This window comes from Somniosus microcephalus, chromosome 14 (genome assembly GCF_052327205.1).
Source record: "Somniosus microcephalus isolate GS21.2 chromosome 14, FLI_Smic_1.0, whole genome shotgun sequence".
In the NCBI taxonomy this organism is placed as follows: Eukaryota; Metazoa; Chordata; class Chondrichthyes; order Squaliformes; family Somniosidae; genus Somniosus; species Somniosus microcephalus.
Window position 1 is genome coordinate 83,435,577 of NC_141000.1, and position 105,380 is coordinate 83,540,956.

A 105,380-nucleotide genomic window follows, 5' to 3' on the forward strand; every position below is an offset into this window, starting at 1 on the left:
ATCAAAACCTTTCATATTTTTAAAGACCTCTATTAGGTCAAGAGAAAAAAGAGACCCAGCCTGTTCATCCTTTCCTGATAGGTATACCCACACATTTTTGGTATCATCCTTGTAAATCTTTTTTGCCCCCTCTCCAGTGCCTCTATATTCTTTTTATAATATGGCGACCAGAATTGTATGCAGTACTCCAAATGTGGTCTAATCAAGGTTCTATACAAGTTTAGCATAACTTCACTACTTTTCAATTCTATCCCTTCAGAAAAAAACCCTAGTGCCTGGTTTGCTTTTTTTATGGCCTTGTTAACCTGTGTCGCTACGATTTGTGTATTTGTACTCCGAGATCTCTTTGCTCTTCTACCCCACTTAGATTCGCATTTTCCAAGTAATATGTGACCTCCCTATTTTTCTTACCAAAACCTAATACCTCACATTTATCTGTGTTGAATTTCATTTGCCAATTATATACTCATTCTTCAAGTTTATTAATGTCTTCTTGTAATTTGTTGCAGTCCTCATCAGCATTGACTAACCCCCCCCCCCCGAATTTGGTGTCATCTGCAAATACAGAAATTGTGTTTTTGATTCCAAAGTCAAAATAGTTAATATTAATTGTGAACAACAGTGGTCCCATCACTGATCCTTGTGGAACACCACTTCCCACCTTCTGCCACTCTGAATAGCTACCCCTTACCCCTACTCTCTGCTTTCTGTCTTGAAGCCAGATAGTTATCCATTCTGCTACTTGTCCCCTGACTGCGCATGCTCTGACCTTATTCACTAGTCTATTATGTGGTACCTTATCAAAGGCCTTTTGAAAATCTAGATACAGGAAACTCTTTATCCGGCACCGATGGGACCGGCGTGGTGCTGGTTTATCAAAAAGTCCGGATTACAGAGAGTTATAGTTAAAAGGTACGAGAGCTCCGTACACAGCAACAAATCCAGGCTTCCCTGTTGCTTAGCAACAGCTGCAAGAACCCCGGCAACAGACCAAGCGTCCCTGTTGCTTAGCAACAAGTGCAGAAACCCCCGATTACACAGCCAAGAATCAAGAAACGGCCACTAATATGAAGAAAAACTTAACTGAACCTATTCCTGAATTTTGCCGGTTAACCGAGATTTCCGGTTGTTTGGGTGCCGGTAAATCGAGAGTTTCATCTACTGCATTACCTTTGTCGACTCTCTCTGTTACCACTTCAAAAAATTCAATGAGTTTGGTTAAGCAAGACTTTCCCTTTTGAAATCCATGCTGACTATTCATTATTATATTTCTGGCTCCTAGACATTCTTCTATTTTTCTCCTTTGGTAGGGATTCCATTATTTTTCCTACCACCGATGTTAAGCTGACTGGTCTATATTTCCCTGGACATGTTCTATCTCCCTTCTTAAATGTAGGTATTTCATTAGCTATCCACCAGTCCTCTGGCATTATACCTTGTTCCAACGAATTATTAAGTATGTGTAGTAATGCCTCTGCTAACTCTTCCCTGGAGTATTTTAAAATGCGTGAATGTAATCCATCCGGACCAGGGGTTTTATCCTCTTTGAATTAGATTAGTTTATTTAATATTTCTCCTTTTTATTTTAAATGCAGTTATCTCATTTCTAATCTCATCATCCGATGTCATGTGCACCTGTTCTGTCTCCCTGGTAAATACGGAAGCAAAGTAATTATTTAATATTTCTGCCATCTCTATCGCTGCCTGTGATATTATCCTTCATGGGCCTATTCCCATCCTGACTTTTTTTTATTTATGTGCCTGTAAAGTATGTTACTATTTTAATTTTATGTTCCTTGACAATTTAATTTCATAGTTCCTTTTTGCCTTTCCAATTGTTTTTTTGACTTCTCTCCTAATCCCTTTGTATTCTCTCGTCATGCTCTCCCCTGCAGTCCATATACTTAATGTATGCCTCTTTCCTTACCCTGAATTTTTCCCTTATGTCTTTATTCATCCATGGTATCTCATTAGTGTTTAGCTTGTTCTTATAAAATTCTGACAGGACTGGACAGACTAGATGCAGGAAGAATGTTCCTGATGGTCAGGGAGTCCAGAACCAGGGGTCACAGTCTAAGGATAAGGGGTAGGCATTTAGGACAGAAATGAGGAGGAACTTCTTCACCCAGAGAGTGGTGAACTTGTGGAATTCTCTACCACAGAAGCCAGTAAAGGCCAATTCATTAAATATATTCAAGAAGGAGTTGGATATATTTCTCAAGGCTAAAGGGATCAAGGGGTATGGGGAGAAAGCAGGGACCGGGTACTGAATTTGGATGATCAGCCATGATCGGATTGAATGGCAGAGCAGGCTCGAGGGGCCGAATGGCCTACTCCTGCTCCTATCTTCTATGTTTCTTGTTTTTTAGCGGAATATATTTTTCCCAGATTATAATGAGCAGGCAACATGAAGTTGGCGTGCTGCCTTTATTCCACTGGATGTGTGCGCGTTAATCGTGCATCACGATCTGCGCCCGTTTTCAGGGGCTAACCAATTTAACCCCCTATGTCTCCTTGTTCTGGATTACCCCACCAGAGGAAATTATTTCTCCATACCTACCCTATTATATCCTTTTACCATTTGAAACACCTCAATCAATCACCCCTCAATCCCTTCTTCTAAAGGGGCCTACAGCAGCCTTTGTATCCCAAGCCAGCTGGCTAGTCTTTACTATTCTTTAGCCTCAAACTTTCCTTCAGGCTGCAGGGTCATCTTTTGTTTAGGCTGATGGGCAACATTGTGCAAGACCAATGTCATCGCAACATCTACAACGACCCCTTTTCCACACCTCCTAAATTTAGGAGGGTACCACTAGTAAACAAAATTGACAGCCCATCCAACATAGAAACAGAAGATAGGAGCAGGAGTAGGCCATTCGGCCCCTCGAGCCTGCTCTGCCATTCAATGAGATTATGGCTGATCATCCAATTTCAGTACCCGGTTCCTGCTTTCTCCCCATACCCCTTGATCCCTTTAGCCTTCAGAAATATATCCAACTCCTTCTTGAATATATTTAATGAATTGGCCTCTACTGCCTTCTGTGGCAGAGAATTCCACAGGTTCACCACTCTCTGGGTGAAGAAATTCCTCCTCATTTCTGTCCTAAATGTCCTACCCCTTATCCTTAGACTGTGACCCCCTAGTTCTGGACTCCCCGACCATCGGGAACATCCTTCCTGCATCTAGTCTGTCCAGTCCTGTCAGAATTTTAGAAGTTTCAATAAGATCCCCTCTCATTCTTCTAAACTCCAGCGAGTACAATCCCAATCGTCCCAATCTCTCCTCATACGTCATTCCTGCCATCCCAGGTATCAGCCTGGTGAATCTTCGCTGAACTCCTTCCATGGCAAGAACATCCTTCCTCAGATAAGGCGACCAAAACTACACTCAATACTCAAGGTGCGGTCTCACCAAGGCCCTGTACAACTGCAGCAAGACATCCTTGTTCCTGTACTCAAACCCTCAACATACCATTTGCCGCCTTAACCGCCTGCTGCACCTGCATGCTTACCTTCAGCGACTGGTGCACAAGGACACCCAGGTCTCATTGCACTTCCCCTTCTCTAAAGCAAGATCTATTTGAATTCAAAGTTTTTAGACCACAATTTTCAAATTTAGCCCAATAAAGCAATCAATATCCTGTGGTGCCCACCAGTCACCAAGAGCTTCAAGTAAATCAGATTGCAACGTCGAATGGTACTGACTAGTGTTTGCCCCGCCCGTGATGGTACCTAGTGTGACAAAGCCAGCACCACCTAGACCCTTTTCACTGCTTCCTGCCTGTGGGGAATTTTATTCTTGTGTCACAATGAAAGCCATTGCTGACGTGGGCGGGACGTATTTACACTGACGAATAAGGAGCTGAGCTGGCCTGTCAGTTTGTCTCCGGCAACCAATCAGCATCGCGTGGGCACGGCCTGGGCACGCGTCGCCCCGAATGCTCAAACAAGCTCGAGGCGGAAGGATTCAAACCGAGAGACCGGAAACCCACCCCCCACACACGGTGATCGACAATTGGAAGAGCCAATTGGGTGAAAGGCAGCTGCCAATCAGCCAGTGCCCCGCCCACTCCAGTCGCAAGGCCTTGGCGGCGCTTCCGCCGTATTGCAAGCCGCTGCGATGAAGACAAACTTGGCTGCCGGAAGCGCGCTTTGATGGTCGGCTATCTGACCAATCGGCGTGTGGGCCGGCCTGTCGGTCACCGCGTTCCCCGCAATCAGCGTGGAAAAAGTGGGCGGGATTTCCGCTAGCAGGCTGGGTTGCAGTGTAGTTTAGGGATCGCCACGTCGTCCAGCTGATCGGTCTGTGGTTGAATTTGAACAATTTTGGAGGAGGGGGGGAGATTGAAACTAATGTAGTTTTTTCCCCCTCAACAGCCTCATGTTTTCGTTTTAACTGAATACTCTTCCGGTCCTGAGTCGATGGTTGTGAAACGGTCTCATTCCCGGAACATTGATGTGTAAGTGTCTGCAGAGCAGTTCAGTGCTGCATGGTCTCGGTGTGTTTAAAACATCAAAGAACGTGCTTGGAAACTTTCAGTGTTTGCACAACTTTTTTTCCCGATATACTTTTTGTATAAAACCAGAGAGCTTGCATTCGAGGTCCAATCATTTTCTTTTGATCTTTCTGGGATTTTTTGCATTTTATTTTTTAATTTTACCTTCTTGAGACTCGTTTGTAAAAATGCATATTAACTACTTTTTAAATGGTGGAATAGTCTAATTCATCATAATAAGGAAATGCCACTCATTCATTAGTTTCTGGTGTTTAAACTGGAGTTGGCTGTGAGGATTACCATTCCATAGCTACAATTTCAACCCCAAGAATTAAAAACGAAGTAGGTATGTTTCCATCTGGAGTTTCTTGCACAAACGGTGAGATGAAGATAGCATTGATTTGGAAATTGCGTTAGTCAATGTCTAACAAAAGGGTGTTAATGTCGTGTATTAGTTGATGCAATTCCCTCTTTTTTTCTCCCATCCCCCTCCCTTCCCCAGCCACCAGGTGTAAATGGGTGTTAAAGAAGTTAAAAAAAACATTCTTCCCGATTCTGTTATAAGGATATTCATAATGGGATGTGCAGCTTGGTTTTGATCTTCATGCTTTATTCCTGGATTGACTAGCCCAGAAATTAGACCAAAAAGTTTAGTAGTGTTGACCCGCAAACCATGCACTCATACAATTGATCTAAATTGCAAAAAAAAAAGCATAAATATGGAACTATAAAAGAAAATGATATGTAAGAAACCCTCTTTACCTCCTACTTGCACGGTGGGGTAGGGGGACGAGAGGAATGTGGAAGAAAAGCAAAAGGATGCAATGAAGATTTACTAGAATGATGCGAGGAGTGAGGTGTTATGAAGGTTTGAAAAGCTGAGTCTGTCAGAGAAGAGTAAGTGGATGTAAGAGATTACTTTTCACAATTTTGGCTATGTGCAAGGTTTTTCCACCCGTTGTTGAATTGGGTATCTAGGGGAATAGACTGAGAATTATCACTAGAATAAATAAGGGTTAGTAATGTTTATTCACCTGGGTTATTATTAGAATATGCTTTATCACACGTGACTATTGAAGCAGAGACTAATGCGATAAAGTGATCTTGATTACGTGTTTGAAAAGCAAGTATATAAAAGGATATGGAAAAATACCAGGTGCAGAGGAATAGAGTAGATGAAGAGTTAGTACTGGTACAGACATGTTGTATCTAATGGTCTCCATGTATACTGTATTTTCTATAATTCTGTGAAATAACTGAGCAATGCAGCTTATGTTTCCTGTCACTTTATCACAATATAAATTTGTTTTGCCCTACGTGCTGGTATTCATTTATTGTCTGTAGTAATGGTAAGTTATAGTATTTGAATGCAAAAAGTGAAAGCCCTAAAGAAATGTACTTGTGATATCTTTTTGGTTTTTTAGCCAAGTACCACAAGACAATATTCATAACATTGGGTCCTGAAAATTGTCCTAATTTTCCAACATTATGCTTGGTTCATTATTCCTATATTTGATAATGACTGGGATATTGGGCAATTCAAACTTTTTTGGGGTTCAGGTATGGACTGATCTAAGTGTTCACAACGTGCCAGTAACAAGTTTTATTTCAGGCCCACTGACCATAATTTAGTGTTACCAAGAGTTATCTAGATCTTGAGCTGACCACAATATTAGCTGAAATTTCTAATCATTGAATAATCAGTTTGAGGGTACCTTCCACTCCCCAACTTGAAAAATGGGGCATTTAATTAGTGGGATGTGAGCCAACAGGCGCCGAACATTTTTCTGACTGGATACCTGTTTGTGCTCAACACTGTTAAGTTTCTCTCATTTGATAAACCTACCTTGTTTGTATGTGAGGCACTTTCAGCCCCAGGTAGAGCAAAGTATGTCACCTACCTCTGGTTTTACAGTGCTGCTCAAAAAGGAGATAAAATAGCTGAATTAAAGGACATGTAAATCTACTTGGATTTTTTTTAAAAGCTTATTTATTATTCTCTATATATTGTCAGACTGCTTGTCTGACATACAGTTCTGGAAGAGCAGAAATTTTCTCCAGTTAAATATTGGGAAGACCGAAGCCATTGTTTCCAGTCCCCGCCACAAACTCCGTTCCCCAGCCACTGACTCCATCCCTCTCCCTAACATCTGTCTGAGGTTGAACCACACTGTTTGCAATCTTTGTTTCATATTTGACCCTGAAATGAACTTCCGACCACACATTCGCAGCATAACAAAGACTGCCTATTTCCACCTCCGTAACATCGCCCATCTCTGCCCTTGCCTCAGCTCATCCACTGCTGAAACCCTCATCCATGCTTTTATTACCTCTAGATTTGACTATTCCAACACACTCCTGGCTGGCCTCCCACATTCCACCCTCCGTAAACTTGAGATCATCCAAAACTCTGCTGCCGTGTCCTAACTCACACCAAGTCCTGTTCACCCATCATCCCTGTGCTCGGTGACCTACATTGGCTCCCGGTTAAGCAGCGCCTCGATTTCAAAATTCTCATCCTTGTTTTCAAATCCCTCCATGGCCTCGCCTCTCCCCCCATCTTTGTAATCTCCTTCAGTCCCACAACCCCCCCCCCCCCCCCCCCCTCCGGAGATACCTGCGCTCCTCTAATTCTGCCCTCTTGAGCATTCCTGATTATAATCGCTCATCCATTGGTGGCCGTGCCTTCTGTTGCCGAGGCCCTAAGCTCTGGAATTCCCTGCCTAAGCCTTTCCGCCTTGCTTACCTCTCTTTCCTCCTTTTAAGACGCTCCTTAAAACCTCCCTCTTTGACCAAGCTTTTGGTCACCTGCCCTAATTTCTCCTTATGTGGCTCGGTGTCAATTTTTTTGTGTTAATACTCCTTTGAAGCGCCTTGGGACGTTTTACTACGTTAAAGGTGCTATATAAATACAAGTTTTTAAAATTTGTTTATGGGATGTGGGCAAGGCCAGCATTTATTGCCCATCCCTAATTGCTCTTGAGAAGGTGATGGTGAGCCGCTGCAGTCCGTGTGGTGAAGGTACTCCCACAGTGCTGTTGGATAGGGTGTTCCGGGATTTTGACCCAGTGACGATGAAAGTGGTTGTTGTTGTTGTATTCGGTGTTTTTTTTAAAATGATGAACCATATCCAAAGTCGACCTGTGTAAGCCACTCAAAGGATGACAATGTATATCAGATGGTACTTGAAAGGAAATGCTTTGGAATAAGCCGTCTTTAGCTGTACGTTGGGGGTGAGGAGTAATAAGGAGGAAAAGAAAAGGGTGTCATGAATGGAATGGTCAGGAAGCAGGTGTGATGCAAGTCTGTGTATTGAACCTGTAGCATCTATGATGGTAAGGGCTCTGTTTGTGAAATTTTCAACAAACAAAATTTATCGTTACATTGACTGACCCAAATTGCGATGGTTATAGCAGCAAACAGGAGCTGAATCACTTAATTTTGTATGCCACATTTACTTAAGAACTACTTACTAAAGTGTGTGAAAGTTGTATGCTGTTCCTGTTGTTGCATTATTAGAGTTCACAGTGGAAAATTGAAGACCTTGAATGCAGAAGGAACAATGTTTTAGAACGTAGGAACATCAGCTTGCTCCACCATTCAAATATATTGTGGCTGAACTGCACCTCATCTCCACTTTCCTGCCATTGTTACATATCCTTTGATGCCCTTACCTAACAAAAATCTATCTCGGTCCCCTGAATTAACTGGAAAGCTAACCCGGGGCAGCACGGTGGCATAGTGGTTAGCACTGTTGCCTCACAGCGCCAGAGACCCGGGTTCGAATCCAGCCTCGGGCGACTGTCTGTGTGGAGTTTGCACAGAAAATCCACGTGTTTGCGTGGGTTTTCTCCGGGTGCTCCGGTTTCCTCCCACAATCCAAAGATGTGCGGGTTAGGTTGATTGGCTATGATAAATTGACCCTTAGTGTTAGGGGGATTAAATACGTGGGGTTACAGGGATAGGGTGGGATATATGTTGGTGTAGGGGTTACGGGGATCGGGTGGGATATGTGTCGGTGCAGGCTCGATGGGCCGAAATGGCCTCTATCTGCACTGTGGGGTTTCTGTGACAGCTCCAATTGTCCCAGCATCTGCAGCCTTTTGAGGGGAAGGAGTGTTCCAGATTTCTATTACCCTTTGTGTGCAGAAGTGCTTCCTGATTTTTGCCCCTGAACGGCCCAGCTGTAATTTCAAGATCATGTCCCCTTGTTCTTGATGCCCCCACCAGAGGAAATCATTTCTCTGTGTCTACCTTTTCAAATCCTTTTAACATTTTAATCACCTCGATCAGATTACCCCTCAATCTTCTATATTGAAGGGAATATGAGTCAAGTTTTATTTTATTCTTAGGTCTACGCATTCTGAAAGGGGATGGAATTGGTGACCTGTTCTGTTACAAGCCCCTAAGAGATACAAGTGGTCAGGCATAATCTGTTCTCCAAACAAAAGCTAAAGTGTGGAACTTTGTGTGTAGTGTGTAGAATTGAATATGAATTTGTATGTAGTGGCGAGCAGGATTTACCAATCTCAACAGCTCTGGACTGTCTATTTTGGGTGCTTCCATGTAGTTGGGGGAGGGGAAAGAGCACTAATCATCTAATACAATGCTTCCCATTAGTTTTTATTATTTGGTATTAAATTGTGAAGATAGACAAGGAGTATAATCCAGTGGAGCACTGGCTTTAAATTTCAAATGTATAGCAAATTTCTTCCAGGCATTTTAATCGGGGGTGGGTTCCTAACTGCTATTCCCTAATAACTACTGAGAAATACACAGCAGGTCAATTGTCTGGAGCCCTAAACACATTTTGATGATTTATATGAACTTTCTACAATCTAATGCACTACATTTGTTGCTCGTAGTATAGTATCCTCTCTGCAGACCAAATGCCGATTGGCCGCTCTACCAAACATCTCCATTCTGTCTGCATGCATGATGCTGATCTCCATTTTGGTTTGCCATTTCAATTCCATGCCAAATTCTGACTTTTTTTATTTTTGGCCTCCTACATCACCACTATTCAAAATGGTGAGGCATAGTCCACATCCCCTCTCTTATTTTGGATATCCATTTTTTTCCTTGTCTTCTGACTTGAGTAAAGACAGAATGGTGAAGAAATGAGTGTTTACCATAAACCATGCCTATGCAGAGCTGATTTGTTATGTGAAATAAATGTTGGCTTAATGGTTATAAAGTCTTTAAAAAAAAAAAATCATCAATTCACTGAAGTTAATAGAACGGTTTCTCTGGCCAGCTTGTAACTGTTTCTGCACAGTTACAATCTAGAATAGAGGTGGTGACTATATCCATGTGTCATCACATGTCTATAGGGAATGTCAGATTCCCGGAGGTGGTTTATGTTGTACTGTGAGTAACCTCGGTTGAAAATGCATAAGTAAAGTAAGTAGTTGACCGTCGGAGCTACAAAACAATATAAACATATTTGACACAATAACAAAATACTGCGGAGTGTTTCCAGCATTTTCTGTTATTTTATAAACATAGTTGAAACCACCAAAGGAAATTGCAATGTAATGTGGACTTGACATGATTTCAGAAGAAACTTTTCTGTACTTGCATGGACATTTAAAGGAAAGATGAAATGTACAAAAGAGCAAGAGGGAGATTTTTTATTTGCTGAAATGCAGATTTCTAATTTGCCTGCCTTTTGCCCCCATTTCCACTGTCACAGCAGTGTGGCTGAGATCTGAAATTCCATGCTACAACAGTGCATTGGTGCTCAAGCATGTTGTATCTCTGAGCCTGATTTGGGGATATGTGAAAGAAAGAGGAGGCATTTATACACACAAGCAGCAGGAGCATTTTGTAACTTTGGGCCCTGGTATTTGACTGTCTTAACGGCAGAATCTATAGAAAAACCAGTTGTGGTACAGAAGAGAATTGGACTTGGTATATGTGGGGCTGTGTGGTAACAGTGGATGTCTACTAACCAGCAGGAAGAGAGCGGTCATACAGACTGTTGCTGCGATGTTGGCGTGTGCGCACGTGTGTTTACATGTATGCTGCAAGTACAGTATAAGCAAGAGAATAATTTAGCTTGGCTAGGCCTTTGTAGTACCCTGTATATATGATAATATGGGGGGCGGGGGAGTCGGTTATCTCTGAGGTATTAAAACTGCAAGTGACAGTAATTGCTCTCCAACGTGTGAATATTAAGTTTGTGAGCTGCTTCATGTTTTGAGGTAAGAATAGGTTTCAAAGAATTTGCTTGGTGGAACTTATGTGGCAATAATGGGTGTCATTTAAAATAACAATTGGGTACAAATTACTATTCACTTCATGCAATGTGTAGTGAAGGATCCTGCTGCCCACACCAGCGATATTGGAATTTATGCATTCTGTACCGCATTTGCCTTTTTTAATTTAGGCAATTCATTTGTATTCTCCTGTATCTATTTTTACTGTTAGTATTTTTAATCTCAATGTGATTAATATATTTGTATGGTAATTCCATTTTTGACAAAATTACAAACTTACTCCCAAGACCTACTTTTATTCCCTTTGGGGCCGAGGTGACTCCAAGATAAGATGTCCTTTCTGATAGAAATTCAGAACCAAGCAAACCCTCCAGTACCTGAGCTACGCAGGCCCACAGTACTACAGGGCACTGTTAATGATCAGCCAGCCAGCCTGCCTGTCTCACTAATGGAAGGGTACTGGGACTCTGGGGGCTGGGATTCTTCCTACTCAGCTCCAGGTGACCTTGCAGGACAAAGCCTTACCAGTGAACTGTTCTGTTAAGCTCCATGTTTTTAGCTGGTAAAACTCCAGGAATACTGTATTTTGCACTTGGACCTTCCTAAGACATGGGGTCTCTCTGCCAACTTTGGCTCTGTGGACTTGATGGAGAGAGAATATGTACTCTATACTGAGCAAGTAGGAACCTTACAGGTGGATGTAGATTTTTCAGTAGCTTGAATTGTTTATGCAAGGTACATATCTGTGCATGTTAGACACCTGGCTGACCCCCCCAAAATTCTATTGTAACTAGAAACCCTGGGAATGGGACATTTGAACTCTATGGTTGGATCTGCTGTGCTTTATCCCGACTCCATGGCCCATGTTGTGGTACTGTGGAAAGTTGTGCCCTTACGTTTCCAGGAAGTGATAAGTTATCCATTGCTTGGTCAAAAGAAAACCAGTTATCATCTTTAATCCTGTTTTCTTCAGTCATTATCAGCTCAGTTTTATAGGGCTTACAGTAATGGATATGGGATTCATTCCCACTATTTAAAATGGCTGCATTGTATTTTAGATTAGTAAGCCAGATGTACATTGTGTACCTGGAAATTGCTTAGATTGAAAAGAGCAGCTTATATTACCAGAGTGACGATGTCAATCAAACATAGCAGAGATTTTGGAAGTTTTCACATTCTTCATTTAGAAGCTCGGGTGAAGCCAGCCAGCACCTAAAAATCTACTATTACTGAAATATTAACGCTACTTTCCATTGAAATAAATTGTACTGAATGTGGGGTTTATTTATACCTGAAGTTCATGATTGCACCCTTTTTAATGCCTTGAAAAATTGCTATTTGTTATCCGGTTCGCTTAATGGATGTGTTTTTGTAGAAAGCAAACATTCCCTTTTCACGCAGTCCAATTTAAAAGTATGTGGATTCTAATCCTAATCGGTAGTAGCATGTCATGTGTAAATAAGGCCTTGGATTGGCTATTGGCATTGCATAAAACGAGGTACAATTTTGATCCAAAAACTGATCTGATACCAGTAGCAGGTGGTTAGGTCCAACTAGCTGTGCTACTTTTTGGGAAAAGTTAATGCTCCCAGAGGGTGATATTACTTGGTTATTGGCTTGCAAGCAAAGTTCTGATTTTCTTGTTCTTAACTGTTTATTTCCTAAAGCTAAAATGCTCCCTAAGAATTGTTCCTCAAAAATTGCAATTACAGATTAAACAGAATTCAGTGCTCGATCAGATGTGTACTTGGTGCAGGCATTGGATGTGCTGATACTGGACCCGTACTGGCAGGGTTGCAGGTAACAACATTCTCTTGTGCTGCAAGAGCAGTGATCTAGCATCCCTTCCCCAAAGCTACAAATAACCCTGATTGGACCAGTACAGTTTGATATTGGTCTGCTCCTACTGTCGATTTGTCTTTTAATTTAATTTATATCTTCTTAGGCAGTCCCTCGGAACCGAGGATGACTTGCTTCCACATTAAAAATGAGTTCTCAGGTGACTGATGAGTCCAATGTGAGACCTGCAGTCTCCATCACAGGTGGGGCAGACGGTGGTTGAAGGGGCGGGTGGGGTGCTTGGGTTGACGTGCGCTCCTTGCACTTCGCTTCCGCTTGCTCCCGGCAAAGAGACTCGGTGTTTGGCGCCTTCCCGGATGCTTCTCCTCCACTTTGTGCAGTCTTGGGCCAGGGATTCCCAGGTGTCGGTGGGGATGTTGCACTTTTTCAAGGAGGCTTTGAGGGTGTCCTTGAAGCGTTTCCTCTGCCCACCTGGGGCTCTCTTGCCGTGTCGGAGTTCCGAGTAGAGTGCTTGTTTTGGGAGTCTCGTATCGGGCATAGATGATATGACCCGTCCATCGGAGCTGATTGAGTGTGGTCGAAACTTCGATGCTGGGGATGTTGGCCTGGGCGAGAATACTGACGTCGGTGCGCCTATCCTGCCAATGGATTTGCAGGATCTTGCGGAGGCAGCGTTGGTGATACCTCTCCAGTGCTTTAAGGTGCCTGCTGTACATGGTCCATGTCTCTGAGGCATACAGGAGGGCGGGTATCACTACTGCTCTCTAGACAGAGGATGGGACGACCTTGGATCTGGACTGGAGGCGACGGAGATTGAACAGTTTCCCCATTTGTTCTGTAAATTAGCTCCACTCCAGCGGGGAGCTTACTGAGGGTGAGATGGAGCATTGCAGCAAGGAAGATCGAGAAGAGCGTTGGTGCGATGACACAGCCTTGCTTCACCCCAGTCCATATGTGAATTGGGTCTGTGGTGGAACTGTTGATCAGGATCACGGCTTGCATGTCGTCGTGAAGCAGGCGGAGGATGGTGACAAACTTTTGAGGACTGCCGAATTTGAGGAGGACACTCCATAATCCCTCACGGTTGACAGTGTCGAAGGCCTTTGTGAGGTCAAAGAAGGCCATGTATAGCGGTTGGTGCTGTTCCCTGCATTTCTCTTATAATTGACGTGCGGTGAAGATCATGTCCATTGTACCCCTTAGTGGGCGGAATCCGCATTGCGACTCTGGGAGGAGCTTTTCAGCCACTGGGAGAAGGCGATTGAGGAGGATTCTTGCAATGACTTTCCCTGTGGCAGACAGCAGGAAAACTCCTCTAAGTACCGCAATCGGACTTGTCACCTTTCTTGAAGATGGTCACAATTAAGGCATCTCTGAGATCCCCTGGCACGCTCTCCTTCCAGATGAGAGAAATGAGTTCATGAATTCACACCAGTAGTGCTTCTCCGCCATGCTTTAGTGCCTCAGCAGGGATTCCATCTGCTCCTGAGGCCTCCTTGTTCTTCAGTTGTCGGATGGCCTTTTTAACCTCATGCCCAGCTGGGGTTGTGCTGAGATGGTGGCGGGTAGCATGCTGCGGGATGGTGTTGAGGACACTCGCATCGAAGACTCTGCTAAGGAGATCTTCGAAGTGCTCCTTCCAGCGGGCACTGACTTGCCTCCCTGTCCTTGATGAGTACCTCTCCGTTCTTGGCCCACAGTGGGGTAGGGCCTTGGGTGCTTGGGCCGTAGGTGGTCTTGACTGCGCTAAAGAATCCACGCACGTCGTGGTTGTCGGCTAGCTGCTGGATCTCCTCTGCTTTTTCCACCCACCGTCTGTTCTTTAGGTCGCAAGTTTTTTGTTGGACCTCGGCCTTCAGGCATCTGTAGAGCTGCTTTCTTGCTCTCTAGTTCTGTTGCTGTTTCCAGATCAGGAATGTCTTGCACTTGCGGCTTATTAGCTCCTGGACATTCTCGTCGAACCAGTCTTGGTGTTTCCTGGTTGAGTGACCGAGCGTCTCTTCACAAGTGCTGATTGTGGAGGTCTTGAGTGCATTTAATTTATATGTAACACAGCTGAATGCCTCTGTTACGGTATCTGCTGTGCTGTTGCATGCAATACACAATAGTTAATAGGCAGCTGACCTTTTCCATAGAAACATAGAAGATGGGAGCAGGAGTAGGCCTTCGGCCCCTCGAGCCTGCTCCGCCATTCAATGCGATCATGGCTGATCATCCAAATTCAGTACCCGGTCCGCGCTTTCTATCCATACCCCTTGATCCCTTTAGCCTTGAGAAATATATCCAACTCCTTCTTGAATATATTTAATGTATTGGCCTCTACTGCCTTCTGTGATAGAGAATTCCACAGGTTCACCACTCTCTGGGTGAAGAAATTCCTCCTCATTTCTGTCCTAAATGGCCTACCCCTTATCGTTGGACTGTGACCCCGGTTCTGGACTCCCCGACCATCGGGAACATCCTTCCTGCATCTAGTCTGTCCAGTCCTGTCAGAATTTTAGAAGTTTCAATGAGATCCCCTCTCATTCTTCTAAACTCCAGCGAGTACAAGCCCAATCGACCCAATCTTTCCTCATACGTCATTCCTGCCATCCCAGGTATCAGCCTGGTGAATCTTCGCTGAACTCCTTCCATGGCAAGAACATCCTTCCTCAGATAAGGCGACCAAAACTGCACACAATACTCAAGGTGTGGTCTCACCAAGGCCCTGTACAACTGCAGCAAGACATCCTTGTTCCTGTACTCCAAACCCTCTCGCTACAAAGGCCAACATGCCATTTGCCGCCTTAACCGCCTGCTACACCTGCATGCTTACCTTCAGCGGCTGGTGCATAAGGACACCCAGGTCTCGTTGCACTGCCCCTTCTCCCAATCTATTGCCATTCAGATAATCTGCCTTCCTGTTTTTGCCACCAAAGTGGATAACCTCGTATTTATCCACGTTATATTGCATCTGCCATGCTTTTGCCCAATCACCCAACCTGTCCAAATCATCCTGGAGTTTCTCGGCATCCGCCTCACAGCACACACGCCCACCCAGCTTTGTGTCGTCTGCAAATTTGGAGATATTACATCTAGTTCCCTTGTCTAGATCATTAATATATATTGTGACTAGCTGGGGCCCAAGGACCGATCCCTGCGGTACCCCACTAGTCACTGCTTGCCACTCGGAAAAAGACCCGTTTATTCCAACTCTTTGCTTTCTGTCTGCCAACCAGTTCTCTATCCAAGTCAATACCTTGCCCCCAATCCCATGTGCCTTAACTTTACACGCTAATCTCTTATGCGGGACCTTATGGAAAGCCTTCTGAAAGCCCAAATACACCACATCCACTGGCTCTCCCTTATCTATTTTACCAGTTACATCCTCAAAAAATTCCAGTAGATTAGTCAAGTGTGATTTACCTTTTGTAAATCCATGTTGACTTTGTCCGATCCTGTCACTGTTTTCCAAGTGCTCTGCTATTACATCTTTTATAATGGACCCTAGCATTTTTCTCTCTACCACCTTTTTTGAATAGTGGGGTAACATTAGCTACCCTCCAATCCATGGGTACTGTTCCAGATTCCATCGAATGCTGGAAGATGATCAGCAAAGCATCAACTATTTCTAGGGCCACTTCCTTAAGTACCCTAGGATGTAGATTATCAGGCCCTGGGGATTTATCGGCCTTCAATCCCATCAATTTCCCTAACACCATTTCCCTACCAATACTGTTTTCTTTCAGTTCCTCCCTCTCATTAGACCCTATGTTCCCTGACATGTCTGGGAGGTTATTTGTGTCCTCCTTTGTGAAGACAGAACCAAAATATGTATTTAATTGGTCTGCCATTTCTTTGTTCCCCATTATAAATTCCCCTGATTCTGACTGCAAGGGACCTACGTTTGACTTCACCAATCTTTTTTTCATATCTATAAAAGCTTTTCGTCAGTTTTTATGTTCCCAGCAAGCTTACTCTCATATTCTATTTTCCCTTTCTTAATTAATCCCTTTGTCCTCCTTTGTTGAATCCTAAACTGCTCCCAATCCTCAGGTTTACTGCTTTTTCTGGCCAATTTATATGTCCTCTCCTTAGATATTATGCTATCCCTAATTTCCCTTGTTAGCTACGGTTGAGTCACCTTTTGTTTTATTTTTATGCCAAACTGGGATGAACAAATTCTGTAATTCACCCATGCGGTCTTTGAATGTTTGCCTTTGCCTATCCATCGTCAACCCTTTGAGTGACATTCCCCAATCAATCCTACCCAACGCTCGCCTCAGACCATCGTAGTTTCCTTTATTTAAATTTAGGACCCTAGATTCTGAGTCGACTACTTCATTCTCCATCTTAATGAAGAATTCGATCATATGATCGCTCCGACCCAAGGGGCCTCGTACAACAAGATTGCTAATTAATCCTTTCTCATTACATTATACCCAGTCTAAGATGGCCTGATCTCCGGTTGGTTCCTCAACATATTGGTCCAGGAAACCATCCCTTAAACACTCCAGGAATTCCTCCTCCACAGTATTGTTACTAATTTGGTTAGCCCAATCTATATGTAGATTAAAGTCACCCATGATGACTGCTGTGCCCTTATTGCACGCTTCTCTAATTTCCATTTTAATGCCATCCCCAACCTCCGCATTACTGTTTGGAGGTCTATATACCACTCCCACTAACGTTTTCTGCCCCTTGGTATTTCTCAGTTCTACCCATACAGATTCCACATCATCAGAGCTAATATCCTTCCTTACAATTGTGTTAATCCCTTCTTTAACCAGCAATGCTACCCCACCTCCCTTTCCTTTTTGCCTATCTTTCCTGAATATTTAATACCCCTGGATGTTGAGTTCCCAACCTTGGCCACCTTGGAGCCATGTTTCCGTAATCCCAATCAAATCATATTCGTTTACCTCTATTTGCACAGCTAATTCATCCACCTTATTAGGAATGCTCCTCGCATTAAGACACAAAGCCTTCAGGCTTGTTTTTTTAATGCTCTTAACACCTATTAGAATTATTATTTACTGTGGCCATGTTTGATTTAAACCATTGATTTCTCTGACTGCCACTTTTGTTTTTCTCCTTCCTATCTTTTGTTTTTATCCTTGTTTCCCTTTCCTCTGTCCCCTTGCTCAGGTTCCCAACCCCCTGCCATTTTAGTTTAAACCCTCCCCCAGAGCACTAGCAAACACTCCCCCATGGACATCGGTCCCGGCCCTGCCCAGGTGCAAACCGTCCGGTTTGAACTGGTCCCACCTCCCCCAGAACCGGTTCCAATGTCCCAGGAATTTGAATCCCTCCCCCTTGCACCATTCCTCTAGCCACGTATTCATCTGAAATATCCTTCTATTTCTACTCTGACTAGCACGTGGCACTGGTAGGAATCCTGGGATTACTACCTTTTTGAGGTCCTATTTTTTAATTTACCTCCTAACTCCCTATATTCTGTTTTTAGGACTTCATCCCGCTTTTTACCTATATCATTGGTACCTATATGTACCACGACAACTGGCTGTTCACCCTCCCCTTCCAAGATGTTCTGCAGCCGCTCTGAGACATCCTTGACCCTTGCACCAGGGAGGCAACACCCCATCCTGGAGTCTCGTTTGTGGTCGCAGAAACGCCTATCTATTCCCCTTCCAATAGAATCCCCTATTACTATAGCTCTCCCCCTATTTTTCCTCCCGTCCTGTGCAGCAGAGCCACCCTTGGTGCCAGGAAGTTGGCTGCTGCTGCCTTCCTCTGGTAAGCCATCCCCCCCAACAAGTACTCAAAGTGGTGTATCTGTTGGAGAAGGGGATGTCCACCGGGGACCCCTGCACTACCTGCCTGTGCCTAGTACTCTGTCTGTTGGTCACCCATTCCCTTTCTGCCTGTCCAACCTTTGCCTGCGGTGTGACCAACTGATCAAACGTGCTATTCACGATCTCTCAGCCTCGCGAATGGTCCAGTATGAATCCAATCGCAGCTCCAGCGCCGCAATGTGGTCTGCCAGTAGCTGCAGCTGGACACACTTCCTGCACACATGGTTGTCAGGGACACAGGAAGTGTCCCTGCGTTCCCACATAACGCAGGAGGAGCATACAACGGGGCCGGGCTAACATGCCATGACTTACCCTTTAATTGCAATTAAATTTAATCAAATCAATCCCACCAATTACACTACCGTTAAATAGTATATTTAAGGGCCCTGGTTTATAAACAGTCCCCGCTACACCACAGAGACTTTATAGAAACTATAAACCAGAGAGTTAAAGTTTATAAAGAGAGAAATACTCACCAACCAATCACTTACCTGCTTTCTGGTGACATCACACTTCGATTACTTTTTACTTCTTTCCCTCTGAGATTGGTACGCTCTGAGGCCGACCTGGTCTCTTGGAGCCTTTTGTACTGCTGCCGCTCCGCGATTCCCGCCGAGATTTCGCCCGCTTTCCACCAACACACTCCCAAACTATAAAGCCACGGCTTAATTGGTAAAGTGAAGTAAAGGAAATTGTTTGTTCACCAAATGGTGTTGTCACTAAGAGGCTTATGAATATACACGTTTTGTAGGTCCTGCCCGATGATGTACAATATTGCTATGTGACTTCAGTACTCTTAATATAGGGTGAGAATTTCTTCTCTCTAATCTTGCTTGAGGCAGTATAATTTTAGACTCTACTTCTAGCTCTGAAATGGTCATGTCCCTCCCTTTACTTTTTGAACACGTTGATATTTGGTGTTGCAGACTTCAGCTATGGTTTCTTAAGGTGCTGTTTTAAAGTATTACATAAGAAATGTGTGTGAACGTTTTCTGTACCACTCCTCATGGGCATTTGCCTACAGTGTAAAGCTACCTATAATTTGACACAAATTGAAATTTCATTCAGAGCTGGATACTCTTCTGAAGTTGGGGTTTAATTTGCATCTTGGAGTGTTTGGTGATGCTGGTATCCAAAATGGAAATGGATAATTGCCAAATACTGTACTAGCAGCCCTTCTCTTGAGTACTTCGCTGGAGGTGATTTTTATTGTAAAGTGTAATTCAGAAGTGTGCAAATTGTCAATCTAGGCTTTTTGTGTATTTATAAAAAATAAAAAAAATAAAAAATTCTTTATGCCTGTGGTGGTGGTGTTTCTAGCAAAATGTTTGTGTACTTAAAATGTGGACAGTGATGGTTGGAATGCACAACTTGAGGGAGGGGGTAGTTCATCGTGGGCGGTTGCACAAACAGGACGGTATCACCTCAGCTACCTGTTACGTACCCCACTTGATATTCAGTTCTATTGAAGTCAATGGAACTGAAGAACAGGCGGCAGATATTGCACCGTCCGCTTTGTGCTACCATCCAAGACTAATTTCTACCTTGAGATGCAAGAACTGCTCAGGTTGGCTCCCCAACACCCCTCGAGTGCTGTTTACAGACTGACATCAATATAGGCCAGGGAGCTGCTTAATGAGAAGGTAGTTTTTAAAAATGTGGTTCCACATACTTGATTCAGTTCTGCATTTGTTAACTTACTGTAAAGTTGTAAATGTTAAATGGCCAAAGGTATTGTGAAAGGTTCAAAGGAAGTGCAATACTTATAAAGGATAATAAAGCATGTATTCTGCTTAGCCATGTACATTTTTCAGCTAATAACTATGTTTTTTAAAAGCAGGCTTAAACTATTTTGCTCCTTTTTGAAAGCTCTTCATATAGAATAGGGCTCAAATGGCCCAACCGGAGGATTTAACAGATACCTTGTAAGTGAAGTAGGTTACAAAAGCAGCTATTTATTGCTGTAGTTTGATTTCCAAAATAGCCCCAAATATCACACCCTTGTTTGAACCTGTTGCAAATGCATGTGTGCACAGAATTGTACTTCGCCTTTTTATAGTGGACTGTCAAATCTATTGTTGACCTGTGTTCCAGTTTGAATAATAATTATGTAGGAATGATTACACGCCTTTATAGAGGGGGTTCAAATGACCTTGCCCCCGCATGCATGCACACAAGAGAGCCAAACTAAACAGTTTATTACTGAATTGGCTAAAAGACAGTAATGCATCATGGATCAAGAAGTTATCATCTTAGAACAGCAAATCTGTTTATTCTGAACATTGAAATATGATTCATCTTTACAATGGACTCCAACCTGCTGTGGTCTTTGTAGAATTAGCTCAACAAATGCATTCATAAGCAATTTAATTGCACTTAAATACTACACGGTAGACTCCTGCAGTCAACTCATGACCTGGGTTGTATTTACCCATTTAATTATGAAATTAAACCTAACTGAACTTCCATTCAGATCACGTGGTGCAATAGTGCTGTCTGCCATGACTCCTGTTGCAGTTTTTTTTTAAACATACACATCTGGTCAAAAATGGAATACAACCACACACCAGGAAGATGCCAGCTTCAATCCTGTTTACACTTAGTTCAGCCAGAAAAGCAGTGGGGACACTATCCTTGGTGCATGGAGCTCCTAGGCTAATAAGTGGTAAATATCAGCCACGATTCCCACTCGTGTTCACTATTCAAAGACTCTCGTGTGGGCATTTTGTGATGATGGCATCTCGACTGAATTTTGCTGCAATCTGTTGACCATGTGTCAAGGCTGGTGTGAAGGATGGGCACTTGGGTGCAAGGTTCAAGATGGCAGCTGATGTGTATACAGCAGTGTCTCCGTGTGAGTTGCTACATTTAGGAGAGGAAGCAGAAAACTGGAGGGGAAAACTTCCACGCAAACTGCTTTTAAGAATTCATATTAAGGTTCAGATGAAAAACGATGTGAGATCCTATATTTTAGCTGCATTGTAGGGAAATGATGTACTGTGGCGTTGCCACATTGGGGAAACACTGTGTGTATGTAGATAAACCTGTATAATCCCCTTTTAACTGCTGTATTCCCCTCCCCCCCCCCCCCCCCCCCCCCCCCCGCAAGACAGTTGCAAGCTGAGAGGAATAAGGCACGTTCAGACTTGCCTGCTGCTGAGAGAAGGAAAACCAATCAGGTTCCAGCAGGTGACCAATCCGTGAGTCATCACAGGTTCGCGGGCTTCACGAATTCAGTACTGTTTTGTGAGAGTTGGAGTAAAGACCTATTTCTTGTAGCTCGCTGTGTTGCCTATTTCTTTACGCGGGAGACCGTAGTCCCCCACGGTACCCTCTATATAACTTGAGAGCATATTGCTAGGTTCTGGGATGTGCTTTGGTATTCCTGGGATGTACCTTGATGTTCCTAGCCTGCCTAGATCTGTGAGATGACATGAAATACTAGATATGATTGGGGGATAAGCTGTATGCAAGTACGCTAGATTTTAAAATTGAGCTTATTCTATGCTTAAAATCAGTGACAAATAGGGCTTTGCATTTATAAGGAATATATACTCTGGGATGAGCCTGGCCCTGTTGTACAGCTTTGATCCTTGGATTGGTCCAAGATGAGTGAATTGTTATAAGAATTAAGCTCTTGTCTCTGTCTAATCTGGGGTTTGCTCTTTCACCATGGGTATCTTCGCTGCGTCTCTTGACTTTTTTTGTGTGCACGGTGATGCTATTTATCTGTGTGATTGTTCTTCAGTTTGCTTCCAGACCTCTGTGGCCTGGCGTGACCAGATTCTATGCAGAAAATTGATGTGCCCATAGACGTGTAACATTCGCTCTGGCTTGCATTGCAAGTGGTTTTAAAGATTAGTTTTCAGTTTATTTGAAATACCTGAATGCTGCAAAGATTGTTGGGAAGTGACTGTCCACCAGCCTGAGAGTAGGTTATTTGATGTTTTGCATAATTTTGGTCAAGCATGCTTGTGCAGATTCATATGTCACCAATAGATAACCAGAGCCAACGCTCAAAAGCTGGAAATTTAACTTTGAATTTCCGTCATCTTTCTTGTACTTGTATTAATACAACTTTCAGTGCCTATTATTGCGAGGAGAGATTCCAAGCTTAGGTGGGACACATTAACAAAGCTAGAAGCTGACAATACCAATTTTTGCTGCGGGATTACTCTAGTCCGAGGTTGTGGTGAGAGCAATTGGTAACTTTCTTGCAGTCAATACTTTCAGATCCACACTTCAGTTGTGTCTTATTTGAAATGCCAGGAAATCAAAGGCAAGCTGTTCCTGTTCCAGTACTTGAGTTTGGGATTGGCTGGTAGTCCAGTGCTTGTGAATAACTAAGTCTTTTCTCCGAGTTCTGTTATGAGCTGGATATTAAACATTTTGATTTGTTAGCAGGAGTGGGTAGAGTAAGGGGAAGCGAAGTTGAGGCATGTAAAGTTTTCAGTGACCAGCACGTTGTTTTTAAGTATGGTATAATACAGTTTTAGCAGTGGAGCACCGCAAGTACAAGTATGACTGGTAGATGGAATAGTGACTGTTTCAAAGGCAACAAATCACTCACTATGTTGCACTCTCACAGACAGGAACTTTCTCATGTAGGTTTTATATAAGCTGCATTCAGCAAATGTTTGTGTGCGCTGCAGTGAGTATATTTATGTTTTTGTTTGTGTTGCTGGACTAAAGGTTATTTTAAATTTCAGACTGATGACTTGTATCAGATACTAGCCCTGCTGCAAGTGCGGGGTGGGGGTCGCATTCATTTCTGGGTCAAGGACAAGGGGGAAATGAAATTTCAGGTGGGGCCTTTATATAAAAAAAAAAAAAAAATGTGAAGGGTTTCCACAATATCTCAGTAGAACTGAGATCAATATTTTTTGGTCCAGGTTTACAAATAAATTGAAGGAATTCATCTACGGGCCCAGCATCTTTCCTTCCATAGCATTCTAGAAACAAATCTGGAAACACTGGATCAAGCAGACTCCATGTGAGTGAGAGAGATGCTTTTGGTGAAATAAACACAACCACAGGAGTTTTTAGAAAGGGAAAAATGTCACATGACAACCTGCTTCCATGGTTGGTCCAACATCAAACCTGTTTACGTTAAAGTGCAATAGTAACAATGCTAAATGTGTACAGAATCTGCTAACTAAAACGTGGGCTGGATTGTTGGAATTTCAGCAGCTAAAAGGAGAAAAAAAAGCAATTACTCTGCACTTAATATCTCATAACACACATATTCACCATGTAATCATAATGAGTGATCCAAACAAGACATCTTGCGTAGTTGGTGTTAAAAGCTGCGAATTGGATTTTAATTGGAATATATGCCCTGTTTCATTAATTCTTCCTTCCCCCTCTCCACACACCACGTTATTATGTATTGTATATAGGTATATTGAACACAGCCTGATTTACAATATATACGCAGTGTAAATCAGGAGGGGAGGAAGAAGAAACGTGGTTCAATTCAGTTCTAATTCAAGGCAATGGTGACTGGGTGGGTGGGGGGAGGAGTCACATCAGTGGAGGTCTTCTAGAAGTTTACAGGAGCTTTCATCAATGCCTTGTACAGCTACTGGGGAAATAATATGGGTGACAGATCAAATTCTCAGTTTTTGAGTTGTTAAATTTCTCAAAAGTGGGGGGGGGAATTTGCTGCCTAGTTGCTAACTCTCTTGTTTTTTGTTGCAGAGCACAGAACGTGTTGGTTTGGGGCAGACTGCACCGGTGCTTGATACAGAGTTGGCCCATGCCATGCCTGGTGGACGGCGGGGCCCGAGTCGGCAGCAGCTGAGCCGTTCAGCATTACCTTCTCTCCAGACCATTGTGGGCGGGAGCTGTGGGAATGGGACCGGGATGAGGAACAGGTATGCAATATCACCGCATAAAGTTGACGGCTGCAGCTCTTCCCATTTTAAAATGGGTGATATCATTGTACTGTTTAAAATCGAGTATACTTATTCCTCTGGAAAGTCCCTTGATACACTGGTGATTTCTAACATGTTGACCTGTCTGAATTAAACCACAAGCAGCTTCAGCAAGAATGCTGCAAATTGTTAGACATTTCTGATTGTTTGTAATATATAGTTACAGTCTGCAGTTGTGGCATGTTTAAGCATGCACACTGCCAGACTTGTGATTTTGACTTTATCTGCAAAAACAGTAAAAGAAAGTATGGGGAGTTTTGATCAAACTATATAATGCTCTGGCCAGATCATGCCTTGAATAATGGCCCGGAATTTGCAGTCAGCAATGAAGCGAAGGCATTCACTGCTGGCCCCGAAGTACGCTTCACACAAGGGCCTCACGGTCCCTGTGTCAAACTTCGGGTTTTCCGACATTCAATTCAAAACAACGAAGTGTAGTGGGAGATCCCCTTGTGCGAAATGCTTTGACATCAACAAGCTGTCTAAGCAGCCAATCAAAATGCAGAATTCTCAAGCAGCAAATAAGGAAGTGAGTAAGCTCTTAAAATTCTAATTTTAAAAAATGTTAAGGAACAAAAGATTGGGGCTTTCACATGGGGAAAAGGCAAATCTGAAATAAAGATGGCCAAACTTAAAATTGAAAACATTTTTCAATTTTTAATTTTTTTAAAAAATGGACAAATTTCACACTGCATTAGTTTTCCAGGCCCTTAACAACATTTGTTTAGCAGTAATAACGCTGTTAAAACCCCCAGTGTTACACCTAATCCCTTTGGGTCTAACTTTTTTAGTGGGGAATTTAACAGGGTACTTGCAGCGGAAGAGCCAAAGCTTTCATCAGTTTCCCATGTTTAGCTGATTACACAGATTGCCGGCTCTGTGGGGAGTTGGGGCACAGCGCAGCCTGTTTCAGAGCTGTCGATGACTAACCGCAACTTCAGGATTTCCGCATGTGCCAAATCCTGAAGTTGTGGTCAGTTTCAAAGGCGGAATGACTGCGAATGCTGCCAGTTCACTGCCATCCCGACTGCAAATTCTGGGCCAACGTATCCAGTTTCGAGACACGAGGAAGGCAGTGAAAAAGTAAATCCAGATTATTACTTTAAATAAAATTGCAAGAGTAGGACTAGATGGACACTGGTTCAAACTAATAAAAGGCAAATGTAGGACTTGTATCAGGATGTTCTTCATACTGAAAAGTGATTGATGCATGGGATGATTCCTGGATAGAGCAGTGGAGGCAAGAACCCTGGAATCATTTGAAAAAACAATTGGATGCAGCAGTGAGGGACTGTAGTGTTTCTGGGTGAATCAATTAAGATGGACCAAATGACCTTCATCCTTAATTATCTTATCGTTACTGTGATTTTCAGTAGACTTCAAATGAACGTTGTCATGAATAAATCCATTAAATAAAAATGCCATTTTCTGTTGCTCTTGCTGTGGTATGAATTCACTGGCAGTGATTGCCATTCAACAACTTGTCTAAGTGCCTATTCATGTGTGAGCTTCTACAGTGAGTCAGGCTATTCTATCATTGGGATATCACATTAGAACCAGTGTTCCTTCTAAGCTGTGGGAATGGAAGGGCTGAGGCCATGGAGGGATTTGAAAACATTTGGGATTTAGGGATTTGGGTGAACGGGACTTGGTGCGAGTTAGGACACGGGCAGCCGAGTTTTGGATGACCTCAAGTTTATGTAGGGTGGAATGTGGGAAGCCAGCCAGAAGCACGTTGGAATAGTCAAGTCTAGAGGTAACAAAGGCATGGATGAGGGTTTCGGCAGCAGATGAGCTGAGGCAAGGGCGGAGACGGGCGATATTACGGAGTTGGAAGTAGGCGGTCTTTGTTATGCTGCGGATATGTGGTCAGAAGCTTATTTCAGGGTTTAATATGACACCAAGGTTGCGAACAGTGTGATTCAGCCTCAGACAGATGTTAGGGAGAGGGATGGAGTCAGTGGCTAGGGAACGGAGTTTGTGGTGGGGACCGAAAACAATGGCTTCGGTTTTCCCAATATTTAATTGGAGAAAATTTTTGCCCATCCAGAACTGTATGTCGGACAAGCAGTCTGACAATTTACAGACCGTGGAGGGGTCGAGAGAAGTGGTGAGGTAGAGCTGAGTGTCGTCAGCGTACATGTGGAAACTGACGCTGTGTTTTCGGATGATGTTGCCAAGGGGCAACATGTAGATGAGAAATAGGAGGGGGCCAAGGATAGATCCTTGGGGGACACCAGAGGTAACGATGCGGGAAGAGAAGCTGTTGCAGGTGATTCTCTTGCTATAATTAGATAGAAAAGAATGGAACCAGGCAAGTGCTGTCCCACCCAGCTGGACGACGATGGAGAGGCGTTGAAGGATGGAGTGGTCAACCGTGTCAAAGGCTGCAGACAAGTCAAGAAGGATGAGGAGGGATAGTTTACCTTTGTCACAGTCACAAAGGATGTCATTTTTGACTTTGACGAGAGCCATTTCGGTACTGTGGCAAGGGTGGAAACCTGATTGGAGGGATTCAAACATGGAATTGTGGGAAAGATGGCCACAGATTTGGGAGGCAACAACACGTTCAAGGACTTTGGAGAGGAAAGGGAGGTTGGAGATGGGGCGCTAGTTTGCAAGGATGGAGGGATCAAGGTTTGTTTTTTTGAGGGGAGGGGTAATGACGGCAGATTTGAGGGAGGGGGGACCGTACCTGAGGAGAGAGAACCGTTAACAATATCAGCTAACATGGGAGCCAGAAAAGGAAGTTGGGTGGTCAGCAGTTTTGTGGGATTAGGGTCGAGGGAGCAGGTGGTGGGTCTCGTAGACCAGATGAGCGCAGAGAGATCATGGAGGGAGATTGGAGAGAAACGAGTTCAGGGCTAGGGCAGGGGTGAAACTTAGTGGAAGTTTGGCCCGGTGGGCTAGGGGAAGGAAGGGAAGTGGCAGAGGCAGCTGAACGGATGGCCTCGTCATCCATGTATAGGATGTATTGTCGCTCCTCTTGGAAGGACAATTGAAACAGCATTTTTATGTGATGCTCCTAAAAAGTGGTCACAAATGCAACAGTTTGATATTGGGAGCACCTTCTCGATAGTAGTGTGATGTGGGAAACCTCTTAAAATGAGTGACCCAATAACCATGAACACCAGTCATTAGTGGGTTATGGTGATTCACGATTAGAAATATTGTATCACTACCGGCCATGAAATGGCCAATACCTGTAGCATTTTTCCCCCCAGAGATATACCTACAGATTTGGCCATTACTAGCTGCTCCAAGTCAACAATTTTTTTCTGTAACTATCTGTTTCCTGCTCTCTCTTCCTTTGTCCTTCTCACTTTCTGCGCTTCCCACCATCATTCCATACAGTGCTCAAACTTTTTTCTCATCATCCATGTATATGACTGTTTTTCTCACTCGCTTTTTCTTTATGCAAGTCATTTCTCCCTTTTGTCTCCTATCATGTCTACGATTCTACATCTTTTGCGGAATCTGACTCTCTGCCTGTAAATAACAATAACTGCTTCGAAAATAATTGGTTAGGAAGTTCTTTTGAGATCTTCTGAGAACATGGTTTGGTGTTAAGTTGCTCTCGCTCTCTCTTCTCCCCTGCCCCCCCCCCCCCCCCCCTCACCTATTTTAGTCTTTCCACTCACCCCACTATTAAAATGGGTCAAGAAGCTGGGGAACAATACTTAGCGGGCAGGAACCTAGGTGTGTGTGTGCTCAGCGGAGAGATTTAAGTTGGGCTTGTAGGAATCGGGACACCAGAAGAAAAAATTTAAAAAGGATGAATGGTACAAATACTTTAAATAAAAGTAAAAAATGTCTGGTTTGTGCTTGTGGAGATCTGATTGATCTATGGTTAGCATGGACCTATACTGCAATATGATGTAGTGTATTTGGACTTTCAGTGTGGTGTATTTGGACTTTCAGAAGGCTTTCGATAAGGTCCCGCGTGTAAAGTTAAAGCACATGGGATTGGGGGCAAGGTACTGACTTGGATAGAGAACTGGCTGGCAGACAGGAAGCAAAGAGTTGGAATAAACTGGTCTTTTTCCGAGTGGCAGGCAGTGACTAGTGGGGTACCGCAGGCATCGGTGCTAGGACCCCAGCTATTCACAATGTATATTAATGATCTAGATGAGGGAACTAGATGTAATATCTCCAAGTTTGCAGACAACACAAAGCTGTGTGGGCGTGTGTGCTGTGAGGAGGATGCCGAGAAACTCCAGTATGATTTGGACAGGTTGGGTGATTGGGCAGATGTATGGCAGATGCAGTATAATGTGGATAAATGCGAGGTTATCCATTTTGGTGGCAAAAACAGGAAGGCAGATTATTATCTGAACGGCAATAGATTGGGAGAAGGGGAAGTGCAACGAGACCTGGGTATCGCCAGTCGCTGAAGGTAAGCATGCAGGTGCAGCAGGCGGTTAAGAAGGCAAATGGTATGTTGGCCTTCGTAGCGAGAGGATTTGAGTACAGGAGCAAGGATGTCTTGCTGCAGTTGTACAGGGCCTTGGTGAGACCACACCTTGAGTATTGTGTGCAGTTTTGGTCGCCTTATCTGAGGAAGGATGTTCTTGCCATGGAGGGAGTGCAGCGAAGATTCACCAGACTGATACCTGGGATGGCAGGAATGACGTATGAGGAGAGATTGGGTCAATTGGGCTTATACTCGCTGGAGTTTAGAAGAATGAGAGGGGATCTCATTGAAACTTATAAAATTCTAACAGGACTAGACAGACTAGATGCAGGAAGGATGTTCCCGATGGCGGGGGAGTCCAGAACCAGGGGTCACAGTCTAAAGATGAGGGGTAAGCCATTTAGGACAGAGACGAGGAATTTCTTCACCCAGAGAGTTGTGAACCTGTGGAATTCTCTACCACAGAAGGCAGTAGAGGCCAATTCATTAAATATATTCAAGAAGGAGTTAGATATATTTCTTAAGGCTAAAGGGATCAAGGGATATGGGGAGAAGGCAGGGACAGGGTCGTGAGTTTGGATGATCAGCCATGATCTCATTAAATGGCAGAGCAGGCGCGAGGGGCCGAATGGCCTACTCCTGCTCCTATCTTCTATGTTTCTATGATTGCCCTGTGCTAACCACAGACTAATTGGGAATGATAGAGGCTTATTACAGCGTTGGATGTACAGGGTTACACATGCGTACAATTAAATGTCCACAAATTTTAATGTACATTTTTATTGAAGAAAATCTGTTAACTGCTTTTATGATTATCAGTTTAAAAAAATTAAAATGACATTTGCAGTGCTCGTTCCCCATGCAATGCTTATAAAATCTCATCACAGCAGCCATTGTGCATTTATATGAAAGATTGATGGCAGTCATACTCCCAAGAGATATTGTTAAAATCATCTTAAATGCTTGTGCATCACCTTGTACACTGAGTTATAATTTAATCTGCAGTGATCTTTGTTTGAGCGTTTATTTGGGGTCTACCATATATATACGTCATGTCTCACCTGCAGCAGAACAAGAACTGGTATGTGAAGTAAGTATTCTGAAGCTAATGCACTGTAACTGAAGAGGCACATATTAAATATGAAATTGCAGTACGTTGTTTTGCTTAGAATTAGGTGTGCTACGCTTTGCTTTAAGGTAAATGAGTTGGTACCATTTGTCATTAAACCTTCATACTGAAAATACGTTGCAGGTAGTTTAAAACCTCAGTGACCTTCAAAGGAATGTAACCTCACAATGTGTTGTCTGATCTGAATGATTAAAAAATTTAAAATTTGCTTATTAGGTGACTAGTGGCGAATAAAGGATAGGAAGTTGTGTTTTACAGAAAGCTAATGCTAATTACATCTGGAAATAAGTAGTTCCAGGACAGATAACTGGGTTACTAATTTTCTGACGTGCCAGGGATGATTGAATTGTTCTCTGGTTCATGCTACATTGTAGTTTGAGAACAAAAGGTATGGTGGACTTGATAATATAAGCTGTTCTAGAGAGGTGAATGAGAGAAAGGGGGAAAATTCGGTTGATTAGCGCCTCCCGTTAGCCGCTCGCAAAATTGACCAGACATTTTGCGGCGGCGCTAAACACTACCACCATTTTTCCATAAAATTGGATAGTTGTGAAGCTGTTTCAGTAGTTCCTGCGTTTCCTCTGGGGTGTTGGTTTATGCTTGATCTAGGCTTCAAAATTTGTATGACTTCTACTTCTGGTGATGCAAAAAAGGGGAATCGTGGAAATTTTGCTAGTAGTGAGGTGATAAATGTATTTCTTTTAAATGTACCTAGCTGAAATAGTACAAGTCAAATGCAATGAGTCAGCTTACAAAAAACAGTACAAGTTGGAGCAGAACGCCACCGGCTTCATTGCACAGCCATTTGTCATTGTGTGACATGGAAATATTGGCGAGCCTGCCCTGTACCGACTTTGGCCGTGAGACCACGTCCTTGTGGCTGGTATTTGTTGGCAGTATCTTCAAGTGGGCACAGTCCATGGAGCATCAGAGAATAATGGCACCAACTAAATACACAATAGCACCAAGTTAATGCTCATTTTTTTTGGTTCAGGCATTTGTTGATTTTGGCCTGTAGGTTGCTGTCTTCAGCTGAACGTTGGCAAGACTGAGGCCATCCATACAGTTCCTGGTTGAACCTCTTGTCTCTTTTTCTCTCTTGCATCACTTCTGGATGTACTGGGACCTCAGCTTTTCAGTATATATTAATGACTTTTTAATGCAGGAATAGAGGGGGAGAAATTGGGTGAGTAGCGCCACCTGTCAGCGCCGAAAGAGGCAGTCAGTGGCTGTAGCGCCACTGGCTGCGTCTCCCGCGATATTCAGCAGGGGCGCTAATGGTGGCGTTAGGTATTTGCGCTGCACCGCCACCGATGACGTCATCGGTGTGCGCAGCGCCCCGTTCGCGATATTTGGTTGCGAACACTGCAGTTGCGCCGTTCGCTACCCGTGCCCGGTTCACAGGGCCTTACTGTGCCGGCAGCGGCGCAAGTTAAGGTGGAGGTGCGGGGCGGCCGCCTTTTTCGGCGCCCGCCTGCCAGCACCTCCATCCCCGGCCTCCTAACCACCCCCCCGCGGCATTGCCGGCTGTTTCCCGAGAGCCCGGCACTTCTCCTTGGTGCCGGGCTCAATTGCTGGCACTCGCGAGCGGGGATCGCGCTGTGGGAGGAAGGCCTGCAGTACCGCAGCGTGCCGCAGGCGCTGCGGCACGTTGCGCTGCGATATTCAGTTTCAGCGCCCTAAGAGGGACGCGGAGCACCTCGAGCCTCGCCCCGTGTCCCTCGAGGAGCAATGAAACTGAATATCTGACGATCGCTAAAGCCTCGAACGCTGCGCTAAATCCTGCGCTCAGGTGACTTTTGTACCACTTTGGGGCCCCAACCCAATTTCTAGGCCAGAGTGTTTTATATTCAAGTTTGCGGAGGACATGAGTTAGGAGGTACAACAAGTTGTGTAGATAGGAGTGGGAAGGACATAAACTAAGTGAGTGGGTAAAACTGTCAGATGGAGTTCAATGTGGGGAAGTAATAAGGTTAAGTATAACTTTGGATCTGAGGAAGACAAAGTGGAATATTTTCTTAATAGTGAAACTAGGAACTGTGGAGGAGCAACAGGATTTAGGTGTCCATGTACACATTAAAAGCTAGATCTTTTCATTGCTAACTGCTGGCGTGACATTGGCCGTCTCAATTTCTCTGCTCCCCTCACTCACTCCAACCTACCTCCCTCTGAACTTGCGATCCAACCCTAACATCATTAAACCTGCTGACAAGGGCGGTGCTGTTGTTGTTGACCTTTACCATGCGGAGGCTGAACGCCAACTCTGACACCTCCTCCTACCGCCCCCTGAACCATGACCCCACTACCAAACACCAAGCCATTGTTTCCAAGACTCATTGGCCTCATCTCCTCTGGAGATCTTCCTTCCATCACTGTCAACCTCATAGTCCCCCATCCCCACATAGCCCACTTCTACCTCCTTCCCAAGATCCACAAACAGGGCTGCCCTGGTAGATCCATCGTTTCAGCCTGTTCTTGCCCCACGGAACTGATTTCTTCCTATCTCGACTCTTTTATCCCCTTGTCCAGTCTCGTCCTGCCTACGTTCGCGACTCTTTCCGGTGTCCTCCACCACTTTGGGTGTCCAGTTTCCTGGCCCCAACCATCTCCTTTTCTCTCTGGACATCCAATCCCTCTACACCTCCATCCCCCACCAGGGCAGCCTGAGGGCACTCCGCTTCTTCCTTGAACAGAGCCCCACCCAGTCCCCATCCACCACCACCCTCCTCCGCCTGGCTGAACTTGTTCTCACATGGAACAATTTCTCCTTTGACTCCAGTCACTCGCTCCAAATTAACGTGTTACTATGGGAACCTGCATGGGCCCTAGCTATGCCTGCCTTTTCATGGGCTATGTGGAACATTCTTTGTTCCAGTCCTATTCTGGTCCCCTCCCTCACCACTTTTTCCGGTACATTGATGACTGTATTGGTGCCATTTCCTGCTCTTGCCCTGAACAAGAAAATTTCATTCACTTTGCTTCCAATTTCCACCCTTCCCTCACCTTCACATGGTCCATCTCCTACTCTTCCCTTCCCTTCCTCAACTTCTGTCTCCATTTCTGGGGATAGGCTATCGACAAACATCCACTATAGGCCCACTTCCTCCCACAGCAACCTGGACTACACTTCCTCCCACCCTGCTTCCTGTAAGGACTCTCTTCCATTCTCCCAGTTCATAGAATCATAGAAATTTACAGAAGGAGGCCATTTGGCCCAACTTGTCCGTGCCAGCCGACAAAGAGCTATCCACCCTAGTCCCACTTTCCAGCACTTGGTCCGGAGCCTTGTAGGTTACGGCACTTCAAGTGCATATCCAAGTAGTTTTAAAATGTGACGAGGGTTTCTGCCTCTGCCACCCTTTCAGGCAGAGAGTTCCAGACGCCCACCACCCTCTGGGTGAAAATATTTCTCCTCAAATCCCCTCTAAACCTTCAACTAATTACTTTAAATCTATTCCCCCTGGTTATTGACCCTTCTGCTAGGGGAAATAGGTCCTTCCTATCCACTCTTATCTAGGCCCCTTGTATTTTTATACAACTCAATTATGTCTCTCCTCAGTCTCCTCTGTTCCAAAGAAAACAACCCCAGCCTATCCAATCTATCCTCATAGCTAAAATTTCCCAGCCCAGGCAACATCCTCGTAAATCTCCTCTGCACCCTCTTGAGTGCAATCACATCCTTCCTGCAATGTGGTGACCAGAACTGTACACAGTATTCTAGCTGCAGCCTAACTAGTGATTTATACAGTTCAAGCATAATCTCCCTGCTCTTATATTCTATGCCTTGGCTAATAAAGGCAAGTATCCCGTATGCCTTCTTAACCACCTTATCTACCTGTCCTGCTACCTTCAGGGATCTGTGGACATGCACTCCAAGGTCCCTCTGATCCTCTGCACATCTCAGTGTCCTACCATTTATTGTGTATTCCCTTGCCTTGTTAGCCCTCCCCAAATGCATTACCTCACGCTTCTCCGGATTGAATTCCATTTGCCACTGTTCTGCCCACCAGACCAGTCCATTGATATCATCCTGCGGTCTACAGTTTTCTCCTTCTTCATCAACCATAGGGCCAATTTTTGTATCATCTGCAAATTTCTTAACCCTACTTCTTGCATTCAACTCCAAATCATTGATATGTACCACAAAAAGCGAAGGACCCAGTACTGAGCCCTGTGGAACCCCACTGGAAACGGCCTTCCAGTCACAAAAACACCCTTGGACCATTACCCTTTGTTTCCTGCCTCTGAGCCAATTTTGGATCCAACTTGCCACTTTGCCTTGGATCCCATGGGCTTTTACTTTCATGACCAGTCTGCCATGCGGGACCTTATCAAACGCCTTGCTAATATCCATATAAACTACATCAAACGCTCAACCCTCACAAAATTCAATCAAGTTAGTCAGACACGACCTTCCTTTATCAGATCCATGCTGACTGTCCCTGATTTAATTCGTGTCTTTATAAATTAAGATTTATCCTGTCCCTCAGAATTTTTTCCAATAATTTTCCCACCACTGAGGTTAGGCTGACTGGCCTGTAATTACTCAGTCTATCCCTTTCTCCCTTTTTAAACAACGGTACCACATTAACAGTCCTCCAGCACCACACCTATAGCCAGAGAGGATTGGAAAATGGTGGTCAGAGCCTATGCTATTTCCTCTCTTACTTCTCTTAACAGCCTGGGATATACTTCATCCAGGCCTGGGGATTTATCCACTTTCAAAGATGCTAAACCCCTTAATTCACTGTTTCACTGTTTATTTCATCTAATATTTCACACTCCTCCTCCCTAATTGCAATGTCTGCATTGTCCCTCTCTTTTGTGAAAACAGACGCATTAAGAACCATACCATGTCTTCCACCTCCACACACAAGTTACCTTTATGGTCCCTAATAAGCCCAACTCTCTTACTTTAGTTATCCTCTTGCTCTTAATGTATTTATAAAACATCTTTGGGTTTTCCTTGATTTTACTCGCCAATATTTTTTCATGCCCTCTCTTTGCTTTCCTAATTTCCTTTTTAATTTCACCCCTGCACTTTCTATACTCCTTTTAGGGTTTCTGCGGTATTGAGCCCTCGGTATCTGTGTCATAAGCTTCCCTTTTTTCTTTATCCTAACCTGTATGCCCCGTGACATCCAGGGAGCTCTAGATTTGTTAGTCCTGTGCTTTTTCTTGAAGGGAACATACTTGCTCTGAACCCTCACTATCTCCCCCTTGAATGCCTCCCACTGCTCTGACACTGATTTACCTTCAAGTTTCTGTCTCCAGTCCACTTTGGCTAAATCACATCTCCGCTTAGTAAAATTAGCTTTTCCCCCAATTGTGAACTTTTATTCCTGGTCTGTCCTTGTCCTTTTCCATAACTACCCTAAATCTAACTGAATTATGATCACTACCACCAATATGCTCTCCCACTGATGCCCTTTCCACCTGCCCAGCTTCATTCCCTAAAACTAGGTCCAGAACCGCCCCCTCTCTTGTTGGGCTTGCTACGTACTGGCTAAAAAAATTCTCCTGAATGCATTTTAAGAATTCTGCTCCCTCTATACCTTTCACACTTATTTTATCCCAGTTAATATTAGGGAAGTTGAAATCCCCCACTATTACTGCCCTATTTTTGCACGTCTCAGAAATTTGCCGACATATTTGCTCTTCTCTCCCCCTCTGACTATTTGGGGGTCTATAGTACACTCCCAGCAGAGTGATTGCCCCTTTTTTGTTCTTCAGTTCAACCCATATGGCCTCATTGGATGATCCTTCTAAGATATCATCCCTCCTCACAGCTGTAATTGTTTCTTGAATCAATATTGCGACCCCCCTCTCTCTATCTAGTCTGAAAACCCTGTAACCAGGAATGTTGAGCTGCCATTCCTATAGCTATAGTATCATACTCCCACGTGTCTATCTGTGTCCTCATCTCAACTGCTTTATTCCCTGGACTCCTTGCATTGAAGTATACACTATTTAGCACTGCCAAACTCCCTTGTTGTCTATTTTCAAGCCTTTATTTTGTCTGGCTTCCAAACTCGCTTAATAATTTTCTGACTTCCATTTCCAGCTGTGCTTCTCTCCCTTCTGAATCTACTCTCTGGTTCCCATCCCCCTGCCAAGCTAGTTTAAACCCTCCCCAACAGCACTAGCAAACCCCGCCCCCCCCCCCCCCCCCCCCCCGCGAGGATATTGGTCCCGGTCCTGTTGAGGTCCAGCTTGTACAAGTCCCACCTCCCCCAGAAACGGTCAAAATGCCTCAGGAGTCTAAAGCCCGCCCTCCCTACACCATCTTTCCAGCCACGCATTCATCTGCTCTATCCTCCTATTTCTGTACTCACTAGCACGTGGCACCGGGAGTAATCCGGAGATTACTACCTTTTGAGGTCCTGCTTTTTAATCTCTTTCCGAGCTCCCTAAAATCTGCCTGCAGGACCTCATCCCTCTTTCTACCTATGTCGTTGGACCGCGACCTCTGGCTGTTCACCCCCCCCCCCCCTCAGAATGTAAGCCATTTAGGACAGAGATGAGGAATTTCTTCACCCAGAGAGTGGTGAACCTGTGGAATTCTCTACCACAGAAGGCAGTTGAGTCCAATTCATTAAATATATTCAAGAAGGAGTTAGATATATTTCTTAAGGCTCAAGGGATATGGGGAGAAGGCAGGGACAGGGTACTGAGTTTGGATGATCAGCCATGATCTCATTGAATGGCAGAGCAGGCTTGAGGGGCCGAATGGCCTACTCCTGTTCCTATCTTCTATGTCCTGCAGCTGCTCCGTGACATCCTGGACTCTGGCACCAGGGAGGCAACATACCATCCTAGAGTCACGTCTGCGGCCGCAGAAACGCCTGTCTGCTCCCCTATCGAATCCCCTATGACTATTGCTCTTCATCTCCGCTCCCCCCTCCCCCGGTGCAACTGAGCCACCCGTGGTGCTGTGGACATGGTTCTGGCTGCACTCCCCAGAGGAACCATCACCTTCCACCAGTATTCAGAACTGAAAACCAGTTAGTGAACGAGAAGCACTTGGGATTCCTGCCCTACCTGCCTGGTGCTCCTCTTCTATCTGGCGGTCACCCATTCCCTCTCTGCCGGCACACTCAAGCTGTGGGGTGACCTCCTCCTGAAACGTACTATCCACAAAGTTCTCAGCCTCGTGGATGCACTGCATTGACTCCAGCCGCCACTCATGCTCCGAAACCCGGAGCTCGAGCTGCTGTAGCTGATGACACTTACCCTGCACACGTGGTCGTCCAGGCCACAGGAAGCGTCCAGGGCTTCCCACATGGCACAGGATGTGCATTCCATGGGGCTGAGGTGCCCTGCCATGCCTTTACTTTGTGGACTATTAACTAGAAACACTTACCAGCTATTTTATCTCATTGAAACATACAATATTCTTACAGGGCTTGATAGGGTAGATGCAGGGAGGATGTTTCCCCTGGCTGGGGAGTCTAGAACCAGGGGTCACAGTCTCAGAATAAGGGGTCGGCCATTTAGGACTGAGATGAGGAGAAAGTCCAAAGATGTGCGGGTTAGGTTGATTGGCTATGATAAATTGACCCTTAGTGTTAGGGGGATTAAATACGTGGGGTTACGGGGATAGGGTGGGATATGTGTCGGTGCAGGCTCGATGGGCCGAAATGGCCTCTATCTGCACTCTGGGTTTTCTGTGAAATGTCTTCACTCAGAGGATGGTGAATCTTCGGAATTCTCTACCCCAGAGGGCTGTGGAGGCTCAGTCATTGAGTATGTTCAAGACAGAGAGCAATAGATTTTTGAATATTAAGGGAATGAAGGGATATGGAGAGAGCACAGGAAAGTGGAGGAGTTAGAAGATCAGCCATGATCTTATTGAATGGCGGAGCAGACTCTAAGGGTCAAATGGCCTACTCCTCCTATTTCTTATGGCCTACTCACCAATCAGCTCCTTCCCTGGTTGTGATGTCGCTATACCTGGTTTGCAGTTGTTGCTTTTAAGTACCGCCGCCACTGATACCGCCACCAATTAGGTCCTCCATCTCCGCCGCATCTGTTCTGACGATGCCACCTTCCATACCAGTGCTTCCGATATGTCTTCCCTTTTCCTCAACCGAGGATTCCCCTCTACCGTGGTTGACATGGCCGTCGACCGTGTCCGTTCCAATTCCCGCACTTCTGCTCTCACCCCTTCCCCTCCCTCCCAGAACATTATAGGGTTTCCCCTTGTCCTCACCTTTCACCCCACCAGCCTCCATGTTCAACGGATCATCCACCGCCATTTCCGCCACCTCCAGCGTGATCCCACCACCAATCACATCTTTCCCCCCACCCCCCCCCCCTTCAGCATTCCAAAGGGACTGCTCCCTCCGCGACACCCTGGTCCCCCCTCTATCATCCCCAGCACCCCTTCCCCTTCCCACGCCGCCTTCCCGTGCAAGCGCAGATGAAACACCTGCCCTTTTACCTCCTTTCCCACTGTCCAGGGCCCCAAACACCCCTTCCAGGTGAAAGTGATTTACTTGTACTCCTTGCAATCTAGTATACTGTATTCGCTGCCCACGATGCGGTCTCCTCTACATTGGGGAGACCAAATGCAGATTGGGTGACCGCTTTGCGGAACACGTCCGTAAGCGTGACCCCAAGCTTCCGGTCGCCTGTCACTTTAATTCTCTGCGTCACTCCCTCTCTGATCTCTCCATCCTCGGCCTCGTACACTGTTCCAGCGAAGCTCGAGGAACAGCACCTCCCCTTTCAATTAGGCACTTTACAGCCTTCTGGACTCAACATAGAGTTCAACAATTTCAGATGGTAACCTCTGCCCCTATATTTTTTCTCTTTTTCTCATGTGGCAGCTGTTGATGATTCTGCCATTGCCATTTACACCTCATCTAGGGTCATCTTTTGTTTCTTAACTTGTCCCATTACCATTTCATTTTGCCTTGCACCATCATCCCTTTTGTCTTTTCATCTCTCCTGCCTTCCAGCCTATCACAGACCTTCCCTTTGTTCTTTCCTCTCCTCCCTTTCCCTGTCCCACGCTTGCTTAAAAATCTGTTACATCTCTAACTTTTTCCAGTTCTGACGAAGGGTCATCGACCTGAAATGTCAACTCTGTTTCTCTCTCCACGATGCTGCCTGACCTGAGTGTTTCCAGCATTTTCTGTTGATTAAAAGGTAGTGCACAGGTACACACAATAAATCAAAAAGGCTAATGGAATGATGGTTGGCCTTTATCTCGAGGTTGGAATTTAAAAGTGAGGATGTGATATTTCAGTTGTACAGATTGTTGGCCTGATCCCATCTGGTGTACTGTTTACAATTTTGGACACCGAACCCCCGGAAAGATATACTGGCCTTGGAAGGGCAGATTCACCAGGGCTTAAAAGGTTAAATTGTGAGGACAGGTTGCATACACATGGCTTGTATTTCCTTGAGTCTAGAAGGTTGAGGGGGTAATCTGATCGAGATATTTATAAAATGATAAAGGGATACCATTGGTGGCTGCTCATTCTAGAATCCTATCCAGTTCAGTTCCCTCCATCTCCTCCCAGCTTTCAAAAATATCCTTGAAACCTGGTTTTTTGTCGTGCCTTTGGTTCCCCTTCCTAGTCTCCTTTCTGTCTCCATTGTCTACTGTATCCATGCTGGTTGTCAACTGTGTCCCTCCTTATTCTAGAGCACACTGAGATTTCTTCTTGCATGTGAGGAATGCTATATACTTTTAACAGCATTCACACCAGTATAAAGAGGGTGGAAGATATCTGGAACACACACTAGTTCTTTCACAATGTGCTATCTGAGCAGCTGCAGATGCGAGTGGAGAACCAGATTCACGGGTACGTATGGGAAGGGAATTGAGTTGCAAATTTAAGATGCCTCCTCCAGGTAAAAGCTGCTTTCTGTGTGGAAGTTCTTCATACTGAATAATCTCCAGCCTCTCCTCTTCTTTTTAAGTGAGGTGGAGGAGAGGCCTTATTGGTAAAACAACAGCTTCTATTTATATAGCGCCTTTAACATAATAAAACGTCCCAAGGCACTTCACAAGAGTGTTATAAGACAAAAAATTGGCACCAAGCCACATAAGAAATTAGGGCAGATGACCAAAAGCTTGGTCAAAGGTAAGGGATGATATGAAAGCAAAAGGAGAGATGATAAATGGAGTACAAGTAGAAATAAATAATTAGCAATTGCTGTCTATCAGTTCAGGATAGTGGTAAAATAGTACAGTAACCTGCAGGGAATTTCAATATACAGGATTGTTCAACAATTCAAAAGGAACAAATGAAAGTACAAATAATTTCATGGAGGTGATGAGAGACTGGTAAACGTGTGAAGTAGGTTGTCGTCCTCCTGAAATGGTCATTCCCCCATAAGTCAGTGGACACTTGCATTTAGTTGATTATTGTACAGTTAGTTTTGATATAAAATAGGTTACATCCAAAAAGAAATTACAGATGTGCAGAACTTTAGAAGATTTAACTTGACCATACGCGCGCGCTACATTGCTCCGAAAAGTTAAATGCCCCAGGGCTAAGGAACGGCAGATTTTTTGTGAATTTTTAAGCATTTATGGTCATAGTGTCATGAAGCCAAAAATGCAAGGTAGTGAGATCCTCCCTATTGGTGTGGCAGACTACGACCGTTTTTTTTTCCCCACAGTGCGAGAAAAAGAAAACTGATGTTGAAGTTCTTGCCAGGGTTATTTGAATGATGAGGTTATTTGCTCCCCTGTCCCATACTGTTCTACATGGGTGATCAGGAGTGAGAACTTCAGCCAAATTCTTTCTTTCCCCCCCCCCCCCCCCCCCCCCCCCCTCCCAAGAAGGCCGAGGAACACTTGGGTTCAGTGTCCTGCTGCTCTAGCTGAGATTAGATAACTACACATCAGGACCTTGATGTGATACCACACAAGACAGACCATAAATGCTCACTTTTCTAAAGGCTGGATTTTTTTAGGTGGTATTTACTGGGAATGTTTTGGGCTTTTTGAGAAAAGAAACTAAAATCAAAAACTTTAGCCTTCCCACTGAATAGTTAAATTGCAGCAATGAGAATCCAAAAACAGAACTCCAGTCCGAGACTACACCGAATTCCATTTCTACTTGGGTAGGTTCTTTTCAGCAGAACCAGACTGACACTAGCTACTGGGAGCCACTTCTACTTTGACTGCTTGTTTACTTCAAGTGTTTGTGTTCAATCCTGATTGAAGCTCCTTCTGGCGTCTTGTTTTTAAAGTGAATCTGGCACGGTTGTGCAGCATTTTATTTTTGCTGAACCAAATTTCTCCCCTTCCACCACACCACCCCCCCCCCCCCCCCCCTCTTTATTGCTAACTTGCTGAGGTAGGATTCTGTGGGCCCCTTTTTGGCTCCTGGTGCTTTGCACAAGTGGTCATTTTTCAGGTATGTGCCTTGGCATCGAGTGTAGGCAGTCTGTTCAACTCTGGGGCCCTTGGAGCCAAATTCAAACTGTACTTGCACAACATCCACTCGTCCATTTCCAGCAATGACCCTGGCAGTGAGGTGGAGTGCAACCATGACTGATTTTCTTTTTTTCTGCTCCAAGGCCTTTATTAGTTTTCCTTTGCTCGCACTGTGGAAGGAAGCTCCCCAACCAGAGCTCAAAGATCAGCTAACCTAACGCAGACCAGGGATTGAACCAGTGACTTTTCTGGTTTGTATGGCTCAAGTATTTACTGGATAAACTTATGAGCCATGAAGAGAGTCTTCACCATACAGAATTTGAGCTTTATTGTAATCATCTGACGGAGGTATGAACTTTTCCTAAGGCAGCAACCAATTCCAATTGGTGGTGGGCTGATTCTGAACAACCATCCATATATTAAAAGTTTGTATATCCTGCCACATTCCATTGAAAATGTCCTATGTACCCTATACCCTGTTTCCTGTGACACCTGTAGGAGGCTGGCTTAATGAACTTTCCAATACATAAACATAGAAGATAGGAGAAGGAGTAGGCCATTCGGCCCCTCGAGCCTGTTCTGTCATTTAATGAGATCATGGCTGATCATCCAAATTCAATACCCTGTCCCTGCTTTCTCCCCATATCCCTTTAGCCCTTAGAAATATATCTAACTCCTCCTTGAATATGTTTAATGAATTGGCCTCAACTGCCTTGTGTGGTAGAGAATTCCACAGGTTCACCACTGCCGGTGAAGAAATTCCTCCTCATCTCAGTCCTAAATGGCTTACTCCTTATCCTTAGACTGTGACCCCTGGTTCTGGACTCCCCCGCCATTGGGAACATCCTTCCTGCATCTAGTCTGTCTAGTCCTGTTAGAATTTTAAAAGTTTCAATGAGATCCCCTCTCATTCTTCTAAACTCTAGCGAATATAAGCCTAATCGACCCAATCTCTCTCCATATGTCATTCCTGCCATCCCAGGTATCAGTCTGGTGAATCTTCGCTGCACTCCCTCCATGGCAAGAACATCCTCAGATAAGGCGACCAAAACTGCACACAATACTCGAGGTGTGGCCTCACCAAGGCCCTGTACAACTGCAGCAAGACATCCTCTCGCTATGAAGGTTAACATACCATTTGCCTTCTTAACCACCTGCTGCACCTGCATGCTTACCTTCAGCGACTGGTGCACAAGGACACCCAGGTCTCATTGCACTTCCCCTTTTCCCAATCTATTGCCGTTCAGGTAATAATCTGCCTTCCTGTTTTTGCCACCAAAGTGGATAACCTCGCATTTATCCACATTGGGCAGATGCATGGCAGATGCAGTATAATCACCCGACCTGTCCAAATCATACTGGAGTTTCTCTGCATCCTCCTCACAGCACACATGCCCACCCAGCTTTGTGTCATCTGCAAACTTGGAGATATTACAAGTAGTTCCCTCGTCTAGATCATTAATATATATTGTGAATAACTGGGGTCCTAGCACCGATCCCTGTGGTACCCCACTAGTCACTGCCTGCCACTCGGAAGAAGACCTGTTTATTCCAACTCTTTGCTTCCTGTCTGCCAACCAGTTCTCTATCCAAGTCAGTACCTTACCCCCAATCCCATGTGCTTTAACTCTGCACGCTAATTGACATAAATCGTGCCATTCATGTAGAAATGACTTATGAAATATACTGGGCGGCCTGCTGTTGGTGCTGTGCAGGGAGAGTATAAATAATCGGGCATGGGCCCAGATTGCTCAGGGACATTTTGTAAACAGGAACTAATGAAGGATAACTAGACTTCCATGTTGTGAAACAGTCGATTAAAGCCTTGTTTAATACTCTGACCAAGTGCCTAGTAGTTTTCTTGCGTCAATTTAATCGACTGTTTGTTGCTCCACGCTCTGAGTGGTTTTGGGAACAGACCGCTGCGACTCAAACGGTAGAAGGGAACCAGAGGTAGTAATCAATCCATCATGGAGAAACTACTCCGACCTGCCCGTTTTGACCTGGACCCGAATTCACCTACAACGGCTAAGGTATGGAAACACTGGTATCGTACCTTCAGCAACTTCCTCAGGGTGTGTGGTGAGAATGTTCCTGATAAGTTAGAGATACTTGCCAATTATGTATCCCCATGTGTTTGACTATATCGAAGAATGTGTAGACTATGACTCTGCTATCCAAATACTACAGCAACTATATGTTAAGGCCCCAAACAAAACTTTTGCTTGGCATCTAATGGCCACAACTCGACAACAACCCGGAGTATCACTTGACGAATTCCTTAAAGCTTCGCAGGCTCAGCAAGGATTGTAATCTCAAAGTTGTCTCAGCTGAGCAGTACCAGGAGGAGTGAATTCGTGATTCCTTTATTAACGGAATTGCGTCTCCTTTCATACGCCAGCGTCTGTTGGAGAATAAAACGCTCAAGTTACAAGCTGCCTATGACCAGGCATGTTCTCTAGAGCAAAAAAAAAATGCAGATGCCTATCTTACCGCGTGCACGGACTGCTGCTATCACTTTTGGTGACTCCTCCAATGGGCCTCGGGCGGAAGCCCTCACTGATGACTACTCTATCCTAGCTGATAACGACCCTGCCCTAGTGGCATCTTGGCAATCTGGAAGGAAGTGTTTCTTCTGTGGAGGTGCATTCCACTATAGGAAATTTTGTCCTGCTCGTAACGCAACTTGCAGTAAGAAAGGTCACTTTTCTAAGGTATACCAGTCAAGAGCCTCTGCTAGTCTTGCAGCTGCTATCTATAAAACTGCTCCTCCCCCAAGAGCCACTACTAAGGTTACAGCTGCTATCTATAAAACTGCTCCTCCCCCAAGAGCCACTACTAAGGTTACAGCTGCTATCTATAAAACTGCTCCTCCCCCAAGAGCCACTACTAAGGTTACAACTGTCATGGGTAAAACTACTCCTCCTCCCATCACAGCTGTTTTTTCCCAAAGCCTGTCCCATACAGCCACGAAGGTTTCAGTAAATGGACACATTTTGACTGCACTAATCGACTCATGCAGCTCTGACAGCTTCTGAGCAGGCTGTCAGTAAGTTAAAACTGCGTATTTACCCCTCAGACAGGGAAATTGCAATGGCTCTGACGACACTGACCACCAACTCTTCCGGCTTTTGTCTTGTTGACCTTATTCTCAATGGCCGCACTTATTCCTCCGCCCGGCTTGGGGTGCTAAAAACCTATGCAGTGATGTGCTCCTGGGACAGGATTTCCAGAAACAACACAAGACTCACTTGAGTTTGGAGGGTCGAAACTGGAGCTTACTATTTCCAAAGTACCATTTTGTGAGCTTTCGGTGGCTTCGCGCGACGAGCCCTCCTTGTTTGCCAATCTTTCCCCCTGATGTAAGCCCATAGTCACTAAATCAAGACGTTTCAGCCAAGATGATCTATCCTTTATTGAGGCAGAGATCTCTCGCCTTCTAGCTGATGGTATCATTGAGCCATGTCCATCTTCCTGGCGGGCTCGAGTCATCGTTAAGAATCCTCTGAAGCAACACAAGAAACGTCTTTGCATCAATTACTCGCAAACTATTAACCAGTATACCAACCTGGATGCCTAACCACTACCACGCATCGATGACACGGTCAATAACCTTGCCAACTACAAGGTATTTTCAACTTTTGACTTAGAGCGCATACCATCAAGTACCGTTAAAGGACGCTGACAACAAAGTATACGGCCTTTGAGGCCAATGGTCGGCTTTACCAGTTTTGTCGCTTTCCATTTGGGGTCACCAATGGGGTGGCCATCTTCCAACGGGCAATGGATAACCTAGTCAAACAGAACTTAACGGACACTTTTCCATATCTGGATAATATCACCATTGCTCGTCATGACCAGAAGGAGCATGATGCCAACCTCCAGAAATTTCTTGACGTTCTCCGTCATTGCAACTTAACCTTAAATGAGTCCAAATCTGTGAAATCCGTACCATCAGTCAACATCCTTGGCTACTGGGTGGGCAATGGTGTCATCAAACCGGATCCGGAGCGACTTCGTCCGCTTCAGGAGCTCCCTCCTCCTACAAACCTCTTCGTCGGGCCCTCGGCATGTTCGCCTATTATGCGACGTGGATACCCCACTTTTCTGACAAGATCCAGCCCCTGCTTCACACAGTCATTTCCATTAGAGGCAACGGCTATTTCAGCTTTCGACCTCAAGCAACAACTGGAAAAAGCCACGCTTTGTTCCATCGATGAAAATCTCCCTTTCGTGGTCGAGTGCGATGCATCTGATGTGGCGATCTCAGCTACCTTGAATCAAGGTGGTCGACCCATTGCATTTCTGTCCAGAACTTTGCAGGGTAGCGAGCTCCATTATCCTTCTGTCGAGAAGGAGGCTACGGCTATCATCGAAGCAGTACGTAAATGAATTCATTTTCTCGCTCGTCGCCATTTCACACTTATAACCAATCAGCGCTCCGTGGCCTTTATGCTGGATAACCGGAAATGCGCGAAGATCAAGAATAACAAAATACAGCTCTGGAGGATGGAATTGGCTGCCTTTGGTTACATTATCGACCCGGCAAAGAGAATGTGGCCCCGCATACCCTCACGTGTGCATTCTGCTCTTCCATGTCAACTTCGACTCTTGCGGATCTTCATCCTGACTTATGCCATCCTGCCGTTACCCGTATATTACACTTTGTGCGATCTAAAAATCTCCCATTTTCTACGGAAGACGTGAGAAAAACATGCTCCACTTGTAGAATTTGCGCGGAATTAAAACCGCAATTCTTCTATCCGTCGGATGGCTCGCTCATACACGCTATGCAGCGACTCAGCATTGACTTTAAAGGACCACTGCCTTCCTCAACGCGAAACACCTACTTGCTTACTATGGTGGATGAATATCCACAGTGATCAAATGCCTCGATCAGGTCTTTTCCCTTTGCGGTATAGCCAATTTCATCCACTCTGATCGGGGTCCCTCCTTCATGTCAAGCGAACTCCAAAGTTATCTTTCCCAACGGGGAATCGCCACAAGTAGAACATCACCATATCATTCTATTGGAAACGGACAGGTTGAGATACGCTATCATTTGGAATGCTGTTCATCTTGCACTGAGGTCACGCAACCTATCAGACCAGCAGTGGGAAACTATGCTCCCTGACGCATTGCATTCTGTCAGTCTCCTCTTTCTACATCCACCAACGCTACTCCTCACGAACGATTCTTCGGGTTCCAGCGTCGCTCCACTCATGGGATGTCCCTACCATCATGGTTGGCAGCTCCTGGCACCGTGCTGCTCCAAAGATTCATCCGATCCTCTGAGTGATCCCCTCGTCGACGAAGTGGAACTGACGGATGTCAATCCCACGTACACATACGTGTGGTACCCTGATGGCCGGGAATCCGCAGTGTCACTCCCGGATCTGGCTCCCTGCCCAACCAGTCCCACGGACCCAATCGATGGTGGGACCTGTATCAATGACACCGATACCCTGTGCTCCTCTGAGGATGACACCCTACCCGGGACATCAAGGGATCTGCCAGCTATTCCGCCAGATCAACCCGGGGAACAGAGCGCTCCCCGCGGGATGGCCACCCGAAGCCAGGACGCCGGTCAGTCAGAGACTACTGGGCAGGGTGAAGCCAGCTCTGCGCCTGTGGGGGCCCGCACCCAGAGCCACGATCTCCCCAGTCCCCCTCAGGTCGATCAAGGCGACACGGACTCTGCCAGCCCGCTGGTACGAACTAAGCGACCCAGGAACCAAAACACAGTCCGAGGAGACGTGCCTTCCGGCCACCGACTGAGAGCCAGACGACTGCGTCTATTCTTAGTCCGACTAATACGGTAGAAAGAAGCCACTGGACTTCCAATCTTTCAGACGGGAAGAAGACATAAATCGTGCCATTAATGTAGAAATGGCTTATTGAATATACTGGGCGGCCTGCTGGTGGCGCTGTCCAGGGAGAGTATAAATACTCTGGCACGGGCCCAGCTTGCTCAGGGACATTTTGTAAACAGGAACTAATGAAGGATAACTAGACTTCCGTGTTGTGAAACAGTCGATTAAAGCCTTGTTTAATATTCTGACCAAGTGCCAAGTAGTTTTCTTACATCACTAATCTCTTATGCGGAACCTTATCGAAAGCCTTCTGAAAGTCCAAATACACCACATCCACTGGTTCTCTCAACTATTATACCAGTTACATCCTCAACAAAAATTCCAGTAGATTAGTCAAGCATGATTTACATTTTGTAAATCCATGTTGACTTTGTCCGATCCTGTCACTGTTTTCCAAGTGCTCTGCTATTACATCTTTTATAATGGATTCTAGCATTTTCCCCACTACCGATGTCCGGCTTACTGGTCTATAATTCCCTGTTTTCTCTCTACCACCTTTTTTTAAAATAGTGGGGTTACATTAGCTACCGTCCAATCCATGGGAACTGTTCCAGAGTCTATAGAATTTTGGAAGATGACCAGCAATGCATCTACTATTTCTAGGGCCACTTCCTTAAGTACCCTAGGATGTAGATTATCAGGCCCTGGGGATTTATCGGCCTTCAATCCCGTCAATTCCCCTAACACCATTTCTCTACAAATACTGATTTCATTCAGTTCCTCCCTCTCATTCGACCCTATGTTTCCCGACATCTCTGGGAGGTTATTTGTGTCCTCCTTTGTGAAGACAGAACCAAAGTATGTATTTAATTGATCTGCCATTTCTTTGTTCCCCATTATAAATTCCCCTGATTCTGACTGCAAGGGACCTACAGGTTTCCTGGAGCGCAAACATCCCCATTTCATCCCTTTTTGACATCCAGCTCTCCTATTTCTCTTCTCTAGGCTTCTGCATTTTCGTCCCTTCTCTATTTCTCAACCGTTGTTCAAGCACCGTCTCATTCCTGGCTCCCACTGCTCGCCGGGTCAGCCATGGACCAATCCTGTGCCTAAACTACTTCTGCCTGCCTCCTGAAGCCCAGGCAGCTCTAACCAATTTGCACTTTTGTTAAAAAAAAAAAAAAATTCGATTTGAATTTTTTGGGCCTGGAGGTTTGGAAAGTGCCGTTCCCTCATTGGCAGATAGATCATAAATTAGAACATTAACATAAACCTGTTCATGTCAGCAACTTTAGATATATGCAAATTTGTGGGAACATAGATTTAAACTTTTATACGTGGACCCTGAGGCGCCATGGTATGCACCTATGTAGCCCATAAAGACACAAAGTTTGGACACCCCTATTTCTACAGCATTTATAAAGTACACTAGTTCCATCTAGTTGCAAAAATTGAAACTACAGGAAACTTTCTGGTATCCGGCACGGACGGGACCGAGCTGGTGCTGGTCTATCAACAATGCCGGAGAATCGAGCGCTATAGTTAAAAGGTACGGAGCTCAGCGCTCCGTCTAAAGCAACAAACCCTGTTTAGCAACAGCTTCAAAACAATCCGCACAGCTTGCAAGCGTCTCTGTAGCTTAGCAACAGCTTCAGTTAGACGCTTGCACAGCCAGAAATTAGTTTAAAAAAAGTAACTAAAAGTAAAAAAAAGTTATCTGAACCGACTCCTGAATTTTGCCGGTTAACCGACATTTCCGGTTATTTAGTGGCCGGTTAATCGAAAGTTTCCTGTACATGGTTTTCCTTTGATCTTGCTCTATCATGAAGGTCACTGAGTCACCTGTCGAGTAACCACCAGATGGACAATCCCAGAAGTCTATCTCAAAATAAAAGGGCTTCTTCCATCTTTCTTTTGTGTCTAGATGTTATGAAATTCACATTTATGTCCTGTTTAAAAGCAGCCTCACGTGAGCATTCTATTCTGTCAAACAATTTGATGCACTGTGGTTTAGATGTCTAGTATTTGTATCTTGCTCAGCAATCATGCAGTTGCCCTAAAGAGAAAGGGGGTGGAGCTTCCCAGTTCATGGTTTGACTTTTCCACTAAGATATTAAATAACTACTTTCAGTTTAAGTAGATTTTGGGGTTGTCCATCCACTCTAAATTGAAAAATGACAACAGTGGATTCTCGTTTTTGTGGCTGTGTCCTTTTATTATAACTCACCCTTTAGAAAATTACAGAGAATCTTGAAGTCTAATGAGATTTCTCTGATCACTTTTTTGAAAGTGAAGTTTTGTAGGCATTGAATAAATTTTGATGTTTGTGCATGCTTTTAAGAAATCAGTGGAGATGCTTTGAACTACTTTGTTTAAAATTGTGTTTTCCCTATTCCTTTTTTTGGTTTTACAATGTTTTTTCTTTCTCCCGTTTTAGGAATGGCAATGCCATTGGTCTGTCTGCCCCTCCCATCACTGCCTTGATTACCCCGGAACCTGTCCGCCACTGCCGTATTCCTGACCTGCCAACGGATGGATGCCTTGTCTTTGAGCTCTTTTTTTTCATTTACCTGCTGATGGCCCTTCTTGTTCAGTACATTAACATTTACAAAACAGTGTGGTGGTTTCCATATAATCACCCTGCTGCTTCTACCTCACTGGTGAGCATGTCTTTTGTAGTCAGAGTTACGAGAACTTTATAATTGACTGTTATTTGAGAGTGCAGTTAGATTTCTGTACATCATGCACAATACATACAGGCTGTGGTGATAGAGATTAATTAAGCAGTGAAATAAATTCCAATGTGACTGTTTAAATTGTATAGTGCAATACCCCTTCTCTTGAAATCATGAAATCATGAGATTATGAAATTCACAAGCACTGACAAGTAAATGCCAGTAGGCAAAAAAACAGAATGCATTTCCAGCTGGCCAGGAGAAATATGTTAAAGAAAATTTGGAATTTATAAGCAGCTTAAGTATATAAAGTACTGCACTGTACAGGAATAAACTAAAGGTGTGATGTAGGGCCATTAACCTTTGAATTCGGACATCATAACCTTTTGTTTACTTTATAAACCATGGGGAAATGACTCACCATTGGAGCCTTCAATTCGAAGTTATATTTTTAATAGACAATGTACCTTTTGAAGCTGGGGTTCTACAACATTTTATTGAATTCACAGCAGAATGTTAGACTTTACTAATTTCTCCTGTACTTTGCAGTGAAAGTGACTGTAAACATTTCTGCTGTGTTAGTGCATAGATTACAAATATTATCATAGATGAGTGAAAAATCTTGTGTTCCAGCAATTGATTCCACCATTATCATGGGGCACGTATATTCGTATCTAATTTGCCAGACACACTTTTGGTGACTTGTTTAAACCAAGGCAGAAGTTCTGACACACAACAGGTGAAGACACATGTTGCAAGCAGCCTTACTCATCGAGTAAGGAATTCACAGCTGGGCTGGGTGTGGACTTTTTTTAAAATAGTTGGCTACTTTTATTTTCAGTGCATGCTGTGCTCTGCAAATTATTTTTTGACCAGTTTTACATTTGAGTACGATAGCAAAATACTGCAGATGCTGCAAATCTGAAATAACAACAGAAAATGCTGAAAAAACTCAGCAGGCCAGGCAACATCTGTGGAGAGAAATTTCATTCCCTGTGCCTCTTTAGTCTTGACAAAGGGTTTGACCTGAAACGTTGACTCTAATTTCTCTCCACGGATGTTGCCTGGCCTGCTGAGTTCCAGCATTTTCTGTTATTTTACATTTGAGTAGTTAGTTTGAGTTTGTTGCTACAGCAGTGTGTACGTATAATGGCTATTCTAAAATTTTACAATCTTGAAAACTGAAGACAAAGCAAATTTTATTCCAAATTTCTGAGGAAATTCCAGTGCAGTATTTACTTTAGTCATAAATTTGACCAAAATATGTGCACCCACACCTTGCTGTTTTCTTTAATCAATTGGGGTTAGAGAAAATTACAAGATAATGTCAACCTACATGAATCTTGAAAAGTGGCTACAGCAAAGCAGATTGACTATCATAGAATGGTTACAGCATTGGAGAAGGCCATTCGGCCCGTCAAATCCTGGCCAGCTCTCTGCAAGAACACCTCAGCTAGTCCCACTCCCCGCCCTTTCCCAGTAGCCCTACAGTTCCTTCAGGTACTTATCCAACTCCCTTTTGAAAGACGTGATTGAATCTGCCTCCACCACCCTTTCAGGCAGTGCATTCCAGATCCTAAACACTTGCTATGTAAAGTTTTTTCGTGCGTCGCCATTGGTTCTTCTGCCAATCACCTTAAATCTGTCTCTTCTGGTTCTTGACCCTTCTGCCAATGGGAACAGTTTCTCTTTATCTACTCTGTCCAGTCCCCTCATGATTTTGAACACCTCTATCAAATCTCCTCTCAACCTTCTCTGCTCCAAGGAGAACAACCCCAGCTTCTCCAGTCCATATACGTAACTGAAGTCTCTCATTCCTGGAATCATTCTAGTAAATCTTTTTGCACCCTCTCTAAGGCCTTCATATCCTTCCTATAGTGTGGTGCCCAGAATTGAACACAGTACTCCAGTTGGGGCCGAACTAGTGTTTTATACGCTACATCATTTCCACGCTTTTGTACTCTATACCTCTATTTATGAAGCCCAGGATCCCGTAAGCCTTTTTAACTGCTTTCTCAACCTGCCCTGCCACCTTCAACGATCTGTACACACATACCCCCAGGTCTCTCTGTTTGTGCACCCTCTTCAGGATTGTACCATTTAGTTTATATGTCCTCTCCTCGTTCTTTCTATCACAATGTGCCACTTCAGACTTTTCTGCATTAAATTTCATCTGCCACGTGTCCGCCCATTTCACCAGTCTGTCTACGTCTTCCTGAAGTCTATCACTCTCCTCCTCACGGGTCACTATACTTCCAAGTTTTGTGTCATCTGTACATTTTGAAATTGTGCCCTGTACACCCACATCCAAGTCATTAATATATATCAAGAAAAGCAGTGGTCCTAGACCCGACCCCTGGGGAACACCACTCCAGTCTGAAAAACAGCCATTCACCACTACTCTCTGTGTTTCCTGTCACTTAGCCAATTTCATATCCATGCTGCCACTGTCCTGTTTATTCCATGGGCTCCAACTTTGCTGGCAAGCCTATTATGTGGCACTTTGTTGAACGCCTTTTGGAAATCCATGTACACTACGTCAACTGCATTACCCTCATCAACCCTCTCTGTTACCTCATCAAAGAACGCAATAAAGTTAGTTAAATATGATTTGCCTTTAACAAATCTGTGCTGGCTTTCCTGAATTAATCCACACTTGTCCAAGTGCCTTGTTAATTTTGTCCCTGATTACTGTTTCTAAAAGCTTCCCCACGACCGAGGTCAAACTGACTGGCCTGTAGTTGCTGGGTTTATCTTTACACCCTTTTTTGAACAATGGTGTAACATTTGCAATTCACCAGTCCTCTCGCATCACCCCCATATCTAAGGAGGATTGGAATATTATGGCCACGACCTCTGCAATTTCCACCCTCAATTTCCTCAGCATCCTAGGATGCATCCCATCTGCTCCTGGTGATTTATCTACTTTAAGTACAGCCAGCCTTTCAATTCTTATCCTATCAAGTGTCTCCACTAACTCCTCTTTCACTGTCTATGGCAGCATCCTCTTCCTTGGTGAAGACGGATACAAAGTACTCATTTAGTACCTCGGCCATACCCTCTGCTTCCATGCATAGGTCTACTTTTTGGCTCCTAGTCGGCCCTGCCCCCCCCCCCCCCCCCCTCTTACCACGCTTTTACTATTTATATGTCTATAGAAGACCTTTGGATTATTTTTTATGTTGGCTGCCATTCTATTCTTATACCCTCTCTTTGCCCCCTTATTTTCTTTTTCACTTCTCCTCTGACCTTTCTATATTAATAATATCTATATTAGTCTGATTCTCAGATGTATTTGCAACCTGACATCTATCATACGCACTCTTTTTCTGCTTCATCATATTAGCTATCTCTTTTGTCATCAAGGGAGCCCTGACTTTTAGTTGCCCTGCCTTTCCCCCTAGTGGGAATATACCTGAACTATTTCCTCTTTAAAGGCAGCCCATTGTTCCTTTACAGTATTGCCTGCTAATCTTTGTTTCCAGTTTACCTGGGCCAGATCTGTTCTCATCCCACTGAAATTGGCCTGCCCCCAGTGAAACATTTTTACTCTAGATTGCTCCCTGTCCTTTTCCATAACTAATCTAAACCTTATTATACTATGATCACTGTTCCCTAAATGTTCCCCTAATGACACTTGCTCCACTTGACCAACCTCATTCCCCAGAACCAAATTCAGCAGTGCCTCCTCCCTTGTTGGGCCGGAAACATGCTGATCAAAAAAGTTCTCCTGAACACACTTCAGAAAATCTTCCCCTTCTCTGCCCTTCACACTATTACAATCCCAGTCTATATTAGGATAGTTGAAGTCCCCCATTATTACTACTGTATAGTTCTTGCACCTCTCTGTAATTTCTCTGCAAATTTGCCCCTCTATATCTTTCCCACTATTTGGTGGTCTATAGAATTCACCTAGTAGTGTAATGGCATCTCTATTATTTCTTAACTCTAGCCATATAGATTCTGTCCTTGACCCCTCCAGGACATCTTCCTTCTTCAACACTGTAACATTCTCCTTGACCAATACTGCCACACCACCTCCTACCTTTCCTTCCCTAATTTTCCTAAACATCTTATAACCAGGAATAATTACTACCCAATCCTGCCTTTTTTTGAGCCAGCTCTGTTGCCACAACATCATATTCCCATGTGGCTATTTGTGCCTGCAGCTCACTTACTTTGTTTACTACGCTTCATGCGTTCACATACATACACTGGAAATCCATCTTGGACCATCCTGTATTCTTAGTTTGACCCCCCCCCCACCCCCATACCTTACTATTTCTTACTTTAGTGCTCTCTGCCTCTCCCAATCCTTTTAGCACTTTATTTCCCCTTTCTAATATTGCATCCTGGTGCCCATCCCCCTGCCAAATTAGTTTAAACCCTCCCCAACAGCACTAGGAAACCTCCCCGTGAGGATATTGGTTCCGGCCCTGTTGAGGTGCAACCCGTCCGGCTTGTACTGGTCCCAATGCCCCAGTAATCTAAAGCCCTCCCCCCCCCCGCACCATCTCTCCAGCCACACATTCATCTGCGCTATCCTGCTATTTCTATACTCACTAGCACGTGGCACCGGGAGTAAACCGGAGATTACTACCTTGAATTCCTGCTTTTTAATCTCTTTCCTAGCTCCCTGAAATCTGTGCAGGACCTCATCCTTCTTTCTACCTATGTCATTGGTACTGATATGGACCATGACCGCTGGCTGCTCATCCTCCCACCTCTGCTCTGCAGCTGCTCGGTGACATCCTTCACCCTGGCACCAGGAAGGCAACATATTACCCTGGAGTCACGTCTGCGGCCGCAGAAACGCTTGTCTGCTCCCCTAACTATCGAATCCCTTGGCATTATTGCTCTCCCACTCTTCCTCTTTCAATACAAAGCACCTTTATTACATTCAATTAAGTATTCATCTTCATGCAGCACTGTAGCTTGAATGAACACCCAGTCAAGTGGCTACACACTGTCATCCACTTATTGCCTTGCTTTTTTCGTGGGTTGCATTTCATAAAATGGCTGTCATGACTTCTGTCAGATCTGTGATCTGGAGAAAGGGTGGTGGGGCCAATACTCCTTGTGAAATTATATCACTGGAAATCAATCTGTGCAAAAGCTTTTGTGTAGTATCGTACTGGTGATCACAAATAGGCGTTTTACTTGGCATTTAACTTTTCTTTCTTTCTTCCTAAAGAACTTTCATCTGATTGATTATCACTTGGCAGCGTTTATTACTATAATGCTGGCCCGAAGACTGGTGTGGACCCTCATTTCGGAGGTGAGTTCAGCATGTGGAAGTTTTTGCCATCTAAAAATGGCCTTCTGACTACCTTTTGGCAGTGAACTGTGTGCATTACCTATCTCGGTGGAAGCTAGTACCCACCCATAGCATGTAGAATAATTGGCAATAATTGTAGTGAGTTAGTGGCGTAAATCAAAACCGATCTTCTTCCACATACTGTAGTTTGTAAACGCCTCACTATTGTTTGTGACCTGACTTTCGTGAGCGCATGTATGGGTTTTACAACCAGGTTATTTGTGATATTTCAAGTACTATCAATGGGCTGGAGTATCGTTGATTAATTTTCTATGCTTCAATGAGCCTAGTCTAATTCTAAGATTGCTAGAACAGATTCTCTGATTATTATCCTATTAACTGATATTTCAAATATGTCAGCATGGTCTTGTGTTGCAAATTACACTTCTATCCCACTGAGGCACCTATTTCTATTATATCATTTTGAAAAGTTTGACAATTGTGTGGTTCTTTGAAAATAAAAATGCCGATCATGGTTTTTGTCTTTAAAACTGCTAGAGATAAATGATTGCTGCTGTTATGATTGTGATTCTCTCCTATTGGTGGCTGATTTCTAAGAAAACAGCAGTACTTGTGTAGATGTTCCAGCAGTAGCCATCTGCAGATTTTATGCATAGAACTGATGAGACTGGTTTTCTGCTTATTTGGGGTATAATTTTCCTAAATTGCTTAATCTACACACAATTCAAATCTTGAATTTTGTCAGTTAATGTAATTCTTTCTTGCAGGCGTCTCAATCCAGTACAACCTCTGTAGTGCGGTACACTTTGTTGATTGTGGCTCGTTTGGTACTTCTCACGTTGTGTGGCTGGGTTCTGTGCTGGACACTTGTCAATCTTTTTAGGAATCATTCTGTGCTAAATCTCCTGTTCCTCGGGTACCCGTAAGTATTTTATAAATATTTTACTGCTGGCTAATGAGAGACAGTGATTTTTATGTTGTGACTTCTAAATGGCTCACGTAAATTTATAATTATAAATCTTCCAGCTGTTTTTCTAAAACAGTGTTAAAAGATACGAGAGGCTCACCTAATTGTGACCCTCTTGAAATTCTGTAGTCTTATGTTGCGGCAAATCCTCAAGATGCATTATAGTTGTCTATAATGAAAGTGGCAGGACAAGTTGTTGAGGCTGTAAAAGCATATGGGATCCTTGCTTTATTAGAGGCGTAGAGTACAAAAGCAAGGAAGTTATGCTAAATCTTTATTAATCACTGGTTAGGCCTCAGCTGGAGTATTATGCCTAGAATTGGACACAACACTTCAGGAAGGATGTCGAGGTCTTGGAGGGTGCAGAGGAGAGTTACTCGATTTGATAGATTACGGAGAATCTGTTTCCACTGGCAAGAGGATCGATAACTAGAGGACACAAATTTGATAATTAGCGAAAGAACCAAGGAGGAGATGAGATTTTGTTACGCAGCGAGGTTATGATGATCTGGGATACACTCCCTGAAGGGGTGGTGGAAGCAGATTCAATAGTAACTTTCGAACAGGAATTGGATAAATACTTGAAAAGGGAAATTTTGCAGTGCTATGGGGAAAGCTCAGGGAGTGGGACTAAATGGCTCTACCAAAGAGGCATGATGGGCTGGATAGCCTCTTCTATGCTGTATGATTCGAATCGAATTGCAGCTGTAACTTTCTGGGGAATTGTTTAAATCAATTGCTTTGTGCCGAACTTGACTGAATTCCAGCTTGCATGTAAAATACTGGTGAATTTTTGTTTTGCTTGTGACTCTTCCAAAGAAAAGCAAAGGTTAACTAGCCAAGGCCTGTCAGTGACCAAGAATGGTTTGTGCTTGTTTTTTGTTTTATAATCCTAGCTGTTCATCTGAATTATGCATTTAAAGAACACTTGGCATTGCCAGACATAAAGTTTTTAAATTTATAGATCAGCATAGAAGCACCCGAGTTGGTCCTACAGTATGGAGTTGGTCAATCTTCCTGTAAGCTTCTGATCTTGGCTGTGTTCGCCAATGGGCCCGTGTACTTCCTTGGCATAGAGAGAGAATATTTGAACAAGTGCTGCACCTTTGAATTGCTAGGAGAAGGGATCCCAGAACTGCTCCTCACTTGAACTTGCCAGCCTCAAATGAGGGTTTTTTTTTTTTGTTGCTGCCTAAAATCCATCTTCTGCCCCTCTTTGCCAGTTTTCTCTCCTGAAGATGTTGACTCCTTACTGGAGTAGAGTTCTTTGGCTCCTAGTACCTGATCAAATGATAATTATTCAAGTGTGAGTCTTGACTAAATATTTGATGACAAGGTTCAGCAAAGTGTAGGAATGCAGCACTAATTAGGGATTCGATAGTCATGGGGACAGACAAGGTTCTGCTACTGTCAATGTAAGACCTGTATGGTATGTTGCCTCCCTTGTGCCAGAGGGTGCAGAACATTCTGCAGGGGAAAGGGAAGGAGCCATGTCGGAAGCAACAACATAGGGAGGAAGAGGGTTGAGGTCCTGCAGTCAGAGTTTGAGGGGTTCAAAAGCAGAACCTCAAAGGTAGTAATCTCTGGATTACTCCCAGTGTCTCACGCTAGTGAGAGTAGAAATAGGAAGGTTAATGTGTGGCTAGAGACATGGTGCAGGAGGGAGGGCTTCAGATTCCTGGGACGTTGGGACCAGTCCTATGGCAGGAGGGACCTGTTCAAGATGAACAGGTTGCACCTGAACAGAGCTGGGACCAATAACCTTGCGGGCAGGTTAACTAGTGGGGTGGGGATGAATTTAAACTAATTTGGCAGGGGGTTGGGCACCAGAATGTAGTATTTAAAAAGTAGAAACAAGGTGCACAGAGGACTGGGAGAGACAGTTCTAGTCAGAAAGAATACAGAATTAGGTGGGATCATAGAAAATACAGAGAGGTCTAAGTTCGATTTGGAGCGCATGTATGTAAATGCACAAAGTGTGGTTAATAAGGTTGGTGAGCTGCAGGGGCAAATAGCCACGTGGGAATATGATGTAGTAGCAATAACTGAGACCTGGCTCAAAAAAAGGGGAGGATTGGATGCTTAAAATTCCTGGGTACAAGGTATTCAAGAAAGATGGGGAAGAGAAAATGGGAGGGGGAGGGGAAGAGAGAATATGGGCGGGGGGTAGCAGTTTTGAGTAAGGAAAATATTAGTGCTAGAAAAAGAGAATGTCCTTGAGGAATCAAAGACGGTATCTGTTTGATTGGAGTTGAGAAACAATATAGGAGCTATTGCGCTACTTGATTTATTTTATAGGCCACCAAATACTGGGTAGGAGATAGAGGAGCAGATTTGCAAAGAAATTACTGAGGTGCAAGAACTATAGAGTAGTGATAATGGGAGACTTTAACTACCTCAATATTGAATGGGGCAGTGATTGTGTTAAGGGCAGAGAAGGGGTGGAATTTCTGAACTGTCAGGAAAACTTTCTTGATCAGTATGTTTCCTGGCCAACGAGGAAGGAGGCATTGCTGGATCTAGTCCCGGGGAACGAGGTGCGTCAAGTGGAGAATGTCAGTCGGGGAGCATCTCTTTGGGTGGGGGGGGTGGTGGGTGGTGATCATAGTATCGTAAGGTTTAGATTAGTTATGGAGAAGGATGAGGAGCAATCTAGAATAAAAATATTTAACTGGAGGAGGGCTAGTTTCAGTGAAATGAGGGGTCTGGCTTGGGGTAAATTGGAGTCATAGACTGGCAGGCAGAATTATAATGGAGCACTGGGTGGCCTTTAAAGAGATGGTTCAGGTTACAGTAAAGGTACATTCTACAAGGGGGAAAGGGAGGGCAACAAAATCCAAAACTCCCTGGATGATGGAGTTAGAGAGTAGGATGAAGCAGTAAAAGGGGACATGTGACAGATGTCAGCTTGCTAATACAAGGGAGAATCACGCTGAATATGAAAAGTATGGAGGACAAGTGAAAAAGGAAATAAGAGGGGCAAGGAGACAGTATGAGAATAGATTGGTGGCTAACATAAAGGGGAAATCCAAAGGTCATTTTTAGGCACATTAACAGTAAAAGGGTTGTCAGAGGAGCAGTGGGGCCAATTAGGGACCAAATTGGAGATCTGTTGGTGGGGGCAGAAGATGTGACTGAGGTACTAAATGAGTATTTTGCATCGGAGTTTACCAAGTGTAGGGATCTTTCTCTTCCCCACCTGGGTTTCCGACTTGAGATTTACGATCTAAATGAGAGAAAGAAGATTCACACTGCAACCGATTGTTTGGTTCTGTTTAATACGGTAGTTCCTTTTATTAAACACACACATAGAAACATAGAAGATAGGAGCAGGAGTAGGCCATTGGGCCCTTTGAGCCTGCTCCGCCATTCGATGAGATCATGGCTGATCATCCAAATTCAGTACCCTGTCCCTGCCTTCTCCCCATATCCCTTGATCACTTTAGTCTTAAGAAATATATCCAACTCTTTCTTGAATATATTTAATGAACTGGCCTCCACCGCCCTCTGGCAGAGAATTCCACAGGTTCACCACTCTCTGGGTGAAGAAATTCCTCCTCATTTCAGTCCTAAATGGCTTACCCCTTATCCTTAGACTATGACCCCTGGTTCTGGACTCCCCGGCCATCAGAAACATCCTTCCTGCATCTAGTCTGTCCAGGCCTGACAGAATTTTATAGGTTTCGATGAGATCCCCTCTCGATCTTCTAAACTCCAGTGAGCATAAGCCCAATCGACACAATCTCTCCTCGTACATCATTCCTGCCCTCCCAGGTATCAGCCTGGTGAATCTTCGCTGCACTCCTTCCATGGCAAGAACGTCCTTCCTCAGGTAAGGCGACCAAAACTGCACACAATATTCAAGGTGCGGTCTCACCAAGGCCCTGTACAATTGTAGCAAGACATCCTTGTTCCTGTACTCGAACCCTCTTGCTACGAAGGCCAACATACCATTTGCCTTCTTAACCACCTGCGGCACCTGCATGGTTACCTTCAGCGACTGGTGCACAAGAACACCCAGGTCTCTCTGCACTTCCCCTTCTCCCAATCTATTGCCATTCAAATAATAATCTGCCTTCCTGTTTTTGCCACCAAAGTGGATAACCTCACATTTATCCACATAGTGCATTTGCCATGTTTCTGCCCAATCACCCAACCTGTCCAAATCGTACTGGAGTTTCACGACATCCTCCTCACAGCATACCTTCCCACCCAGCTTTGTGTCGTCTGCAAATTTGGAGATATTACATCCAATTCCCTCGTCCAGATCATTAATATATATTGTGAACAGCTGGGGTCCGAGGACCGATCCTTGCGGTACCCCACTAGTCACTGCCTGCCACTCGGAAAACGACCCGTTTATTCCAACTCTTTGCTTTCTGTCCGCCAACCAGTTCTCTATCCAAGTCAATACCTTGCCCCCAATCCCATGTGCCTTAATTTTGCACGCTAATCTCTTATGCGGGACCTTATCGAAAGCCTTCTGAAAGTCCAAATACACCACATCCACTGGTTCTCCCTTATCTATTTTACCAGTTACATCCTCAAAAAATTCCAGTAGATTAGTCAAGCATGATTTACCTTTTGTAAATCCATGTTGACTTTGTCCGATCCTGTCACTGCTTTCCAAGTGCTCTGCTATTACATCTTTTATAATGGACTCTAGCATTTTCCCCACTACCGATGTCAGGCTTACCAGTCCATAATTCCCCGCTTTTTCTCTACCGCCTTTTTTGAATAGTGGGGTAACATTAGCTACCCTCCAATCCATGGGCACTGTTCCAGAGTCTATCGAGTTCTGGAAGATGACCAGCAATGCATCTACTACTTCTAGGGCCATTTCCTTAAGTACCCTGGGATGTAGATTATCAGGCCCATGGGATTTATCGGCCTTCAGTCCCATCAATTTTCCTAACACCATTTCCCTACAAATACTGATTTCTTTCAGTTCCTCCCTTTCATCAGACCCTATGTTCCCCGGCATCTCTGGGAGGTTATTTGCGTCCTCCTTTGTGAAGACAGAACCAAAATATGTATTTAGTTGGTCTGCCATTTCTTTGTTCCCCATTATAAATTCCCCTGATTCTGACTGCAAGGGACCTACGCTTGACTTCACCAACCTTTTTCTCTTCACATATCTATAAAAGCTTTTACAGTCAGTTTTTATGTTCCCTGCAAGCTTACTCTCATACTCTATTTTCCCCCTCTTAATTAATCCCTTTGTCCTCCTTTGCTGAATCCTACACTGCTCCCAATCCTCAGGTTTGCTGCTTTTTCTGGCCAATTTATATGTCCTCTCCTTGGATCTTATGCTATCCCTAATTTCCCTTGTTAGCCACGGTTGAGTCACCTTTTTTGTTTTATTTTTATGCCAAACTGGGATAACAAATTCTGTAGTTCATCCATGCGGTCTTTGAATGTTTGCCATTGCCTATCCACCATCAACCCTTTGAGTGCCATTCCCCAATCAATCCTACCCAACTCGCTCCTCAGACCATCGTAGTTTCCTTTATTTAAATTGAGGACCCTAGTCTGAGTCAACTACTTCATTCTCCACCTTAATGAAGAATTCGATCATATTATGATCGCTCCGACCGAAGGGGCCTCGTACAACAAGATTGCTAATTAATCCTTTCTCGTTACATAATACCCAGTCTAAGATGGCCTGATCTCTGGTTGGTTCCTCGACATATTGGTCAAGGAAACCATCCCGTAAACACTCCAGGAATTCCTCCTCCACAGTATTGTTACTAATTTGGTTGGCCCAATCTATATGTAAAGTCACCCATAATGACTGCTGTGCCCTTATTGCACGCTTCTTTAATTTCCCTTTTAATGCCATCCCCAACCTCCGCCTTACTGTTTGGAGGTCTATATACCACCCCCACTAACGTTTTTTTCCCCTTAGTATTTCTCAATTCTACCCATACAGATTCCTCATCAGAGCTAATATCCTTCATTACAATTGTGTTAATCCCTTCTTTAACCAGTAATGCTACCCCACCTCCCTTTCCTTTTTTGCCTATCTTTCCTGAATATTGAATACCCCTGGATGTTGAGTTCCCAGTCTTGGCCATCCTTGAGCCACGTTTCTGTAATCCCAACCAAATCATATTTGTTTACCTCTATTTGTGCAGCCACTTCATCCACCTTATTACACACATACGTTCAGCAAGCGTAAATCTCTAGCAGTTTCCTTATCTCTTCCCCTTAGTGTGTGTATACTCACTATCGCCGGTCCGGTTGGTCTTAGCAAAGTGGTTGTGAATGACTGACCGTTTCCACCTCCTGCTTCTTCTGTCTGTCTAGATCAGCAAGCTGTTTAAATACAGCTGTTTGCACGCAAAAGTCAAGTCATGTCCAGAAAGTTTGTTTTGTTCTGTTCCATACGTACATTTATAAAGCCACCTGCACTTTGTCCTCAACCGTAATGACTTTACCAGTTCTTATCAGTTGCAGTCCCAGCCGTGATGACTTTACCAGTTCTCAAGTCCTTGTTTCTCACAAGCTGGTTCCTGGTTATCGCATTCCTTTGCTTGCTTAGCAGGATGATGCGGTTAGTCAGATGAACTTGTCTTTCACTCTGGTTCACAGTCAGCACTTTTCCCACCACTACTGATCTCCGTTCTTGACCAACTATCCCATCATTCCGTTGGTCTCAAGGCATAGCCTGAGCCTGTCCTTTTAACTGGGCTGTTAAGTCTCTAGTCAATTCGCTACCTCTACAGCGAGGCCAAAGTCACATTGTAGGCAATTAGGGCCCTTCACAAGGAAGAGGACTTTGCCAAACCCATGGTAAACAAAGAGATTGCTGGGATACTGGATGAGATTAAAAATCAATAGAGGAGGTACTAGACAGGCTGGCGGTACTTAAAAGTGGATAAGTCATCCAGTCCGGATGGGATGCATCCTAGGTTGCTGAGGGAAGTAAGGGTAGAACTGTGGAGGTGCTGGCCACAATCTTCCAATCCTCCTTAGATACAGGGGTGGGGACAGAGGACTGGCGGATTGCAAATGTTACACCCTTGTTCAAAAAGGGAGAAGGATAAACCTGGCAATTACAGACCAGTGTGTTTAACGTCAGTGGGGAAGCTTTTGGAGACAATAATCCGAGAGAAAATTAACAGCTGCTTGGACAAGTATGGACTAATAAAGGAGAGCCAGCATGGATTTGTTGAGGGCAAATAGTGTTTGACTAACTTGAGTTTTTTGATGAGGTAACAGAGGGTGGATGAGGGCAGCGCAGTTGATGTGTATATGGACTTTCAAAAGGCATTTGATAAAGTACCACATATTAGGCTTGTTAACAAAATTGAAGCCCATGGGATAAGAGGCAGTAGCAACATGGATGCAAAATTGGCTAAAGGAAAGAAAAAAGTTGTGGTGAATGGCTGTTTTTCGGAGTGGAGGATGGTATATAGTAGTGTTCCACAAGGTTCATATCTAGGACCAGTGTTCCCTTTTAAGCTGCGCAGCGCTCTGGAAGTCCTGCGCAGCAGGCTCACCAGCTTTTAAAGAAAAAAACCGCACATGCACAGAATTTTGAATAGGCCACGCAGCCCAAAAGAAAATTAGAGGGACCATTGACTAGGACCACTGCTGTTTTTGATGTGTATTAATGACTAGGACTTGGGGGTACAGGGCACAATTTTGAAATTTGCAGAAGAGACAAAACTTGGAAGTGGTGTAAACAGTGAGGAATATAGTAATAGACTTCAAGAGGACATAGGCAGACTGGTGGAATGGGTGGACACATGGCAGATGAAATTCAATGCAGAAAAGTGAGGTGTAATGCATTTTGGTAGGAAGAATGAGAAGAGACAGTACATGCTAAATGGTACAATTTTAAAGGGGGTGCAAGAACAGAGAACAGACCTGGGGGTGTTTGTGCACAAATCTTTGAAGGTGGCAGGGCAGGTTAACAAAGCATATGGGATTCTGGGCTTTATAAATAGAGACATAAGAGTACAAAAGCCAGGCAGTTATGCTAAACCTATAAAAAACACTAGTTCGGCCCCACCTGGAGTATTATGTCCAATTCTAGGCACCACACTTTAGGAAGGACGGGAAGGCTTTGGAGAGGGTACAGAAGAGATTTACTAGAATGGTTCCAGGGATGAGCGATTACAGTTATTTGGATAGACTGGAGAAACTGGGGTTGTTATCCTTAGAGCTGAGAAGCCTGAGGAGATTTGATAGAGGTGTTTAAAATCATGACTGGTTTAGATAGAGTAAGTAAAGAGAAACTGTTTCTAATGGCTGAAGGGTCGATAACCAGAGGGTGCAGATTTAAGGTAATTAGCAAAAGAATCAGGCGACGTGAGGAAAAACTTTTCTACACAATGAGTGGTTAGAATTTGGAGTGCACGGTCTGATAGGATGGTGGATACAGATTCAATAGTAGCCTTCAAAAGGGAACTGGATAAAATTGCAGGGATATGGGGCAAGAACAGCGAAGTGGGACTAACTGGATTGTTCTTCAAAAGAGGCAGCTTAGACTCTGGGCCGTATGGCCTCCTGTGTTGTACTATTTTGATTCTATAAGGCATCACTTCTGAGTCCAACCCTGTGACTGCACACTCACGCAGAGATTGCTGGCAGAGTCAGGAATGGAAACCTTTCCTGAGTTTTTATTCCATCTCCTTATCGAGAGGTGCTAAAGCTTATTGTATTCACCCCACTTGACATCCGCTAGCTTATATCAGAGCTGTGATCAAACCTGGAACTTTCTGGGTCTGTATGTCTCAGCTACTCACTGGTTAACCTTGCTAAATTCCAAAAATGAGTTTTTAAGCTGAGACACTAGGTTGGATTACTGAAGGTGGAACACACAAAGAGCTGTGCGATTTTAAAGTTAATTGATCAGTAGAACTGTGTACAATACAACAACAACTTGTATTTATATAACGCCTTTAAAGTAGTAAAACGTCCCAAGGCGTTGCACAGGAGTATTCAAAGACAAAAAATTTGACACCGAGCCACATAATGAGAAATTAGGGCAGGTGACCAAAAGCTTGGTCAGAGGTCAGTTTTAAGAGCATCTTAAAGGAGGAAAGAGAGGTAGCGAGGCGGAGAGGCTTAGGGAGGGAATTTCAGGGCCCAGGCAACAGAAGGCACTGCCACCAATGGTTGAGCGATTATAATCAGGGATGCTGGAGCGGGCAATGATAGATGATAAAGCAAACAAACCTTTTATTGTGCACGAAATGTAACGTACAAGTCGGCTGAAGTCACGTGAACGGCCTATTAGTTGAATGCTGTATCCTCGTTCTTTTATCTGCAAACAAATTGTTAGAAGCCTGAATCAATTCAATTCAATTCAATTTTATTTGTCATGTATGCAGCAGACGTGTGTACTGCACAATGAAATGTTGATTTTTACGAGTCCTCCCAACATTGGAATAAATATGGCATAACAATGATAAAATACTAATAGAAATACAGTAATAATAAATAAAACGACAGTAATAAATTATACGTTCATGAGTCTTATGGCCTGGGGGTAGAAGCTGTTTCGAAACCTGCTGGTACGAGACCGTATGCTTCGGTATCTCTTACCGGACGGGAGCAGGGCAAAGAGGTTGTGGCTGGGGTGGCTCATGTCTTTAATGATTCTCAGGGCCTTCCCCCAGCACCTCTCGGGGTAGATATCCTGGACAGCAGGTAGTTTAATTCCTATAGTATGTTGTGCAGCTTTCACCACCATCTGTAGAGCCTTGCGGTCTGTGGCGATGCAGTTGCCATACCAGGTAGTGATGCAGCCGGACAGGATACTCTCGATGGTGCACCGGTAGAAGTTGGTGAGAATCTGGGGGGCCATTCCAAATTTCTTCAGTCTCCTGAGGAAGAACAGGCGTTGGCATGCCGCCTTCGTTATGACGTCGATGTGATGTGACCACGTTAAGTCCTCCGTAATGAATACACCCAGGAATTTGAAGCTGCTGACCCTCTCCACCTCAGCCCCTTCGATGTAGATTGGGGTGTGTCCCTCCCCCTACCGCTTCCTGTAGTCCACGATCATCTCCTTTGTTTTGCTGATGTTGAGGGAGAGGTTGTTGTACTTGCACCATTCTGCTAGAGCTCTTGTCTCCTCCCTGTAGCCTGTCTCGTCGCCATCTGTGATCAGGCCTACAACGGTAGTGTCATCAGCAAACTTGATGATGGAGCTGGAGTTGTGCGTGGCCATGCAATCGTGAGTAAACAGGGAGTACAGAAGGGGGCTGAGCACACAACCCTGGGGAGCTCCCGTGTTCAGGATCAGAGTTGAGGTGTTGCTGCCTATTTTCACCACCTGGGGTCTGCCCGTCAGGAAGTCCAGGATCCAGTTGCATAGGGAGGTGTTAAGTCCTAGCTCACTGAGCTTGTTGACAAGCTTGGAGGGGATAATGGTATTGAATGCTGAACTATAATCAATGAACAACATTCTCACATAGGTGTTCCTCTTATCCAGGTGTGATAAGGCAGTGTGCAGTACAGTGGTGATGGCATCATCCCTGGATCTTTTTGGGCGGTAAGCAAATTAGAGTGGGTCCAGTGTGTCAGTTAGTAAGGAGTTGGTGGGTTTTGACCAGCCTCTCAAAGCACTTCATGATGACCGGAGTGCTATGGGGCGGTAGTCGTTTAAACAGATTACTTTTGGTTTTTTGGGGACTGGAATAACCGATGTCATCTTGAAGCAGGTGGGGACTACAGACTGGTACAGTGAACGGTTGAATATATCCGTAAACACGGCTGCCAGCTGGTCAGCGCATGCTCTAAGGACACGCCCAGGGATTCCATCTGGACCGGGTGCTTTGTGGGTGTTCACTCTCAAAAGTCTTGCTCACGTCAGCCACGGAGATTGAGAAGACCCGGTCGTCCTGAGCCGCGGGTGCCCTTGTAACAGGCCAGTTGTTGTTGGCCTCAAACCGGGCGTAAAAAGTGTTAAGCTCGTCTGGGAGAGAGGCATAGCTGGGTTTTTGTTTTTGTATTGCAAGAGCTTGGTTTATTTTCATGGAGGGATGGAAGAGCTAAGACATGATTGAGACGAGACACATGTTATCAAATAATGGTCGTGGAATTTGTTGTACTAAATCTAGCACATAGAATAGTGGCTTGGTTTTAAAGTGAAGAATATTCAGTGGTAAGTGCAAAGTACTTCCTTCCTAATGTATGCTGGGAATATTATTGATTGATCGTAAGCTTCCTGTTACAAGGACTGTACTTCACAAGTGTGGTGACCTAACATTTCCGGTTAAGTAGAAGCCCTCATGCTGATGCAGAAATCTTAAGAAATTTCCTGGTTAGTAAAGTTTTTCCCTATTTAAAAACATCAGCACTGAGCTGTCAATATTATAGGCTGAGTAAACAGCAGTTAACTCTGAAATGAAAAAGTAATCCGAGCCAAACCAGTTCAAATGTGTAGTTAACGCCTTGAAATTCTCGTGTTGCTGTTGCAATGCCACCAGTCATCCATGGAACAGGCTCTGAATAATGAAAGGCAATGATTGCACTATGGGCTGATTTGACAAGTTAAATCTGTTAATTTCCTCTAGATCTACCAATGTCTACTTTTAACAAGATTACAATTACATTTTTAATTTCAGTCACTGATGCTGGTTTGTTAATTTCTTTTTCAGATTTGGTGTTTATGTGCCACTGTGTTGCTTCCACCAGGAAAATCGGACTCAACCATTACCAGCGGAATGTGGCTTCCTGTTAAATGACCAGCTGGAAACAGTCATGGTCAGACCAAAGGACTTCTTCACACTCCTCCGAGAATCATTCAGAGAACAGTTTAATAATCCGACCTCCATCCCCGCTCACACTTGCCCGCTCTCCCCAGATCTTATCCGAAACGAGGTTGAATGTCTGAAGGCAGATTTTAATAAAAGGATCAAAGAAGTTCTCTTCAATTCACTGTTTAGTGCCTACTATGTAGCATTTCTGCCTCTTTGTTTTGTTAAGGTGAGTTTACACAGGTTTTTTTTCTCCAAGTGACCTTTCTACATTGTGTATATACCTACTGAAGTGGGCAGAACAGATATGTTCACATTATCTACTGTAAATCAAATTGGGGAGAAAGGCTAAAATTAAGCAAATACCCCTGTTAGGTGTTGAAAGCCTCGTCTTTATCTGTGCAGGGTTTCAGCTATGTGGAGAGCTGTTTCTGGCCCATTCTTTACTGCCAGACTACCCACTGTTAGCTTTGTTTATTTTGTTGCCTTCTAATTTTAATGAACTCTGCTTGCAAATGAAAATGTATAAATGTGGATCTCTTCAGTTTCATAGAATGGTTATAGCACGGAAGAACGCCATTCGGCCCGTCGAGACCATGCCGACTTTCAGCTAGTCCCACTCCCCCCACCCTTTCCCCGTAGCCCTGCAGTTTTTTTTCCTTCAGATACATATCCAATTCCCTTTTTGAAAGATAAGATTGAGTCTGCCTCCTCCACCCTTTCAGGCAGTGCATTCCAGATCTTAACCACTCGCTGTGTAAAGTTTTTTCTTATGTCGCCTTTGGTTCTTTTGCCAATCACCTTAAATCTGTGTCCTCTGGCTCTCGACCCTTCTGCCAATGGGAACAGTTTCTTGCTATCTACCCTGTCCAGACCCCTCGTGATTTTGAACACCTCTATCAAATCTCCCCTCAATCTTCTCTGCTTCAAGGAGAACAACCCCAGCTTCTCCAGGCTATCAATGTAACTGAAGTCCCTCATTCCTGGAATCATTCTCGTAAATCTTTTCTGCACCCTCTCTAAGACCTTCACATCCTTCCTAAAGTGTGGTGCCCAGAATTGGACACTATTCCAGTTGAGGCCGAACTAGTGTTTTATACAGGTTCATCATAATTTCCACACTTTTGTACTATACATACCTCTATTTATGAAGCTCAGGATCCCGTAAACCTTTTTAACTGCTTTCTCAACCTGCCCTGCCACCTTCAACGATTTATGCACACATACCCCCAGGTCTCTCTGTTTGTGCACCCCCTTTAGGATTGTACCATTTACTTTATCTCCTCATTCTTTCTACCAAAATGCATCACATCACACTTTTCTGTGTTAAATTTCATCTGCCACATATCCGCTCATTTCACCAGCCTGTCTGTCTTCTTGAAATCTATCACTCTCCTCCTCACTGTACACTATACTTCAAGTTTTGTGTCATCTGCAAATTTTGAAATTGTGCCCTGTACACCCACATCCAAGTCATTAATATATATCAAGAAAAGCAGTGGTCCTAGAACCGACCCCTGGGGAATACCAGTCCGAAAAACAACCATTCACCACTACTCTCTGTTTCCTGTCACTTAGCCAATTTCGTATCTAGGCTGCCACTGTCCCTTTTATTCCATGGGCTTCAACATTGCTGCAAGCTGTGGCACTTTGTCGAACGCCTTTTGGAAATCCATGTACACTGTCAACTGCGTTACCCTCATCAACGCTCTGTTACCTTATCAAAAAACTCAAATCAAGTTGGTTAAGCACGATTTGCCTTTAACAAATCTGTGCTGGCTTTCCTTAGTTAATCCACCCCATCCAAGTGACTGTTGATTTTGTCCCTGATTACTGTTTCTAAAAGCTTCCCCACTACCGAGGTCAAACTGACTGGTCTGTAGTTGCTGGGTTTATCTTTACACCCTTTTTTGAACAATGGTGTAACATTTGCAATTCTCCAGTCCTCTGGCACCACCCCCGTATCGATGGAGGATTGGAATATTATGGCCAGTACCTCTGCGATTTCTGCCCTCAATTTCCTCAGCATCCTAGGATGCATCCCATCCGGTCCTGGTGATTTATCTACTTTAAGTACAGCCAGACTTTCTAATACCTCTATCAATTTTTATCCTATCGGGTATCTCTACTACCTCCTCCTTCACTATGTTTATGGCAGCATCCTCTTCCTTGGTGAAGACAGATACAAAGTACTCATTTAGTAACTCAGCCATAACCTTTGCCTCCATGCATAGGTCTCCTTTTTGGTCCCTAATTGGCCCCGCCCCCCCCCCCCTCTTGCTACCCTTTTACTATTTATATGCCTATAGAAGACTTTTGGATTACCTTTTTATGTTGGCTGCCATTCTATTTTCATCTTCTCTTTGCCCCTCTTATTTTATTTTTCACTTCTCTTCTGACCTTTCTATATATAGCCTGATTCTCAGATGTATTTGTAACCTGACATCTGTCATATGTGCTTGAATGGGAAAGTAGTTGGGATGGGGCTCCAGACTTTTTTTAATTCGCTTATAGGATCCGGGCGTCGCTGGCAAGGCCAGCATTTATTGCCTATCCTCATTTAAGTGCAAATAATTTGGTTTTTTTTAATGAGCCGCAAAATATATTTTCACTTCTGAATTTAACTTTTAAGCCAACCAGCCTGAATCAAAGCAAGAATTGCAAAAAGCTAAAATACAAAATATAAATATGTCTAGTTGTAACTAATGGTCCTCTAATTTGTGGTTTAAGTGCGCGCAACTTTAAATTTGCTGCGCGGCCGCGGTTGCGCGGTATCTTCCAGCGGCAGCAGCTGGTGACCTGCCTGCACGGGACCTCCCGATTGCTGCGTGGCTCTGCACCTTAGGGGAAACATTGGTTGTAACCCCCAGGCAATAATTACCTTTGGTCACTTCCAGTAAAGCAAGAAAAGATCTGGCATTTCTATAATGTCTTTCAGTCCCTCAGGATGTCCCAAAGCGCTTAACAGCCAGTGAAGTACTTTTGCTGTGTAGTCACTGTTGTAGGGAAATGTGGCAGTCAATTTGCGCACTGCAAGGTTCCGTAAGCAGCAATGTGAGAATGACCAAATAACGTGTTTTATTTGTTAGTTGAGGGATAAATTTTGGCGAAGACACCAGGAACAGCTCCCCTGTTCTTCTTTGAAATAGTTCTATAGGATCTCTTACATCCACCTGGGGGCAGACGGGGCCTCGGTTTTACGTTTCACCTGAAAGACTGCACCTCCGACAGTGCAGCACGCCCTCAGAACTGCACTGGAGTGTCGGCCTAGATTGTGTGCTCAAGTCTCCAGTGGGACTTGAACCCACAACCCTCTGACTCAGGCGAGCCTGCTACCACTGAGCCAAAACTGACAGTACAAACATCTGGTGCTGTCTGAGCAGAAGTGTCTAGTTGAAGCAATGCCAATGAGGAAATGCTATAGTTAGAGTAGGGAAAGTGCTTTCTGTAGTTGCAGATCTACTGTTGAAAATGTGGTTTGCTTTGTTACCATTTTACACGAGTCATTGGGAATGTAACTAGCTAAACATAAATATTAAATTTTGCTAGTCGGGTGTTTTGTATTCAAGGTAATTACTCTGGTTATTCCAATTTGGCACAAATTCCTAAAGCCTTTTGTGTAATTTCATTTTTGAAACACTACAAAACACTTTTTAATTGGTAATATAAAAGTGACCAACAAGTAAGTTTGGGAAGAATTCATGTCGAGTGCCCTATCAATCCATTTTAATATCAACTTAAAAAAACAAAAAAAAACAAAAACAAGACAGCACCATGCTTAAAGGACAACCAAGCCAACCTGGGCTCCAGAAAGCAAGCAAACCAAACCCCACAGATAAGTTGCAATTCCTATTTTTTCTATAGATACCAGTAAAATACTTTGTAAATGAATGACTCTACTGGAGCAGCAAATATGGCTACTTTTTTTTTAATCCAGCTGTCTGGCTCAGAATATCATTCTGTACTTTTATAAATTAGCACATTGATTCACCAGAACACTAGCAGAACGGCCAAAGGGCTTAGTTTTGCCTTTTTTCTTTAAATTTCTATTTTTCTCATCTCCTGAAGCTAGTAACCTGTGTTGCAATATAGTTCCACAGGCTCTGATGGCCTTTCAACACCTTGCCCAGGTGGCTATTCTTATATAAGGTTTGCCAGTGAATGATGGCAAGTTATTTGACTGATGGGGTGTTCATAGGCTAGCCTGGCTTTGGCCTTAGCGGACGTCCTCCCCCTATGCACACTTCCAGCAGAGATTGCTGAGTAGAGATCAGAAGTGGGAATGTTAGCTGTTGTCTTTACCCCCACCCCCCTCACTTTTCCTCTGCCCCCACCTCAGTTGAGATCAGCTAATTCAGCTCTTAAACTTGAACCGGGTCTTGGTCTGTACGGCCAGTGTCACATCAATGAGCCATTACTGAGATTCATGCTGTTGCTGATCAAGACTTAAACAAACTCAGTCACTGGATGTACAGTCATTACATTTCTCTTTCACCGATCGAGGGTAATTTGCAGTTTGGCTGAAACTTCATCTGAGCTAAAACATGCCTCTGATTCAACCCAAGTTGGCCTGCACTTGCAAGCCTAGTTTATTCATCTCAAACAATAACTTAATGAATTTAAGCAAAAGATTTGGTCGGTTAAACCCGATTCTCCAGCCAAGATTATTAGTTAGTGGCAAAGTGCTTTTCTTCCAGGGTTAAAGAAAAATAAGTTAGAAAAATAAGTTAGACTAAGTAAATCTGCTCCCCGAGAAATCCAAGCATTGTTTAGATAGAACAGTGTTTCAAGATGCCTTGGAATGGGGGTGCAGACTAATTTAAAAATTTGACTATAAAATACTGAAGAATAATGCATATTAAAACTTTTCATGATTGATTTTTTTTTTTATAAAGTGACTCTTTAGTGAAATTCTAGTTTTCTGCTAAATCTACTTTTGATCAAGAACGGTAAATTTAGTTTAAAAATAAATTAGTATTGAGATGGTGTGTGATGTGGAATTATTATTGCAAATTATAGTGGTGTGTCCTGTAACAAGTGACATCATGATGGCAGCCTTGAGTAAATGCATTATTGTTGGCTGGAGCTGTAATTCTCGTGAATCTCAATTTACTCTGTTAAGCGCTAGAAGTCGGGGGTGGGGGGGGTGCGCGGTGGCTTGTAGGCTCAGTGAGAAAATGCGGTTTTGCAATTATTTGCCTTGCTATGTAAGTCTACATTTGCATTAAATTGTAGTGAATTCAGTGGAAAGTGCAAGTTACACTTTTTAAAAAAGAACGCTTGTTAAAACAATTAGTTTACAGTGTTAAATGCAGTACTTTTTCAAACCTAGTGAAGTGATTTGGGCAGTTTTAAAATGACAGGGAAACTGCCTCTACCAAGAGTTTAGGTAGAAATTGAAAATGGGCTTTCATCATTTTTTTCCAGTTTTTCTCTTTCCTCTCCTGAAAGCAGTGGATCCAGCACCAAAGATGGCAGCAGCCCCATTACCTTGTGTGCAGCCATTCTTTGTGTGAGTATTGGCATCTTGTTTGACCATGAAGGCCAATACAGCTGGGTCGGCCTTTCTTGTACTGACATTGCGCTGGCAGTGATCCCAAGTGGGAACCTTGGCTGACTTTTTTTCCGCTACCACATTCTCCTCCCATTTCACCTCCAAAACAATCCCAAACTGCTGTCCAGGGGAGGCCTGTTGACTCAGTGCAGCTCAGGAATCAAACCAGGAACCTTCCTAGTCTATATGGTACAGAAACATCCTACAGTGCATTTACCTGCTCAATGAGAGAATTGCTATTGCATTTTCCTCTCCCAATTTTATTTTATTGTGCCTGGTAGGAAAGGAACTGTACAAGGATGTACCGGACCTTTTAGTATAGGTGCTGTTTCCAAAGTATCCTTGTAATACTACCTGGGTTAGACCTTTGCCAAAGAATCATTTTATTTTGCAGTAAGAAGCCACTTATCTGAACCTCCCCAGCATGCTCTGTGTATAACTTTATCAAACATAATGTTGCTTTTTGTGCTGAATTAATACTATACAATGCAACATTAGAATTAATGCATGAGTGGGTGTTCTAATTATTCAGGTTTCTTGGTGTACTCTGTCCCGTTGTTTTTAAGTAGCTGCCAAAAGATGATAAACTCACTGGCTAAACAGCGAACTGTTCAAAGTTGTTCTTGAAGCACTGATGTTTAAAACCTGACTCTCTCTTGCAGAGTACACAGTACTACGACATGCGGTGGTCCTGTGAGCATCTTATCATGATTTGGGTAAATGCCTTTGTGATGTTGATGAGCCAGCTGCTGCCACCCAGGTATTGTGATCTTCTGCATAAATCAGCTGCTCACCTTGGGAAATGGCAGAAGATGGAACATGGTTCTTACAGTAACACGCCGCAACACATGTAAGTATTATATTCATTCAGTTCTATTTAAATAACCTGGCCAAAGTATCATGAGCTAATTGCAAACATTAAACTGGCCAGCAAATGCCTCCATGATTTAATGCTGGTAGATTATAAACCAGTATTGGTAAACTAAATAGTAAAACCAATGGCACCATGCTACTTAAAAATAAATAAATAAATAAAAAATAAAATAAAATAAAAAACTTCTAGTCTAGCCGATTGGCATGATAGTTTAATTTAGTTAATTTGAATAGTAAAACCTGACCACTATGTAGACACATTTAATTCTTGTTTTAGGATCACTGAGAAACAGTTGACCCTTCCCTCACCTTCACATGGTCCATCTCTGACTCTTCCCTTCCTCGACTTCTCCGTCTCCATCTCTGGGGATGGGATAGGTTATTGACAAACATTCACTACAAGCCCACTGACTCCCACAGCTACCTAGGCTACATTTCCTCCCACCCCGCCTCCTGTAAGGACTCTATTCCATTCTCCCAGTTTCTCCGCCTCTGCCGCATCCGCTCCGACGATGCCACCTTCCATACCAGTGCTTCCGACATGTATTCTTTTTTCCTCAACCGAGGATTCCCCTCTACTGTGGTTGACACGGCCCTTGACTGTGTCCATTCTATCTCCCGCACTTCTGCCCTCACCCCTGCCCCTCCCTCCCGGAACCACGATAGAGTTCCCCTTGTCCTCACCTTTCACCCCACCAGCCTCCACATTCAACGGATCATCCTCCGCCATTTCCGCCACCTCCAGCGTGATCCCACCACCAAACACATCTTCCCCTCGCCTCCCCTTTCAGCATTCCGAAGGGACCGCTCCCTCCGTGACACCCTGGTCCACTCCTCTATCACCCCCAACACCCCTTCCCCCGGCACCTTCCCATGCAAGCGCAGGAGATGCAACACATGCCCTTATACCTCCCCCCCTTCCCACTGTCCAGGGCCCCAAACACCCCTTCCAGGTGAAAGTGATTTACTTGTTGTACTTGCAATTTAGTACACTGTATTTGCTGCTCACGATGTGGTCTTCTCTACATTGGGGAGACCAAACGCAGATTGGGTGACCACTTTGCGGAACACCTCCGTTCAGTCCGTAAGGGGGACCCCGAGCTTCCGGTCGCCTGTCACTTTAATTCTCCGCTCCACTCCCACTCAGACCTCATTGTCCCCGGCCTCTTGCATTATTCCACTGAAGCTCCGCGTAAGCTCGAGGAACAGCACCTCATCTTTTGATTAGGCACTCTACAGCCTTCTGAACTCAACATAGAGTTCAACAATTTCAGATCATAACCTCGGTCCCTATCATATATATATTTTTTATCCACACCTTTTGTTTGTCTTTTCTTCTCTCCCACATGGCAGCTGTCTTTCATTCTGCCAGCGCAATTTACACTTCATAATGGTACTACATTAGCGGTTCTCCAGTCCTCTGGCCACAGGGGATGTGCCAGAGGACTGGAGAACCGCTAATGTAGTACCATTATTCAAGAAGGGTAGTAGGGAAAAACCGGGGAACTACAGGCCAGTGAGCCTAACATCAGTGGTAGGAAAATTATTGGAAAAAATTCTGAGGGACAAAATTTGTCTCCACTTGGAGAGGCAAGGATTAATCAGGGATAGTCAACATGGCTTTGTCAAGGGAAGATCATGTCTGACTAATTTGATTGAATTTTTTGAGGGGGTGACTAGGTGTGTGGATGAGGGTAATGCAGTGGATGTGGTATACATGGATTTCAGTAAGGCCTTCGATAAAGTCCCGCACAGGAGACTGGTCAAGAAGGTAAGAGCCCATGGAATCCAGGGTGCCTTGGCACATTGGATACAAAACTGGCTTAGTGGCAGAAGGCAGAGGGTGATGGTCGAAGGTTGTTTTTGTGACTGGAAGCCTGTGGCCAGTGGGGTACCACAGGGATCGGTGCTGGGTCCCTTGCTGTTTGTGGTCTACATTAATGACTTGGATATGAATGTAAAAGGTATGATCAGTAAGTTCGCGGATGATACAAAAATTGGTAGGGTGGTGAATAGCGAGGAGGGTAGCCTGTCTGCAGGACGATATAGATGGGTTGGTCAGATGGGCGGAACAGTGGCAAATGGAATTTAACCCAGAAAAGTGCGAGGTGATGCACTTTGGGGGGGACTAACAAGGCAAGGGAATACACAATGAATGGAAAGACCCTAGGCAAGACGGAGGGTCAGAGGGACCTGGGTGTGCAAGTACACAGATCCCTGAAGGCGGCGGAACAGGTGGATAAGGTGGTAAAAAAGGCATATGGGATACTTGCCTTCATTAGCCGAGGCATTGAATATAAGAGCAAGGAGGTTATGATGGAGCTGTATAAAACACTGGTTAGGCCACAGCTGGAATACTGTGTGCAGTTCTGGTCGCCACACTACAGGAAGGATGTGATCGCGTTGGAGAGGGTGCAGAGGAGGTTCACCAGGATGTTACCAGGGCTGGAGCGCTTCAGCTATGAAGAGAGACTGGGCAGATTGGGTTTGTTTTCCTTGGAGCAGAGGAGGCTGAGGGGGGACATGATTGAGGTGTACAAAATTATGAGGGGCATAGATAGGATGGATGCTGAGGAGCTTTTTCCCTTAGTAGAGGGGTCAATAACTAGGGGGCATAGATTCAAGGTAAAGGGCGGGAGGTTTAGAGGGGATTTGAGAGAGAACTTTTTCACCCAGAGGGTGGTTGGAGTCTGGAACTCACTGCCTGAAAGGGTTGTGGAGGCTGGAACCCTCACAACATTTAAGAAGCATTTGGATGAGCACTTGAAATGCCATAGCATACAAGGCTACGGACCAAATGCTGGAATATGGGATTAGATTAGACAGGGCTTGATGGCCGGTGCGGACACGATGGGCCGAAGGGCCTCTATCCGTGCTGTATTACTCTGAGAGCCATCCTTTGTTTCTTAACCTGTTCCCTTACCATCTCCTTTTGCCTTGAATATCTCTTGATGTCTCTTAACCTCTCCTGTCTTATATCCTATCACACACTTTCCCTTTTGTTCTTTCATCCCCTCTCCCAGCCCCTACACTTCTGTTCCATGTCCTCTTTTTTCCAGTTCTGACAAAAGGGTCATCGAACTGAAACGTTAACTCTGTTTCTCTTCACAGATGCTGCCTGAGCTGAGTATCTCCAGCATTTTCTGTTTTTATTATAGTTGATATACTTACTTGCCTGTTTATGTAAGCCTTCATGTTAATATATAAAAAGCATGGCAACATTCCGTGTACTACAGGTTGAAGAGAAAACCACACTCTTTCCGCTGCACAACATATTACACACAGATGTGTTTTGAATACCCATAAATTTGATTACATTTTATATTTGGAGGGCAACAGAAAGCAAGATGGAGAGTTCCTTTTAATCTGTCTGAGGTTTAACTAGATTAGTTAGCCAAATAAGATACCATCTCCTATTTACTGAAGGACATTGGGAATAACTAGCTGGAAATCAGAGGGGAAAATGCTGGAAACACTCGGCGGGTCTGGCAGCATGTTGTGGAGCGAGAAATAGATAACGTTTCAGGTCGATGACGTTTCATCAGAACTGGAAGATGGTAGAGATGAACAGCTTTTAATCAAGTTCGGAGCCAAAGAAAATGGGGGTGGGGGTGGCAGGGAAAGAAAAGAACAGAGGCCTGTGACAGGGCCTTGGTGAGACCACACCTTGAGTATTGTGTGCAGCTTTGGTCGCCTTCTCTGAGGAAGGATGTTTTTGCCATGGAAGGAGTTCAGCGAAGATTCACCAGACTGATACCTGGGATGGCAGGAATGACTTATGAGGAGAGATTGGGTCGATTGGGCTTATACTCGCTGGAGTGTAGAAGAATGAGAGGGGATCTCATTGAAACTTATAAAATTCTAACAGGACTAGACAGACTAGATGCAGGAAGGATGTTCCCGATGGTGGGGGGAGTCCAGAACCAGGGGTCACAGTCTAAGGATAAGGGGTAAGCCATTTAGGACAGAGATGAGGAGGAATTTCTTCACCCAGAGAGTGGTGAACCTGTGGAATTCTCTACCACAGAAGGCAGTGGAGGCCAATTCATTAAATATATTCAAGAAGGAGTTAGATATATTTCTTAAGGCTAAAGGGATCAAGGGATATGGGGAGAAGGCAGGGACAAGGTACTGAATTTGGATGATCAGCCATGATCTCATTGAATGGCGGAGCAGGCTCAAATGGCCTACTCTTGCTCCTATCTATGTTTCTATGGCGGGCAGGAATGATTAAATGACAAAAGTGATGGTGCAAGGCAAAAGGAGGTGGTGATGAGACACGTTGGCCTGGAGCTTCCACTAGGTTGCACTGTTCTTTCAGCAAAATCTGCCAAACCAGCGCAAAGGATGGCGGAATTTCAAGCGCAAATTATGCTCCATGCAAATGGAGTGTCCGTGATCTATTGCGCTAGAATTTGGCCCTGCCGACAAAATTAGCCATGCCCCCCGAGCGAATTAATCGCCATGGCAAGTTTTCGCTAATTGCGCCTTTTGTGGGCCTTTGAGGAGGCTCTTAAAGTTGAGGTTTTTTTAGGTGTAAGGACACTGATGGGCACATTTTAAAAGCTTTGGAATATATTTTTTTTAATTTACTAAGAAACTGATTACTGTACACCAATTCAACTAGTAAATGGTTTTGTGTAGTTTTTTTTTACAAGTTATTTAAAATTGGGTTACTCACAGGTGGTGGACTAGACACCGAGTAAAAATGCTTAGTTTTTATGATAACCCCATTTTCAGCTGTACTAATCAAACTGCACCAAATTACCACTCTTAAAATTTTGCTTTAAAAAGTATTCCTTATTTTTCAATTACATTCTAAAACGCTGCCCAATTGTGCTGGTTGATGGTAGATTTTACATTTGCCGATATGAAAAAATCAGCAGAAGCTTGAGGGAAAAAAACACTTGAAAACTAGCATAATTAGCACTAGGATTGCCAATTGCGCCCAAAGCGGAAACGCCAGGCGTTCTATTTAATTATGTTACATTATGCTATGTAAACTTCTTTAATTTTCCTATTCAGATGGTCTGAAACAACAATTTGGCCACAGGGTGTGCTGGTACGACACAATCGATGCCTTTATAAAGCTGTAGGACCTTATAATGTAGCAGTGCCTTCTGATGTTTCACATGCCAGATTTTATGTAAGTAGTTCTCGCTGCTATTGAAGTCATTCTTTATGGTTGAGGAATAGACATTTTAGGGATTGGAATGTTTAACTACACTGCAGTGGAATCAACCACTTCAGCGGCACGCATGAGATGCATTCTTAAGTTTGCGATTAAACACTTAAAATACACCATCACCCAGCCCCCACCAATTAATGAAGATCTCTATTCCCCCTTTTTTTTCTGGATTCAGGGAGTGAAAGGACTGTATTCTGTTGTATTGTAACATTCAGCTCCCATCTGAGACAGATCTTCATTCCCTTTAAAAACTGACTGGTTAAAGTCAGTTTGATTGTGATGTTCTACTGGTAGATGTTCCCAGTGCAATTTGTAAATCTCGTCTAGTGGCATAAATCCATTACTTAACCACGGAGATGAAGAATAGTGCGATAGTACTAGTCATAGAATAGAATCATAGAATGGTTACAGCACAGAAGGAGGCCATTCAACCTGTCGAGCCCATGCCAGCTCTCTGCAAGAGCACTTTGGCTAGTCCCACCCTTTCCCCGTAGCCCTGCAAATTTTTTTCCTTCAGGTACTTATCCAATTCCCTTTCGAAAGCCATGATTGAATCTGCCTCTACCACCCTTTCAGGCAGTGCATTCCAGATCCTAACCACTTGCTGCATAAAAAAGTTTTCCCTCATGTCGCCTTTAGTTCTTCTGCCAATAATCACCTTAAATCTGTGTCCTCTGGTTCTTGACCCTTCTGCCAATGGGAACAGTTTCTCTTTATCTATTCTGTCCAGACTCCTCATGATTTTGAACCCCTCCATCAAATCTCCTCTGAACCTTCTCTACTCTTAAGAACAACCCCAGCTTCTCCAGTCTATCCACGTAACTGAAGTCCCTCATCCCTAGAACCATTCTTGTAAATCTTTTCTGCACCCTCTCTAAGGCCTTCACATCCTTCCTAAAGTGCAGTGCCCAGAATTGGACACAATACTCCAGTTGAGGCTGAACCAGTGGTTTATAAAGGTCCATCATAACTTCCTTGCTTTTGTACTCTATGTTTCTATTTATGAAGCCTAGGATCCCGTATGCTTTTTTAACCACTTTCTCAACCTGCCCTGCCACCTTCAACGATTTGTGCACATATACCCCCCGGTCTCTGTTCATGCACCCCCTTTAGAATTGTACCCTTAGTTTATATTGCCTCTCATCGTTCTTCCTACCAAGATGTATCACTTCACACTTTTCTGCGTTAAATTTCATCTGCCACATGTCCGCCCATTCCACCAGCTTGTCTGTCTTCTTGATGTCTATCACTATCCTCCTCACTGTTCACTATACTTCCAAGTTTTGTGGCATCTGCAAAATTTTTAATTGTGCCCTGTACACCCAAGTCTAAGTCATTAATATATATCTAGAAAGGCAGTGATCCTGGTACCAACCCCTGGGGAACACTACTGTATACCTTCCTCCAGTCTGAAAAACAACCGTTCACCACTACTGTTTCCTGTCACTTAGCCAATTTCGTATCCATGCTGCCACTGTCCCTTTTATTCCATGGGCTTCAACTTTGCTGGCAAGCCTATTATGTGGTACTTTGGAATGCCTTTTGGAAGTCCATGTACACCACATCAACCCTCTGTTACCTCATCAAAAAACTCAATCAAGTTAGCTAAACACGATTTGCCTTTAACAAATCCGTGCTGGCTTGCCTTAATTAATCCATACTTGTCCAAGTGACTGTTAATTTTGTCCCGGATTATAGTTTCTAAAAGCTTCCCCACTACCATGGTTAAACTGTCTAGCCTGTAGTTGCTGGGTTTATTCTTGCACCCTTTTTTGAACAAGAGTGTAACATTTGCAATTCTCCAGTCCTTTTGCACCACCCCCATATCTAAAGAGGATTGGATGATTATGGCCAGTACCTCTGCAATTTCCACCTTTACTTCCCTCAGCATCCTAGAATGCATCCCATCTGGTCCTGGTGACTTATCTACTTTTAACTGCAGCCAGCCTTTCTAGTACCACTTGCTTATCAATTTTTATCCCATCCAGTATCTCAACTACCTCCTCTTTCACTATGACTTTGGCAGCATCTTCTTCCTTGGTAAAGACAGATGCAAAGTATTCACTTAGTACCTCAGCCATGCCCTCTGCCTCCATGTGTAGGTCTCCATTTTGGTCCCTAATCGACCCCACCCCCCCTCTTACTACCCATTTACTATTTATATGCCTATAAAAGACTTTTGGATTCCCTTTTATGTTAAGTCAAACTGCTTTTCATGTTATTGAGTGTCAAAATTATTGTCATACATTTAGCCACTAGTACCTGGTCCAAACTGCATAGTAGTTCCTGAATTCAGCACATTTGAATCAAGTCTAGTCAGGAGTATTTTTAATTCAAGCTTACTAAGGTTAAGGTGACTGTCAATACCGACAAGTAGTGTTCAACAGTACTGACATGGTAGATTGACTACTGAGGAATAATGTAATAAAGCACCAAAGACTTTAGATGGTGGTGTGACATCAGAAATCCTGCAACACTGCTACGGGAGAGATGGGGAAATAAAGGTTCCAATACAGTGCTTAATATGCATACTGCCTTACTCCGCACTATGAGCAATTGCTTTGATGTCGCACTTTAGATGCAGTGCATCTAAACTTTTTGCACAATGGACTGGATTTTTTTTCTCTGGCAGGAGTTCCTCAGGGAAGTCTGCTTGGCCAACCATCTTCAGCTCCATTATCAATGACCTTCCTCCACCCCATCATAGGATCAGGAGTGAAGCTGCTCGCTGAAGATTATACTGTGTTTGTTTAGTTCCATTTTGACAAGACTCCTTTTGACAAGGTTCCACATGGCAGACTGGTCAGAAAAGTAAAAGCCCATGGGATCCAAGGGAAAGTTGCAAGTTGGATCCAAAATTGGCTCAGTGGCAGGAACCAAGGGTAATGGTCGACTGGTGTTTTTGTGGCTGGAAGGCTGTTTCCAGTGGTATTTGGCAGGGCTCAGTACAGGGTCCCTTGCTTTTTGTGGTATACATCAATGATTTAGACTTCAATGTAGGGACCATGATTAAGAAGTTTGCAGATGATACAAAAATTGATAGTGAGGAAGAAAGCTGTAGATTGCAGGAAGATATCAATGGACTGGTTAGGGGGCAGAAAAGTGGCAAATGGAATTTGAGGGGTAATGCATTTGGGGAAGGCTAACAAGGCAAGGGAATACACCATAAATGGTAGGATACTGAAATGTAGAGGAACAGAGGGATCTTGGAGTGCATGTCCACAGATCCCTGAAGATAGCAGGACAGGTAGATAAAGTGGTTAAGAAGGCATGTGGGATACTTTCCTTTATTAGCCAAGGTTTTGAATATAAGAGCAGAGAGTACGGCGTACAGTTCTGGTCACCACATCACAGGAAAAATGTGTTTGCACTGGAGAGAGTACAGAGGAGATTTACGAGGATGTTGCCAGGACTGTAGAATTTTAGCTGAGGAAAGATTGGGTAGGCTGGGGTTTTCTTTGGAACAGAGGAGGCTGAGGGGAGACTTAATTGAGGTGTTCAAAATTATGAGTGGCCTAAATAGAGTGGATAGGAAGGACCCTTAGCAGAGAGGTCAATAATCAGGTGCATAGATTTAAATTGATAGAAGGATTAGAGGGGAGTTGAGAACTTTTTTTCCCCCCATCCAGAGGGTGGTGGGGGTCTGGAACTCACTGCCTGAAAGGGTGATAGAGGCAGAAACCCTCATCACATTTTTTAAAAAGTACTTGGATATGCATTTGAAGTGCCGTAACCTAAAAGGCTACAGACCATGAGCTGGAAAGTGGAATTAGGCTGGATAGCTCTTTCAGCCAGCACAGACACGATGGGCTGAATGGCCTCCTTCTGTGCCATAACTTTCTATGATTTACAACTCCTCTGATTAAGCAGCCCATGCCAGCCTAGAGCAGGACAACAACCAGACTTGGGCTAATGAGTGGCAGATAATGTTTGACTACTAAAATACCAAGCAATGACTATCTCCAACAAGAAAGGGCCAAACCATCATCCCTGACCTTTGATGGTACCACTATTGCCAAGTCTCCCACCATCACCCCTGCGATCACCAATGACCAGAATCTTAACTGGACCAGCCAAATCCATGTGAACAGGACAAAGGATGGGTATTTTGTGATGAGTGGCTCACTGACTCATCAAAACCTCTTCACTATCTACAAGGCTCAAGTCAGGAGTGTGATGGAATACTCACCCCTCACCTGGATGAGTGCAGCTGCAACAATACTGAAAGCTCAATAATGTCCATAAAACAACAATCTGCTTGATCGCACGTGCCACTGGACTAAATATCCACTTCCTCCATCACTGACTCACGATGGCTGTGGTATGTACTATCTAAAAGATGCACTACACCAACTCGCCAAGCCTGCTTCAACTGCACCTCCTACCACTAAAAATGACGAGCAGCAAGATCATGGAACACGATCACCTCCAAGTCGCACACCATTGGACATATATCGCCATTCCTTTATCCTCACTGGGTCAAAATCCTGGAATTCCCTACATAATGCCATTGTGGGAGCACCATCACCAAAAGACCATGTTGGTTCAAGGAGAAGGCTCACCACCACTGTCTTGGGGCAACTAGGAATGGGCAATAAATGCAGCCTTGCCCGCATTGCCCAAAGAAAAAGAAAGTTAGTGTCACAGATCATCAAATTAACACCATAACTGTACACTGGTAATGAGATTTGAATTCTGCTTGAGTAAATTGCTTGTGTTGCATGCTCACAAGTTGACTTAAGCACTTAAATTGTGTTGCCTTGAGGTTTTTTTCTCCCTGCCTATTTGTATACATTGTTATTCTGACACCTCTGCATTGGATCAGTGTAATGCAAATATAGAGTTGAACTGATTTTTTTCCCCTTAATTTCTTTTTATTACAGTTTTTATTCCATAAGCCATTACGGATCCTGAATCTCCTCATCCTCATAGAAGGCAGCGTAGTGCTGTATCAACTATATTCTCTGCTTCGGTCAGAAAAATGGAACCATATACTTTCCTTGGCTTTGATACTGTTTTGTAATTACTACGTCTTATTTAAACTTCTAAGGGACCGGATTGTGCTGGGCAAAGCATATGCTTACCCTCTGGGCACCATTGGACTAAAATCTCATTAGACAGTCTAAAAAAAGAGGGGGAGAGGGAAAGGATTTAAAGAAATTATTTTGATACGGTTTCTATTTTTCATGCAGTGTTTAAATATTTAAAATATTTTATATTTTGTATACTTGGATATTTTGAAGAGCTATTCTTTGCATAAGCAAGTTGTATTTTTCGTCTACTTAGCAATTTCACAAGCTAAGTGTGCGCTTTGCTCCATATGACAAGTGCCATTTATAATCGCAATAATCAACACGTGTAGTATTGATCAGAGGAATAAAGGATGATGATGTGACAAGTTTATTTTTCTTTGCTTTACGTTGTCACCTTGAAAGAAGAGGTTGTTTTTAGGCTATTGTTGTCTAAACATTTACATGAATGGAACTGTGTTCATAGTAAATGGTCACATTTACTGATAAATGTTCAATGTGTGAACTTGTTTTAATAAATGGGGGTTTACAAGATGGTGTCTGTGAATAAAGCCCATTCTTCAATTATGATATTGTTTACATGATCCCACCTCTTCAAAAAAAAAAAAAAAAAAGTACTTCAATAAAAAAGAACATTCCTAATTTGCTTTTTAAATCTATTTATGCATTGGATTTATTTTGCTGGACTTTGTGTATGTGAATTGGGGTGGACAAGAATGCTTGCATTTAAATTATATAAAACTACCAGTTCTTAATATGGCTGCTGAAGTTTCTTCTGCAGACGAATAACTGATGGAACAGTGGAAGAAGGACACTGTCTTGTTTGCTACAGACATGCCTTCAACTGGAGCAGTGTTGACGTCTACAGCACGGAGCACTTGTCCATAAGATTTGATGTTACAACAATCACATTTTTAAATTTTGTTTTAGTTGCCAATATAAAAGCTACAACCCTCCGAGATCTCTGCGCTCCTCCTAGTCTTGTCTCTTGAACATCCCCGATTTTCTTCGCCACGATTGGCAGCCGTGCCTTCAGCTGCCTAGGCCCTAAGCTCAAATTGCCCCTCGGAGGCCCACGAAACGTTTGTGGGCAGCTGTCAGCATAGTGAACGGCGTGCGCCATTCCTTCACCACTGACTGCAAAATCCGGACCCATGTGTTTGGTATAGTAAATTAAGGATGTTATTTTAAAAATAAGGGCGATAAGATAAGCCAATTTGTTCAGGATTATTTCTCCTTTTCAAAAGTTGGGATATGAAAATTTTCAGCTTTTCTGGTCACTGTTTTAGGAATTATGAGTCACCTGCTTGATCTGATGCCTTTATCCCGTTTAGAAGACCCTACATTAAAATGTATTCTTGGTTAGTTCAAATTTGTAGTTCTGTACGAGTTTTATTCAGATAGTAATCTACAACTTCTTTGCAACACTGAAGATAAATAAGATGCAATAAAACACGAGTATCCAATCTGTGGCTCAAGCTCTGGAATCCAGCCCTCGATGCCCAGGTACTATATTTCTTATTTGCTGGTTTGTCCTGTTTTTATTTTGTGAGCCTGGAGATTTGGAAATGTACATCTTGATTGTTTTTGCTCATTTGCAGATAAACCCTGAATCAGAACGCCAAGGTCAATTGCTGTCAGCAATTTTATATCTTGAGATATATGCAAATTAATGGAAATAAAGAGTTAAACTTTATATCTGGCAGCAGCCTCATGGTGTAACCCTATGTGACCCATATGCAAAGCCTTGGACACCCCTCCATCAGAGTCCACATTGATGTGAGAAAGAGTAATGGAATCTTTGATTATCAGCACAGACAGTACAAGATAATATGGTTGCAATGTACAAACTCCTAGTTTAATGGTGATTCCTAATCACTGTCACCTTGTACTTTAATTAGCTGTAGCTGTCTGTTCAGTGATGATGTGCAGGATGAACACAACAAACTAAAGACATTCCTGAAGAGTGACTCGGAACACATTGGCCCAGATTTTGCTGGAGTGGGGCATGTTGCAGCATGCCCTGTTTGACTTTCTCCCTCACTAATCAGCTCAAAAAAATTTGCCCTGCAACTTGCTGGAAGTGCGAGCTGATAACGGTGCAGCGAAGGCAATGGGGCATCTGAGACCTTGGTGAACAACGGGATCAACAGTCTATCTGCTTAACCAATTAACTTTAAGGATTGAGAAAGAAACAGGAATGACTGACTCTAATTCACCCTATTAATTAGCTACAGAAAGGGAAAGAGTGGATTGAGGGGGGGAAAAAAAATTATAATCTCAATTTACTAATACTCCACAATTTCAAATGTTGCTTTTCTGGGCTGGAGAAGGTGAGTGCCATTGCAGGAACATAAATCTCATCATTAAATAGCTTACACTCAAGTACAGTACTAACCCCAACTTTCTGCAGCAAATTTAATTGGCATTTAATGTGAAAATGTAAATTTCTTAACTCATGGGACATCTCTTCCTTGACAAGTTGCTGGACTATTTACACAATAATGGCGAGTGCCATTAAACTTGCTGTTACTTTGGCAACATAATCTAGGCCATTATTTTAACTTCATGAGATTGCCTATTACAAAAACAATTTTAAAAATTAGTTTCATGCTAGTGAAAATGTGCTTTAATCATGCATGTAAAGTGTGACTCATGAATCTTAAACTTCCTAAAGAAAACTATCTGCATAATCCATGTCCTCTATTACAATAGACTGACATGTCAAAGGATTAATTGCTCTTTCTACAAAGAAAAATATAATATCTGATGTAAGACAGAAACATGCTGAATTTGCACATATGTAGGTAGCAGACCCAGAGATTGTATTGCAGCCTTTGATACCAGTGGTGCAAGTTGGATGAATCTTCTGTCCTGCCACTGTAATTCAAGTGTAATCCAATTCTGGCCTCTTGAGCATCCCTGATTTTAATCGCTCCACCATTGGTGGCCATGTCTTCAGCTGCCAAGGCCCTAACCTCTGGAATTCCCTCCCTAAACACCTCTTTCCTCCTTTAAGATGCTCCTTAAAACCTACCTCTTTGACCAAGCTATTGGTCACCTGCCCTAATATATGTGTCTCTGTCAAATTTTGTTTGATAACGCTCCTGTGAAACGCCTTGGGACCTTTTACTACGCTAAAGACGCTATATAAATACAAGTTTTTGTTGTGTAATTCTTCATTATCATTGGAAAATGCATACATTAAGAATATCCTTTTGATCATTCAAGGAAGATTGCATGTTTGAATTTACAGAAAATGTGATGATGGTGTATACCAGTAAGGTGTCCCCCATGTCCTATTTTTCTCAATGCTACAATTAATAGCACAAGACCATTTCTGTGCATACTGAAAATTCTGTCCTAAATTGCATTTTGAATCCAGTGTTTATTCTCAATGAGAAGAAAATAAAAATTCAATGTTGCCTTTTTATTATACAAAATGACTGATTAGATAGAGAACATGTTACAAATCTATGCATTGGTATAATGCAGTCCCCAAATTAATTCAAGACTGCGGACACATTTGTAATTTGTTCCATGATTGTTTTAATGTATGTATTAAAGGGAATGCTCTGTTGTGTAATGTGTTGTAGTTCACACATCCATATCAGCAGTGTGAATGCTGATGTATTAATTTTCTATTCCAGAGCTGCACCCTTCAATGTGCTGTTAAATTCAGCTTAGGTTGACACCTCGTCCAGTGCCAAATGAGTGTTTGCCTGAGCGGTTATGTAGTTCCAAGCACAGTGACACCGAGACAGCTCCTTCGCCCCGCAGTTTCCATATACTCTTGTAAACTTAACCTTTTTTTTTCTAGGTTTAAAAAAAAATGCAGAACTGCAATTTTTATTTAAATCATTATTCTAAATACATACTTTGGTTCTGTCTTCACAAAGGAGGACACAAATAACCTCCCAGAGATGTTGAGGAACATAGGGTCTAATGAGAGGGAGGAAATGAATGAAATCAGTATTTGTAGGGAAATTGACAGGATTGAAGGCCAATAAATCCCCAGGGCCTGATAATCTACATCCTAGGGTACTTAAGGAAGTGGCCCTAGAAATAGTAGATGCAGTGCTGGTCATCTTCCAAAATTCTATAGACTCAAACAGTTCCCATGGATTGGAGGATAGCTAATGTAACCCCACTATTTAAAAAAAGAGGTAGAAAATGGGAAATTATAGACCGGTAAGCCTGACATCAGTAGTGGGGAAAATGCTAGAGTCCATTATAAAAGATGTAATAGCAGAGCACTTGGAAAACAGTGACAGGATCGGGCAAAGTCAACATGGATTTACAAAAGGTAAATCATGCTTGACTACTGGAATTTTTTGAGGATGTAACTGGTAGAATAGATAAGGGAGAACCAGTGGATGTGGTGTATTTGGACTTTCAGAAGGCTTTCAATAAGGTCCCGCATAAGAGATTAGCGTGCAAAGTTAAAGCACATGGGATTGGGGGTAAGGTACTGACTTGGATAGAGAACTGGTTGGCAGACAGGAAGCAAAGAGTTGGAATAAACGGGTCTTTTTCCAGTGACTAGTGGGGTACCGCAGGGATCGGTGCTAGGACCCCAGCTATTCACAATATATATATATAAATGATCTAGACGAGGGAACTCGATGCAACATCTCCAAGTTTGCAGACGACACAAAGCTGGGTGGGCGTGTGTGCTGTAAGGAGAAACTCCAGTATGATTTGGACAGGTTGGGTGATTGGGCAGATGCAGTATAATGTGGATAAATGCGAGGTTATCCACTTCAGTGGCAAAAACAGGAAGGCAGATTATTATCTGCACGACAATAGAAGGGGAAGTGCAACGAGACCTGGGTGTCCTTGTGCACCAGTCGCTGAAGGTAAGCATGCAGGTGCAGCAGGCGGTTAAGAAGGCAAATGGTATGTTGACCTTCATAGCAAGAGGATTCGAGTACAGGAGCAAAGATGTCTTGCTGCAGTTGTACAGGGCCTTGGTGAGACCACACCTTGAGTACTGTGTGCAGTTTTGGTCGCCTTATCTGCCATGGAGAGAGTGCAGCGAAGATTCACCAGATTGATACCTGGGATGGCAGGAATTACGTATGAGGAGAGATTGGGTTGATTAAGCTTATATTCGCTAGAGTTTAGAAGAATGAGAGGGGATCTCATTGAAACTTATAAAATTCTAAAGACTAGATACAGGAAGGATGTTCCCGATGGCGGGAGAGTCCAGAACCAGGGGTCATAGTCTAAGGATAAGGGGTAAGCCATTTAGGACTGAGATGAAGAGGAATTTCTTCACCCAAAGAGTGGTGAATCTGTGGAATTCTCTGCCACACAGGGCAGTTGAGGCCAATTCATTAAATATATTCAAGAAGGAGTTGGATATATTTCTTGAGGCTAAAGGGATATGGGGAGAAAGCAGGGACAGGGTACTGAATTTGGATGATCAGCCCTAGCGCTTCAGGCCCGGCCGGGCTCGCGGGCCGAGACGGAGCCCAGCTGAGCTCCCCCGCAGGTGGCACGGTTGACGGCCGGCCGTTGCCGCTCCCCCGCCCGCTGTGTGTAAACACCTGCCGCTCCCGGAGTCGGAATGTGGGGGTTTGGCTGTGGCTGTGGGGATGAAAAAAATGGCGGCGAAGTTTTGGGAAACTGAAGGATTAGGTCCCGCCCGTGATGCAGCGATTGGTCAACCATCAGGTCACTGAACTGTAGGATTGATCAACCAGCACGTCACTCAACGCTAATGAGAGGTAGGATTGGTCAACCGCTAATGAGCGGAGTTTTGAGGATTTTAAAACTTTTTTTGTATACTGTCCGAACAATTTTTGTCTGACCAAAAAGTAAATACACCTATGAGACTCCCCTAACGATAAGCTTTCTTTTGATATAACATGCGTGTAGGTACGCTCTATAACTTTTGATTGTATAGCCGGACAGACAGACAAACTCTTTTACTGTAGTACCATTTTGGGTACTGCTAACCAATCTTAATAATTGCCAACCCCCGTGTTGACTATGAAATCCTTTGTTGCTGCTGCTCAAGGAGCTGGAGGAAGTCTCTGAATTGAAATAGGTAAACCTGTTTTGGTTCAGTATTGCAAAGTCTTTTATGTTTCTAAATACACAATGGAACTGTGCAGATCACCAAGTCACAACAAGGCTTTTTTTTCCTCAACAGCCTTTTTTAGGACCTGTAAGGCAAAAAGAGTCTGTGTCAGTGATCCAGACCTCAGCCGCACCCTGTCAGCAGGACTCCCCTCCTGGAGACCAACTTTAGTTAACCAAAGTGCAGAAATACCTCCTGCACTGAGGTCCAAAGTGACAGAGGAAATTTCTATTTACAGTAGAATGTTTGAGCCAATATATAGTGAGTAGCTCCATACATCTTGAGCCAGGATTCACAGAAATAGTGAACTTGGATCAGTTGGAGATATTCTGGCAGCTAAAATGAACAATTCACATACAACAGAGGAGATTGCAGGATGATTTAAAAAAAGATTCTAAAAATAATAATATCTAGTGGACTCTGCTTAGCAGTGGATTTCAACTTGTATTTGACTGCTCAAGGAGTAGAGACAGATTAGTTTGGAGGCTGGGGCTCCTTTCCCAGAATGTGTCCTTTATGTATTTTCACAATTCTTTTCTGATTCTCAAGAGTTTTGCGTGGAAATGCAGTTGTAATTTTGATAACCAGTTATTGACCTTGCAGTTAGTGGTACTGCAAACAGTAACGATTCCAATTGCAATGCCACCTAGGAATGATCTATCCTACTGGAGAGCCAAATTCTGAATCAAGACCTTAATACCCTAGGAGAGTTTATTAACCAGAAAGCATGTTACCCTGTCTAGAAGAAACATGAGGAAATCTTCCATTAATAAGATCTATAATGCCAACTGAGAATTTTGTCTAGACATCTATACCCATTATTCTGTCAACTTTCAAATAGCTTGGACCACTTGGAATAGCCTGTACTTGGGGATTTGCTAAACGCATGCTTGAAGTTGATTTCAAACAAGGTCAATGACTGAAGCAGCACCCCAACTTGCTCTAAGCCATAAAATTGGTATTATTTCTTTTTCCATAGCAAATTTTGTGTGGACCAGTATATAGTGAAATGAAAAATGAAACTGCTGCATTTTGAAACATATTATTTTGTCCTGCTGCCTGGATTAAGGCAATACAAGAAAGACTTGCAATTTCACAACCTCAGGATGTCCCAAAGCACTTTCCAGCCAAGGAAGTACATTTGAAATGTGGTCACTGTTGTAATGTAGGAAATGCGGCAGCCAATATGCACACAGCAACCTCCCACAAACAGCAATGTGATAATGACCTGATAATCTGTTATAGTGATGTTGATTGAGAGAGAAATATTGGCCAGGACACCAGGAAGAACGCCTTTGCTCTTCTTTGAAATAGTACCATGGGCTTTTAGTCTACCCGAGAGAGCAGACGGGACCTTGGTTTAATGTCTCATCTGAAAGGCGGCACATCCGACAATACAGCACTCCCTCAGTACTGCACTGGAATGCCAGCCCAGATTTTGTGCTCGAGTCTCTGGAGTGGGGCTTAAACGCACAACTTTCTGACTTAGAGGTGAGATTGCTACCGCTGAGCCACGGCTGACTCTTAAGGCAATTTGCAACTATTGTCAACAGATATGTAGGGCTGAATTTTAGCACACAAAAATGGGTGGGCTGGGTTCAAGTCAGATGTTAAATTTTTTTTAATCTGGACCCCAACCTGCCCACTTCTGGGTTTTACGGAGGCAAGAAAGGGGCAGGCAACCAACCCACTCCCAGGAGACAGGTTGACAATTTCAATATTTCAATGAGGCTAGCAGCCTCTGATTTAACCTGCTTTGCAGGTTTTACAGTGGGTAGCCGGGTTTCCCAGGCCCGGGAAACCTGTCAGCTGAAATGAGGAGAGGACAACTTTGGGGAGAAGGCAAGTGTCTTCACAGCAATGCTTGTGGGCCAGGAGGAGCAGGAGTGCTTCCTCCGACCTCCCCAAGCTTCCCCCCCCCCCCGCCATACAAAGGCCCCCATGGTCATGGATTGGACCTAGCTGGTCCTGCGGCCTGCTCCAGAGTGCTTCCCACCTGACTGGAAGCCAAGCCTGTCAATCAGGCCAAAAGACGCACGCTGTGGAGTTAAAACTCCACGGCATGCAGGGAAACCTGGAGTCTCCTGGAGGAAAGTTATTACATGGCAGCACGGTGGCATAGTGGTTAGCACTGTTGCCTCACAGCGCCAGGGACCCAGGTTCAAATCCGGCCTCGGGTGACTGCCTGTGTGGAGTTTGCACATTCTCCCCGTGTTTGCGTGGGTTTCCTCCGGGTGCTCCGGTTTCCTCCCACAGTCCAAAGATGTGCGGGTTAGGTTGATTGGCCATGATAAAAATTGGCCCTTAGTGTTAGGGGGGGATTAAATAAGTGGGGTTACAGGGATAGGGCTTGGGTGGGATGGCTGTCGGTGTAGGGACCGGGTGCTAGGGTTTGGATGATCAGCCATGATCTCGTTGAATGGCGGAGCAGGCTCAAAGGGCCGAATGGCCTACTCCTGCTCCTAGTTTCTATGTTTCTATGTTAAATGCATTAGAAATTCTCTCCTGGCTTTGAAATGTTGAATGCATCTGAGCTTGCAATTTTACATCAGTGTAAAGGTATTTGATATACATTGGGTGTCATTGCAAACAATAACTCCGATAGGCTTTTATTTCACAACTGGCCTCGTAACCAACGCTCCAGATATTGAAGGGACGGCTGTCCACATTCCATCTATTTGAGTGATAGAAATAATTAATATTATACTTGCTTGTTGAAAAAGGATCAGGGCTTCTTTAAAAAAACATGCCTAGTGTTATAGGGCTGCTTTGATCTGGGATGGCAAAATTTTGCATGCAGAAGTGGATGTGCTGCTGATTTTATCTATTTTGCAGTTCCCTTGCTTCAATCGTCTGTTTCCACATCACAGCAGTGAGAGAAAACTCCATGAGCAGAAGTGCACCCATGTCACAAGATTTTGATTAGGAGCCTAAGATGTTAGACACTACTTTTCAAAATATTTTTACGTAGTTTGTAGGTTAAGCATTGTATTGCTAATTATCTGCTATATACTTTTAGTTTCTTTGTAACTAAAATTGTGTAAATATATGTAATATTTTTACTACTGAACATTATGGTCTGACAGCATGGTGTGTTCTGCTTTTTGGAGTGGACAGGAGTGTACAATGGGCAGTAATTGCAACCCTGGTGTGAAATATCTTGGTACAACATTAATTGTTCCCTTTTCCATTATTCCCAGTCATGGATTGCATAGAAGTGTAAATTTCAGATCACAAGAGATGTGGGTCTGCCTATGGAAACTGCATTTTGTCTTGAGCATAGTGTTAGGAGAGTGCCTGAGTTATATGCAACATGTAGATATTAAACCGAACCACTTAAATTTGTGGAGGATTTAAAAATATGTACAGGTATTAGTAATGTAGAACAAAGCAAAGAATTTTTTATAGTGCCTTTCATGAACTCAGGACGTTTCAAAGTGCTTTACAGCCAATTAAGTACTTTTGAAGTGTGGTCACTGTTGTAATATAGAGAAATGCAGCAGCCAATTTGCATACAGCAAGGTCCGACAAACAACACAGATACATGACCAGATAATCTCTTTTATAGTGATGTTGGTTGAGGAACAAATATAGGCCAGGATACTGGGAGAACTCTTCACCCCCCTACTGCTTTTCTTTGAATAATGCCTGGGAGTGCTCCCAATGAGCCAAGTCTGATACATGAACAAAGTGATAAGTTGCAGGCTGATTTAGATAAGTTGGATGAGTGTGCCTGTATGTGTCAGATGTAACTTCAGTGACGTGCTAACGAGATTAGGAAACTCCAGGCATAACTATACCATGCAGGAGTACCTGTTAAAGGAAACCGATCAGGAAATTGAACTGGGGATAGTGGATGCACACATGTTAAGGGGACTAAACTTAGGTTGTAGAAGGTTCTGGTACATCTACATTGTGCCCAGTTTTGCTTCCTGTACATCATGAATGATATCAAGGCTCTGCACAGGATGCAGAGGAGGGGACCATGATGATAATAAATCTGAGTTTAGATATAAGAATAGGTTCCAAGAACTTCTTTGCAAAAACACAAGCTTAGAAGGGACATGACTGAAGTTTTTAAAATGAAAAAATAGGATAAAAGAAAAAAAGACTTGCATTTATAGAACGCCTTTCATGACCTCAGGACATCCCAAAGTGCTTTACAGCCAATAAAATACTAAATTTACTTAACTAGGATTGTCTAGTTAGATGGGTTATTTAAAACAGATAATGATGGTCAAGGTGATACCTATAAAATCCATAGGCAAAGAGTTAGGTTACATACAACCCAGTATTTATTTTCACAGAGAGTAATTACTCTCTAAATCAAACTTCTGAGACATGGTGAGAATGTGGTTACTATAGTCCTGTAAAAGGGAACTTGACAGCTTCCTGAAAGAAAAGGACATTTCGGGTAATAAGAATAATCCATTAGTTAGTTGAGATTGTGGTGAGTCATGGACAACCAATTCCTTTGAGTTTTACAGTCAATAATTTACTAGAGTTTTTCCTATATTGGTCACAGTTTTATTTTGTTTTGCTTTTCTCAGAGGACAGGGTTGCTGGGGGGTGGGTGGACTTGCGTGCATTGTTGCACAATCAACTGTATGGGGCAAGCTTGTTTGGCTTTTCTTGCCTTTCTTTTCGTATGTTCCTGAATGCAGTGGATCTCCTGATTAGTCACACCCCTCTGTAGCCTCAGTTATTCATATGGGTATTCTTAACAGTACAGGTTGGCATGAGTAAATTTGATTGCACAACCTGATTCTGAGGTAACATCATGGCATGGATAGTAAAGTGGTTGGAAGGCCAAGTTGAAATACAAGGTACATTTGCAGATTGGTGGGCAATTAAGAGCGTTTCCAGATACCAGCACCAGCTTTTCATTATTTATAAGTGTCTGGAATGAGTGTATCCTATCTTCTATTCCCAGAGAGTAGTGAGCCTTGCCAGCTTGTGTGGTATGTGCTGACTCTCTGCGTGTCTTCAACATGGAGTTGGACTGGGATAGAGATCGTATCATATATAAGGTAAGTGGATTAACAGTTAACGTACACATTGTCAATGTGATCTCCTGGACTGGTTTTCAAAGGCTGAGGGGGTTGGAGAGGAATTTTCCAGAGTTTTTCCTCCCCCTCTTATTGGCCTGGGGTTTTTGCCTCTCCCAAGAGATTACAAGGCTGCAGGGGCAGGGCTGTGGAAGTGTCTGGTCATGATGTTCCAGGCATCATGAGTGTAAGGCAGGCTTGATGGACCAGCTGGTCTTTTCCTGACTGTCATTTTCGTATATGTGGGCAAAATGATGGCTGATGCACTTCAATGCAACAAATTGTAAGGTAGTAGTCTAAATGAGGAAGCACTGATAATGGGGTAGATGAACAAACAGGTTTGGGAATCCAGGTACATATGCCATTAAAAGTTAGGTTATTGATGCAAAATAAATGCTAATGGATTGGTGGACATCATCACAAGAGCTTTAGAATATAAAAAGAAAGATTACTACAGGTACACTGTACATTGGTAAGACCTCATTTGGATACCCTACCTTAGCAAAGTTATATTGTCCAGGGAGGGGTGATCCATCAATGATTGAACAAAATAATATCTCAGATGAAGGGATATGGTAATGAGAGACTAGGTAAACTTTGGTTATATTTCTCAGTAATTAAGTTAATGATGATTAACTGGGGTGATTAAATAATTAAGGGAACTCGTAGGTAAATAGGGAACATTTCTTACCTCAATGTGGAATTCCAGAACAAGGGGACATAATCTTAAGATTAGAACCAAGGCAAAACCAGGAAAGTGTCTTCATACAAAGGGTTGTCAAAATGTGGAAGGCATTGCCTCAGAATCAATTCTGATGTTTAAAAGGGAGATAGTTAGGTGGGAAGCAAGGATATGGAGAAAGGATGTGGAATTGGGATTAAAAAGATGAAGAATTGTCATTGCTAAAAAATTGGAGAGAAGATTCAATAGGCCAAATGGCCTACTCCTGTTCCTAAAGCACTGAAGGATCTCTCTGCAGTGTAACACTACCATTGTAGCCAAAACTGATAAAGCAGCATTGATATTTGAATATAAGGCAGAATTAAGCTGTTGTGTCAGCCATTGTTCAGTTGGTAGTACCCTTGCCTCGGAGTCAGAAGGTTGTGGGTTCAATTCTCACTCCAGGGATCTAAGCAGAAAAATCTAGGCTGATACTCCAGTGCAGTACTGAGAGAGGTGCCATCTTTTGGATGAGACGTTAAATCGAGGCCCCATCTTCTCTCACAGGTGGACGGAAAAGATCCCATGGCACTATTTTGAAGAGCAGGGGAGTTATCCCTGGTGTTCTGGCCAATATTTATACCTCAATTAACATCAGTAAAAACAGATTGTCTGGTCATTATCACATTGCTGTTTGTGGGATCTTGCTGTATGCAAATTGGCTGCCACATTTCCTACATTACAACAGTGACTACACTTCAAAAAGTAATTCATTGGCTGTAAAGCACTTTGGGTTGTCAGGTGGTTGTGAAAGGCGCTATAGAAATGCAAGTCTTTCTTTTAGTGTCAGAATAATTGTACAACTTGTAATTCTATAGGAATTACAACATGGAAACAGGCCGTTGAGCCCAACCAGTCCAAACAGACAGTAGTCCTAATCCCATGTGCTCACTCTGTTCTTATATTCCTTTATCCCATTTTCCTTCTACCACATATCTAATGTATTCTTAAAAGATGACAGGGCTGGATCTTACCAACCTCGGCGGGTCTGTAGCAGGTAATGTCGGTGGGGGTCCCGGCCTTGCTGCTGGCTCCAGCCCGCTGTCCAAAAAGATTTTCCGATGATTGGGCTTGTTAAGCCCGCCCAGCACGTTTGCCGGCCAATTGTAGGAAGTGGGTCTGATGATGTCATTTGAAGACGCGTCATCAGCCAGTTTCCTTAAAGGGACCATGCGTAAATTGATTGTGACATTTATGCTATCAGTGTTCTACAGCATCAAGGTGCTGCAAACACTGACAAGCATTGCACAGAGGTGCACGGCTTCACCCAGGCTCTCCCACGACTCCCTCCATATGCTTATGGAGGGAGTCACAACACGCAAAGAGGTTCTCTTCCCTTCCAATGGGCGTAAGAGACCTCCCCAGGAGACCAACGCAGCCTGGTTGCACATTGCACTGGAGGACACAAGCAGGGATGTCATCAGGAGGACCTGAGTGCGTGGTACAAACCTTTCAATGATCTCAGTAGATCACAAAATGTTAGTACGAAGCCACTGAACCTCATCCTGCTGTGCCACTCATCACATCCCCATCACTCTGCCTTCCCTACCCCTGCACATCCTTACTCACACCAACTTACCTTGCACCTCCACCCATCCCTATCTACATTATCATTTCCCCATTTCACTAGCTACCCCTCACACTCACCCTAGTGCAATCATACCAACTAACAACACAAGGTAGGCACTTGGGTGTTTTATGCAATGTTCATGTAAAGTTTCTGTTAATGTGGTGTCAAACATTGAAATTGAACACTTTGCATTCTTGGACAGATTTGTGTGCAGCTTTGGAAGTGGCTTAATGAGTTGCAGTGAATCGTGAGACATAACGGTACCCCCCGCAATGGTGATGAGTGTGAAAGGAATGGCTTGGGCATTGTAGGGATGCTTTATGGTGTTTGTGTGGGGTGGTGCCAACCTGGTGCTTCATGTGGCAGCCAGGGCATACAGCGTCAAGTGAAGTAAATGTGGCCATGGTGAGGCCATCCCTGGTCTCCCGGGCAGCAATGTGGTCGAGTGCTGATGCCCTGTGCAGCAGCAGTTGATTGCGGAGGTTGGTGTTGTTGTTGGTGCTACTGGTGTTGGGGCTGATCGTGGTGGGATTCTGAGGACCAAGGTGAGATTGTTTCAAGGGCACTGATGCTGATGGAATAGATGGCAGGTGAAGTAAAGATGACAGAAGTGATCTGTCAATGGTGAGCGAGGTTGTTCCAATGAGGATACAGAGTTTACTCCAAACACTTGCAACCTGCATAAAGCTCAATCTGTCTTCCAAATGCAGTAAGCAACAGCTTCTGAGCTTGGAAAGTGAACAGCTGTGAGGTGGGAGTTTTTATAGCACTTTTGCAGCTGTCAAGTAATGATGATTCCATGGCCATTCAACTCCAGCCCTGCTTACCTGACGTGATCCCCGAGCAGCGTGGACTCAGTGGGCGACCTGGTAAACTCTGAAGGTGAGCTGAAAATAGTTCTTAATGCTCTGTTAACAAGGTCATAATGACCATAATTGCCTCTCCTGCCGCTGCGTGTTAGGTCTGCTCAGCGTTGACAGACCCGACATTTGGGAAATGTGCATTGCAGCGGGGTCCCAACCCGCTGTCAAAAAAAATTCCCACCTGACCTGCCACCGATCACACCCGCTGACCACCCCCCCCCCCGCAAAATTCCCCCATAGTCTCTGCTTCAATCACTAACTCCAGTAGGACATTCCACATCCTCACAACCCTACAAAAGTTTCTCCTGCTCACTGTCCTAAATTTATCACATTTAATCTTGTATCCATGTCCCCTCATTCTAGACCCCTTAACTGACAAACTGCGTGATCAGCACTGGTACATTTATTCACCATGTATTTTATCTCTGCATCTCTATTTTGGACTGTTCAAAGCTCCTGAAGTCCACCTCAAAAGGCACAAATTTTTGTGGAACGAAGTACTGGGCAAGGAGCTGAGGGCAACACTCAATAAGCCCTTCTATCAGTTTGGAAATAACATGGTGGAATAAAAAGAGATGAACAAATTGACCCTGCAGTATCCTTGAAGGTTAGCAGTACTGATGTTGCTACATTGTATCTGCTTTCAGCTCCTTAGTGAACAAAGACCTAGTCAAAGCCTGCACATTGTGGTAGTGCAGAAAACTTGCAATTGGAATATTACGTTATGTTCTTTAATAGAAGGCCTCTCTGCAGCATGTTGTAAGTACACATGTAGGGGTTTTAGTGAAGGACAATGTTATCTACACTACAGTCACAAGAAAATCAAATTTTGTGATGGAATATACAAATCTCTCCATCGTTGAATTCTACTATCTTCTTCAGTGAACTGACAATCATGTATTTTTATCAATTCTTTAAAGAGAATCTGTCTGGAGCTTTCTGCCATGGCAATTGATGAGGTTTAGTCAACAGTTTCACTACATTCACTGGGGAGACTGCTAAATTCTTAGTTCTGAAAAGACAGTCTGGCAGTTCATAAAAATATTCAGTGCTGCAGCAATCTTCTTTGTGGTATCAAGCATATTCGCTACTTGTGTCATGGCACAAGAGGACAATTGTAGTTCTGAGGCTATATGCATTGCAAACAACATACAAGGCTTCAGTGGCAACCATTTTAATGTATGCTTGAACCCCATAAAATTTACTTACATATTGCTACATTTGGAAAAGCCTTGTCCTTGCTTAACTTTTCCTAGACTTGAGGCAGTTATGCCACATCATGACCTCTTCTGTCTAAAACTTCAATAAAATATTCATGTACTTGTTCTTCCAATGTGGAGTATACACACTTTCTCTTATGAAAAGTGTGTGTGCACCCTATACCAGGCAAACAGAGATTCTACTTGTGTTGACTTCTCAGTAGCTTGGTTCTTGGTCCCAGTAACTTGGAGACTCAATCAAAAGCTTCTGTGCATGTCAGACTCCCAGCCACAACAAAAGAAGCAAAATGCTCATGGATTTGTCTTCAAAAGTAAGCTTGCACCCTCTGCTCTTCTGACTGATCTGCTGCATAACTACTATTCTGCTCCATCAGTGGTGGCAACCTGCAGCCATCTCTTGATTTCCCATCCTAAAACCATCCATCTTGCTACATCTCTCCCCACTTAAAAAAGCACATCAAAACCTACCTCTTTGATCATACCTCTGGTTACCTTCTCTTCCTTCAACTCCTGCTTGGTGTGGTGTTGTGTTTGGTTTGCTCTCCTCCCTGGGAAGTGCTTTGGGATGTTTTTGTTACATTATAAGTCCACGTTGTTATTAATTGAATTAGCTCATTATAGGGTTGCCAACTCTGATTGGACCGTACTCCAGGAGGTTTCATCACATGACCACCAGCCTCCAACCGCCTACCTCCCACAGTCCTGCTATTGGTTGCCCGACATGTTAATCCTTGCAGCAATCAGCCAATAATGGTGGCTACAATAGCCACAATTCTCAACACACCAAAACCACTCTATCCATTGTGTGCATATACCAGGGCCACATTGCATCATGAGCACATTATATGCCCTGTTGTTGTTGGGAGTCTTGCCCGAGCAAAACGGGAAAAGAAAATGCCCCATGATTATTCGCACAGGGATATCTGGAAGATTAATATTTAATTCCAAGCTCATTATGAAGTGGTGCTGGTGTACAGCCCAATCTTGGTGCCACTTGGAAATATTCTTGGAGAATGGGATCCATTTCAGATATGTAATACAAAAGTGAATCAACATTTCCAGTCTCATAATACAACTGCAAATGTTGGAAATCTGAAATAAGAACATAAAATGCTGGGAATACACAGGCAAGTCAGCATCTGTAAAGAGAAAAGACAGAATATGAGGTTCGGGTGGTTACCTTTGATCAGAACTCGAATAAAAGTAGATCAATGCAAATAGTCAGACAAGGAGGGAAAGAAATAACAACAAAGGTGAACAGGACCAAAAGGACAAAATAACTTCTTCAAAACTGACATCCTTGGAAGAGAGATGACAGTAAATCAAGCAGTAAAATTTAAAAAACTGCAAATGCTGGAAATCTGAAATAACAGAAATTTCTAAAATACATGGATCAGTATCTGTAAAAACATTTCACGTGAGCAGCCTGCATTAGAATCTCCAATGCCGTTATGCAGTGCGATGCCTCCCACATTCAATTCAATTCAAATCGCTTTATTGGCATGACAAGGTACATCTTATGTTGCCAAAGCATCGAAAAACATTCATGCTTGTACACAAAAATACAGATCTATCCATACAGTGTATAAACAGATATATCCCTGAGTGTGTAAATATACATTCATATAATTTGTATATACTCTTTTCTTATATTTAGTGGTTATCCCTCTGTTTATGGCAAGCTGTAACATAGTGTGCCGCTAAGGTTACACAATTTCTCTCTTCCCCTAATAGGTATGGGAGTTTTTGGTCGTCATTCAAATTTCTGAATTCCGGGCATATTTTTGTGAATTTTGGGTAGAAATTCTCCCTTATGCCCTGATATTTTCTACAAGCTGTGAGGAAGTGCATCTCTGTCTCCACCACTCCCTGACTGCAGTGAGAGCATATCCTGTCCTCTCTTGGTAGTCGGGTCTGCCTGTGTCTACCTTTTTCGATCGCCAGGCTATGTTCACTAAGTCTGTACATTGTCAAGGTTTTTCTCAGTTTGCTATCCTTTACCATGGTCAGGTAATCAGCCATGTTGTATTGTCTGTTTAGGGCCAAGTAGCAATTGAGTTTGCTTTGGGTTTTTGTTGTTTCTGCCCAATATGACAGATATTTTTCCTTTTGCTTAGCGACGATTGTGTTGGGTCGAATTCTTTGTGTTACGCTGTCACTGTCCTGGGGCTGGTTATTGTTAGTAGTGTTAGTAGTTACTTCACTGAGTCCCAGGACTAGTTGACTGAGGGTATTCTTCTTTATGGTCCTCTCTTGGCATTTCAGGGCTTCGTAATGATAGCATTGGGGGTTGCTCATTTCTAGGTGTTTCCAAAATTTGGTGGCTCTTTTTTGGATAGTGATTATTAATGGATATTGGCCTAATTCTGCCCTGCATGTATTGTTTACGGTTTTCCTTTGAGTCCGGAGGATACTTTTACAGAATTCTGCAATTGGGTGTTTGTCCCATTTTGCAAATTCTTGTTGTGTTAGCGGTCCCCACACCTCACTGCCATAGAGTGCAATTGGTTCAATTACTGATTTAAAAATTTTGAGCCAAATGCTAATTGGGATTTCTATTTGGATAAATTTTTAATGGCATAGAAAGCCCTTCTTGCTTTCTCTTTCAGTTCATTCACAGCCAGATGAAAATTTCCCGTAGAACGGATTTTTAAGCCCAAGTATGTGTAGTTAGTGGTTTGTTCAATTTTGGTTGTTCCTAGTGTGAAATTTATTTTGGGTCCCTGATGTCTGGATCTTTGCTGGAACACAAGGACTTTGGTTTTTTGGGGATTTATTGTCAGGGCCCAGGTCTGGCAGAACGACTCCAGCAGATCCAGGTTCTGCTGTAGACCCTCCTTAGTTGGTGACAGCAGAAGCAGGTCATCTGCATAGAGGAGGAATTTAACCTTCGATTCATATAGGGTGAGGCCGGGTGCTGTAGATTGTTCAAGCAGTTTTGCCAATTCATTTATGTAAATATTAAAGAGTGTCGGTGAGATGGGCGAGCCCTGCGTCACCCCCCGCCCCTGTGGGAAGTATTTTGTTTGTTTGTCTCCAATTTTAACTGCACATTTGTTGTTTGTATACATTGATTTAATTACATCATATGTTTTTCCCCCTACCCCGCTTTCGATAAGTTTCAGGAATAAACCGTCGTGCCAGATGGAATCGAAAGCCTTCTGGAAATCTATAAAGCATGCGTAGATTTTGCTTTTGTTTTGATGAACGTGTTTGTCAATTAGGGTCTGTAGGGTGAAGATATGATCTGATGTTCTATAGTTTGGCAGGAATCCAATTTGGCTTTTACTCAAGACATTGTGCTCCTCAAGGAAGTTTATAAGTCTTTTGTTTATGATACTACAGAATACCTTCCCCAGGTTACTGTTTACACAGATGCCTCGATAGTTATTTGGGTCGACTTTGTCCCCACTTTTGTATATGGGCGTTATGAGTCCTTTGTTCCAGATATCAGGGAAGTAACCGACACTCAGAACCAAGTTGAAGAGTTTTAGGATAGCCAGTTTCATTTTATCATCTGTGTGTTTAATCATCTCGCTTAGTATGCCGTCTGCACCGCAAGCTTTTCCTGGTTGCAGGTCCTTGAGTTTTTCAAATAGTTCTTTTTCTGTTATTATGGAGTCTAGCGGGTTTTGGTTATCTTTTATGGCCATTTCGAGCTTTTCCAGTTTTTTGCATATTTGGTGTTGCTCTGGCCTTAGTGTGTTTTTCTGGTATAATTTTTCAAAGTGGTTTTCCCATGTGTCTCCATTTTGAATGGCCAATTCGTCGTGTTGTTTTTTGTGTAATGTATTCCAGTTGTCCCAGAAACAATTGGAATCAATGGATTCCTCAATGGAGCTGAGTGTATTCTTAATATACTGCTCTTCTTTGGTTCTGAGTGTGTTTCTGTATTGTGTTAGTGTCTGACAATAAGTAAGGCGTAATTCCTCGTTTTCTGGCTGTCTGTGTTTTTGGTTTGATATTTTTCTAAGTTTTTTCCTCATGTTATGGCAATCTGGGTCAAACCATTTTTCATAGTTTTTTGTTTTGGGTTTGTTCTTGCGAGCTTTCAAGTTTGACCTTGTTGCCAAATTATCAAAAATATTGTTTAGGTTATTCACTGCCCGGTTTACGCCTTCTTTATTGTGAGTGTATATGTTATCCAGAAAGGTGTCCAAGAGAGCTTGAGTTGATTCATTGCTAATTGCTTTCTGGTATTTTTCCATGCTGTTTTTGGCCCATCTGTACGATTTTTTGGTGTTGTACAGCTTACTGGGTTGTGTTTCTGTGTTGGTTGTTTCTGTCTTTTTAAGATACATAGTAATTTGACTGTGGTCTGACAGTGTTGTTTGTGGTTTAACTGTGAATGCTCTGAAAGAGGATGGGTCCAAATCCGTAATCATATAGTCTACGGTGCTACAGCAAAGAGGTGAGCAATAGGTCGATCTTCCTAGGAGGTCTCCCATGAACCTACCATTGACAATGTACAGACCCAGGCTTCGACAGAGCTGCAGGAGCTGTTTTCCGTTGGTATTTGTCTGCTTGTCGCAGTTATGCCTGTATGGATGGGAAGGGATATCGAAGTGGTTATTCCCGAATATGTAATTGTTTCCCTGATTATTGGTGAAGTCTGGTTCTTCGCCAGTTCTTGAATTGAGGTCACCACAGATCAACACGTTCCCCTGGGCCTGGAATTGGATAATCTCCCTCTCAATGTTGGAGAAGGTGTCCTCTTTAAAGTACGGGGATTCCATTGGGGGGGATATAGAGTGCGCAAATGAAAACATCTTGGGTGTTAGAGATAGTCCCCCTCTCAATTTTGAGCCACATGTGGTTTTCGCCCTTTTTTATAAATTTGATGCAATTCTTAAGCTCTGTTTTAAACTAAATCAGTATGCCTCCGGAGTCTGTGCCTTGGGTTACTCCTGGCAATTTATTGGAGGGGACCACCAGCTCTGTGTACCCTTGGGGACGTCCAGTGTGTCCTTCTCCTCTATACCAAGTTTCCTGTAAAATGATAATATCCAGATCTTTAGTTTCATCTATGAACTCTGTGGTCCTACTCTTCACGCCGAGCACCGAAGAGCGTAGACCTTGGATATTCCAGGTCGAAATATATAAGGATTTCATGTTAAGTTTGATCTTTTACTATGATAGGTTAAAGAATGATATGTGTTTGTCGTGTCTAAATGGGGGGAAAAAAATCATCTCAATTGTCTATAAATGCTAATACTACTTGGTTACAATTCTTTCTAGTAATTAGTCCTTGATTTTTTTTTTCATTTTCTGATCCATAAGGCGGAAGTAGATGCTGCTCCACGTCTGCTTAGTGTCTCTTAATGGATTGTCTCTGCCTGAGGTATTGCGTACGCCCTGTGCATCTCTCCCTCTGTCTGGCTGGGGGCGGTCCTGTTCCCCTGTAGGACATACTATATGGTGATATTCGCAATCCTAAGCAGGGCCGGGCTGATTCGTTTTTCATGTTCTTGTCACTCTCAAGATGCTTGATGCACGGTTTTGAAATTCTCTGCAAAACTGGTCGTGCTCGTTATGCTGCCTGGCTCCCGTGCGCCCACCCGCACACGTCCTCGCGGCGGATCC

At 43.6% G+C, this 105,380-nt stretch overlaps 1 protein-coding gene across 3 annotated transcripts; it reads left to right on the forward strand.

Annotated features, from left to right (window-relative positions):
- Positions 1–4,036: 4,036 nt before the first annotated feature.
- tmem39a (transmembrane protein 39A) lies at positions 4,037–84,821 on the forward strand. Of its 3 annotated transcripts, none has more exons than XM_086006809.1 (10): positions 4,037–4,460; positions 24,013–24,188; positions 49,443–49,665; positions 54,875–54,958; positions 55,726–55,880; positions 66,376–66,435; positions 67,544–67,871; positions 73,859–74,046; positions 79,095–79,215; positions 84,141–84,821. In XM_086006809.1, the coding sequence occupies exons 2-10, from the start codon at positions 24,076–24,078 to the stop codon at positions 84,372–84,374; spliced, it is 1,506 nt and encodes a 501-aa protein (XP_085862935.1). In that variant the 5' UTR covers positions 4,037–4,460; positions 24,013–24,075; the 3' UTR covers positions 84,375–84,821. The 3 variants fall into 3 exon arrangements, with proteins under 3 accessions (XP_085862935.1, XP_085862936.1, XP_085862937.1); XM_086006811.1 differs by lacking the exon at positions 4,037–4,460 and adding an exon at positions 41,336–41,540 and having other exon boundaries at positions 24,120–24,188; XM_086006810.1 differs by lacking the exon at positions 66,376–66,435 and having other exon boundaries at positions 4,045–4,460.
- The last annotated feature ends 20,559 nt before the right edge of the window (positions 84,822–105,380 follow it).

Excerpts from the sequence above, each read along its gene's own strand:
- tmem39a (XM_086006809.1), top strand. The coding sequence starts at position 24,076 with ATGCCTGGTGGACGGCGGGGCCCGAGTCGGCAGCAGCTGAGCCGTTCA. Across the intron at positions 67,872-73,858 it reads TGCCTCTTTGTTTTGTTAAG|AGTACACAGTACTACGACAT; the intron begins GTGAGTTTACAC and ends TCTCTCTTGCAG. Across the intron at positions 79,216-84,140 it reads TTTCACATGCCAGATTTTAT|TTTTTATTCCATAAGCCATT; the intron begins GTAAGTAGTTCT and ends TTTTTATTACAG.